This window comes from Cynocephalus volans, chromosome 4, assembly GCF_027409185.1.
Source record: "Cynocephalus volans isolate mCynVol1 chromosome 4, mCynVol1.pri, whole genome shotgun sequence".
NCBI classification, from domain to species: Eukaryota; Metazoa; Chordata; class Mammalia; order Dermoptera; family Cynocephalidae; genus Cynocephalus; species Cynocephalus volans.
The window spans coordinates 160,510,230-160,642,055 of record NC_084463.1 but is presented as its reverse complement, the minus strand read 5'-3'; the positions used below and the strand labels follow the sequence as shown (position 1 = coordinate 160,642,055).

General features: G+C 47.2%; 5 protein-coding genes and 1 long non-coding RNA gene across 12 annotated transcripts; 1 reads left to right on the top strand and 5 right to left on the bottom strand.

Moving 5' to 3' along the window:
• Positions 1–6,858: 6,858 nt before the first annotated feature.
• Positions 6,859–8,493, bottom strand: TIGD3 (tigger transposable element derived 3). Its single transcript, XM_063095976.1, has one exon. The coding sequence runs from the start codon at positions 8,491–8,493 to the stop codon at positions 7,078–7,080; it is 1,416 nt and encodes a 471-aa protein (XP_062952046.1). The 3' UTR covers positions 6,859–7,077.
• A 3,619-nt stretch (positions 8,494–12,112) lies between these two features.
• Positions 12,113–26,219, bottom strand: DPF2 (double PHD fingers 2). Its single transcript, XM_063092837.1, has 12 exons — positions 26,128–26,219; positions 21,758–21,918; positions 21,232–21,339; positions 20,740–20,903; positions 19,516–19,608; positions 19,254–19,332; positions 18,710–18,751; positions 17,585–17,722; positions 17,354–17,482; positions 17,045–17,157; positions 15,874–15,955; positions 12,113–13,373 (listed from the first exon to the last, which is right to left on the bottom strand). The coding sequence occupies exons 1-12, from the start codon at positions 26,157–26,159 to the stop codon at positions 13,297–13,299; spliced, it is 1,218 nt and encodes a 405-aa protein (XP_062948907.1). The 5' UTR covers positions 26,160–26,219; the 3' UTR covers positions 12,113–13,296.
• A 7,480-nt stretch (positions 26,220–33,699) lies between these two features.
• CDC42EP2 (CDC42 effector protein 2) lies at positions 33,700–39,506 on the bottom strand. Of its 7 annotated transcripts, none has more exons than XR_010023401.1 (4): positions 39,350–39,504; positions 38,147–38,225; positions 37,040–37,239; positions 36,573–36,663 (listed from the first exon to the last, which is right to left on the bottom strand). XR_010023401.1 is itself a non-coding variant. In XM_063094071.1 (3 exons), exon 3 carries the CDS (start codon positions 34,863–34,865, stop codon positions 34,221–34,223), a length of 645 nt encoding a protein of 214 aa, XP_062950141.1. In that variant the 5' UTR covers positions 34,866–35,212; positions 38,147–38,225; positions 39,350–39,506; the 3' UTR covers positions 33,700–34,220. The 7 variants fall into 7 exon arrangements, 3 of the variants coding, with proteins under 3 accessions (XP_062950141.1, XP_062950142.1, XP_062950139.1); XR_010023403.1 differs by having other exon boundaries at positions 37,185–37,239; positions 39,350–39,499; XR_010023400.1 differs by having other exon boundaries at positions 37,054–37,239; positions 39,350–39,498.
• LOC134375540 (uncharacterized) lies at positions 39,094–41,050 on the top strand. The gene is made up of 3 exons (XR_010023404.1): positions 39,094–39,250; positions 40,134–40,225; positions 40,887–41,050. It is a non-coding gene; the product is annotated as an uncharacterized LOC134375540 (long non-coding RNA).
• An 11,757-nt stretch (positions 41,051–52,807) lies between these two features.
• On the bottom strand, positions 52,808–80,275 carry POLA2 (DNA polymerase alpha 2, accessory subunit). Its single transcript, XM_063093717.1, has 18 exons — positions 79,890–80,275; positions 76,517–76,641; positions 75,939–76,030; positions 75,717–75,774; positions 71,460–71,566; positions 68,613–68,806; positions 67,797–67,885; positions 65,973–66,128; positions 65,277–65,339; positions 64,463–64,505; positions 60,675–60,799; positions 59,879–59,917; positions 59,064–59,137; positions 55,926–56,034; positions 55,535–55,641; positions 54,450–54,509; positions 54,059–54,185; positions 52,808–53,249 (listed from the first exon to the last, which is right to left on the bottom strand). The coding sequence occupies exons 1-18, from the start codon at positions 79,966–79,968 to the stop codon at positions 53,100–53,102; spliced, it is 1,797 nt and encodes a 598-aa protein (XP_062949787.1). The 5' UTR covers positions 79,969–80,275; the 3' UTR covers positions 52,808–53,099.
• Positions 80,276–80,593: 318 nt separating this feature from the next.
• Positions 80,594–119,609, bottom strand: LOC134376693 (solute carrier family 22 member 20-like). Its single transcript, XM_063095170.1, has 10 exons — positions 119,226–119,609; positions 117,840–117,943; positions 115,590–115,744; positions 114,875–115,043; positions 113,730–113,853; positions 112,294–112,409; positions 111,817–112,031; positions 110,410–110,518; positions 109,470–109,673; positions 80,594–80,648 (listed from the first exon to the last, which is right to left on the bottom strand). Exons 1-10 carry the CDS (start codon positions 119,607–119,609, stop codon positions 80,594–80,596), a joined length of 1,635 nt encoding a protein of 544 aa, XP_062951240.1.
• Between the last annotated feature and the right edge of the window lie 12,217 nt (positions 119,610–131,826).

Sequence of the window (131,826 nt, the reverse complement as noted above, 5' to 3'; positions counted from 1 at the left end):
AAAGGTTTCCCAGGACCCATGCCTTCTTTTCCAATCCTAGTACCACAGCCCTTGTCCTGTCCTTAATCTGGACAAGTCGTTTAACTTTTTGAAATGCAATTCTGATCAAGTCGCCCTGCTCCTCAATGGCTTCTCATTACTCTGAGGAACCAGGGCAAGCTCCTTGCCACAGCCTGCAGGGCCCTCAGACATTCCCCCTCTCTTGGTTCTTTAAACACACCAGGCTCCCTGGCACCACCGGACATCTGCACATGCTCTTCTCTCGGTTTATGTGCTTCTCCCTCATCTTGCAGCTCTCCATTCAGTGTCACTTCCTTAGGGAAACCTTCCTTGGCTCCACTGTCTAGGTCAGGTTTCTTTGGCTTCTGTCAGTTGTTCAGACTCACCTTGAGGGTTTGTCACAATACGGATTGCTGAATCCCACCCAGAGTTTCTGATTCAGCAGGTTGAGGGAGGATCCGAGAATTTGCATTTCACTAAGTTTCCAGATGCTGCTGGTGCTGCTGTGGCAGGCCACACTGTGAGCACTGCTGGCTGACCCCTTTCTCAGTCTGTAATTACAGTCTCCTTTGTGAGACTGTTTATGTCTGTTTCTCCTCTAAACTATGAGCTCCGTGAAGCAGAGACCCTGCCTGTTTCTGATCATCTTCAGAACTCAAGCTGTCATACAGAGGTGCTCAGTACAAAGTTGTTGAACAAGCACCGGCCCGTGGCTCACTTGGGAGAGTGTGGTGCTGATAACACCAAGGCCACGGGTTCGGATCCCATATAGGGACGGCTGGTCAGCTCACTTGAGAGAGCGTGGTGCTGACAACACCAAGTCAAGGGTTAAGATCTCCTTACCGGTCATCTTTAAAAAAAAAAAAAAAAAAAAAAAAGATGTAAGGGAAATTCCCAAGAATCCCCTCAAAAAAAGAATAGTGAATGTAAATCAGAGTGTTGGAACAGGACTGCCTCTGAGACAAATGCTGACTCTATGACCTTGGAGATTAAAGAACTGCAAGGAACAGAAGACTAGATCTTGAGTCCACAACTTATAAATTAAAAGCTAAGGTCCTGGAAGGGACTATACCTTCAGTGAAAGGGTCCACTAGAAAACCTCCACCCTCCAGTAAAGGGAATCTACAAAATACCCTGCCTCTTACTCTTGTGGTGGAAAAAAATTAAGAATAAGATCTGGCAGGGCCGGCTCGTGGCTCACTTGGGAGAGTGTGGTGCTGATAACACCAAGGCCACAGGTTCGGATCCCTATATAGGGATGGCCGGTTGGCTCACTTGGGAGAGTGTGGTGCTGACAACACCAAGCCAAGGGTTAAGATCCCCTTACCAGTCATCTTTATTTATTTATTTATTTTGTCTTTTTCGTGACCGGCACTCAGCCAGTGAGTGCACCGGCCATTCCTATATAGGATCCGAACCCGCGGCGGGAGCGTCGCTGCGCTCCCAGCGCCGCACTCTCCCGAGTGCGCCACAGGCTCGGCCCCTCGTCATCTTTAAAAAAAAAAAATAAATAAATAAAAGAAGATCTGGCTCTCGTGCTTACTAGGAGCCGTATGCCTGCTCCCTGGACTACCCTTCAGGTCTGGGACACCTGCCTCTGAGAAATTCATTTATCATGTTAGTAGCGCCCCCTCGTGCCTAGTGGGAATAACTACAAAATTTTCTTTTTTGTTTTTTGTGGGGCTTTTTTTGGCTGCTGGCTGGTACAATGATCTGAAACCCTTGACTTCACGTTATCAACACCATGCTCTAACCAACTGAGCTAACCAGCCAGCCCCAAACTACAAAACTTTGTAAATGTGGCCACCCTGTCAGGGTCTTCAGGTTTTCCAGAGATCAAGTGTACCTAGTAAAAAATTCCCTCACACAATAGCAATAAACAAATAACCCAATTAAAAAACAGGCAAAGCCATATTGGTCAGCCACCAAAAAAACAACAAACAAACAAGCAAAAAAAACGGGCAAAGGACCTGAATAGACATTTTTCTCAAGAAGACATACAAATGTCCAGCAGGGACTAGCTGGTTAGCTCAGTTGGGAGAGTGTGGTGCTGATAACACCAAGGTCATAGGTTCAGATCCTCATACTGGACAGCCACCAAAAAAAAAGACAAATGTCCAACAGGTATATGAAAAGGTGCTCAACATCACTAATCATCAGAAAAATGCAAATCAAAACCAAAACATCACCTCTCACCTGTTAGAATGGCTACTATCAAAAAGACAAAGATCACAAGCCTTGGTTCAGGCATTATGGAAAACAGTGTAGCCTCCTCAAAAAATTAAAAATATGGGGCTGGCCCGTGGCTCACTTGGGAGAGCGTGGTGCTGACAACACCAGGTTAAGGGTTAAGATCCCCTTACAGGTCATCTTTTATTTAAAAAAAAAAAAAAATCAGGCATTTTTGAAGGAAAAAAACTTAAAAGAATATTCATGGCTGAAGAGAACTGGAAGGCAGATGGGAAGCAATTATGCAGAATTTAGTGCAGAGATATGAGAGGACGGGGAACTGACCTTTCTGATTTTGAGCTGTCTGTGTCCAGTTCCTCATTTTCTCAAGACTATTGACGATTTTGATAACAATGATAATACTAATATACACCTAACATCTAACATAGATAGGTGAGTAGATAGATGAAGTTTATAATGGTGCCTGGCAAGTAATGAGCACTTTATAAATATTAATTTATTTAAAGGGCCTTGAGAGGAGGGATCTTGTCTGTCTTGTTCTCTGACCTGTATTAGAGGTGACTTCCTATTTCTCCCTCTAGTTTATGAGCACCTTAGGAACAGGGAATGGACTTTTTCTCATTTATTTCTGCTACTCTGGATCTTTGCCTGCCATCTGAACATAGAGGGTGTTCAGTATAGCTTGGAAATAAACTGAAATAACACACAGAATTTCCTTGTTCGCCCCTCCACCCCCTGCCTTGCGGTGCATGTGGCATCACCTGCCAAATTGAATAGGACTGCCTGACCATGAGAAAAAATGAGATCTATCCTTCATGCCTTATGCACTATCCATCAGGCCGTCCTGTCTGCTGCAGACACGGCCTGACTTGGTCTTCCTGTTTCTGCTCTCTCTCCCCACCTCCCCATCTGTACTTCACCCAGCAACTAGAATTAAGGTTTGTAAAACTTAAAATATATCATGTTCCTCCTTTGTCTAAACTGCTCCCCCCTCTCCCCAAAATAAAACGAACTTCCATTTCACTTAGAATGCAATATACGTGCCGCCTGGCTCAAAGGCCCCTGCCCACCTCTCTAACCTCCTCCTCTATTTGGCCTCTGTCACTTTAGCCACAGGGACTGCTTTCTGTTTCTTCACCCTGTCAAGCTGCTTGGCACATTTGATGTCTGTACCTACCATTCCTTTTGCAGAGAACAACCTCCCTTGGGAAGAATGGGTACGTCTTTCTTATTCGCCACTCAGCTCAAACACCATTTCCCTGACTACCCTTTCCAGTCACTCTCTGTGAAATCAATATTTTATTCTCATCTTGGCACCTGTCTCTATATAAAATTATTGTTCATTTGTTTACCTGCCTATTGATTTTTTTTTTTTGGCGGCTGGTCAGTATGGGGATCCGAACCCTTGACCTGGGTGTTATGACGCTGCACGCTAACCAACTCTAACCACTGCACCTAGCCAGCCCTATTGGTCTCTTCTTTAGCTCCCTCTCCTACAAGGTAAGGGCCTTGAGAGGAGGGATCCTCTCTGCCTTGCTCAGCACCAGCTTCAGGATCCTAGATCAGAGCCCGACCCACAAGCCAAGCATTTGGTAAATATTGCTTGTCTGAGCAAACAAAGTCACTTACAAATAGGAAACGTGTGATATATGATAACAAGGCAAGAAAGGAAGGAAAATATTCACTGTGGCTTTCAAGAAAAGCTCCAGGAAGAAGTCAGCAGTAAAATGTGTTACATTCTGGGCTGACCCGTGGCGCACTCGGTAGCATGCTGCGCTAGCAGCGCGGCGACGCTCCCGCCGCCGCGGGTTCGGATCCTATATAAGAATGACCGGTGCACTCCCTGGCTGAGCGCCGGTCACGGAAAAAAAAAAAAAAAAAAAAAAAAAAGTGTTATATTCTGCTACTCTAACAGGAATACGACACCTGAGGACAGAGAGCTAATTTGTCCAGTCTTTATTGGTTTAGTCAGACTTTTAGAGATTGTATATATATCTATATTTTCCTGGCAGCTGGCCAGTGTGGGGATCCGAACCCTTAACCTTGGTGTTATCAGCACCGTTTTTTCCCAAGTGACCTGGAGATTGTATAATTTTGGTTTCAATATTTTAAAAGAGATATGTCAGGACTGGAATGATTTCAAAAAAGAACAAATTATTTGGGATCTTAGGCTAGAAAATGGAAGGCCCGCAGGTGGCTTCATAACTCTTTAAAATCAAGACATTAGTGTGGAGCTGCCAGGTGTTGAGGTGGTCAGTTAGGACAAGGAGATAAACTGAAAGTAACAAAAAAGCCTTTATTCATTTACTGCAACCTGCAAGCAAGAGGCAAAAGCAGGCACCAGCTCCCAAGTGCTCGATGGCTCCCGGTGTTCCATTTTGCAGAACGTTCTAGATGAGGGTCAGACAACACGAAGAGAGCCAGTGAGCGAGTGCAGATGTGGGATCAGTGGCTGCAGATGTGGGATCGGTGGTGCTGGAGAGAGAGAAGGGCTGGAGTGAAAGGTACCGAGTCAGAGTGGACAATGTGTCTCAGCTAATGCCCTCAATAAGGAGGTCTTGGTAGGGGTACCTGGCAATGCCTCAGCCAAGATCCCTGGTCAGGAGGCCTTTGAATGGAGGGGCCTGGGCTAGGAATGCAGGAATGCACGTGAGCAGGGCTGGCCTGGGTCCCTGAGTCCTTGACGGCCACTCCTTCCAGAGACCACACTGCACCGGCTGTGCACCAAGCTGTGTGGGAGGGCAGCGGCCCCGGGAGGTCTGCCAGGCACAGCCCTGTCGTTGCCTATGGTCATGCCTGAAAGGTCACCTGTAGGATTTTGGCCTGGAGTCGGAATCCTCACCAGCCAGTTTGTCTGCGTCCATAGCCCAGGTTCTTTCCAGGTAACATCATCTCCTGCCCTCGTGCCCCTGCCGTCTGGCTCAGGCTGCGCCATCTCTCACAGGACCGGTCACAGTCTTTCTGCCTCACCTTTCGCACCTTTGGCCCACCCTCCACTATCTTCGTTTTCATTCTGGAACCCCAAGAATAACCTGTTGTCACCTTGACTGAAGCCTTTGGATGGTGGCCCACCACTAAGCTAAAGGCCCTTCTGACTCCCTGGGCCTCCCCTGCCCCTGTGTGACAGGAGCGACACAGGCTAGCCATTGGAACAGCACAGCCAAACGGCCCAAGCTGGTGACCAGAGACAGGAACTCAGAGGCATGTCTTCCACCTAGTAGACGGGCTCGCCACTTTCCTGCCCCTTCCTTTAAATGGACCATTCAGGCATTTGCCCGAGAACTTAAAGTGACCCACAGCCAAGCCCCGTACATACACTGCTGGTCACTTCTCTGTCTCTCTCCCTCTCTCTCTCTATCTCTGCCTGACTCCTCATTCCTGCCTCTTATGACATGGGGACGAAGGACTGCCCTCTTGATTCATTGTGCCTCCCTGCCCAGGATCTGTAATAAATCTTTTAACATATTTCCTACTGTAGTGATAAATTGAATCTGCACCTCCCATCTGAGGAACCAGGGGCTGCGCAGGCTGGGTTTTCTCCGGGACGCCAGGAACAAGGCTGGGCTGCCAGCACCAGAGTGATGGTCAGGCAGGCATGAACTGGACATGGGTCAGACAAGAGCTGCAAGGGCGGCTGCCAGTATAAACAAGTTTCCTGTGTGAGGGCCCCTGATCACAGGTCAGACAACAGGCATTAGGCGGTGTGCCAGGTGAAAGAATTATCCCGTGAAAGACTGTAAACACCCACGTCCAGTCCCCCTTCGCTTCCTGTTAGGGCAAGGGTGCTCACCGCTCTGGTGCTGGAACCCCAGTTGAGCTGGGGTGCACAGAACACCTGCCTCCATGTACTGCACGCTCCCCCTGCCAACCACGCTGTGCTCCAGGCGACCTCCACCTGCTATTCCTTGGCCTGGAGTGTCCTTCCCACTTCTCTGGCTGTCTATCCTTCTAGCTGCAGCTCACAGCTCACCTCCACCTGGAGTCTCTCTGGGCTCTACCAGGCCACAGCACTTTGCACAAGCCTTTGTCATGGCCCTTAATCACATTCCACTGTCATTGTCTGCAAGGTCCTACCCAGCAGAGGCACCATCTTTGCAACCTTGTCGCATAGGAGGCCTTGCTGAAGAGATGTTATGAAATGAACAAATGAATGAAAAAAATGAATGAATAACTATTCCACATTCTGTCTCCTTTCTGTTTCCCTGCTGTGTCCCAGGCCTGCACCCCACCCTTGCCCCCGAACACACACAATCTGAGAGCAAAATGACCAGAGCTGCAGATCCCAGGATACCCCGGGCAATACCTGGGATCCACCTGTCCTCAAGCTTCACTTCTCACGAGGGTAGCCCATGAGGAGTGCCGATCTCTGAGAGTCCTTGCTGCTGGATTCCTGGAAGAAGAGGATCCCTACTGGTCACAGACAGGCAGCTGCATTGCAGCAACTGTCAGCAGTCAATTTGTCAAATCTGAATTGAAAGTTTTCACCCTTCCCTGAAAATAACACTCTGGCCTCTTTTCTAATTAAAAACTTTATTTCCAGAGGCAGAACTGTTTTTAACAGAGTTCGAGAAATTGACCTGTCTGTAAAGCTCAAATTCCACCTTTCCAAGTCCTAGCCTCTCCAGACTAAGGCTCCAGAACTTTCAAGCGGGGTTTGGAAACTGCATAGCCTAGATTCCCACCCCTACAGCCCCGTCTTTAGAGCCCTCTTCTCAGGGCTTGGACGACTTCCACTCCAAGCTTAGAGTTGGTTCTCAACTTCTCTCCCTTCCACACCTTCCACCACAGCTGTATTTCCACAGGAAAGAGACAGCCCGATCTGCCTGCTGGAGAGGGCGTTTCCATGGGAAACAGGCGAGGGGGCTCCGGTGAGCAGCGAAGGCACCTTCATGGGCAGCACAGCCGCTCCACCTCCTCCTCGCAGTCGTAGAATTTTTCAAATAGCTCAGGGGAGGTGCCATTGCACTCAAACCACCTCCTCAATGTGCTCAGGGCCCGCAGGGCATCGGCTTTGGTGGGCAGGAGCTTGAAGCCATCCTCTGGGGCCCCCTCCTCATCTTCAGTGCCCGTCTCCTCTTTGCACACTCCAGCCCCTGGCTCCTCACCCTCCAGGTCTACAAAGTGGGAAAACTCCTCTCGGCTCAGCCCACCAGGGACTGGTGGCATCTCAGAAGCTTTGTCCGGGGATGGGGGCATTTTGCCAGGAGCCAGACCTTCCTGAATGAAGCTGCTCAAGATGAGCTGAGTAGGCACCTTTGCCCAGGCCGCCGCTGCCAGGTGCAGAGCGTCCAGCACTGTGATGCCCGCCCCGACCTCGGCCAGCGAGGTGCCATCCTTCTCGCTCTGGATGGCAGCCAGCTTACCCAGCAGACGGTGCCGATAACGGGCCTTAAAAGTCCGGACCACGGAGCTAGGCAGGGAAGGTGTGGTGCTAGAGGCAGACAGGGGCAAGAGCCTCACGTGGGAGAGACCAGGTAGGCCTGCCAGCTCCTCCACCACTCGGGCAGCCAGCAGCAAGGCCACCTGTCGGCCCTGCCGCCCCATGTCCTGGTCAAACTGTGCCAACCACTCTGACCAGGGGATGCCCAGGTCAGGGTGGTAGGAGGCAGGCAGGGCCTCACTGCTGATGCCAAAGAAGCATCTTGGGGCAGCCTGGAGCCCACTCATCAATACCCGCCGCTTCTCTGTGCCCCTGCTGTTGGCACACAGCAACACCTGTACCTGATCACACGGACCCACTCGGCCGGGCACTGCCCGATACATCAAGGGGACTTCAGCACAGCCAAAAACGTCCTCAGGGGAGAAGTCTTTAAGGGAAAGAGGGGGCGGGGCCTGGGATGTGAGTCCTGGAGGAGGCAGCTCAGGGAGGAACAGAGGCCCTAGGACATGGCGGGCCCCAAAGCCTACATTGTTTCGGCGTTTCCAGCGGACCAGCCAGCCGATGCTGGGTACAAAATCTTGGCCCATGATATCGGCCAGTTCCTTAGCTTTGTGGAGTAGCACGGGCCCCGTCACGTCCCAGGCCTTGGCCCGCGCAATGTGGTACCAGCAGAGCAGAGCCTCATCAATCCCGCTGTACTTGGACTCCCGCTTGCGCTTGCGCTCCCGGTTGGCGGTGCCACTGCACCAGTCCGCCAGCAGCTTCTCTTTATTCTTGCAGATGCGCGAGATCTGGGGCTGGGAGACCTGGAAGCGCCGGGCCACCTCTGATTGGGACATCTTGGACTCGTCCAGCAGTTCCAGCACCTGGATCTTCTCCGCCAGGGACAGGGCATGAAGCTTCTTCTTGCTGCTCAGCTCCATGGCTTCTCCGCAGCACCTGTGCGGGAGGAAGGGATGAGGGAGGTACAGTAGGCTGAGGCCAGGAGGGACGGGAGAGAAGCACAGGAAGGAAAAGAGAACGTAGGGCAGGAGAATGACCGGTATGCAGGACCAGGGGACACGGGAGCAGCTGAAAGAGGAAGGGAAGTGGCGAGGCTGAGTGAGGAAAGGGCGCGGGTGCGAGGAATGCCAGACTGAGCTGGGGACGGGGTGTCTCTCTGGTCAGAGGGGGAGGGGAGTCTGGGCAGGGGGTCGGCAGCACTAGAGAAGGACGCACAGAGTCCGGGGACAGCTGCAGAGACAACAAAGGAGTATGGATGGGGGCGGGCCTGGGGCTGGGGCTGAGAGGGGCAGGTGTAGGGGACAATCAGGGCTGCGGAGTAAGAAGCCCTGGGGAAAGATGGGGGAGATGGGGATGATGGCCTGGGCTGGGTTTAGATGAAGATGCTGGTGGCGGGGTGGTGGAGGGAACGAACAGAGTTGAGGTGACAGGTTCAAAAACGACAAAGGGGGACGATGGGGTCTGAAGGAGCGAGTCTAATTTGGTGCTGGGTCCTGAGGGCGTAAGGCTGGGTGAGGGTCCGGCCTGGAAAGGGAGTGGGAAGGCAGGGCCAAGAGGGCAGGTGCACAGGCGACAAAGGGCGAGAGGGGTGAGGAGGCTACGGGCAGCGAGAGAGGCAGGGTGTCCCTGGCGGTGTGGGTGGTGGCCTGGGAGGGCTAGCAGGGTGCGGGCACGAGCGCCCGGGACCCGGGCGGGCCAGAAGCAGGGCTCCGCGCCCGGGCCGGCCTCTCCCCATCTCGACCCGGAGTCCGTCGACGGGGCGGACCCAGGCGCCCGCCCACCCGGCCTCCCGCCCGGCCTCCCGCTCCGCACCCACCTCAGGCGCTTGTCCCGCGGCTCCCGCCCGTGTCCCCCGCCTGGCTCCCGAGCCCCTGTCCAGGCAGCGACAGGAGAGCAGGGGAGGGACGGACGCCACGACCCGGAGGGCGGAGCGGGCCGAGAGGCTGCGCGGGCGGCGGGCGGCGGGCGCGCGCACAGCCGGGCCCCGTGCGCGCCGCCCGCGCCGGGCTCTCTCCCGGCTGGGAAAACCGCGGTGCGGCCACTCGGCTCTCCCCCCCTCCCCGCCGCAGCCCCGCCCTGGCCCGCTCCGATTGGCCCTAAGTGGCGTCCCATCCCGCCCCCGGCTGAGTCTCATTGGACGTAGCGGAAGCGGCCGTCCGTCGGGCCGCTTGGGGGAGGGGCTTCCAGAGCGAAGGGGTGGGGGGCGGAGCCAGGAACCGGCGCGAGTCCGCCGGGTGCCGTCCGCTGCCCGGGACTCGGTCCTCCTGGCCGACCGGTTGAGCCCTCGGGGCGCCGAGGGGGCGAGGGGCTGACGGCGTCCCGAAGCCTTCCTGGCCGGGGTCCTAGGCAGCCTCAGCTCCCTCGTCTTCCAAACAGGCCTAACGGCCCTCACGGAGTTGTTTTGGGAAAATGATGAAAGGAGAAAATGCTTACAAGCTTTCAGCTGCACAAAAGCCAGTTATCATGGACAGCGCTGGCCTCACGTCTATCAGCTCGGCTAGGGAAAATACTTGCCTGATTTAGGGCGAATAAGGACTAAATTTTATTAGTTTTAGGTCACGGGTTCGGATCCCCGTACCGGCCAGCCGCCAAAACAACAACAAAAGTCTTATTAATTTCAGTACTTCGGGGATTCGAACACTTGTCCTTGATGTTAGCACCACGCGCTAACCATCTGAGCTAACCGGCCAGCCCAGAGGCAAGCTCCTAAGCGAAGGAGAGAGTGTCAATCCTTTCCTTGCTAACCTGCAGTAGTGCCCCCTACCTCTGCTCTCCAGCTCCGCTTCTCATAGGCTTCCATCTCCACCCCGTCCTGCCGGCGGACACGGTCTATCCCTTTAAGTCCCATCCTAAATCCCATCTCCTGCAAACCCTTCCCAAATCTCCTCTCACTTAGGCTTGCTACAGCGTTCTCATTTCTCACATTTCTCTCCTGGCCCTTAGCCTACTCAGCCACCAAGGATCATTGCTTTACTCCCTGCACCCCTGGCCTACTTCAGCGTAAAAGAGGGAACACGGGCTGTGCTCTGTTCCTCACGTAATCCCCAGCCCAGAGAAGGATGCTTATTTGCTGAACACAACAGCCCAGGTTTCAGCTTTCCAGTGGGTAGCAACGGCTTTCAGAATGTTCCAGAAAAAAACAAAACAAAACACACAAGGATATTTCAGGTGCCCCATAACTATTTGATTCACATCTTAAAAAAAAAAAGTTTAAAGGGCCGGCCGTAGCTCACTTGGGAGAGTGTAGTGCTGATAACACCAAGGCCACAGGTTCGGATCTCTATATAGGGAAGGCTGGCTAGCTAGCTCACTTGGGAGAGCGTGGTACTGACAACACCAAGTCAAGGGTTAAGATCCCCTCACCAGTGATCTTCAAAAAAAAAAAAAAAAAGAAAAAGTTTAAGATCCCCTATGTAAGCTGTCAAAATGTTTACTTTGGCTACAGGGAAACTCATTTTGCACACTAAACGTGCCCTGCAAGGCTGTACTGTGGGCAGTTCAGGCCCTGGAGCACCTGCTCTGGCACTGGAGCACTCCAAGCAACTGACACCTCACCAGACCAGCAAGGCAGATGCCCCTTGCTCTTCAGGTAGCCTTCATTACTTGTGCAGAAGCTCTCATGTGTTCTATGGTGATGTCATTAGTTTGCTTATATCATTAATTCTATTATATTTACATAGTAATCAAGCTTCTGGACTCATAATCTGAGATCTGAAAGGTCAACGGTTACCATCCTATCACCACATCCAACTATGTGTCCAAGTCTAGCAGAATTTTCTCCAAACCAACCAAAACACAGGAAAAAGCAAGTTGCTAAAGTTGATTTTAACCCAAATTTTGTACTGATCAAAACAGCTTCATTGTTCTAACAAGGAATTGTTATAAACTTGAATTTACACATTATTTTTTGGAGGCTGGCCAGTACTGGGGATCCAAACCCTTGACCTTGGTGTCGTAACACCATACTCTAACCAGCTGAGCTAACCAGCTAACCCCATAACAAATTAAAACAAAATAACCAATTTTAAATCCACTTTACAGGGCCGAGCCCGTGGCGCACTCGGTAGAGTGCTGCGCTGGGAGCGTGGCGACGCTCCCGCCGCGGGTTCGGATCCTATATAAGAATGACCAGTGCACTCACTGGCTGAGTGCCGGTCACGAAAAAACGACAAACAAAATAAAAAAAAAAAAAAAAAAAAATCCACTTTACATATTGGGGTTCAACAAAAAATTTAATTTTGAGGAAAAAAGCTATATTTCAAAATGTTAGGGCCGGCCCGTGGCTCACTCAGGAGAGTGTGGTGCTGATAACATTAAGGCCATGGGTTCGGATCCTATATAGGGATGGCCGGTTGGCTCACTGGCTGAGCGTCGTGCTGACCACATCAAGTCAAGGGTTAAGATCCCCTTACCGGTCATCTTTAAAAAAAAAAAAAAAAAAAAAAAAAAAAAAGTTAAGGTACTGCTGTCCTAAGGAAGAAAGTTTTAGGATGAAATGGCCTTCTTAACCAGGAGTCGGGAGATAAATCATCCAGCAGAGAGCTGTGTAAAAATGTTTATTTTTACTAATGTTTACAATACAGGAACTAAAGAAATGGGGAAAAAGACACCTCAATTCCAAAGCAACAGTGAGTTAGGGCCTGCCCATGGCCAAGGGAGAAGACCACTCCAGGGTATCCTGCAATGGACTGTCCTCCCTACTACTTAATGTCAGTGCCACTAAGCAGAAAACTGAGGAATCTGGGCATGAAGACCTTACCAGCTGCTAGCGTGTGTGCAAGGGAAGAAAGTGATGTCTATGTAGCTTCTCCATGACCTGGAAGCCAGGACAGGGCAGGAGGCAGAGGCTCCCAATTCAGTTAAGGGCAAGAGGCTGAATGCCCAGGTCCAGGAAGAACAAAAAGGGGATTTTGGAGGTAGGCTTTTTCGTCGCGTTAAAAAACAGGCACATTATCCAACATCTCCCCGTGGCCCCCAAGTTGCTGGCCTGGCCCCTTGATGCTTCCCCTCCCCCCACAAAACCAAAGGGAATAAGGAGGGGAGGCAAGAGATGGGAAATTCCGAGGGTGGGGAATGCTTCGGTCACTAGAGACCACCTGCGAGTGAGCCAGGCGAGCACAGGGAAGAACAGGGTGAAGCTGCTATTCCCCCCGCGGTGGATGGGACAGAGCAGAACCAGGAGGGTGACCAAGTGTCCTGGCTCAGGCAAAGGACACACAGAGAGCTGCTCTGAAGGAAGGAGGTGAGGCTAAGCAGCACAAAGGGCATGGAAAGCGATGCTCATTCCCAGCTACTCCTGGCAAAGAGGCCCTGGCCTGGCTCGCCTCTGGGGGAAGGGAAAACCCTGGAGACCAGAGTGGAGGCAGAGCTGAGAGAGAAGACAGCTGCTCTCCCACTCTCTCGGAGGACACCGTCTGAACCCTGTGATCACCAGGGCTTGGGCCCAAGGCAAGCAGAGTGAATGCACTTCATGGAGAGCAGAGAGAAGCTGAGCCCACAGGTATGCCTTGGGGCAGTGTGCTGCTCCTTTCTCCCTGAGGGCCTGGGGCTAGAGGTGGTCAGAGCTGCCACCTCAGCTTGCTGCTGCCAAAGGCAGGTTGGCACAACCACCCCGAGGTTGTCTGGACTTGTGAAAGAGAGGACGAGGAAGGGAAAGGTGGGTATGAAAAACAAGGTGGAGGACAGAAACAGCTTTAGATGTGTGGGGGAGCAGGGGGGCCACATCAAGAGGAGTTCTGGTTCTGGTAGATGGAAGCTTTCTCCTTCAACAGGTCCAGACACAAGTGGCAGCTCCAACTTCCTGCAGAGAAGCATAATGGGGTCAGGATGGCTCCCACACAATCTCTTTCTGCTGTCCTTCCACTCCCCACACCCCATCTCCTGTAGCAGGATCAGTTATAGGTAGGATGGGAGATGTTCTGCAGTAGCAAAGTTTCACAGTTATCTTGAGCTGGGAGGAACCTCTCAGTCTTCTCATATCATGAAAAGTTGTTCGCAGTGGAGATGGAAGAAATAATTTGGAAGACCATTTCAGAGTACAGATACCCATATACTCTTCGCTTCATTACATCAGGAGTTCTGGGAAAGTAGAAGGGCCTGGCAGACAGAAGTTTTTTTTTTTTTTTTTTTTTTTTTTAAAAAAGATGACCGGTAAGGGGATCTTAACCCTTGACTTGGTGTTGTCAGCACCACGCTCACCCAATGAGCAACCGGCCATCCCTATATGGGATCCGAACCCGCGGCCTCGGCGCTCCCAGCGCCACACTCTCCCGAGTGAGCCACGGGCTCAGCCCAGACAGAAGTTTTTAAAGTGTCCCAGCAGCTTTAGATTTTTTATAGAAGAACCACACTTGGTTCTCACAACCCCAAAGTTTAGAATAAAAATTATAGAGGCTCTAGAGAAATCACTTTTGATTACACATAAGATAAGCTTTCTGTGAAAACCACTGCAAGATGAGATGAGCTCTTACGATCACTTGGTGTCTGAGCAGAGGCTGAGGACCTGATTAGAGCAAAAGGGTCGAACTCTGATGATCTGTTATGACCACCTAGTCTAGTTTCATAGGAAAACAGGAATAATCATCCAAGAAAAATAACTGGCTCATATCTTGTTTATTAACATTTACTATAGGTGGATCTTCTTTTTTAGTTATTGTTGAGATAAAAAAGTTAGTCCTTAATGCTTTGAAATTCTAAGCATAATTATACATACGTGTATTTAGACATTCTTTGTTTTGGGGGGAGGATCTGAACCCATGACCTTGGTTGTAAGGCTGTGCTCTAACCAACTGAGCTAACTGGCCAGCCTCTAACATGTTTGGACATTATTCTGGGAGAGAGCAGCCATAGCTTTTATCAGCTCTTCAGAGATATAACTCAAAAATGAAAGAGGAAGGTCCTTTCTAACCTAAAGGCCAAGAAGCATGGGCTGGCAAGCTTTTCTGTAAAGAGCCAGCCTGAGTGTTAACTATTTTAGGCTTTGTGAGCCCCATACAGTCTCACTCACATCTTCTTCTTTTTAAAACTCCCTTTAAAAATGTAAAAGCCGGGGCCGGCCTGTGGCTCACTTGGGAGAGTGTGGTGCTGATAACACCAAGGCCATGGGTTTGGATCCCTATACAGGGATGGCTGGTTAGCTCACTTGGGAGAACATGGTGCCGACACCACCAAATCAAGGGTTAAGATCCCCTTACCAGTCATCTTAAAAAAAAAAAAATGTAAAAACCATTTTTAGCTTGCAAGCTATATAAACTGGCTGTGGCTGGATTTGGACTACGGGTTATGGTTTGCTGACCCTGACCTAGAGCCTAGGCCATCTGATGACTTCTAGGGATCGCCCCTCAGCGGACTGTTAAGGCAGCGGTCAGGCCTGCAGCAGTCCATTAACTCAGTGTCTGACAGAACTTCAATAGGAAAGCTCTCTGCAGTTAGTGTAGATTTTGTCTGTAAATTGATATTTGATAGTTAAAAAAACCACAAAACACAGTAAGTAGATTTATAAGGTAGATTTATAAACCAAGCATAACCACAGCTGAATGCTCTCCTGTAGCTGCTAAAGGACTCACAGACTTTGTCAGTGGCCTCATTCTCTGAAGGGTGACAGACAGCAGTATGACCTATATTACAAGTCAGCTTACATCCCACAGTGAACACTTTCTCTTGCCTGTGAGATGCTGGCCCACATCCTTTGTGCACAGTAACAGCTACTGGGTATTTGTATCCTCCTGAGTGAGCTCCCTAATTTTTATATATGAGGGGTTTAGGTACACAAATCTAGCTGAAAGAGGACCTGTGGAGAGGCAGCCACGTTTTGGTGCCATCACTGGCTTCAGTGAAGAGCTTCCATAAACTTGAAGTTCCATTAAACTAATGGAGAGACGGAGTGACCCATTCAGGCTCCAGGGTCAATTCCCTTCCAAATTGGGAAGGAAAAGGGAGAGGAAATGAACACTCCAATCTATTAAGTTCAGAGAGCTGACACAGAAGCTTCACATCAGGCCAGCAGAACTGAGCTTCCTGGATTGGTTGAAGGAAAACAAATCGCTCCTCTGGGTGACTGCCCTGTGCTCAGCATCTGTTTTCTCTTGGGCTGTTTATTTTCTGTTTGTAAACATATCTGATGATAATGTGCAAACAATAAACCCTTTAAGCTGAAGTACTAGGAAAGCATTCTGAAATGAGCCAAGCAAGGCAAGGTGCCTCACTCCCTAACTTGGAAGAATAAGTGAAAACATAAAGAACATAGATCTCTATACTTATGCGCCAGTAATTATTCTGAGTAAGAGATCTAGGCACCTTACCTTCAGGAGGCTCAGACATGGACGGGGTGAGACAGTACATGTGGTATCCGCGATCGCAGTCATCACAGAAGAGCAGCTGGTCCTAAGAAGGCAAGAGGGAAGAGGAAGGCGGTGGTCAGTGACTAATGTGCCCTAGGCCACCAGAGGGGTGGGGGTTGGGTAGGAAGAGGGTTTCTGTGGGTGCTGCCACTTCCAAGAGGGGCAGGGTAGGTGGCAGGTAAAAACAGCTGTAGGAATCTCTGGTTATGGAACCACTGCAGACCATATCCACCCTGACCAAGTCATTGTCACCCCTCACCTGGATCCTACCAGAGACCCTAACTGATCATGTCCTCCACTCTTGTCTCCTACAATCTGTTCTCCACAGAGCAGCCAAAGTTATCTTTTTTTAAAAAGATGACCGTAAGGGGATCTTAACCCTTGATTTGGTGTTGTCAGTACCACGCTCTCCCAAGTGAGCCACAGGCTGGCCCTGGCCAAGGTCATCTTTTTAAAATATAAGACAGACAACATCACTCCTCTAATTAAAACCCTCCAAGTGTCCTGTTGTACTTAGCAAAGAACCCAAGGCCCCACAGATCTGGTGGTGCCTACCTCTCCCATCTCATCTCCCACCTGCTCTTGCACACACAAGAAGACTCCAGGCAGCCATAGCAGCCTTCTCAATACACCTGGCTTGTCTACCTCAAGGCCTGTGCACTGCCTGCTCCTTCCCTGGGATGCTTTACTACCAAACCTTCTTGGACTGGCTCCTTGATGTCATCCAAATTTCAACACCAACATCATCTCCCTCAGAAAAACCACCACTGACTATCAAATCTGAATCAGTTATCCAGTTACTCTCTGCCACATCACTGGTTTCATTTTCATCACGGCACATCATAAAAAACCTCATTTTCCTTGCTTACTGCTGTTCCCACAAGAATGTAAATTCTATGAAAACAGAAAGCACATTTGTCTCCTTTAGCATCCTCAGTACCTAGAACAGCATCTGACATAGAGCCGGTACTCAATACACACCTGCCAACACATCAAAGTTCTGACTGGGATGCTGGAGAGGGGTGAGGGGAGCGATCTTGCTCCCTTTTAAAAGACAGCTCACTTTAGAGGGAACTATGGAAAGAACAGTAAAAGCCCAGAAGAAGCTGTGCTGGGGGGCAGGGACACGCACGTCATTCTCAGAGGTGCCGCAGATGTTGCAACACTTGCACTCAATGCACTGCCAGCGGTAGGTCTTCACCGCCGCCATCATCACGGGCGTGAACTGGAGGCAAGATGGATGCCCTGTGGGGGGAAGCGAGTGAAACAGGCAGTTGGAAACAGGGGAAGAAGAGAGGAGCCCACTGCCAGTGGCTGCATCTTTTCTTGGCCAGGAGAAGCAAGGCGAGCTGGCTGACTGTGACAGCACTGGAAGCTAGCAAGCCAAGAGCCCCTCGGAGTCTTGCGCACTGGGGCAGCCCTCTCTTTGGGGTGGAGGTACCTGAGCGGCCACAGTCAGAACAAGACACCAGCTCCTCAGGTTGTCCTGTCTTCTTGTTGATCTTTGAGTCCCCCAGGCAGAAGTCGCAGTAGTTGTTGGGCAGGGCCAATCCATCAGGACCCTTCTTGGCTACAGGGAAAAAGAGAAGAGCTCTGATGATCCCATGGGGTCCCTGCAACTAGGGGTTTTCAGAACCAGGCTGACTCCTGCTTGCCCAGCACCTCAGCTTACATTTCTGCTCCTCAGACCTCTGGGAAACAGGGGTGGGCGGCTGGGAGTCCTCCTTGTCCTCGCCCTCTTCCTCAGCCAGGTGGGAGTGGGCGTAGTGGTAACTTAGGCCTGGTCGGTTCTTGTAACGTTTTCCACAAACTGAGTGGGAGAAGATTGCAGAGAAAGGTGTTAGAGTGTACGAGTGCCACAGCCCCACGCTGCAAGCTGTGTGGGCCTCCACCTGGGGCAGCGGGCAACCACCCCCACCCCATCAGCTCTGCTCTGGGACAGATCTTTAGTGATGACCCCCTCCCCTCTGCCAGGAGCATCAGGGCCTGGGGTCTCCAGCTTCTGGGATCTTCTCCTTCCTAAATCCCAACCCCATGGCCACCACCACTCCTCCAGGCTGGCTTTGAAGAAAAGAAGGGACTTGGCCCTTGTCACATCACCACTTTCCCTGGGGACAGTAATAGTCTAGGGAGCTCCAGGTGAGGAAGGGGAAGGGAATTTCTATAGGCTTGCAGTATGGCAGGAAGGGGTAAAGAAAGAGACTTCACTCTTTTCTACCCCTCAGTAAATGTGGAACGCTCATGTTACCTTGTATATAACCATGGAATATGGATAAAGGAGTGGGATAACCTATAAACTGAACCAGTCGTGCAGTGGCCCCCAAAGACATTCAAACACACTCCCATATCAGTGCCCTGCCCAGCCCCCACCAACCAGCGAGGAAAGCAGATCCCCACGAGGCACAATGAGGTCTTGAGCAGTGATATCAAGAAGGGCAAGGGGGCCACAGGGAAGGAATAGGGAGAGGGGACGGGAGAACGTGGTGGCGGGACGGTGGGGAGCACCAGCTGGTCACCAAGTGCCTGTTCTGGGGAAGGGTCATCATAATGCTTCTGAAGCCACCCCATGCACCAGGCCAAGCAGCCCTGAGAGCAAGTTTGTGGGAGACAAGCAGTGGTAAAGGCAGCTTCCAGGACTCCGGGGAGAAAAGCACAACAGAAGTGCCATCACTCTTATCCCCAAGCCATTCCAGAGCCTTTAAAACCAGCATCACAGGAGATGAGAAAGGCAGGAGGAACCAGGGAGGAGGGAAAAAGGGATAGGAAAACCAAAAGTCTGAAAAGTTGAGAGAGCTACCTCTCTGGGGCGCTTTCGAGGTATGCTTTTGTTTGAAACTATCTGAAAGACAGAAAGAAAAGTCATGAGAAGAAGGCCTTGATACACTTGAGACAGGAGCAGCAGCAGCAGGAAAGTGGAGCAAACGAGAGAGAAGCCCCGGCGGCGATGGTGCTCTCAGGGTGGAGGGACAGAAGTGGGGTGAGCCAGAGAGAGGGAAAGAGAACAGACACTGAAAAACTCCGTGTTAGACCCCGGGGGCCCTGGCTTGATAAGGGCCAATGCTGTCTATTGAGAGGCCAATGCTGCCTGCAGTGGCTCCCCCGCACCAGCACCCCCACCCCAGAGGACAGCAAAAATCTCTCCCAGAGCATGCAAGTCCCACCCATTGTGTAGCAGAGGCCTGGGCCTCCCAGGGGTCTCAGAGGGAACCAGTCAGCAGGCAGGACAAGAGCCCAGGCTTCTTTTACCACTCTGGGAAAGAACATAACCCTCCCTCCTCTCCTATTCTGAGCAGGAGCTGGGTCCGAGGCAAGGACTACCCACCCACTTGGGAGGCACTCACTGTCACAGGCATAGGGCTTGTCCCGATCCTCCAGGATGGAAGCATCCAGCTTCTTACGGGCACTGCCCACACCCTTACCCTACCAAGAAAAGCAAAAAAAAAAAAAAAAAAATGCCCTTACTAAGGTGTCTAAACCCAAGGAGTTAAACTCTCCCGCAAGTGAGATCTCACTTGAGAGGGAAAAAAGCAACCACAAGAATTAAAACTTGAGACTCCCCAGGCCACCCTGCTCCATGATACAGGCAGCACACTGGCCCCTCACCTTGGATTTCCCCTTGCCCCGACGCTTGGGAGTGTCTTCTTCATAGTCCTCATCATCGAGGTCATCCAAGAAGTCATCCGGTTCTAGGATACGCTGAGTAGACAGGAAGATTAGAATGAGCAGAAATAATGTGTATCCAAAAGCTCCTCCCTGATGGGACTGACCACAGCCACTCAGAACCTTCTCTGTGAGCTGCCCTTCAAGCACCCTACCATCTGGTTCCTGCCCACTTCAATGCTTTGGGCTTTCCTTTCTCTGTGCCTCTCCTCATGTTGTTCCCTCAGCTTGGAATGCCTTTCCCACCATCTCCAAGCGGCCAAATCGAATGCCATGTTTCCATAAAGCTTTCTCTCTCTCTCTTTTTTTTTTGTCTTTTTCGTGACCGGCACTCAGCCAGTGAGTGCACCGGCCATTCCTACATAGGATCCGAACCTGTGGTGGGAGTGTTGCCGCGCTCCCAGCGCCGCACTCTCCCGAGTGCGCCACGGGCTTGGCCCCATAAAGCTTTCTCTGATACCCCAAGGAGCCACACCCGTTCCTGCCTCTGGAACCCTGGGAGCATGTTATTGGGGTTCCTTCCCAACACTGATTGCTTAGGCTTTTGTTTGTTTGTTCATTTCCTAGTTTAAATGAGAGCTTTGTTGCTTATTGTGTGATTTGTGGGATATTTTTAAACAGCTCTGCTTCAGCCTCCCTATTTGTAAAATGGGAACCATAGTACCTACCTAATAAGGTTTTATAGATTAAAAGAGAAAACAAATGAAAAAGTACTTAGCACAGTGCCTGGCATATTTTTAGCTCTTTTTTTTTTTTGGCAGCTGGCTGGAACAGGGATCTGTACCATTGACCTTGGTTTTATAACACTGTGCTCTAACCAATTAAGCTAACTGGCCAGCTCTTCTTATTTTTATATATAGTTTTATCTTCCCTGTTGGCAAGGACCAGATCTGCTTCACCTATAAAACCCCAGGCACCAAAAAACTTTGTGACAAAAATTTGTGTAACAAGAGGATGAATGAACAAGAGTCGGTACTTAGAAAGGAAAGGAACAGAAAAGACTGGTGGCACAGTGAAGCATTAATCAGGGAATGACGCAGGAACAGAACTGCAGAGGCCTCCCTCCTAGCCCACAGTTTCTGCTTCACTTCTCCTAACTGAATGGCCCCCAATGAGAGGCAGCTGGTTTTCAGAAAAGATTCCTTAGCCACAGGGATAATGCTGTACCTTCCGTGCTCGACTGTTGGTCACGGGAAACTCGCCCAGGCTGTCATCATCAACTCGGGGATCTGGGGCTCCTCGCTTTTCCAGAGGGTCAGTGCGCAACAGAGCCTCTAAACTGCTACCATCCTGAGAGATCAGCCCCTCTTTCTTCAGGGTCTGGTCGGTATCTGTAAGCAAGATCAAGGTGAAGCAAGGCTCAGAGGGTTGAAAGCAGACTGCTCTGAATCTACACAGTCCTGGGGCTAACCAAAGTCCAGTCAAGGTTGTATGTTCTTTAGCTGATCAGGAACAAAGACACCCTAAGTTTACTCAGCACTGTAATTTATCTGTTTACCTATCTCTTCTACTAGACTTAAGTTCTTTAAAGAAAGAAATCACATCTTACTTATTTTAGTATCTTCAGGATCTAGCACTGGGCCTGGTACACTACAGGTGGTTAGCAGGCCTCTTACCAGGCAGTAGGCCATACCTCTGCTCAGGGAGAGTGTGCTTTACCTGGTTTAATAGATGGGAAGGAAAGCCGTGGATCCTCAGGGGGGTGGGCTCTCCGCTTTTTCCGCCAGCGCCGGGCAGGGTAGGAGTACAGTTGTCCAGAGGCCAACCCTGTGGAAGGAAGAAAGAAGTCAAGCCCTAACCCAGTCCTAAAAAATAATACCAAACACTTTCTAGATAAGTAGTCTCCTCCGTGAGTTCTAAAGCAAGGGAGGAATATTGACAGGGAGAGCCTGGGGAGTTAGGTGGGATAGTTTGTGGAAAAGAAAAATAGATGTAAGCTTAGGGGCGTTGGCTAACACATCGCTCTCCAGAAGCCCACTAATGACCTCAGCAGGGTGGAGAACAAAGATGCTGATATAAACCTATCTGCTTCATCCTCCCCGGGTTTCTAATCATGGGAAGACCATATTCATCCAAAGGTGAAAAGCAGTAGAGAAAACCCTCTCAATTGCCTCATCACCTAAGATGAGGAATCTTCTTCCTCCTTGTATGCCTGAGTACACTTCTCCCACATCTGGACCCTCACCTGGACCTCGGTGTCGCTTTTCCATCCAGATGTAACAGTTGCTCTGAGCTACTCCAGTCTGAGAGTCCAAGAAAGGCAGGCGCACGCTGCGCTCAGCACAGAGGCGGGCGTTGTAATTGTGGCACTGCTCCATGGCATCTTTGTAGTACTGCTCCCCAAGGCTGTAGGGAAGATAAAAATCAGGTGAGTGTGTTGGGGTGGGGGACGTAGGGTGCTGAGCTATCCCTTTCCCCTGCCATCTGCTTCTCTAGAAGGCTCAGGAGACTGGAGACAATCTCTTCGGTACTGTTTGCCTCTGTTTCTGCCGCATGGGACACCAAGCCCCTTCACTAAGCCATCATGAAGAAAGGCATTTTACAAATAAATCACCATAAGGAACACACAATTTCATCGTGTGTCTAACCACACGTTAAGTCTAACCACCACAAGGAGGAAAAGAAATTAATGTTCATTCAGTGCTTCTCATGAGTCCAGCCCTGTGCTAGTTAAGATGTTGTTTCTCTTAACCCTCGTGACTCTGAGAAGCAGAGGGCTCTAGCCCCTTTTTAAAGATGGGGTAAAGAGTTCAACAAGGTCTAGAAAAATGTTAAGGGTTCATATCCCCTTACCAGCCAGCCATAAAAACAAAAACAAGGTCCAGGGGACGTACTAAAATGTATTTTGCAAACTACAGTAAATACATACAATGAAATTCTATTTAGCCGTTAAAAAAAAAAGAAGGAAGCTCTCACGTACTGATATTAAACAATTTCCAAGATAACAAGGGGAAAAAAGGAAGGTACAGTGCTGAAAAGTGTCACAGGATGCTACTATTTGTGTAAGGAAGAGGTGGAAAAGAAACTGCAGGCCTCTAGGGAGAAAAACTAGGCGACTAGGGGCCTTTTTTCCATATGACTTTTTAAATCTTTTGAATTTTGAACTAGGTATTTAACTAACTAGTTAATTTGGAACCCTTGATCTTGGTGTTATCAGCACCATGCTTTCCCAGCCTAACTAGCTAATTGTATATACTAATTTTACATTCAATGGAAAACATCTGCAAAAACCTGAAGTTGCTTGTAGCTTTTATTAAGCACCATTACTGATAGGAAACCTGTTTGCTCTAAGGCCGATCCAAGGCCCTTCCCCATTCTCACACAATCAAATTATATAGGAAAGAATCTTCTTGGACTCAACAGACTCAATTTGAAATCTCAAGGATAAACCTTTAAGTGCTTTAAAAAGCTGGAAAACTACACAGTGTCCGAAGTTATCTGGTTTTAAGAAGCATGTATATAGAATCAATCTTGTTATCCTTCAGAGTTTAACATGCACTTTGGTAATGGAAGTTAAAGTAACTATAACAATTCATATTTATATTCATTCAATCAATTTTAAAGTAAATTAAAAGTGGAGGTGATTTCTTTCCCCTAGTATACCCAACACCCATGGAGATGTCTGGGACACAGTCAGACTTGACTTGGGAGTAAAAAGACCTGCCTTGGCTGTAAGTCACCACGAATATGGACATTTTGTTAACCAGTGTGGACCCTGGTTCCTCTTCTATGCACTGGGGAGGTTGGACTTAGATGAGTTGACACAAGGATTCTATGAAAGAGATCTCGGGTATGAGCAGCCGGACAGAGTAAGTCTCTGTGGCTGATGTCCATAACTCAACGTGCACCAACAGACCCTGCTCTGGAATCTGATGGGGGCTTTCACTGAGCAGCCACAATAGACCATTTCACAGCTTAGCATGTTCCCAGTAAGTGAAAAAGACAGACAGCACACACAGAGATGGCAAAACACAAGCACAGCCTGGCTTGATTCAATGAGCTGTAATGACTGTAATTTGAGGTAGGCACAAATCTTGTGCTGGAGAGTAGAGCACAGAAGGGAGCAGGCTCACATTTGCTCGCCTTTAGGAGGCAGCCACATCCTCACCACACAGAGGAAAATTGGATAAACAAGGCTGAGTGCAGCGGCTCCTTTGTTTCTGCTGATGGGAATTGATACTGACACTGGAAGTCAAACGGAAGAAAGGGCTGAGAGCTGCAAAGTCAGAGACAGCAAGGAGGCTGGTTTTGGGGAAATGGATGAGATGTGTTCTGTCAGAGGTCTTACGAGCTAAGTGGGATTTCAGAAGGTAGGGCAGGTAGTCTTGTGGGTAAGAGGGCTGGGAATTAAACACTTAACGGGGGGTAGGATCTAATGAAGAGAGAGCAAGAGAGAGCACTATTGAGAACTTAACGTTCCTGTAGCAAGCAGTTTCAAGCTAACATTACTCTCTTGATTTTCTTACCTAACCCAGAAAGTTTCAAAACCAATCAGCAGGCACAGCTATTTTATACTATTAATTTACCCTAGTAAGACCACTTAAAGACTGTTTCAGTTCTGACATCACATTTGGGAGGAACAGAGAATTTACAAATAGGAAAATTCTTCTGCTGGGACAAGACACAAGTCAGAAAAGATGAGCCAGTAGCCCTGACTTCATATGACCTCGAGGTATAACCTCAGCTGGCAGAAGACTAGGCACACTAAAATCAAGAGAAGTGTCAGAAAAGCATCTCTTTCCAAGGTGAAAATGGTACAAGAAGAAAGGAAGCCTCTTCTTAAAGAGAAGAAAGTTCTGTGAGGAAATATATTAACTGTGGTCACAGCTGCCTGCAGCTAGAACTGAGGAGGAGAAAGTTGATTTCTCATTATTGGTACCCGGGAACCAGTGGCTGGTGACCCTCATAATCTGCACAGTTCTTTAAAAAGAAATGAGAAGTCGTGCTCTATTTAAATGGGCAACCCTCACTTACAACACTACATGAAAAGGATGAAGAAAGTCTTCTAACATAAAGAGCCTCATTACACGAACTCTCAAAACCTAGGCAAGACTGACATTCCCCCAAGTACAGTAAGATTTCCAAGGTAGAATGCTTTGATTCTTTTTTGAGAATCATGAAACCTGTATAAAACCTCCCCTTAAAATGGGATGGAGGGAGTCAACAAAGAAAAAGGAAAGGAAACAAAGAAAAGAACATCTGAGTCAGGAAGGATAACTAGATAAATGGCAGATCAACAGCGTCATTTCTAAATTGAGAAAAATGTCGGCCTGAAGGGAGAGCTGGGGAAATTGGAGTGGGCAGATCAGAGAGAAAGATAATAGTGCTGGGAGGAGGGGTGGCTGAAAGAGGCAGCAGGATAGAGCAGAGAGCAAGTTTAAAAAAAAAAAAAAAAAAAAAAACCACAAGAGGAAGAGAAGGCACTTAGCTTAATGGAAGTGGGAAAGCATTCTCAAAGAAAAGGCTTCAGGCAGGAGGGAGAGGCAACTTACCCTTTAACAAGGCTCCTGGGAAGAGTGGGGCTCAGCCCACAACAAAGAGAGAAGATGTGAGTCCCTAGTTCCCCAACATTTACCTTGTCATCCAGTCACAATCCAAAAACCACGACTGGACAGCTAGATACCTCTCAATTTCCCTACCCTTGCACCGACTCCCATTAAAAGGAGTCGCCCATGAAGCATTAACCCATTTCTTAACCCACTGAGATTCTTCTTCGGGGAGGAAGCTGGAATAAACCAAGTCCCAAAGCATCTTTAAGTCACAGGAAGCAGCTAAGAGGCCAGTCTCCATGTTCCAAACAACCATTAACTTTAAGTGCGCTCAAACTCTGGCCAGCGCAATGGCACGGTATAGTACGAAGAATGCCCACCTACGTGCCCCTTTAGGCTATAAAGTCGTCGTGGACTGCTTCGGACCAGCTCCCGGTTTTTGATGGCTGGGAGTGGCAGGCGCAAAGGCCCACTCTCCTCAAGTTCTTTCCCTTCTGCATCTGCTCCTCGACAAATTCTTCCCACAAACATTTTTAGTCTTGGGTACCAGATACCCAAGAGCCCCCCAAACGTCACGGGCTGTTTAAAACAAAACAGCCCCGTAGTCCCTAACGCCGCAGGGGCCACCGAGCCTGTTGCTCCAGGGCCGGCGGCGGGCAGCAGATGGCGGGGGGTCGCAGCCGCGCTGCGCGGGGACGCGCCGAGGGGCCGCCCGGGCCTCGGCCCGGCTCCTCCGCACTGAGGGGTCTCGGGAGAGGGGCTGGACGGCGATCCTCTCGCACGCAGCCAGGGCGCCACACTCTGGAACCCTAAGCCCTGAGCAGCGCTCAGCCCCGCAGGGAGGCTCCGGGCAGGGGCTCCCGCGTGCCCCCCTCGGGGCCTCTCCAAGTTTTCAAAGAGGCGCAACGTCTTCTCCGGAGTCTCCTGCTGCCCTCCCCACCAGGAGTCGCAACACGGCCTTCCTGGGCATAAGCCTCTCTCCGCCTCGTCCCTATCCGCACCGCCCCCTACTCCCAGGTCCTTTACAAGACCTCCCGGCCTAAGAGAGAAAGAAACGACTACTCACAGCTTCACTACATTCTCCACCACAGCCGCCATCTTCCCCGCTCCTCTCCCTCAGGCCGGGAGGCCCCGAAGCCCGCAGCGCGCAGGCGCCGGGACCGCACGGGGGCACCAGTTTGCTCGTCCCTCTGCGCAGGCGCCGCCCGGGCGCGCGCGCACGGGGACGAGCCCTGAAGAACGGGCGTCACGCCTGTCCGGGCTGAGAATGAAAAGCGTTAGGGAGCCCGGCGGAACTCGATGCGCAGGCGCACTCCGCTGCTGCTGCTGGAGCCTCGTCTCTTCCATTTAGAGGAGCCGGAGGAGGGCGGGAGGCTCTGGTCTGGTCCAGAAACAAGAAGGCGAAAGACTGATGAAAGCTGGGAGTCCGGGAGAAGGGCTAGGTGGAGCGCATGCGTCCTGCTACTTAGCCGACCTTTAACCCACGTGGTTAACCCTTTGCCTTCACTCACGGGTGGGGGCTGGTGGGTAGCTGAAGGTAAAAGTGGTGCACAGTCCCTTGTGCCCCCAAACATGTGCCCGTTTTAGGGAGAGGAAAGTTAATGCCCAGAACTGGGCAGTTCTTTGGCCTGACTATTGCGAACAGACAAGTTACCTTATCTTCCTGCTACTAAACCCAGTCCTCGAACTAAAGTGGCACCCACCTCTTCTCCATTGCTTCCTGCTCCTGTCTAAGCTCATTCCCTCCTACAACTATCCCTCTCTCTCCGGTGCCATTCGTTTGCTATTTATCTTTATTATAATTATTTTTTAACTTTCAGGGGCTGCTGGCCGGTAAGGGGATCTGATGGATGACTTTGGTGTTACCAGCACCATGCTCTCCCAGGTGGGCTAACCGGCCAGCCCTTTTCTGTACTATTGAATCACGCAAATCTGTGTGGAAACATGGCTTGGTATACCCTTTTAAAAAAAATAACAGCTGGCTGGTTAGCTCGGTTGGTTAGAGCGCAGCCTTATAACCCCAAGTTAACGGATTCGAATCCCCACCCTGGCCAGCCACACACACACACACACACACACACACAGCCTCGAGCAAAATACTCAAGCCTGCTTCGATTATCATCCCATTTTTCACCCTTTCAAAGCATATATTGTTTACACTCCTTATCTCTGTTACTTTGTGTAGTGGATTGAATATTGTCCCCCAAAACTCCCTGAAACTTGAATTGTTCCCCAAGTTTTATGTATTAAAAACTTAGCCCCCACTGTGACTGTTAGGAGGGTGGGAAATCCCATGATGGTAATTAAAGGTGGAGACTTAAATAGGTGACAGGATTGTAGGACCCTGAGATAATGAATAGATTAAAAATGGTGGTCAGGGTGTGGTTCTGAGGGCTTTAAAAGAAGAGGAGAGTCTCTCTGCTCTCTCTGCTTCCACCATCTTGCAATGTGAGACCCCTGGGTAACTGTCGCCACCACCAGATGGACTTTGGATTTCCTAGCCTCAGAAACTGTAAGCAATAAATTTTGGTTTTTAATAAATCACCCAGTTCCAAGTATTTTGTTATAGCAACACAAAACAGACCTTGCACCAGCATCAAAACTTGCAGAATCAGAATGGTTGTCAGCATCTTGGAAGAAAAGCCCAGAGACAAACACAATGGACCATTTTGCACCCTACGAAGTAAAAAGAGGGTGCCACTGTTGGCTGGGGTGATTAATTCCAGTTGTCAAGGGGAAATAAGATTGCTATTACCTAGTAGGGGCAGGAAGAAATATAATGAAACCCAGGGAATCCCTTGAGATGTCTCTTCTTAGTATTACCTTTCGGTAGTTAAGGGGGAGACAGGATCCTCATTAGGTATCTGATTCCAACCCTCCCACTGAACACAAACTAAAAAAAAAAAGGAAGTGAAAAAAATCATAAAAGCATTAAGTTAATAATACAGTGAAGGAGTTCGGATCCCGTATAGGGATGGCCGGTGCACTCACTGGGTGAGCGTGGTGCTGACAACACCAAGTCAAGGGTTAAGATCCCCTTACTAGTCATCTTTAAAAAAAAAAGTAAGGGCCGAGCCCATGGCGCACTCGGGAGAGTGCGGCGCTGGGAGCATGGCGACGCTCCCACCGTGGGTTCAGATCCTATACGGGAACGGCCGGTGCACTCACTGGCTGAGTGCAGGTCATGAAAAAGACAAAAAAAAAAAAAAAAAGTAATAAAAATAATACAGTGAAGAATTTGGGGACCAAAATTTAGGAGGCTAAAACCCAGGGGGGTAAGCCCAGTGTTTTTTTTTTTTTTTTTGACCGGTAAGGGGATCACAACCCTCGGCACGTTGTGGTCAGCACCACGCTCAGCCAGTGAGTGCACCAGCCATCCCTATATAGGATCCGAACCCGTGGCCTCGGTGCTACCAGTGCAGCACTCTCCAACTGAGCCACAGGGCCAGCCCAAGCCCAGTGTTTAAAGCAATTTTTGTCCTGGGGGCATTTACTGATCTGGAAGATATAACACCATGAAATTAAACTGTTGTTTGGCAGTCTTTGAGAGTCAAAGATCAAAACCCAGAGCTTTCTCAAGGTAAGTCAGATACCTCACCACTGACACACATGCACTTTAAGATGGAACCCCAACTTCTATGGACTTGTAACCCAGAACCCAATTATCTGGATGGTTCAGGAAAGCTTTTAAGATTTGAGTTTGGATTAAGGTGGACCCAGTCTTATAAAGTCCCCAGTCACCTGGCAAAAGCAAGCATACTTAGTACCAAGTAATATCCTTTTTGAAGGAATGTATTGTCATTCTAGGCTTCAAATTATTTCTAAAAAAATTTTTTTCAGATACAATATTCAGCTCATAGTCTATGATAATCAGGCACACAAAGAAACAAGAAGCCTTGAGCAAGAACCAGTACAAACAAAAGGAAACACAAACTGACCCACAAAGATTTAAGATATTGGAATTATCTGATACCAACCACAGAATAACACTGCCTACTGTGTTTAAATAAATTAAAGACAAGCATAAAAATATCTGTAGGGAAAAAGTACCTATTAAAAAGTATCACAATAGGGGCCAGCCTGTGGCTCACTCTGGAGAGTGTGGTGCTGATAACACCAAGGCCACAGGTTCGGATCCCATATAGGGATGGCCGGTTAGCTCACTGGGTGAGCGTGGTGCTGACAACACCAAGTCAAGGGTTAAGATCCCCTTACCGGTCATCTTTAAAAAAAAAAAAAAAAAAAGTGTCACAACAAACATTTTAAAATTAATTTATTATTTATTTATTTATTTATTTACTTTTGTCTCTTTCGTGACCGGCACTCAGCCAGTGAGTGCACCGGCCATTCCTATATAGGATCTGAACCCGTGGCGGGAGCGTCGCCACGCTCCCAGCGCCGCACTCTCCCGAGTGCGCCATGGGCTTGGCCCTATTATTTATTTTTTTAAAGATGACCGGTAAGGGGATCCAAACCCACGGCCTTGGTGTTATCAGCACCACATTCTCCCAAGTGAGCCATGGGCCCGGCCCTCACAACAAACATTTAAAAGAACCACATAGAACTTCCAAAACTGAAAAATACAGTAACCAAAATTAAGAACACAATGAATGAATGGGTCAAAAGCAGATTAGATACAGTTGAAGAGAGAATAAATGAACTGGAAGATAGATAGAGAGGAAAAGACAAAAGAACAGAAAATACAGAAATAGAGTAGTGACATAGAGGATATAGTGAGAGGTCTAACGTATACTAATGGGAGTCCCAGAGGGTAAGGAGAGAGAAAGGGGCAGGGGCACTATTTAAACAGAAAATGACTGCTATTTTTCCAAAAACGATTAAAGACACCAATCCACAGATTGATGAAGCCCAGTAAAGCCCAAGAAAGCTAAATAAAGACTTAATGGAAATAAGGCTGGCTAGTTACCTCACTTGGGAGAGGGTGGTGCTGATAACACCAAGGTCAAGTGTTCAGATCCCAGCACTGGCCAGCCACCAAAAACAAACAAACAAAAACTTAATGGAAATAAATGTTGAAGTATTTGGCATTAAATGTCATGATGCCTGAAACCTATTTTCAAAAGGTCAGGGAAAAAAATTTTTTATATGCAAAGACATAAAGCAAAGAGAAAAAATGGTAATAATGGGCAAGTCTAGATGAAGGTATGTGGATGGCAACTGTGCTATTCTTCCAATATTTCTGGGGGCTGACCAGTTAGCTCACTTGGGAGAATGTGGTGCTAGTAACACTGAGGTTACAGGTTTGGATCCCTGTACTGGCCAGCCACCAAAACAACACAACAAACAAACAAAAGTTCTGTAAGTTTGAAATGTTTCAAAATTATAAGTTTGGGGGAAAAATGAACTCTACACAGGGAGAACCACCAAGGGCTCAGATTCTTTAACAATGGTCTGGGACACATCACCTGCTAAAGAATCCTGAACAGCCAAGATGCAGGCTGAAGGCAAAGGAAACATGAACTGAGTAGTGAAGGAGTTATTCATACCAGCTACAGCTTTGTTGTAAAAAAGATCTGCGGCTTCTACAAGTGTGTTTTGTTTGTTTGTTTGTTTGTTTTGCTGAGTCAAGTACATTTTTTATATATTTTAATTCTTTATTCTTCTATCTTAACCTCCACTCTTGCAAATAGGGTGTATTGGTGAAATTAACTTTACAATGTAGTTCATAGGTTGCAAAATATTGAGATGGGCTGGTAAGGGAATTGCTAGAGGAATGGACTTCATCCAGGAATCCTGGACTTGGGAATGGATGTGATAATTAACACAACTTTGAGTGGTCTCCCTTTGGAAAGAGTGAGTATATTTTTGACAGAAAGAGAGATAGATGCATTATATTAGGTATGCTAGATATATTGTTGTTGCTGTTTTTTTGAAGAGTAAATACTAGAATAAGGACATGCATGAATGTTGAGCATCTAAAAATGTGGACTGTAGAAACATTTGTTAGTTTTTTGGCTGTCCAACAGCTTTTCTCTGCTTTGGGGAATTCCTTTTTTGGGGTGGTATTTGTGGGACATGGTGTCTAGACAAGCCAAAGAGGGAAGGTCTTTCTTCTCTCTACCCCTAGCTACCCTGGCGTAAGGAGGTATCCTGAGTTCAGTTAATCTGATACTTCAGGTTGCCTCCCTAGTTCCCTTTCTCCACCTTGAAAATCCCAGGGCCCTTTGGCTGATGCCTTTTGCAGGGTGGGTTGAGAGCACTTCTGGGGACCCCGGACAAGGATGTTCTTCTATGACTCTGGCCTCAGCTCAGGTCCAGGCAGAGGTGCTGCCTTCCAGCTGGGTGAAGCTCTAAGGAAAGTGTCCTTTTTACTCGTCTTCTCCCCAGGCAGAAGGGGACAAGCCACCCAAGCACTGAGGGGGGCCTGCAGGTGAGAAGGTGCTGGCCCTTCAGCTCTCCGCACCCTGTGCCTTCACAAACCTTACCAGGGCCTGAAGCTGAACCCCTGAGGGGCAGGGATTGCAGTGAAGTACAGGCTTTGGGGTCCCACAGGCCTGGGTTCAAATCGCACTCCAGATAGTATGTCAAGTCTCCAGTCTCTGTATGATGGCAAAAAATTCAGATGAAAAACAAAGTTTGGTGGGAATGTGAAATGGTGCAGGTGCTGTGGAAAACAATATGGCAGATCCTTAAAAAATCAAAATATTTTGTTTCTTTATCTACTAAAAAAAAAAAAAAATTAAAAATTGAATTACCATGTGCAGCAATTCCACTTCCAGGTATATCCCCCAAAGAACTGAAAGCGAGGTCTTGAGCAGATATTTATACACCCATGTTCATAGCAGCATTATTCACAATAGCCAAAAGGTGGAAGGAACCCAAGTAAGCATCCATCAACAGATGAATGGATATACAAAATGTGGTATATATATTACAATGGAATATTATTCAGCCTTTAAAAGGAAGTTCTGACTCATGCTACAACATGGATGAACCTTGAGGACATTATGCTAAGTGAAATAAGTCAGTCACAAAAAGACAAATACCATGTGATTCCACTTACATGAGATACTTAGAGACAGAATGGTGGGTGCCAGGGGTTGGGGGAAGGGAGAACGGGAAGTTAGTGTTTAATGGGTACGGAGTTTCAGTTTGGGAAGGTGAAAAAAAAGTTCTGGAGGTGGATGGCAGTGATGGTTGCAGAATAACATAAATGTACTTAATGCCACTGAAATGTATGCTTAAAACGGTAAATCTCATGAAACGTATATAGTACAATAAAAAAAAAATTAACACCAAAAGAAAAAAAAAACTGCACAAGCAAAATGTCTTGTCTATGATCCTGGAGGCAAGAAAGTCTAGAGGTGGGGTGGGAGTCTGGGATTCAAGCATCAAATGGATGGAAAAGAACTGGCCAAGAGTGGAAGCATGGGACCACTGAGGCCTGAACTTACCTCCAGCCGTCCACATGGTCTGCACCAGGCACCAAGCCCCACCTTAGCACATTCCCCTCCTCTCTGTCCGCACTGTCCCCCTCAGTCCAGTCCTCCTCCTCATACCTGCAATGGCTGCCTCTATCCTCCACGTGACCTGGGTGGTGACCTTCCTAATCTAGATCTGACCACGTGTCTCTCCTGCTTAATGTCCTTCGGCAGCTCCCCGTTGCCTCAGCATCAGCCCTGCCTGCAAACTGGTCTCAGCTGATGCCAACCTGGTGGCCTCACAGTCCTGCCTTTCCTGAGCCCCAGGTTCTTTCTTACATACCATAACTGTTTTTAATACCTCCATGTGATGATTAATAAATGTTATCCCTAATTTTCTCAACAACCCTGCAAAGTGGTATCATTGACTCCATTTTAGAGATGGGGAAACTGAGTCTCACACAGGCAAGGTCAGACTCAGAGATTCTTGCTCTTTTGCCACGTGGTGGCTCCTCCTCATCCTTTGCTTGGTGCCTCAGTGCCTTCGCTTGTGCACGAGCATAAGCCTGTAGCTCAGATTTGGCTCAAAATCACATCTGACCACCCTAAGGTGCCCGAACACCACCCACACCCCTGCCCCCAGGCATCTGATCACATGGTTTTCTTCATAGTTTCCCATTGCTGGAAATCCTCTTACTTGTTTACAAATTTAATGTCCTTCTCCTCACTACAATATAAGCTCCAAAAGAGCAGGGATTGCATCTGCCTTGTATCTGCAGTATCTGGAGCCAAGTACACTGTAGATGCTCAACAAACAGCAGCTGGTGGGACTGATTAGCATTGTTGTGTCCCTTCCAGCCCTGTCCCCTCCTTGCCTCCCGTGTGCTCCCTTGGTCCTCTGAAGCTGGAGAAGCTGTTGGTCCCTTGCACAGGCCTTGTGGGTACTCCTTCACTCTTGGGTGCCCCCGACAGACCCCAGATGCCTGGGCAGGGACTGGACCCAGGCCTGGCACAGTGCCTCGCCTGTGAATTGAACACTGAATCAGTGTCAGAATATCTACAGTCGACACTTGCTCTGTTACTGCTTCATTTTCACTATGGGCTCGGAATCAGGTACAATCTACAATCTTCCTGAGGGTAGGGCCTGTCCTCCACGAAGCCCTCTGGAACTGGGGTCTCCCCCCGGTGAGCCCACAACTCATGGAGACTGGCCTACCTTTGGGAGGAAATTGGGACCAGGGTACAGGGAGCTCAGCCACCAGCAGCAGCATGTTTTATTGAAACCAGAATCCCCCAGTTGTGTGAGGAGGCTATGGGGCAGGGAGCGAGGTCACTGACACCACACTCCCAGTACAGAACACAAAGCCAAGGTCTGGAACAGCCTTTCCAGCACCCAAGCCCTATGGCTGGCTGCCCTGCCCCTTCCCCGACCCCCTAATCAGGGCATCTGGGGCGGGAGGGAGGTGAGAAGGGGAGTCCGTTTCAGTAGAGCCTTCATCTATGGGTCCTGAGGGAAGGAGGAACAGTTGGTGGTGGGGTCTAGGTGGCCCAAGATGCTCAGGGCATGTGTCCTCGGTGGGTTGTTAGGGGAAGCAATAAGGCACACTCTGCCCATAGGGAGAGGACGGGAGGGAAACAAAGGCTCAGAATGAGAATCACTGGCCTAAGACCACACAGGTGGGACCCTGGGATCCTGACTCCTAGGGCAGGGCCGTGCCCACACCCTGCCTTCTGGCATCACCCCAGCCTGGGCGCCCAGCCCCGCCAGCCACAGATCCTATGTGGGGAGCCGCACACGGTCCACGTCTTGATCCATGATCTGAAGAACGTCATCCAGGATGGAAGGCCCCAGGTCCACGTGCAGGGACAGAAGGGAGCTGGCATGGGACAAGAAGGGCTCCTCAGCCCCTGATTCTGGCATCATTCCATTGTGGGGTGAGCCAGCCTCTGGAATCCTCCAGATGTCCACACTGCCTGCCTCCTGCGGGGAAGGCTGTGGGGAAGGTTGAGGAGTTTCCAGGTGCAGGCGAGGGGGCTTGGGTGGGGCCTGGGCTGTGGGCAGGGTGAGGGCCTGGGGCCCACCGATGACTGGGAGGGAGATGGCGTTCTTGAGCAGAGGGGACGTCCCATCGGGGAGCTCCCGCCCGCACACCGTGGCGGTGCGGGCGAACTGGAAGGGGAGGTCGAAGGTGCCGTCTTCCTCAGGCTCCTCCACGGCCGTCCCCGGCAGGAGGTGGAACTTTCCTTGCAGGAAGGAGATGTCACCAAACATGTCGCTGCCGCCACCGCTTCCAATATGAATGGTGTGGCGGAAGTCCCCCAGTGGTGGGCTGATCATATCCGAGGACAGCAGGTCCCGCAGCTTCTCCTTCTTGCCCTTGCGGCTGCTGCGCTTCAGATAGATGGGCACCTTGGTGGACATTGTGACCTCACCACCCAGGCCTGGCTGCCAAGGCCACGGCCTCACGCTGCCTGCTCTCAACACCCTCAGCCAGAAACACTCCCTGCAGAGCGTGGTTTTCAGATCCCAAAACCTTGCCAAAGGCCAAAGACTAGAGCGTGTGGCGTGTTGACCGAAGTTGGTCCACGGAATTGGAAAAAGAAAAATTAAAGATCAATAAGTCAGGGGATTACGATAACAAAAATCACTTTCTCCTCAAAGGGTTGAAAACTCTTTTGTGAAAATCAGAGGCAGAAAGGTGGAGATCTTGTAGGCAGCAATGCGCTTTGGTCTTGGCTCTGAAAGTTTCTCCCCAGTCCAGGGCTGAGCTGAAACACAAAGGGGACACATGAGTCAGGGGCAGGAGGACAAAAGTCAGAAGCATCTGTCTTGTTGCTGGGCCCGTCTTGTTTCTTGTTTCTGGGCATCAGCCCTGGGAGCTCAACTGGGGCCACTCTCCTGTGGGGGCCCTGCTGGAGGAAGCATGGCTTTGTTCACTGACCCACCGCATCTTAGAGCCTAGACTACCTGTGCCAAGCCCCTCCCCGGAGACTGAGGCCCAGGAACCTGACGACAGGTGTGAAGTCACATACAAAGTCCTGCTCTGGGGCAGGCCAGGTTAGCTCAGTTTGTTAGAGCGTGGTGTTGATAACACCAAGGTCCAGGGTTCAGATCCCTCTACTGGCCAGTCGCCTAAACATAAAAACTAAAACAAAGTCTTGCTCTAGTCCCTGGCCCTGGGTCCCTGGCTCAGCTCAACACCATTGCCCGGACCCTCACTCCCTTGCACACCAACTGTGCCCCACAACAGTAAGTGCTGATTGTGTGTGTGGCAGGGCATGTCACAGGTGGTCTCAACTCCCTATTCAGCCATCACTGCTGAATAGCTGACATCACCCAATTATGTCCCACCTGGAGGTAAGGTCACCTTCTCGGAGTTTCTCTTTTCTCCTCCTCCAGGTTACGGAGTTCCTTATTGGCAGGGGCTGAGACTAATATACTGGCAGGGGCTGAGACTAATATAGTTTCTGGCCTTCCTTCCTGCCCCAGCACCTAGTACAAATATTTTTATGGGGACTCTGCTCTGTACCTGGCATTCTTCTGAGCTCTTTGCAAACACATCTCAATTAATTATCACAACCACCCTTCTATCATCCCCATTTAAAAATCAGAGTTCTCAGACATTTTGGAGGGATTCCTGCAAGGCACTACAGAGGGAGAGAAGCAAAATGTAAAAATGTAGTGTAGATGATGCCATTTATTGAAAGCATTAGCCACCTGCCCTCCTCCCACTCCCTGTGTATGCACGTATGTGCACCTACGTATGTACAGACGTATATGGGTCTGTATAGGATTCTGTCCTGTATAAGGACAGAGAAGACTCTGAAAGGCCAACACTAGCTTGTTATATGGGCTACTTTGATAGGGGTCGGGAGCTGAGATGGGCTGTTGGGTCAGTGATATGGGAGGAGAGGTGTTCTCAATGTAAATCTGAGAGGATGGTCGTCCAAATGCTGCTAGTGGTTATCTCAAAGTGGCAGAATTTCAGAGTTACTTTTCCTTTCTTGTTCAGATTTTTATTAACTCAAAGTCTTAATAATAAGCATGTATTATTTATATGTACATATTATTTATGTAGTCAGGAAAAAATAAAGCCATTTTTAATGTGGAAAAAATACACGCACTATGGAGAGGTTCATACTGGTTTAATAGAAAAAGGAAACAGCAAGTATTTCCTCTGTCTGGGGAGGGGGCGTCGTCCAGGCAGTACGAGTAGGGCCTGATTGGCCAGATGCACACGAGTCCAGATGTAGAATCAGCATAAAAGGCAAAGGAAAAAACTTGTCCAAGGTCACCCAGAGAGTAAGGGCAGGGCCAGGGCTCAAGCCAGATGAGCTCACCCTCTCCCATTGACCCTCCCCAGGCTGAACAAAGGCTGAGCAAAAGCACTTCTGCCAGTTCCTCAGCCCCAAGGGGAGGTTGAGAATGAGGGGCTGGTGGGGGGAGGGGGCAGGAAGAAGCAGGATGCAGGAGAGGCAGAGTCCCAACTCCCCTCCCCACACCCCCTCCAGCCCAGGCCCTCACTCAGGAAACCCCACCCCACGACCGGACACCCCGGGTCAGTCATGCTGAGCCACAGAGGCTGGACATCTTACTCCTCCCAGAGCACCTGCAGCTTAACTGGAAACAAAGGAATGACTCTCCAGTGGTGGAATTCCAGCTAAGCTTGGAAGGAGCTGGGGGAGGGTGGAGGGTGGCACGGTGGTCACCCAAGGTCCTGGAATCCCATCACTCATTCACCCTGTGTCCACCATGGCAGGCCTGGAGGGCATGCTGACCGACATCCAATCTGCTCCTGGTTAGGCGAGAAAGTCCAGGGGTAGCTTTTTCTTCCTTTTCAGCCATGGAGAGTGAGGCTGACTGGTGGGATTTTCCCAGAGCCTGGGCCAGGTCCTCCCCCACGCCATCACACAGGAGTGCCAAGACAGCCTGAGTGTTTCCACAACAAATTGGCGTCCCTGACAGCTGTCTCGCTCAGAGCCAATGTACCGCCCAATTCCAGATGTGGGGAGAACGCAGAGTAGGGGGGAAGGGTGGGACCAGCATCACCCGCCCAGGGGACAGCTGAGATTACAACCATCAAGCCCTGAGTATTCAGATTTGGCAACCACAAGACCCCAGGCTCCAGCCTGCCAGTCACAGTTTCTCAGTTTAATGCTCCCAGCCATGGCACAAAGGGTGTCATTACTGCCTCTTACAGAGGCTGAAGCTGAACCTCAGCGAGGTTGAGTAACTTTGCCCAGGTCATCCAACTGCTAAGTGGGAGGGTGGACATGGTACCCAGCCTGTTCCATGTGGCTCCAATGCAGTGGGCCACACCAACCTCTATAAATCTGGCTGGAGAGCAGGAGAAAAACAGGCTCCCAGCTAGGCGGGAGCCAAAGGGACCCCAGACCTTCATCTAAGTCCTACCCTTTGGCTGCCACCCTCCAACCGGCAAGTGTTCAGAGATATGAGAACAAACTCCCCATGAGGGCAAGGCTGGGGCGGGGGGGCAGAGAGGGGGTCTCTCTGCAGCAGTGAGAGGTGCAGATAGGAGTCATCCAGCTCTCCGGGCTTGCCCTAGACAGGAGCCCTGGGCCTCCCTCAGAGAAAACGATTTCCTGGAGGCAGAGCCCCTCCTGTCATGGGGAATATTAGACTACCCTGCACTAGGAATGTTCGAGGAGCAGCCCCCCCGATCTTGAAAGCAGGAGACTGACCTTGAAACAAGCTCCACCTGGGACTCACTCTGTGATCTCGGGCAAGACACCTCTCCTCTCTGGATCTCACCTTCCCCATCTATAAAATAGGCTGACAATAAAGCCACCACCAAAGGGCTGCTGGAGACCCCACTGCTGTACGGCAAGCCAGAGCGCCACTGTACAATTGGCGGGGTCAGCGGGTCACTCACTGTCAGCCCTGTCATTCAATCATTCATTCAGCAAGTATCTGCAAGGCCTTCCTCAAGCACTTCGGTTCTCCGGGGGCAGCTTCACACAAGGCCAAAATGAACGGCTCCTGGCCTCCGGCGTCCGCCGGCTCCCGCCCGCTCAGACGTCGCGGGCCGGGAGTCCTCCTCCCCAGCCGCGGGGTCTCCCGGGGTCCCAGTGCGGAGCGGCGCCGGGCCCCGCAGCCGCTAGGTGGCGCGCGCGCTCCCGCTATTATCGCCCCGTGCCGGGAGGAGTCGGAGAGCGCGCTGAGGTCCCCAGCGCGCCTCGGGCTCCAGGCAGGCGCCCCGCAATGAGCTGCGCGTTCGAGTACCAGAGGCGCACGGCCTACGGCATCTTTTTCTCTTGGAGGCGAGGGGCCCTAGTCTCACAATTAGACAGTCAGGGGGAAAAGGGGGTGATCGGGAAACCTGCCCCAGTCTCTAAGCCCTGGGAGGCGCCTCCCCCGTGCTTTCCGGCCTGGGCGATGTCCGAGTGTCCGCTCGGCGCAGGGCCAGAGACCGGGCGTGCGGGCCCCCGCCTCTCCCGCGGGTCGGGCTCCTCAGCGCGGCCTCGGGTTCCGGAGCCGACCCCTCCCCGCCCCCTGCCCGGGCATGGCCCAGCCCAGCCCGGATTCGTTTCAGGGCACTCACGGCCACGGCTAAAGATAGGAGGACACCTCACCCTCTGCTAAAAATACGGCCCCCGGCCCGGGCGGGGACGCTGGGCGGCGGGAGGGCGCTCCCGGGTCCCAAGGGTGGGGCGGGGGCTCAGGCACAGAATCGAGGGCGGAAAGGGGAGGTGGGGATTGCGATGCCGGGAGCCCCCGCGGGCCATGGGTGCACGGGCGGGAAACCCCACGGAGCCCAAGGCGCCTGCGAGGGGACCTGCGCGGAGGTGACACTGGGGTTGGGGCACGAGCTGGGACGGGGACGGGCCTCTCGGGAGGGCCCCGCAGAGCGGCGCACGGGCTGTGGAACCCCGGCCCAAACTCACCGCGAGGCGCGTAGGCGGCCGGTCGGCGGGCGGCACCGGCTCCGGAGTTGGACCGCGCGGCGGTGGGACCCGACCCCGGCTGTGAACTTACGGTGCGGACCTTGGGACCCGAAGCCCCGCCCCGGCCCGCGGAGCCAATGCCGGGGCCGCCCCAGGATGGCCCCGCCCACAGCCCCGCCCCACGCCGGGAGCCGCCCAGGGCTCCCCTCCGGACGGCGCCGCGCGGGGGTGCAGCGGCCCGGCGCGCCCCGGGGTCCGCTCCTGCTCCGGCCGCTGCGGGCCAGGTGGACTCCGCGGACTCCGGCCGTGCTCGTCGGAGCTCGGGGGAGCGGCAGCCGCAAGACCGAATTCTTCAGAAATCGCGGAACGACCTGGGACGTGTTCGCTCCCGGCAGGGCTGGGTCCGGGGGAGGCACGCGCAGCAGCATATTCAGTGACTTCTAAGAGAATAAATGAGGCGTTGGAAACGCCTACGTTAAAATATCACAAACTTACCAGCGCTTTGAAAAGTTTACCGTCCCCTAGAAAAGAGGGTGTGGAGAGGGCGTGGCCTGGCACGTCTGTGTTTGCTGTTGGGCTGGGTAGCTTCCGGAAGGGGGCGGGGCTCGTCCTCACACCCGTTCGTTCATTCATTCATTCATTCGTTCATTCAGTATCAGAAACACTTAACTGAAGGGCAGGCAAGCACTGCACCGGGTGCTGAAGAGGAACTGGAGGAAAACTGTCCTCGCTCCACTCAGTGATTTGTTGAGCATCTACTAAGGGCCAAATGTTCTTGTCGCAGGGCATTTAGCCTCCTTTGGTTTGAGACCTACAGCCTGATGAAGGGAAACGGAGGAGATCCAAGTTCCCAAGTACACCATGATGCCCTTCCAGGTGGGTCCATAATGAGAAGAGTGAGACAAAGGAAGGGATGGATAGTGATGGGGTAGAGGGACCTCGCTTTCTAGAGGGTGACAGCCGTGACGGCACAGTGTGCTGAAGATGGTTGGCTTCTACTATAAATGTGGGAAGGGCCCTTAGGGAGGCAGGGCCAGGAAGGCATCCTGAAGGAGGGAAGGATGCTGAGTGTGGGGGGAGATGCCCAAGCCAGGGGGGTAGGGAGGGTGGGAAGAAGGAGATCATGATAAGCAGAATAATAGCCCCCGAAAGATGTCCCCATCCTGATCGCCAGCCGCTGTGAATGTGTTTTGTTACATGGAAAAATGGGAATTAAAGTTGCCAATGGAATTACAGTTGCTAATTAGCTGACTTTAAAATAGAAAGACTATTCTGAGTTATCTGGGAGGACTCAGTGTAATAACAAGGAGCCTTAAAAGTAGAAAAGGGAGACAGAAGAGGAGAGAAAGAGACGTGCTGGTGGGAGAAGGGCCAGAGAGACTCTGCTGCTGCCTTTGAAGATGGAGGAAGGGGCCACAGAGCAAGGAATTTGTGTAGCCTCTAGAAGATGGAAAAGACAAGGAAAGAGATTCTCCCCTAGATCTTCCAGAAGGAACACAGTCTTGCCAACACCTTGATCTTTTTTTTTTTTTTAAAGGTGACTGGTAAGGGGATCTTAACCCTTGAGTTGGTGTTGTCAGCACCACACTCACCCAGTGAGCGAACCGGCCATCCCTATATGGGATCCGAACCCGTGGCCTTGGTGTTATCAGCACCACACACTCCCGAGTGAGCCACGGGCCGGCCCCAGTACCTTGATCTTAACCCAGTGAGACCATGTTGGACTTCTAACCTACAAAACTGTAAGATAATGAATTTGTGTTGTTTGAATCCACCAAGTTTATGATCATTTGTTCCAGCAGCAATAGAAAACAAATGCAGGGAAGTTTCAGGTTCTAATCTTGAGCCTGCCCCAACTCCCCAGGGAGAATCAGTCAGGTGGATTCTGCCAGGACTGGCCTAGTGGCTTGGAGGGTAACGGGGGCCTGGACACTTGAGGAGGGGGGGATGATGGCCCTGGGCCAAGTTGTGGTGTCGGTGGGTAAAGGGTGTGCCTTTCCCCCTTCTTGCCATCCAGGCTTTGCCAGGCACCCACCTGCCCAGGCCCACCTGTGCCTTTTACCAATTGCCGCTTGTCCCTGAATTTCTCAAACCCGGCGAGGTGGCCAGAGATCAAACCATTATCTTCGTTTGACAGAGATGGAAACTGAAGCTTGGGGAACTGACACTGATTTGCTCTGCCTGAAAGTGGCAGGTCATGTGGGCCGTGGCCCCTCCTCCACACAGGCTTCTAACCCAGCAGCTGTCATCCCTGCCCTCCCCTCCCCACAACAATACAGCCCTGGGAGAGGAGGGACAGCTCAGAGCCCTGAGCTCTGGCCTCTGAGCCATTGGCTAAGTTGTGAGCTGGCCCTGTGCTGACTTGCTCTGTGGCCACAGGCAAGGGACTTGCCCTTTCTGAGACACCTTGCCTGTAAAATGGGATAATAGTGTCAGGTTACGTGAGTCTCAAACAAGATAAGAGACTTGTTTTGTTGGTAGGAACGCTGACGCAGTTTTGTGGAAACATTATAACAGGAGCTTTGGGGGATGGCGGGCTGGCCTTGCCGCCTGACCTGGAATGATTCTAATGATCAAGCCACCTGAGCCTGCAGGAATGAGGCTGAGATGAAGCCCCCCAGCCCCTGCCCATCTGAGCCCTCCATGGCGGGGGAGGGCAGGTGGTCAGGGAAGGGTCAGGAGCCACATTCAGAGCTGGTGACAAAACAGAAAGTTACAAGGCTTGAAGACTGGAGGTGTAATCTCAAGCACTCACCAAGGCCACACACAGCCGGGGAACAAACTCCAGTGCTCTTTGTAGAGGTTCTGGGGTGGGTGGGCAATCGGGGTCACTGGCAGAGGGGGAGAGAGCAGTAGAGTCCCCCAGCCTGGTCCAAGTCCCTGCTGTCCTCCGTCAGCCTGGCTACCAGGCCAGGGCTCCAAACCAGGACTGGAACTATCATCTATGTTCTGGGGACTGTTTTAAGCCCACTTCGATGCCACAAAATTCTGCCCAGTGCCAGCTCCCTCTACTGCTCAGTCCACTCCTGCCATCGTCCAGAGCCTGCATCTCAGAAGAGCTATGTGCCGGGCCCTGGGTTCTGCATCGTGCAAGCTCTTGGGAGGGCACTTCCTTCTCTCCATTCACAGATGAGGTTGTCACTTGGCTGAGGCCCACGGAATCCCTGGGGAGGTTTGCTGAATGGACGGGATCTTTTTGTCCACACCCAGCGTCGCCGTGGGAGTCCTGCAATTAATAAGCATTTATAAAACAAGATTTTGTTTACTAAAATGGACTGTTTTACGCAACTTCTCAGGCTGTGTGTAAGGGCCTGGGTGTGGGTGGGGAGTCTGGGATAGCCTGAGATGCAGGGATGGCCAGCGTGGCCTGCATTTCTGACCCAAGAGACACTCAGGCCAAGTGCCGCTCCATCCCCCACTATGTCCAGGGTCTGATGCCTCAGCCAGGGCCTGGACTGTTCCTGCCGGAAGGGCTCCTGGACACCCTGGTGGCTGACGGGGCAGGGCCCAGAAGGGCATTCGGGAGGGGCAGGGCAGGCTGCGATGGAGAAACACTCAGAATGGGATATTTGGCTTCTTGCCCCCGCCACCCGACAGCCACCTCCCCCCACTGTGATGGCCACACAGGGACTGACTCAGCCCTTCCTTCCCCTCCTGGCCTCTTCTTCCTGGAAATCGCCCTCATCAGCGGCCGCAGCCTCCAGGGACCCTGGTGGATGAAGTTGGAAGTCCCCTCCCCCAAGGCTGGCTAGAATGGAGGTACCAGCAGGGAAGTCCCTCCCTGCCCCACTCCTCCCTCCTCGCACCCCCCCCAAGCTGGAGCCACATCTCCACAGTCTCGCTACCTGGGAACCTAGGACCCGGGGAGGCAGGTGGGATGATGGGGACCTGGGGTCTGGGAGCGGAAAGTCACAAGGAAGGGTGGCGATCCTCCTGGGGGAGGGTGTCTCGTGGAGGCACCGAGAAGAGATGGGGGTCTCTGGAGGTGTGCCAGCTCCCCCTGCTGAGCTGCAGGGGGCCGGGAAGAAGCCCCGCCTGCCCCAGGGAACCTCCTGTGTCCCAGCCTGAGCTCAGCCTTCAGGGCCCCGTGGCCTGAGCCAACCCCAGGCCTGGGTTGGATTTTTCCTTGATTGTTTCTTGTTTCCTTCCTCCCCTGGATTCCTGCTAACTCCAGCCCCGCCCTGCTTGCTCTTCACCCGCCTTCAGAGGACACTGACCTGTCAGAGACTGGGATGAGAAGTCACCCTCAAAGTTACCCAGCGGCTGTCTCTGCCTTGGGCCCCTCCTTGGGAGCTGGTGGCAGGGCCTTGTCGGGGGGGACTTTCCTTTGGGTCTGGATTTTGGTCTCAGGCCCCGGGTGATGGGGGTTTCCAGAGTGGTGACAGCTCTGTCCTAACAGAGACCTGCCAAGGCACTTCCTCCCAGAGACCTCTGGGAGCGTCCCAGCCCCGCAGCCATCATTCGGCCTAGGGAATAAGTTTTGGAGTCAGCAGAGGCTATCTTCAACATTTCCCACGCCTTCAAGCCACCTTGTCATTACTCATTCTGAAAACCCGTGGTGGCATGTACCCTGTGCCTAGGGCTGTGCTGCACTAGAGGGCACAAATGGCCAAGGCTGGGCCTAGGAGTCAGGGAACAGGTGACTCCGGGTGAAACAAGTAACCAGTTCTCAAACAGCACTACATGTGCTGTAATGGAGGTCCGGAGGGCAGCGCTGCTGTGACTTGCCTCTGTCCCAGGCCAGCACCGAGGAGGCTCAGTCTGTGCCTGGGAATTGAATGAAGATCCTAAGAGAGCAGCTGTGAGAGGGTCTGTTCTGCTGAGGGTGGGAAAGCACATGGGAGCACTGGAAAGGCTTGCAGGAAGGTGCTGTGTGAGCAGGGAGTTGACGGACGAGCAGGAGTTTGCCAGGCAGAGAAAGGGAAGGACATTCCAGGGGAAGCAGGCAGAACCTGGCACAGGTGAAGCCAAGATGATTGTGAGTGAGCGTGTGGTGTGATCAGGACGCAAGAGAGGTCCAGTGGCCAGGGCACAGGAGGACAGGACAGCCCAAGAGGGTAGTGGAGAGGCGCTGTTTTCCCTGCCCACCATCCATCCCTCTTATGCTGGTGACTTCCCTCAATTTTCCAGTCTCCATTGTGACTGACCCCACCCCCAGGCTCTATATGTGGGTTTGTGACCTGTGCTTGGCCAATCTGAGTCACAGGAATGGTTCAGGGATGGGGATATGACCCCAATGAGCACCAGCCTAAGGACTTGCTGGAACTGTTTAGGTGACAAGTGCCAAGATGCCAGCCAAGGGCTGCCAGTGGCCAGCTCTGCCAACCTGAGAGAAGAACTTGCCTGAGAATAAAGCCAACACAGAGAAAAGTGGAGCCAGAGGAAGAATCTCAATGACATTGACTGTGCTCCTGGATCCAGCTGTGCCTGAAGCAGTTTCCATTACATGAGCCAACAAATTCCATTTTTTCCTTATTCCAGTTGGCATTGGGTTTCTGTCACTTGCCACTGAGCATTAAAGGCACATTATAGAAACATTAAAGGCAGGTGATAGCTCATGATATTTGCTGAATGCCGTGGGAAGGGTGTCAAGGGTCTGTGTGTAGAGGTGTGACATGATCCAGCTTTGCATCTTTTCATTGAAATACTTTTTTGACGAGGTAAGGCTTTCATGTGGTTCAAAATTCAGAAGTTACAGAGACAAAAAATTTCCTTCTCCACAACCTCCAGGCATCCAGTTCTCCCATAGACAGCCAGTGTTATCAGTTTCTTGTAAACAGTTCTAGAGATATTCTTTGCTTGTATAAGCAAAGCCCTCTGATCTTTTTTTACACAAATGGCAATATTTAGACAAGAGGAGCCCCGAAGTATTGCAGGCGCTGGAGGGAGCTCGGGGCGGGCCGTGGGCTGACTGCAGGGCTTGTGGGAAGCATTTTTACTGAGCCTCTGCTTTTCTCTCTGGTCTGTGCTTTGCTTTTTTCGGTTAACATTATACTTAGGAGACTGTTCTGCCTCGGTTCATAGAGTGTGCCCTTGTCTTCACAGTTTCACAGCTGCATGGTATTCCAGCACGAGGCAAGCTGGGATTTGCAGAAACAGTTCTCAGCTGCTGGAGTAGGTTGCTCCAACCCTTTCCCATGACGAGCAGCGCTGTGGCGAGTCATCTTGTACCAAATGGGCTTTTTTTGTTGTTGTTTTTGGGAGCTGGCTGGTACCAGGCTTGGAACCTGTGATCTTGGTGTTTTAAGGCTGTGCTCTAAGCAGCTGAGCTAACCGGCCAGCCCCCATCCTGTACCAGTGCTGCTTCATACATGTGTGAGTGCCACTGCAGAATAAATTCCTGGAAGGGACGTGGGGGCAGAGGACATGTGCAGTGGTCATTTTGTCAGTTCTGGCAGCTTGTCCTTCTCGGAGGGTGCGCCTGGTCCTGAGCCTCAGCACCACCTGGTTCTCCACCTATTTGGTTTTTGTTAATCTGAAAGGTTAAAACTAAACAAGACAAAAGGAACCTTGGTGTAGTTTTAGTTTGCGTTTCTCTTATGATAAATGAAGTTGGTCATCTTTTTGAAAGCACAAGAGCCATTTGCATTTGCTTTATGGTGAATTGACTGCAGAATTGTGCTCAGGAAAGTGGGACAATAGGGACACCATGGAGGACTTTGGGGGTGAAGACTGTGCACCCATCCTTCTCCACCCCACATGTTGATAGAAACACCAGTCTGACTGCCACATGCCCCTCACGTGCTTCCATGGCCACAAACCCTCAGCGGCACCGCTGCTGGCCCCTCCAGCCTCAAGCTGCTGCCCCAGACACAGGCCTTTATGCGCTGGGCCACGTGCAGCCTCCAGGGGCGGGTCCCTTGCATGCTCCTCCCGGGGCCCCGGGTGTTTGCTCCCTTCACCTGGCTACCCCTGTACATCCTGTGGCTCTCAGCTGCGGCATCTTCTCCTCAGGGATGCTTTTTGGACCTCCAGCCGAGGTCAGGTCCCTTTGTGATAGCCTGAGAAACTCTGGACCATTGTCCTCTCAGCACTGTCATCATATGGTTCATGTCTGTCCCCTACTGGACTGTCACCGCTGTCCCCCCAGAGTGCGTGCCGCATGATAGGTAGTCAGTGAATATAGATGGATGGATGGATGGCAGGACACTGGGGATAGCACGAAGGGGGTGTATAGGAGACAAGGGTTTGGAAGTGAAAGCCTGGAGTGGGCGACCTCTATAAAGTACAGTCGGCAGTGCTGGGACCCCCCTGCCCCCAGCCTGCCATCTCAGCGTGCGCCTCCGTCTTAGGTGCTGTAGTGTTTACCGCTTACAGGCCTCTGCGCGGAGGGGCGGCTGGGCGTGGGGAGCAGGGACGCTGCCTGCTTGGTGCATCTCTGCCTCCCAGCTGCCGAGAGGAGACCCCTGCCCTGAGCCGGCGCAGCAGGCGACCCAGTGTCACACGCAGTGGGTGCTCCGGCCTCCCTGCTTTCCCAGTCGCCTGCATGTGCAGAGGAGGCCTTCCTTCTGCCCTGTTTCCTGCGGGCCCACGACGCGCCAGGCACTCTGCGGGGACTGAAGAGACAGCCCTGAGTCCCGCCTCGTGGGGAGGTGGGTGCTATGATGGTTGCAGGGTAAGGGGGCTCCGGGGGCCGAGCGGCGGGAGCCTTGGGTATGTATGTGTATGTATGTGTGCATGTCCCCTTTCTTTTAAAACAATCCATGCACATGGTCAAAAATTTCAACAGGGTATGAAGGGGGACATGACAAGCCACTCTCCAAGCCCTCCCACTACTGACCCCAGCCCTCTGACCCTTCCCCAGAGGCAACTACTGTGACCAGAAATGTTCTAGAGGCAGATGATTGGCCGTGTCCTCGAGTCCTCAAGGGGAAAGTGGACCTCGTGAAGAGCTTGCTGGGAACTAGGAGTGACCGAGCGTCTCTCCCCGCTTGCCCTGTGAAGTCACCCTTGTTATCCACTCTGTGGTAGGACAGAAGGTCCTGCCAGGGCTGGGGGGCTGCCTCTGCCCACCCTGCTTCTCCCCTTTCCCACTCCACTGGGTGGGGCCGGCTGACTCAGCCCTGAGGTTCCCGCTTCTCCTGAGCACCAAATGCTTTTGGTCCTGGGAAGATCTGGGAGGAATGGCAGTAGACAGAGGAGATGGGGCTGGCTGGGCCCTGCTGGCCGCTGGGCAGATGCCTGGGCTCTCAGGGAGCAGTGTGCAGGGACCAGAGTCAGCAGGGTCACGGGCAGCAGCTGTCTCTGAGACCTCTGAGGGGCCCCTTGGCCCGGGCAGCTGCGGGGCCATCAGCTGTCAGGCGGGCTCTGGACAGGGAGGAGCCTAGAGCCCAAGGGGCAGCTGGGTCTGGGTGGGGGAATTTGGAGCTGGTGTGGGCCCAGCTGGGTGCAAGGGCAGGCCAGCCCCTAGGTCCCTGGAATTTCCAGGGCAGACCCAGAGGGAGCAGTGATACGCCTGGCTGCTCAGGTACAGAAAACCCAGAATGACAGAGGGTGGGGTGACAGAAGGGCTTGAATGCCAGACTGCAGCTGACTGAGTCCAACTATGGACAGCCAAGGGAGTCCTCTGGTCTCACCAGCCAGCAACCCCAGCATCTTCCTGCTGCCACCCCCTCTTCATCCCTCCACCCCAAGCCAGCCCCACCCTTTGCCCTGTTGATGGTTGACCCTTAAGCACAAGTGTTGTCTAAGGTTTTCTCTGTGGCCCGTGTCTTGCCTGTCCCTCACTCTCAGCCAGCCTCCTAGCACCTCCCAGTTCTGTGGCTTCTGAGCCCAGTGACTCCCAGATCCACCCCTCCAAAGCCCACGTCTCACCAGAGTGCTGCCTCTGGGATTCCAACAGCCCGCATGGGTGCTGCGCCTCCCAACCTGCCCCAAAAGACCCAGACACCTCCCCTGAGCCCTCTGCCCTCACCGGGGCTGGCACCTGGGACTCCTCTTAAGTTGGTCCTTGTTCGGTGACCAGGTTCGTCAGCAGGGCAGGGTGGAAAGACAGAGGGTTAAGAGGGTAAATCCCAGCCCTGTGGCTTATTTAGACGTGTGACCTTGAACCTTTTGAACCCACTGGCAGGGTTTATGGGAGGGTTAGATACGATCTCGTATGTCAAAGTACATACAGTAGGTCTTCAGAAGTCTTCATTCCCTTTTCTTCCTACCTGAGCTGTGTTTTATCTGTCTGTCCCCTGACAGTTGTCCTGATCCTGCTATCCTAGTTCAGCCTCTGATCATTTTGGTTGCAAGTGACAGAAGAAAATTCAACTCAAATTGTTGTGAGGCGCCCTCCCACAAGAATGCACTTACACGCCACTCGTGCAGAAAAGGGCAGTCGATTCACTCCAGCTGGCCAGCGTCCTTCTCCCAAGGTGCAACCAAGGAAGAGCGGCCCCAATCTTTGGTCTTGTGGGGTTTTTAAAGGCAAAAACTACATCCCGTTGGCACACGGCTTTGTCCAGGTACACAAAGTAAGCTGGGGAGCTCGGTCACGGAGGCCGAGAATGAGCCGTTGGAGCAATCAAGCATACAAGTTTTCATTGTGTGTGGTTCCTGTTCCCATGTAATTGTTCACTGTGTATGCCTCCTGTTTCCATGCAACGGCTTTTGTTTCTATGAGAAGATCAACGGTTTCTCATGCAGAAGCGGGGTAGTCTGCAGGTCAGACGGGGGCAAAATGGAGTTACTTAGGTTAAGCAAGCAATTCTACAGAAGCAGATAGCGTATGCTATGAGGGTATAGGGGGCTCTATTTCAAAATCAGCTTAACAAAAAAAGTGTTGGGGCATTTGTGGTCTATGTTTGGAGGTGGAAGAGGCTGGCTTCACTGGAGTTCAGACACTGGAGCCTGGTGCTGACTTCTCTCTCTGCAGCTCCTGGTTCTGCGTCCTCTGGTTCATTCCACACTCAGGACAGGTCTCTCCTCATGGTGGTAAAATGGCTGCAGGAGCTCCACCTTCACAACTGTGTCTTTTCTACCAGCTCTGACAGAAGCCCTAGAATCATTGTGCTTGAACTGTCTTAGGTCATATCCATCCCTGACCAGTCACTGAAGCCAGGAGATGCAAAGTGCCATTTGCCTTAGGCAGGGGAGCAGCGTGGAGGAGAGGTGGTTCCCCCACAGGGAAACCGAGGTGCTGTTTCCATAGGAACGGAGAGAGTGCTGTGTGGCTCTCGCCTCTAATTGCTCCTAAGGTGTCGGTGGTCTTTAGTCTCCCCCACCTTCACTTTGCACTTTTCAGTACTGCCAGTTCTCTTCCTAAGATGCAGTTTGGACATTGTCCCTCCCCTACACAGAAGCCTTCAAAGATTGATTCCCTGGGCCAGAATGAAGTCCACACTCCTTTGCAAGGTGCTCTAGAGTCCACGATCTGGCATCCCCGTTCCAGGCCCTTCGCTTCTTCCCTTCCCTCTTTCTCTTTTTTCCCTCTCCCTGTCCTTCCTTCCTCCCTCCCTTCCCTCCATCCATAAATCTAAAGTCCCCCCTTCCCCAATTCCTAGGTATATACCCAAGAGAATTGAAAATGGGTTCATACAAAATCTTGTACATGAACGTCCACTATTCATAAGAGCCCACGAGTGGAAACAACCCTAGTGTCCATCAGTGGTGAATGTGGAATCATAAGTGGCACAGCCGCACAACGGGGCATCACTCAGCTACCAAAGGAAACAGAGCACTGACACATGCTGCCACACGGATGAGCCTTGAAGACATTATGCTGAGTGAAAGAAACCCCACAGCAAAGACCATGTATTGTACAATTCCATGATATGAAATGCCCCAAATAGGCAAATCTATGGAGAAGAAAGTAGACGAGTGGTTGCCAGACGAGGGATGGGGTGGAGAAGAGTTGGTAAGTGACTGCTAATGGGTACAAGGTTTCGTCCTGGGGTGATGAAAATATTCTGGAATTAGTGGTGATGCTTGCAAAATATTGTGAATATACTAAAACCTACTGAATTGTACACTTTAAGATGGTGAAATTTATGTTATTATATCTCAATAATAATTTCTTGGATGTTAAAAGAAAACCTGGGCCCCCATCCACTTTTCCGGTCATTCAGGGCCTTTTGTGCCGAGTTAGAGGACTCGTGGCCTGGGGGGAGAGGCCACGTATGCATAAGCAGGACTGCTCTCAGGTGGCTCCCCAAAAGGCCCAGGGGCAGGGAGAGGAAATGTGACTTTTCATGTGAAAAGTCAGCCCAAGTGGCTACTCTCAGCACCAGGGGAAGCAGCAGGGCCGGGCTGAGCTGGATTGGGTGACCCTAGGTCAAGGGAGAGGAAATGCCAAGCCCAGGGTGGCTGCAGAAGGCAGAGCAGGATGGAGGGTCAGCGTCATGGCCCTGCCCCCACCCTCCCACCCCTGGGTGCCTCTCATGGCCCTTATTCCCAAGCTTCATTCTTGGCATCCACTCGGGCTCCCACGCATGCACGGGAGTATGAGGGGCTTTTGTTTCCTCGGCAACTCTCCCCTGACCTTCCCAGAGTTGGGGCTCGAATCCCAAGGGCAGCCATGCAAGGGGCTACGGGAGGGCAGTGTAGGCTCCGTCAGGGAGTCGGGGGAGGCGGCTGCCTGTGAGGGCAGGGCTGGGCATCGAGGGGTGAATGCACACCCTGGGTAGAGCGCTGGCTTTGTTCCTTCGGAGCCATCTACTTCACACTTGGGCTCGTGGCTCAGGACACGGGGCATGAGCAGAGCAGGGGCAGATGCCACCCTAGTTGGGGGCTGTGAAGCAGGTGGAGCCTGGCAGGCTGCTTCAGCACCCTCTACCCCCCATCACCAACACCTCCCTCCAGAGCCTGCATTGAAGATCGTGCGCCCCAACCAGGCAGGAGCAAGAGCTCAGTGGTGACAGACGCTTCAGGAGACTGGTGACACAGCTGAAGTGGGGTCTAGGGAATTGGCCAGCAGTTGCTTGGCACTGACTTCCTGACAAGAGCAAAAAGAACTGTCTGGTGGCAGAGGCACATCTGCCAGACCTGAGTGCTCTCTGGGGTTCGCATCCTGCTTCCTTTCTGTTTGGACGTTAAATGCCTGCTCCCCATCCAGCAGTCACACGACTGGGCCTGTATCCAGGCAACGGCCCTCTGCTCCCATTCATGCTGAGCAGCAGGGAGCTCCAGTTTGCTTGCTTTCCATCGCCTTTGGGTCCTGCCCTGCACATCCTCCCCCTCTGCCAAGCCCTGCTCATCCCACCCGGGCCTCTGGATCTTCCCGAGTCTGCAAGAAGGGGAAAGGGGGCTCTGTACCTTGCCATGTGGGGGCCAAGATGTTACTGTTCCCCACAAGCCTTCTTCAGAAGCAATGGGACAATGACTGCCAAGTGCTGTGGCCCCCCAAGGAGCCACATGTGGGCTCCCACGATAAGAGCTGCTGGGTCCCCGCCTATTGGTTAATCTTCTCTGGCATGGGTTTCCCAAGGCAGGGAAGAGTGGGTTTGAAGCTGATATTTGGCTTGGTGGAAATACAAATGATATTCTTGAACTGGGATAACTGTATCGGGTTGTGGGAGAGGGGTCTGGCCTCCCAAAATGCCACATCCGGAGGCTGATGAGGGAGCTGATAAGTCACGTTGCCCTGTACACCACGGCGGGATGCTTCATGTGCAGAGCTGGGGTGGGGAGGAGGGAAAATCAGCTCCCCAAGCTGGGGCTTGTTTCTAATTCTTGTCTTCAGAGGGAGCACCTATAAAACTAATGAAACTAACCAGCAGCCCCTTGTGTTTAAAGGGAGACATTTTACCCAACCCCGGTCAGATCTGAGGCTTAATTCCATGTCACTGCCAGAGGAGGCAGGGAGGTGAAGGCGACTGCTGCGAGGCTGCCTGTTTACTGAGTCAAGACATCGGCATTGGCAGCCTGCTGGCCCCTCACACACTCCCCTTGTCCTGACAGCTGGGGTTTTCCAGCCTTGGCTCAGCATGTGAGGCAGTACAGCTTGCCAGCTTAGGGCAGAAACCTACTCTGTGTTAACCAGCAACAGCCTTTCCCCAGATGCCAGGACACATGGGCAAGGGATGTGTTGGGAACCCTGATGGCCTAACCCTGCCCAAGTGTTCTGGGCTGCAGGCAGGCCCTGGGCTGCTGCTCGATTTGCCAGAGCAGTCGCCACTAGGGACTCCAGCTTTGGAATGGCTCAGTGAAGCCACCCCCTCCAGATGGAGAGGTCAGGCTGAGACCATGACATGCATGTGAGGGGCCGCGCAGAGGGCCAGGCACGCGGCCAGCTGCTCACTCTGCAGCCTGCTCCCGGCCCAGGCCCAGTGCACGTCCTCAGCAGAGCCAAGGGGCCTCAGCAGCAGCCCTAGGAGAGTGAGGGTGGGGCTGAGAGTTCTGCAGGGCTGGACAGAAACCCTGTGAGACCAACGCTCTGTCTTCCTTGGACATAGGTCAAGTAGGCAACATGCTTTGTCCATTACCAGGAAAAAGAAAGTGGAAGAAAGATTAAACTCAGAAATTACACTCAGAATTGACTTTTATGTTTCCACAAGTCGTTTCTGTGTTTGAGTCATGTAGAAAATCACAAAGCCTTCTCGCCTCTTCTGAGCATGCTGTATCCACAGCTGGTTCACTTCTGGACACCACGTGTCCACTCGGAAGCAAGAGCTTCCTTCCGGAGACAAGCTCAACTCAGGGTTAGTGCACAGGCCTTCACTGCTGGGCCTGTTCCCATAGTCCTCTCCTCTTTACCACCTGACATAGTGGTAAATAACAGAGGGCTACGCCTGGGTTGTTGCACAACAGGGAACAGGCAGAAGCCTCAGATCCTGACCACCTGGGCAGCAAAACAGGGGCTGCGTTTCTCCTCCCCATGCTTGTTTGGCCTCCTGAGGCAGAGTCGGCTAAAGGTGCCTCCCACCTGGCCTTTGGTGAGGCGCCCGGGATTCACACAGACACAGCCGAGGACGTCCTGGGAAGGAAAAGAGAAGACAGGGAGTTTGGAGAGGCCCTGAGCTAACTGGAGACTGACATGAAAAAGTAGGAATCATCGGATGGTTAGACCCAAAGAGTTTTATAAAAAGGAAACGAAGGCAACCAGACACATTTTCAATCAAATATGTTAACTTATTATCAGAAAACTTTGAATTCCTTTTGAGTCTCTGAAGTGGAATAAAGAATGAGGTGACCTGGCAGGGTGACAATCAGTTCGCAAACTCAGAGACAAATTTGATCTAGCTCTTTATTGTTTTCCCATGTGAAAAGGAAATTTCCTCTCAAGGTTGAACTGGCTCTGGTTCAGCAAGAGGGGACTGGTCTGGGTGGATTCCCCGTGATGGACCCAATCCTGAGGTGGCAGGGCCTTGGGGTGGCACAGATCATAATGACCTGGGAGCTTCTTAGTATTCTCGACTGGGCCTGATTGGAGGTCATAGAGTGCAGGGGGAGGGGAGGGGACAGGCGAGTTCATATGTGAAATGTCCAGGTCACCCCGACGTGGCCCTGTGAGGGCATTGTTTGAGGGCCTTCCTCCTCATCACCTGGGCTCCTGTTCTCAGGGGGAGGGGAGAGGAGCAGGGGGCACTGTTTACTCAAGCATTTTACTGACAGATTTGTTTTCTAATCCCACCTCTCCCCAAAAGAAACGCAGCCCCAGGGCTGGGTTGCCGAGGTCACCATCCCCATCAGTGGACCCCTGGAAGGGTGAGTGTCAGGTGGTTTAGAAGGGAAAGTCAAAGACTAGTTCTGTTGTTTCCGGAGAAAAGCAGAGTTTAAACGCACCTTCACAAAGTATCTCAGCTCTGATGGGATTATGAAGACATCTGGGGTGACAGGCAGCTGTGCAAAGGCATAGTAGTTCTCATAGTCAACGGCCATGTCTTCCTGGGGAGGGTAGAGTGGGTAATAGCTACAGAGATGGAGAGAAACAGTCAGCAGAGGCTGATTTGGGGTCCCCCTCCCAGACAGATCCCCTCTGACACTGGCTTCCGTGCTGCTTGCATTCACAGACCAACTTTTTCTGTTCTGTTTGCGGGGACAGAACATGGGCTTTTTATCACAGGTGAAGTTCCCTGGTAGTGGCCTGGTGAAGGCTCTCACAATCAAGTCTCTCATAGCTCTGTGACCCCAAGTCTTCTTTTCATGGGCAGGTGATTCTGGCAAGAGAGCTCACCTCCTCTGGGTCAGGATATGCCTGAATATTCTGCTGAATCTGTCTGAAGTTCCAGAAGAACTGTGGAAGGAAGGCAAGCAAGAAATGGAACACAGAACCTTGTTTTCAGCCCATTTCTCTTAAGGGAGGATCCTACGATTTAGTAATCTAGAGAGAAGCTAAATGGCCAAGACAAGACACAAGAGGACAGTCTGCAGAAGTTTAAAGACCCACCCACAAGTATCTCGGTCTGTTCCCACTTGAGAAGGGAAGCAGGACATAGGGTTGAGAAGGGAAAGAGCAGGGATCCTTTGTAATCAAGATCAAGGACGGCCCTGAGCCAGCACCGCATAGTGCAAGAGGACACAGTCTGCACCATGAGGCTAGCACGGGGCTGGGCTGACCCCGCGTCTCAGTCCTCAGCCAACAAGCACATGCCCATCTCGCTTAACACAGGAACTGCTTCTCACGTTCCTTCCCGGCAAGCACGATGGAAGAAATGACCTGCTGAACCTAAACTCAACAGATCTGGCTGGGTCTGATTCCCTGGAGAGCCACACACTGCTGTGTAACGGAGAAAACCCTTCAGAGTAAACTCACAGTTCACCCTCCACAAATAGGAATACCCACACTATGGAGGTAAATTTAGGAGGTGGAGAAAAGGGGAGTAGAAGGCCGGCCCGTGGCTCACTCGGTAGAGTGCGGTGCTGATAACACCAAGGCCACGGGTTCGGATCCTATATAGGGATGGCCGGTTTGCTCACTGGCTGAGCGTGGTGCTGACAACACCAAGCCAAGGGTTAAGATCCCCTTACCGGTCATCTTTAAAAAAAAAAAGAAAAAAAAAAAAAAGAAAAGGGGAGTAGAGAAGAAAATGTAGGTGAATGTCTATGCCTGCAAATGAAGTTCAAAGACAGAACAGACATGGTTCTCTGGGGTCTCAAACATTGTTTAGATAAAAGCGGCCAAAGGGTTTGATGAAAGTGCTGATCTCAGAACTTGCCGGTCAAGACTGTCACGTAGCCCCTTTATGTTCTTGGCCAAGTAAAAGACCAGGATCCAGAGAGCCAGCCATCTTGCTTGCTGGCCTGGATTATGCTTCTTACCTACTGATCTCCTCGGCTCCCATGTGGAAGAGCAGATCTGTGGATGTCAAGCCAAAGATCACTCCATTTATGGAGAGGCTGCAGGGCTCAGAGACGAATAGTACTCGCTAAAATGAGGAGTTGAAACAAACATTTGCACATCAAAGCTAGAAACTTCTTCCCCATGAAAGTGGGGAGTCTCTAAGGGATGGAGAGACCACTGAAATGGGGGACCCAAACCAATGTGCAGCAAACGCACAATCACCTTTGCCTGTTCAAAAATGGAGTTTAAGATTCGAGTGGTATGCTTGCCCTTAAAAGGCCTCTCCACCCTCCACTTCAGGGCCAGAGCTGGGCCACCCATGTCATGTTGGTTCTGGTTGCCTGCTGGTCAAGGAGGGGGTGCTGGTACCTTTTTGTCCTCTCGAGAGAGATCAGAGTAGCTGAAAGGCGGCTGTGGGTACACAGGCTCGTGGTGCACATCTCTCAAGGACGGGACAAAGACAAGGTGGGAGGCAGAGCTACTTTGTCAAAAAACAAACAGAAGAGGGATAAATGAGTGCAGTTGAGTTAGAATAGCTGGGCAACAGATTTAAGGCATCAAAGACTGTTACAACAAGACCCTCCTCCCAGGGAAGAATTTTGGAACTGAAGTCTGCTATGAAGAGAGATGCCATTTGTTCTAACTTACACACATCCATCCTCATAAAGCTCCAATCACCCAGGACAGTTTCTCATTGCTCTGTGTGGCATTCCAACGGAGAGAGGATAGGAACTATTGTTTGGTAGTAAGAGGGGAGAAGAAACTGAGATCTAGAAAACCTAGAAAAACAAGGATTTGACCAAAGAATCACAGCCTCAGAACCAGAGCTAAAACCAAAGTCCTGACTCTATCTGAACAGATATAGTCTGTAGGCATTAAATAATCTCCGACACACGACTTGGTAAAGTGAGTGAAGCTGGGGACTCTTAGGGAGAAACCAGGCATGCTGACCAAATCCCAAGCCTGCCTTAGTATTCACAAGATCAAACTGAAACCTTGACTCACCAAACACTGGGCCATAGTTACTGGACAACGAAGACACAGACATTTTCAGAGGGATGGGGAAGAACATGACGTGCTCTTCTCTGAGCCAATGCACCCCTCCCCTCTCATATAGGGAAGTGCGATGCCCTCAGTTTTTGCTTCTGAGCAGACTGTCTTGCAAAAATGAAGGAAATATTTAACAGCTACTAAGAGCATAGATGACATCAGATGTTTTCTTTGATGGAGGCAGAAGGAGAATCTCTAGGGTTACAACATGTAAGTGAAGAAAGAAGCTATAACTCTAGGGGCCAACTGTTTATTTTCCCCAGCCACACAAAAGAGGAAAGGAAAAAAGTGCTATTTCCTTGGTTCCCTTAGCAGTCCTTGGCAGAGGGGCCGATTGTAAACCAGACAGGCGTAAACTTTGGGGGCATGTTTAAAACCCACCAATAGCTCTCATGTCCAGCTCCTTCCTTGCTTAAAATGTTGTGGCCTTTTCAAGCACAGTTATGGGTACTTTCACATGTGATAAAGCTGTTGGTGACTATTGTCACGCTTATCACTTGTTTGTCACGTCTGCTCAAAGTGTAAACCAAGACTTCTGCAACAGAAAATGAGAATCTTAAGACCAAAGGTACTTTGTGTACAAGTTATAATGGCTTTGACAGTGAGAAGTTCACTATGATCACCCAAGCTCACCACTTGGGTGCTAGATCTGGTAAAACACGCCCGGGGTAACTTGAATGGGACCATCTGTACTGCAGAACCCAAGGACTCAAAGTCTGTGATGCAAAGGACTGAGGTGCAGCTGGCTGCTGCCAAAGGATGGAACTGCTCTGTTTCAGTGCAGGCTTTGGAAGAATAGTTAATAGTTAAGGAGGACACGGACTTCCTGCTCATGGTTATAAACTGGCTATGGGAGAGGGATCAGAAAGAAAGTCCCAACTATGCTCAGCATTGCACAGTTTCACACATCACGGTGGGCGGGTCCTCAGAGCTGCTCCCTGAAATAGAATGAGAACTCTGCAGGCTCTGCTCCGCTCCCATGAGGGAGGAGGTGCTTCCTGGCCAGTTCTGGCTTTTACTGATAAATTAGCTTAATGCTCTACATTTCTGACCCCTTGGGAGTAAAAAGAAATTCTCCACCTGAGGACTGTTTATATACTGTCTCTGGAAGGGTGGGGCAGCTCTGCAGTCCGTGGCACACACTGGCCGCAGATGAATGTGCCTGGTGGTGCTGGGCACTCACCCCTAGTGTTACAATGCCTGGTCTGTTCTTTGTCACCACTGTCAATACCACATGGGGTGGGGAACCAAAACCAGAACCCAACCCCAAATTGAAAGCACCCAGACAGTGCTGGGGCACTGCTACACAGTCCTTGCCTATCCCCAAAGGCTGACAGAAGAGGGACAGAGCCCTTCCTGTTTTCTGGGATGCGGTTATCTCCTGAGGACCTCAAAGCACTCTCCGGGTCTGATGAACCTGATAAGGGACACAACAAATCTGGGGAACAAGAGGGAAGGTATCTGTGTCACCTTCACTTGAGAGAAGGAGGGAGGAAGGGGCAGAACCTGCCACGGGCTGTCCCTGGCACAACTCAAGTCTCCAACTCCAGGGTAAAGTTAGGAGGTGCTCTTTATCCAGGTCTGTGGTGCCTATCATACTGGCCCATGCTGCTGGTACAAGATAGTATTACCACTAATCAACTCTGGAATCAGTTCTCACAGCCAAAAGGTGGAAGATTATACATCTGGTTTTAAAACACCTTTGTTACAGACTTGTTTTTAAAAGCTTAGCCTCAGGAATGTTTTTTTTTTATGAGCACAGTTACAGGCAAGCAAAGCCCGTGAGAAGATCTACCACCTATACCAATTTCTTGCAAACCTTGGCATAGAGGAAAAGGGACAGGAATTGAGGATGTCAACTTCCTGAATAACTTTCTACTTTTGGCTGTAGACACTTCCTGGAATAGTGACTGTCCTCTTGAATTAGAACTGCACACTCTTTCATCACTGCTGTGGCTGTTCACAGCTCCTTCCGTCTGATCTATGGCAAGGACGCAAGATCCCCCATCTCCCTGAGAGTCTGTACCACCCTGTGCTCCAGCCATGTAACATGGGGAAGCACCGACCCAGGGAGAACTGGGGCTCACCCCAAACCAATCGCTAACACAATGAGATGTTTTGGGCCTCACTCACAGGATTTCACTGTGTAAGTCATCAGACACTTCTTGGTCATCCTGGGAAGATTCCCATGGAATATTAGTTTATACAAAATGGAGTGAGAAAAAGAAGAGAGAGAGAGCAAGGAAAGAGTGAGAGTCTATGTAGTTTTTTCTTTTCAAGTATGTTTATCTTTGTGTTTTACAAAGATGTCTCTTAACTCAGCATCTGTGCACTTAAAGTTCAAGGGTTCTATCTGATCTCAGTAGTTAAAAAAGATGAACAGTTTCAGTTTCTTAATGGCAAGACCTGGAAAAACCTAGGAAGCTTAAGACTCCGTTCAGTATTTTGAATTCTGACCTTCTTGTCCCTTCAATAACTGTTCGTAGACATTGCTTGAAAACGTCTTCAAATGGACTCGTCAGTAGACAGTTCTGCAAGAAAGCGAAGAAGACAGAGGATGGGTACTGGTGTTCATTCACTTGTCTAACATTTGCTAGCTGAGCCTAAGACAATGGCTGTGGGGTTCGCAGCTGAAGGCAATGCAGAGGTGAAAAAGACGTGGTCTCGCCTGCAGGAGCTGGGTCAGGCGAGGGCAGGAGAGGAGATGAGGGAAAAATAACCCTCTTAAAGAGCTGGCTGGTCAGCTCAGTGGATTAGAGCAAGGTGTTATAACACCAAAGTCAAGACACCAGCCAGCTACCAAAAAGGAAAATAAGAAGAAAAAGAATCCTCTTGAATGTAAGCTGAGAGAGAAACTAAAAGGAAGAGTGCTTTGAAATCTTTTTCATGGAAGGTCAAACATCCTGAGACAAAGGGAAGGAGGCCCTGGCCCCAGGAAGGGACATTTGTGCAGCTCCATGACCCACAGAAACCTGCATTTGTGCTAGTGCTCTTGTGCCATTGTGCCAAGTGTCACAAAGGAACGTTAAGACTGATATATTTCCCTCCCCTGGCTTTCAGACAGCCTTGTATTCTGGTGAAATTAGCCCCCAAATTCAAGATCTTTAAAAATTAAAACTGCCCTGCTACAGTTTTTCTGATTAGCCACAGGATTAATTTAGCTTTGTTACTGATGTGGGATAAACTCTAAGAGATGAACGTAAAAGCGAGGGCTTGACAGAATGCAAGTAGCCAGTACCCCGCCTCCCCACCCCCCAGCCCAAGTCACTTACCTCCACCTGTTCATGTTTAACATCCAGGAAAGGACCAAACTGCACATCAGCCCGAATGGAAGAAACAAAGGCACCAAAAGAACAAATCAGTATCACATGTGTCTGTAAACGCTTTCAGGTAACCTCTTCTAACAGTTCTCTGTCTAGGGTCTATCTGTCCCTCCAAGGCTGCCTGGAGAGCCTGGGGACAGTTAGCAGATGGGGCAGGGGTGCCTAGCCAATTTCACAGGCTGAAGCATGTGAATCCCAGACAGAGGGAGGTTCCCAGGGCCCCACAACCAGTACTGTCACCACCATAACACTGGGCTTTTTTCTGACTTTCTAAACCTAGCAAGGGAAATCAACCACCAAGCTACGAGTAGTACTTTGAGTTTTAAAGAGATTAGTTCAGAAGTTGGAGTAACGAGACAGAGGCAAGAATACTGTAAAATCAATAAAGGGTGGCAAAAAAAATGTTGGGCTTTTAATATACTGAAGGCCTGTAGATCATGTACAGCTCTCCAAAGATGTAGATTAAGAACTAAAAAACATTTTGGGCCGGCCCCGTGGCTCACTCGGGAGAGTGCGGCATTGGTAGCGCTGATGCTGCACGTTCAGATCCTATATAGGGATGGCCAGTGCGCTCACTGGCTGAGCATGGTGCAGATCACACCGTGCCAAGGAAACATTTTTAAAAAGGAGAGACTGACATGCTTCCTAAAAATTTAGAAATGCATTAAGACCCTTTTCTAGGGCCGATTCCCCAGTTTTTCCACTGGTGCTTCCCTGCATGAAGCTGTCTGAGAAGGATTCCTACAAGGATGCAGACATCCGGCCGGTCGTGGTTGATGACGGTAATCAGGTCAAGCAGGGGCTCGTACGTGATGCTGTCAGATGTGGTGTATGGCCCACAGGCAACCAGGACTATGATTTGCTCAAAATCTAAGGCAGAAAGGATTGTAAGGTCTTGATTAGAAGAGGACTGATATTGGGATGGTAGGAGAAGAAAGGGCAGTTAGGGGAAAAGGCCACGGGATTCAATTTATTGAGTCTCTTTATGTGTGCAACTCCGGGGATCTGAGATGAGGAAGACCTCATCCCTGTCCCCCAAGAGTACTCCACCAGGTGGTGGAGACAGACAGGTAGGAAAATAACTAGAGCACATAGTAGGCACTCTGCTAGCAGTGCACAAGTAATGTGAGGAAGGTGGCAGTCAGGAAAGAATTTGTGAAGCTGAGATTTGCTAACACTTGAGAATTTTCTGGGAGCCAGGGCAAGGCAGGGTATAGAAAAGCACTGAGACTTGACTGTGCTTAGTGTTAGGGAATATCTGGTGGCAGTGCGGCTGGCAAAAGAGGGGACTGACGAGTCCAGAAAGACAGGTGAAGGTGAAAGGCCTGCAATGGGAGACTACTGGGTGATGGGCCGCAGGGCATCTGTTGTTTTGGGCCACATACCACCCATTGCCCTTTTTCTAACAGCAGCTGCTTTCCTTTTGAAGAATAAGCCCTCTCCTCAGGTGGCAGTCAGATGGGACTGTATATTATTAGGTGCTCTGTCTTCTTCTAGTCAATGGGAGCATGTGACCTAGTTTAGGTGGTTCACACCCTCCTCCTGGGATCTGGAATCTCGAGATGAACTATTCAAGGTGTAGAGCTAGGGCTGCGTCTGGAGCTCACAGCCGCCTCGAGCCCGTTCACAAACTCTTCACACGCAGGTCTATGAGCTAGATAACGGGCAAAAAGGTCCCTGGAGCCTTGGTTGAAGTAGGAATAGTCTTTATTCAGCACACACACGTCTAAGAGCTAAGCAGGACAAAGAGAAACTATAAACTTAATGCTACCGGCAAAGTCCAAAGGAAAACTGAGCAGCTGTCAGCAGAGTAAACATGCTATTTTTAGACGTGAGCTCTGCCCACCAGCTTCTGCTTCACAAACTGAAGAACACACAATAGTAGCAAACTAAGGGCCGGCCCGTGGCTCACTCAGGAGAGTGTGGTGCTGAGAACACCAAGGCCCCGGGTTCGGATCCCATATACGGATGGCCGGTTTGCTCACTGGCTGAGCGTGGTGCTCACAACACCAAGTCAAGGGTTAAGATCCCCTTACCGGTCATCTTTAAAAAAAACCAATAGTAGCAAACTAAAAAGATACACGGGTGCACATGACCACTAACTCCACCCACATGCAACTTGTTTACAAAGAAATGTGCTGTACGACACCCAACCGGACCTGAGGTGAGGGAGCGTGACCAAATTATTCTATTTTCCCCACACAAGGACAGAACAGATTGGAGCTGACCTATTCCAGCCAGGTGCCTGGATACTACAGCTGGGAATTCCTGCTATCTGGACGCTAGAGTTGCTAGGCCCTAATCCTGGTTCCAAGCCTAAGTTTCTAGCTACCTGTCTAGTCTATGAACTACCTGGATTTCCCCAAATTCTCTTTTCCTTAAGTTAGTCTGAGCCAGTTTCTGTAGCTTATAACAAAAAAATCCAAAGATCCCTGACTTCTTAACATACAGTTGTTTAGTTTCCTATTGCTGCTGTATCAAACTATCACAAACTTAGTGGCTTAAAACAAAACAAATATATTATCTTACATTTCTGGAGGTCAGAAGTCCTAAAATTGAGGAGTCAGCAGAACTGCGTTCCCTCCGGAGGCACTAGGGGAGAATCCATTTCCTCGCCGTTTCTAGCTTCTAGAGGCCACCTGCATTCCTTGGTTCATGGCCCCATCCTCCATCTTCAAAGCTAGCAGCATTTCTAACCTCTGACTGATCCTCCTGCCATCTCTCTTATGGGGACCCTGTGATTACATTAGGTCCACCTGGATAATCTCCTCATCATAACATCCTTAACCACACCTGCAAAATCCCTTTTACCATATATGGTAACAGATTTGGATTCTGGGGATTAGGGAGCCATTTTTCAGTCTACTACAGCAGTAATGCCATGAATTGAGATAGAGAATTCAAAGGGAAGAGTAAGTTTTGTGTAGTGGTGGGGCAGGGGTCAAAGCTAAGTTTGGTTCTGAAGTGCCTATAGGAGATATAAGCTCTAAAGTAAACAGTAAGTGCCTGGAGGACAAGGTCCACGCCTTATTCTATATCTCCACGTGTGCCTAGCTTAATCCCTTGTACAAAAAAAGCTTAGCCACCCATTAAATTGCTTCCAAAGGTTGCCCTGGCACACAACTCAGGCGCCTGGCACCTCAACCATGTTAATTTCTTTTCACTACCTGAAGTTGATCTAACACCACCACGCCACCCTTGCCCCCATTAACATTTCTGATAGAATGTGCGATGTCATAAACTTCTAAATTTCAGTCTTGATTCTAAGTCATCTCTTAAGAATGACCTTGCACACTGTTAATGTGTATGGGGTGTTGACAATATGCTAGCATTGGCTTTCTTACTTCTAATCCTTTATGGTGTTACACTTTACAAAGATGCTTTGAAATATTTTGAAGCAAAGTTTGGCAAAATTTCTTTTTGTGCTTTTCCCATCTAGATTAGTTACCACATAACAAAAGGCATTCTTAGAAATTGTTTTTTCGGGGGGGGGGGCGATGGCTGGTATGAGGATCCAAGGAACTTTAATAAACTTTTTATTTTGGAATAACTTTAGAATTGTAGAGAAGTTGCAAAGATAGTACAGCTGACCCTTGAACAACAAGCGTTTAAACTGTGCGGGTTCACTTATATGTGGATTTTTTTCAATAAATACTACATAGTACTGTAAATGTATTTTCTCCTTCTTATGATTTTTTTTCTCTTTTTTTGGTGGCTGGCCGGTACGGGACCCTTTGACGTTGGTGTTATAACACAATTCTCTAACTACCTTATGATTTTCTTAATAATATTTTCTTTTTTTCTAGATTACTTTATTGTAAGAATACAGTATATAATAAATATAACAATCAAACTATGTGTTAATCGACTGTTATTGGTCAGGCTTCCAGTCAACAGTGGGCTATTAGTTGTTAAGTTTTTGGGAAGTCAAAAGTTCTTCATAGATTTTCAATGGCACAGGGTTGGGGGTGGGAGGTCCAACCCCTGTGTTGTTCAAGAGTCAATTGTATAGAGTTCCTGTATATATTTCACCTGGTATCCCCTAATGTTAACATATTACAAAACCATGTTATATTTGTCATAATTAAGGAATGAACACTGGTATATTACTGGTTAAACTCTTGGCTTTAATCAGACATCACTAGTTTTTCTACCAGTGTCCCTTTTCTGTTCCAGGATACCATATTGCATTTAAAGAGATTCTTTTTTTAAACTGCACATCTTTTTTCTTTTCAAAGTAACCTTTAAATACCTGTTAAATATTATTTAATAACTTGTTAAACATTAGTCTTTAAACGATATGCTTCGTGTAGTCAGAGCCCAGGTGATAACATTAACAATGCTCATTAGGCTCTGACTCAGTGGCCTTGAGACAAAGGGCCTGTGAGTCTGCTAATTCGGCTGTGCTTTACTGCTCAGCCATGGTGCTCTGAAACAGCTTTTGCAGCTTTCTCAGAGCCTGAGGAACCACACTCCTGTACCCTTGTCCACCACCCTCATTGTTGGCAAAACAATTTTTGAACCAAAACTTACCTCCATCCTCTTCAGTGGGCTGATAAAATGGAAGTGGCACACCCTGAAAAACAGGAGAAAAGTTCAACTAAGGTCCTGCACCAGGCATACCCTTGGTAAGGAAAGGGGTGGGCACTGAGTGGGAGGTGCTTGCAGGTGTGTGGGGGAGGATGGCAGGGAGGGGTGAGAGAGAGAAAGAAGGAAGGACCTCTGTTTTGCTCCTTGGAGCTAACAGCGTACAGAGCTGATGGACCTACCATTTTTCTATACTGTTCAGAGTGACAAAGAGACTCAGGTAATGGGGATCATTGCTAAATCCTCATGAAACATCCAGCAACAAGTGGGAGCAAAACAGGTGCCTAAATTATCAATATGCTTCTAGGCAAGGATGGGAAAGAAGGGTATCCTCCTACTTTTCCTAGCATTCTATGAAAATCTGTGTAAGATTGTTGCCTAGAGCAGGTATAGGTAAACTACAGCCTGTGGGCCAAACCTGGCTACAGTCCATTTTTGTAAATCAAGTTTTATTGGAGCATAGCCATACTCAATCATTTACAAGTTGTCCATGACTGCTTTTGCAATACAATGGCAGAGTTGAGTCACTGTAGACCATTGAGACCACATGGCCTGCAAAGCTGAAAATATTTACTGTCTAGTCCTTTATGAAAATAGTTTGCAAACCCCTGGCCTAGAGGTAGGTTCCTACTCTGCAGATAAAGAACCTGACTGACAATTAAACAGTATCTTAAAAAAGGACCAGTTTCTGGAATAGAATGGTCTGTGCATATTGTGCCTGGAGCAAACCAGGAGGATAGGTAGGGGAACCACTGCATACCTCGTAAAGTTTAGTTGCAACAAGTTTTCTACCAGTGGTGTTGATTCCTTCCATAATTACAACCTGAAAGACAAGAAACAAAACAGGATTGCTAACCAGGGTAGATAAATGAGAAATTGAAATAAATTATTTTGATGCACTTAAAAGTATTGTCAGGGCTGGCCAGTTAAATCAATCAGTTAGAGCATGGTGTTATAACACCAAGGTCAAGGGGGTTCAGATTTCCATACTGGCCAGCTGCTAAAAAAAAAAAAAAAAAAGTATTGTCTGGGTAGTCTTATTGTGTAATTGTAAACTTATGACATTTTTCTAGAAAACAAGTTAAGGGGGGTGTATTAGTAATAATAATTATGCTCTACACGAATGATCTAATTTTCACAACAATCATATGAGCTAAGAATTATTACTCCCATTTTATGGATAAAGACACTATGGCTTAGAAGGCTAATTACCTTGTCCATAGCCACACACCTTATGGGGTGGAGCTGGAATTCTAACCTGGGCGGTCAGATCCCAGAGCCAAGGTCAGAGCATTCAGGGGAAAACCAGAAACCCTACAATGGTGTCAGCTCTTGGGCCTATGCTCCAGCCACACCTCAGAGATAGAAACTGAAGAGCAGCTGCCCACAGCACAACACACATACTACAGATGTAAATAGTACCTCTGCACGCTGGTGGGGATTGCTCCAATCTCACCTGTCCAGGAAACAGAGAATATTCATTGAGGTTAGATAAATCCACTGGAATCCGAGCGCCAGAGGAGTGTTCCCGGTCTCCCTCAAGAATCACTGACTTGTTGTTCAGCTTCCCATTGCTATCACAGCCAATCTGGCCCAGCAGAGTGACAGGCTCCTACAGAAGGAAGGTGGCAACATAAGAATAACAGCCTTTGGGACAGGAGCTCAAAATCTGCAGTCAACAGGGTGAACAATAAAACAAACCCCAAACAACAAATACAGTTGGTCCTCCACATCCGTGGGGTTCAACCAACTGCAGATTGAAAAAAAAAATGCACCTGTACTGAACATTTACAGACTTTTGTTTTCCTCTGTCATATTCCCTAAATGATACACTGTAACATAGTACTTACATTGCATTAGATATTATAAGTAATCTGGAGATGATTTAAAGTATATGGGAGGGTTCAGATCCCTATCCTGGGCAGCTGCCAAAATAAGAAGGAAAGTATATGGGAGGACGTGCATACCTACACCATTTTATGTAAGCGACTTGTGTATTCACAGATTTTGGTATCTGCAGGAATTCCTGGAACCAATCCCCGACAGATACTGAGGGATGAGTGGCACTCTTTCGGCAGGGCATCAATCTGACCCTGAGGTGATCCCAGCATCACCACTGACTCTCATGGGTAGGACTCTTAGAGGGTATCTAATCCACCCAACCACCCAACACTTGGGCCACTCTAGGTGGCTGCCTAAAAGTGAGCATCTCTAGTTAAGGGGAACCTGTCCCCCTCCAACCCCGCTACAGGCAACTGCATCTCTGTATAGCTGTAACTTAATAATAGCTAACATCTATTTAGCTTACGAAATACCAGTCACTGTTCTAAAAGCATACATATACTAACTCACTTAATCTTCACAACAATCATGAGGTAGATATTATTGTATCCATTTTACAGATAAGGAAAATGAGCAACAGAAAGGTTAGATAATTTAGTCAAGGTCAAACAGTGGGAGAAACCTGGGCTTGAGGCCCAGAAATTTGGCTCCAGAGTCATGTCCTTACTGCACTGCCTCCTAACAGGAAATTCTTCGTTAGCTGAGCTGAAATCTCTCTCTGCATGGCTTCCTCTGTCCTGTTCCCATTCTTGGGAGCAAAGAGAGGAAATCTAATCTTTCCCACATGACTGTGCACCCCTGCTTCCCCTCTGCCACTTCCTCCCAATTCCTCCAAAGCTTCCTATATGACACGGTTTTGCACATCCTCCCCAACCAGTCATTCTTCTCTGGGTGCAAACGTATGTCAAAGGTACCTTAAAGAATCTTCTAGAACATGCCTCTCCTTAGATTCAAAAACATTCTAGAGAGAAAACACCAGTACATATGACAGATTAAACCATGATGTAAAGATACTATTAGCAGCAGCTGGTCTATAACAACAGAGACCAAACTACGGGAGAGACCAGGAATCACTGTCTAGATATTGAGACTCTGCAAATCCCACCCTTCCACTGTCCTCATATCTGGAGAACTGAACGCTTCTCTTTGTGGGAAATCTTCCGGGGCTCCCTGCCTCACCACTAAGGGGTACAAGGCCTTCAGTATGCTTATGGGCAAGACTCTAACCTAGGTGGGAAGAAAATTACTTTGTCATCACAAAACCAGACAGCATTTGTAAGTCTTTCTTCAGAGGGACCCATGTTACCAAATTCAACCGAGATAGATGTTCTAATTAGAATGCAGACAGTAAGTGAAAAAGGAAGCAAGAAGGATGCCCAGTCACCACTGAGCTACACATGTAATATTAATCAGTGAGAACTATCAGAACCACTCTTACTTGTGCTGGGACCAGAAGAGGAGTAAAAGCCTCAATCTTGTAGTGTTCCTTGAGTTCACTGCCAAGTTCTTCTATCTTACAGGTCAGAACTACAATCCCAGAGGTGAAGAAGTGCTGTATTTAATACATTTCACTTGCCAAGAAGAGAATATACGGCACATTGTCAAATATTAAAGTCAGTCATTTTATACGAGCAGGAAAGGTGCCTGGGACATCTGGCCAGTTTAAACCTTCTAAAGCCCTAGCCCATTTTCCGATATCTGGTTGCTGAATCTGGCCTTCCATTTGGCCACAAGAAATCACATGGCACAATCCTAGGGAGTTGGCATGAATTCCCATCCCTCACCCCTGAGTCTTCCCTTTACTAAGTTCATTACTGAGGTTTCAGGGAAGTTAAGGCCAACCTGGAGAGGGCTTATGAGGAAGAAGCCATAAATGCCTTTAAGCCGAATTCCTTTACACAGTTTAAGTTTTCATTACTGGGAATGATTACATGCTTTTAAAATTTTTTTAGCAAAGTGATGTGACTTGGGGGCTGGCCGGTTAGCTCAGTTGGTTGGAGTGCAGCCTTGTAATACCAAGGTCACAGGTTCAGATCCCCAAACCAGCCAGCCACCAAACAAACAGACAAAAAGTGATGTTACTTGGGAGAACTACTGATAATATTACCCAATGTCCCTCCACTAATAGGGCACCCATGAGGACATCTACCAATTTACGCATTCAAAGACCAGCCTCACTGAAGCTTTGTTACTTACTCTAAACCGTTCCAGGTGGTTTTATATCCACCAGAATTTCAAAGGGAAAAGGAATCACCTTCTCGAATGTCTGAGATCTTCTGGAACATGAATTTGTATCTCCCAGCTAGTGGCTCTGGACACCCTGTGACCTTCAGGCTGATGTTCCCAGCTCCTCCTCTCCCAGACCAAGACACTTCCTGTGCTGAGCCAAAGGAGGTAACCACTTCTCCTCGGTTATTTCTCGAGTTGTATTTCTGGGAGGGAGTAGCACTAATTGGAAGCAAAACAGATTAATATTGCTGCGTTCATATCTAAAAGGAGAGAGGAATGAAATGAGGTTACCTTTGGAAATGAGAATTGGAGAAAAGTCAAGTTGGCTTCATATTTTATAAATCTATTGAGGTTAATGGGGTGGGACATACCCAGACCTTTAAGGAATTTCAGGAATGAGGGGCTGAGGAATACCAGGGCAAGGAGCACTAAACATGTTTATAGAAGTTTAGAGACAGAAACATATTTTAAAAGGTTGTTGTTCTCCTGGCATTAAAACTAAACAAAGCAAAATAAAACCCAAACTCTGAACTGATTAAAAAGCAAGTTTCAAGTATTATTTTCTTTTCTTCTTATGAATTTTTAGTATTTATCATAACATCATCTAAGCCTGGAACTGTGGTCAAGCCAAAAGTTGCTGAACATATATAAAAATTCACAATATAGTTCAAAGTAGAAACAATAAAATGAAGTTAAGCAAAATTAATCCACTTTCTCCAGTGTCTATGGAAGTAGAGATGTAATGATTTAACCATCAGCTGGTGAGCAAACATTCCTATTCTCCAAGGCTTAACTGACAAGTTCTCATGTTTCCTCTCCCTGACTAGTAAATTACACGTCTAAGAGCACAAGGATGTTGCTGACCTGCCTAGATGACAGTGAAATCTTCTAATCCTTTGGCTATGAACATAATGTACAGAGAGATCTACTTAAAATAGGCTTCGTTTAGTGTACTGAAACTCTGCAGAAACCAGTTTTACATGGGGTGCTATTGCAACTGGAGAGACTACAGAAAATGAGTTCAATTAATTACCTCTTCTCCAGTGTTGCCTCTACCTGAATAATTTAGGAGTTACTTTCATAAATTACAAAACCAGTTTCTGATGTCAGCTTTATTAGTGTGCATTAAAAAATGACTAGGCAGCTTAGTGCCAACTTCTCAGAGTTCCTCCCTGTGATGCTCTGTGGGACATCCATTATAGCAGGCCCTTTAATGCAATGAGACGCTCACACGAGGGCAGGTGTAAACAGACCTACAGGTTTCAAAGGAGTGTGCACTTAGAGAATGTAACTCCTGTAATGGTGCTGGCACATCTACATACCAGGTTTCAAAGATGCCCTTGTAAGTCTAGAAAGCTTGCTTCTGAAAACAGCTGGAGAATTCCCCAAAGCGGTAGTGGGCCACAATAAAGTGAAATTGTCCTTCAAAACCCAATGACTGATCATCTTGAATGACTGCAGAGCTTCTATCATTGCCTTCCTAAAGTGACAGAACTGAAAAATCTTTTTTTTTTTTTTAAAAGATGACTGGTAAGGGGATCTTAACCCTTGACCTGGTGTTGTCAGCACCACACTCACCCAGTGAGCCAACCGGCCATCCCTATATGGGATCTGAACCCGGGGCCTTGGTGTTATCAGCACCACACTCTCCCGAGTGAGCCACAGGCCAGCCCAGAACTGAAAAATCTTAAGCTCTTTTTAGTCTAAAACCACTGATCCAAAGTAGAGGTAGTGACTCCTGGCAGTTAGTACTTCCCTAAATGATTCTTTTTATGGCTCCTGAGCTTCATCCTGATGTAGCAGCACCTAAAAGCCTTTTTCTACTCGGCAGAGCACTTACCTATGGGAATGCTCTAATAGAAGACATGTCATTTAGGGATTTCAAAAAACCACATATGATCTTTATGGATTTATGTGCAATGGTGGCAGCAGGGATAAAATACCAATTAAGTCTGTGTAGATTCACAGTGACAAGAAAACTCTTAGAAACTAGTTGTAACCTGAGTGAGGAACAACAAACAGGTTACAAAACATTATGAACAAAGATATGTACTTTTCTTTTTAAAAATAAATACTCGGGCCGAGCCCGTGGCGCACTCGGGAGAGTGCAGCGCTGGGAGCGCAGCGACGATCCCGCTGCGGGTTCGGATCCTATATAGGAATGGCCGGTGCACTCACTGGTTGAGTGCCGGTCACGAAAAAGGCAAAATAAATAAATAAATAAATAAATAAATAAATACTCTATATTTAAAAAAAAAAAAAAAAAAAAAAGCAAGAAAAAACCAAAACACAAGCTAACAGAAGCAGGTGAAAACCTATTTACCTCTACTGGCAAGACATGTAAGACTCCTAAACTTCTGAATAGCCAAGTTGTTTTCAACAGAAGATATCAGTTCCTGATCTAGGAAACGATCTACAAAAGTTGGTGGAAAGTGAGTTTCCTTAATTACTGTAAGAAACAGTAATTTTCCACAAAGGAAGAGAAGGCAGGGAAGGCAGAAAGCAATAGGCTTTCCATCCAATTCACTACTGATCTGCCGGTCCACGCCTGGTTAATAAGTTACTTTGTAGGGGCCGGCCCGTGGCTCACTCGGGAGAGTGTGGTGCTGATAACACCAAGGCCACGGGTTCGGATCCCATATAGGGATGGCCCGTTGGCTCACTGGGTGAGCGTGGTGCTGACAACACCAAGTCAAGGGTTAAGATCCCCTTACCGGTCATCTTTTAGAAAATTTAATTAAATAAATAAATAGATTAGATAGATTAGATAGATAGATAGATAGATAGATAGATAGATTAGATAGATAGATAGATAGCCAGAGAAAGAGGAAGGAGGCCTGCTTTTTTCCCTTGAATTAATTATGATCCATACCTTGGAGAGAAACTCGATGGTGAAAGGAGCTGATGGGGGCTACGAGTAGACACACTCCTTTTTGTTAGGGGGGTTTCTGGGGTGCTGATAGCTCGCTTCTGAGAACCCTAGAAACAAAAAAGAAAACAAAATCCCAGTCATCCTAGACCCAAGTTGCTAATTAACTGTACAGTTCCTTAGGAAGGAAAGGGAGAACGGTGTCCGATTGAAAGGCACAAAATAGGATTGGGTTGGTCCTCTTCTTAAGGCCTTGTCTTCCAAGAATAATCTCATAAAGAAATCTTCAACAACTGTAACCCAACATTCATCAGGACACTGTCCCCATTTTGAAGGCAACTACGACAAAGTACAAACATTTTCCAAAAAGGATTGCCAGGTAGGCAATTTGTCCTGTCAAATCTTTCAAGTGTTCACTTTTTGTCCCCACCTCTCGTTGCTTTAGAACAGATCTGAGTTTTGCAATGCACAGCATTTTGACCTGCGTGCACACATTTTCCTGTGAAGGGATGAGACCACATTACTACTTATTTTGGCAAAGTCTACCACACATTTTCAAAATTAAAGAAGGAATGACTCCAGGCAGATAACACAATTGAGCTCATACTTGGAGAGTAGTTAGAAAACACCTCATTGATGGCCACTTTTGGGATTTCTTTTTTTTTTTTGGCTCATCAACAAGAATCCAAAGATAAGCCCAGAATGGAGGATGAAACCCACAGTGCTGAGATCTACCACTCCCTAAAGTCTAGGATAACTGACTGTAACAGAGGAAAGACAAAATCCTTGTTTGGACAGCTAGCCTGCAGAAGCTTTTCCTGCCTTAGGGCTCCTCCTGGCTGTGTGTTTAAGTTATGCCATGAAGTTGCCAACTGGTGGCGACTGGGGGATGGAAAGAGAACAGATTCAAAACGATCATTAAGTAGCGGCAATGGAAACTAGATTAAAAAAAAAAAAATGCTACCATCTTCATATAATAACCATTTTGAATATTTCTTTCTAGTATTTTATTTCCAATTTAAAAAGTATAGAAATTGTAGTAGTTATAATCTTAGATTAAATATAAATCTTAGTTTAAGTATTTTATATACTGATTTTTCCACACTAAATTAATTATGAGGGGCTGGCCCGTGGCTCACTCGGGAGAGTGCGGTGCTGATAATACCAAGGCCCTGGGTTCGGATCCCATATAGGGATGGCCGGTTAGCTCACTGGCTGAGCGTGGTGCGGACAATACCAAGTCAAGGGTTAAAATCCCCTTACTGGTCATCTTTTTTTTTAAAAAAAGAAAAGATATTATGGTTTTGATACACATTCTCAAACTATTTTCCTACAAGATTCTTCTAATATACAGTAGGCTATAGTTCCCCAGGGCCAATGTTGTGGAGTAGGAATATTTCCAGAGCAGGAGTCTGTCTACCAGGATATGGCAAGATGATGGTACTTTAGTAATTGAGATACAGTCTAGTGGTTCTTGTCTCAGCCTTAGGGGTGAAATCTAATTGGGTGAATACATCACCTCCAGTTACGGTTCTCAGGGATGTGCTCACTATAACCAAGCTCATGAGATTCATTATTAACACGAAATGCAAGTTTCGTATTTTCAATAAGGAACAGTCACCAAGGCCAGCGTTCCCACTCTGACTCTTTTATCATGTTGCCAATGATGCGTGGCCTCATGACTCAACGCTTTCCGTGTGATGGGTACCGTTCTAAGCATTTTATTTTATTTATTTATTTTTTAAAAAGATGACCGGTAAGGGGATCTAAACCCTTGGCTTGGTGTTGTCAGCACCACGCTCAGCCAGTGAGCGAACCAGCCATCCCTATATGGGATCCAAACTGGTGGCCTTGGTGTTGTCAGCACCGCACTCTCCCGAGTGAGCCACGGGCTGGCACTCTAAGCATTTTATATATTAGCCCAGACACATAGTCTGTCTCCTCTGAGCTTCAGACACATATTTCAAACTGTTTGCTGAATATTTCAATCCAACTCACTTAGCTCTGATTCTGTAGTCACAAACTTTGATTCACAATTTATCCTTCTGAAGTACTTCCAAAGCAGGAATGGGTATCCTAAACATGGTATTTCAGCCACTGAAAGGTAATCTGCCTTAACAGTAAATTAAATGAATTTCCATCTGGTTTAAGCATCAGTTTACTGAGAGATGGATTACCATAAGTCAGTCTCCAAGAATATGATCAACTCCGGATACACAGACAAATCAGATAAATTATGGATCTGTGAAGCTGTCAACCAGATCAAAATTATGGTGGCCCCACTGGTACTGCAATTCTGTGAGATCCTACATAGACAGCCAACCAACCTCCCTTATTCAGGAGGTGTGTCTTTCAACAACTATTAATGAGTGGGCACTGGGAAAACCACAGTAAATAAAGCAAAGTCTCCATTCTCAAGGAGCTTCCATTCTAATGGAGGGGAGACAGACCAAAACAAAGAAGTAAATATATAACATGTCTGGTGGTAATAAGTCCTATGGAGCAAAATGAAGTGAGAAAACAAAATAAAGGAGGGGAAAATGAGGGAGTTTACTATTTTAGGAAGGTTTGTTCCCTCTGACTAGGAGACACATGAGGTGGAAACATGTTTGGTGTGTTTGAAGAACAGCAAGGACATCAGTGTGGCAGAAGCGGAGAACAAGGGGGGCATGTGAAAAGAGAAGAGGACAGAGGGCGGAGGGGCCAGCTCATATAGAACCTCACACACGCTGCTTCAGATCTTAGTTGTAAGTAGGGAAGATGCAAAGCCAGTGGGGAGCTAGGAGCAGGAAAAACCTGGCCTGACTTTCATTTGAAAGGAGCACTCTGGCCACCGTGCAGAGAACTGGTTAGAGGTGGACAAGGCAGAGAAGAAGCCAGGGGACCAATTAGGAGGCTATTCCAATCCTTCAGGAGATGATGATGCTGTGAACCTGCTGATGGCAGCAGGAGTGGTGAGAGGTAGGCAGATCCTGGAAGGAGGGCTGACGGGACTGGTGGATAAGTTGGATGTAGTGTGTGAGAGAAAAAGGGGATTCAAGAAGGCCTCCAAGGTTCTCAGCCTGAGCAAATGGAGGAATGGAGGTGTCCTTCATTTGGATGTGGACTTTGAGAGGTCCATCTTTAGGGGGAAAACCAAGAATTGAGTTGAAGTCTCTTCAATTTTAACAAACTCTAAAGAAAATTTCATTATTTCCTCTAATATCATATGTACCTGGTTTTGTATTAGCAACTTCATAGAGCACATTTTTGGTTTTCTTGCTCTCCATAGGCATACATAAACTACTTACTTTCTTTCTTATGACATAATTTCCTTAGAAAAATTAAGACTTACTCCATGCTTATGGATTTCCACAAATTTATTTAGTATAAAGAGTAATTACTATTATTGAATACATTGCTTAGGGCCTAGTACTTTACGCATTTAATGTTCAAGGGCTTCAAGATGCGGGATATTATCCCCTGGCTGTAAGCTTCTTGAGGGCAGAGCCCATCCATGCCTGTTTCATTTACCACTGTTTACCCAGTGTCTCATACAGTAACTGGCACATAGTACCTGCTGGATAACGGAATGAACGAATCCTGATTAAAAAAAAATTTTGGGGGGCCGGCCCGTGGCTCACCCGGGAGAGTGCGGTGCTGATAACACCAAGGCCCCGGGTTCGGATCCCATATACGGATGGCCGGTTCGCTCACTGGCTGAGCGTGGTGCTCACAACACCAAGTCAAGGGTTAAGATCCCCTTACCGGTCACTTTTTAAAAAAAAATTTTTTTAATGACCAGTCAAGTGCAGTAATGAGAAGGGGGAAAGAGTAGAACAAGGAAACAAGGAAACTGTGGCTCAGAGAGATAAAACAACTCACCCAAGGCCACCTAGGTCTTCTGACTTGGACTTTAAACGCAATGCTTTTCCACTACCATACCTGACCTCTCACACTGGAGCCCAACACCACAGGATTGGATTATTCAGTTATAGTACAAAACTATGCAACTATTTAAAAAGGACAAATTATGGAGAAACTGTATTATAGAAATGTTTATGATGTGCTAACTGAAAAAAGCAGGATAACTCTATGTTCACAAGGACTGCCATTATGTAAAAACATCTATGCATCTGATTGGAATGGAAGAAGCTTAAATGGAAATACAGTGGAAATTGTATGAGAGTGGTTAATTTTCTCCCTCAAATGTTCAAACGTTGTGATGCTGTTTTTAAAATGCTGCTTGTAGGATGCAATTTCAAAACACTGTATATTTACCTTGGAGGGTGTGGTATAAGAGCTCAAGAGGGTCTCCTCTTCTTCCTCCACTTCAATTCTAAAAACGTTGGTTAAAGAAAACAATAATAAACTTCCACCTAAGGCAAAGACTGATTAAAAAAGAAATCTGACTATTACGTAATTTGTATTTGTTTTTACATTACACATGCAACTATAGACAAATTATGGCTTCCGGCAAAGACCTTCAGCAGAAAAGGATACAACTCTTGTATAGAAACAATGTCTCTAGCTCCTGCATGTCCACTGTCCTCACAAGCATTGGGCCGGGCTTTGGATACTCTTTTGCGCAGAAACTGAAGAATAAAAGATAGCAAATGTATCATTTCATAGTCAAGTAATAAGTGAGGCGTTTTCCATAGCCTTGAGGTAATAACAGGCATTCAAAATATAATCAAAGATATAAAATTCCTCAAAGTAAGAATTAAGAAGATGCATACAGACTAAAAATAAAGACTTATCCTGTGACTGTCTACAACACATAATAATTTGAATAACACCATTATCTGGTGAAGACCTACCATCTGCTGGGTAGTTTTAGGTGCTCTACATCCATTCCCATTTAATATTTACAACGGTTACAAAAAGTACAGGTTATTAGAACCAATGACAGAAGAGGAAACTGATGCTCGGGGACATTAAGTGGATTGCCCAAGCTCACTTTGGGATAAGAATCCAGTTCTGATTCCAAAGCCCACACTCTTCTCAACATATCACAACGCTTCCCCAATAGAGTAGAAATGGAGAATTACGTTATTAATTTGTTAACATTTTGTTCTTACCTCATGCTCAAAAGAGTTCAGGACCTCTAAGGTAAGGTAACCTTTGCGTGTGCTAGTGCAGAATGCTATAAGCTCGCCTGCCATTTCCACCTCATTCTGCCTGTATAGTACACAAAGCTCTACCACTGGAGGAAGAAAAATTGGACAAGTAAGAATGTAGTTCATTTCTTACAGTTTTCACCTTGAAAAGTAAAAATAATCCTCTATTTATTCAATCAATATTTATTCAGTATCTACTAGTGCCAGGCACTGTTCTAGGCACTGAGAATACAGCAGTGAACAAAACAGAGAAGAGACCTCGTCCTCACAAAGCTTTCTATTGGGGGGAGAGAGAAAACAAATAAGTAGAATATATGGTATGCTAGATGGTTAAATGTACTATTTAGAAAAATAAAGCTGGGAAAGGGTTCAGGAAGTTGAGGGGAGGAGCTGGCAATTTTGAATACAATGATTGGGAATTCCTCGCTGAGAATGTGACATTTAACACTTGAAGGAAGTGAAGAAGTGAGTCATGCAGTATTTAGGGGAAGAGATTTCAGGTAGAGGGAGCAGTGAATGCAAAGGTCCTGAGGTAGAGCAGGATCAGCAAGGCCATTGTGGCTGGACTGCAGTGAGCAAGGAGGAGACAGATGAGTTCAGAGGGTAAACGGGGTATAGATTTTTGGCCACTGTAATTACCCTGATTAGTCCTCTGAGCAAGCTGGGAAATCCCTAGAGTGTTTTGAACAGAACAGTGACATGACATGACTTGACTTCCATTTAACAAGATGACTCTGGCTGCTGTGCTATGTATAGACTGAAGGAGGCAAGGGAGGAATCAGGAAGACTAATTAAGAGAATCATGGAAAATCCAAGTGAGAGATGGTGGTGCTTGGATCAAGATGGTTGCAATGGAGGTGGTGAGAAGTGGTTGGACTCTGAATAGGATACATCCTGAAGGTAAAGTCAGTGGGATTTGCTGACTGGATATGAGGTGTGAGAAAAAGAAGGGAGTCAAGGATGCTGCTGTTTTTAGCTTGAGCAAATGGAAGGGTGAAGTTATTAACTTCCCTTAATGGGGAAGACAGCAGGGGAAGACGGCAGGAGAAATGCTCTGAGGAGAGGGAGGAGATACCAGGAGCTTAATTTTAGACATATAGAGGATTAGACATCCAACTGGAGACGTCAAGTAGACAGATAGATAGAACAGCCTGCAGTTCAGGCAAGAAGTCTGGGTGAGATACAATTTAGGAAGCATCGGCAAATACACGGGATGTAAAGACCAGGTGAGATCACCAAAAGAGTAAGTGTTATCTAGAAAACAGAGATCCCAGACCTGAGGCTTGGGGCACTTCAATGTTAAGTTGATGATGAAAAACTAGGAGCAGTGGCCGAGAACCTAAGAGAAAAATGTCTTTTAAAGAAGAGGAAATGAAGAACAGGGTCAAATGCTGCTGATGATTCAAGATGAGTACTGGGATTTCATCATTGGCTTTAGCAAGGTGTTGGTCACTGGTGACCTTGATGAGAGCAGTTTCATTGAATTGGTGGGGACAAAAAAGCTTACTGAAATGGATTTAAGGGAGAAAAACTTCAAGGCAGCCCTTTCGAGGTTTGCTGTAATTAGGAAGGAAAGAACTTTGGGAAGTGGGGTCAGCAGAGTCCTTTAAAATCAGGAGTGAGAACTACATTTCTATGCTATTAGGAAAAAAATAGAAAATATGTAAGAGGGGAGAATAATTGAAGTGATGTTCTTAAGTAGGTGAGAAGGAATGGGGCTTAGGACTTAAGAGGAAGGTCTCGCTTTTGCTAGGAATACAGAGTTTATTCACTGTAATAAGAGACATGGCTAGGCAGAGGCAGGGAAGAAGTGAGGGTAGAAGCTTACAGAAGTTTTCTTTTTTTCCCTCTTTTTAAAGATGACCAGTAAGGGGATCTTAACCCTTGACTTGGTGTTATCAGCACCACAGTCTCCCAAGTGAGCCATGGGCCAGCCCTTTATAGAAGTTTTCTAATTGCTTTTCTTTTTTCAGTGAAATAGGAAGTTAAGTTCATCAGCTGAGAGTGAGGGTGGGACAGAGGATGTTAAAGAAGGAGAAGGTGGAGAATAGTATAATCATCAGCAGACTCAAGAGTGAATAGCCCGGAAAAGATGAGGTTAGTGCTTATGAATTCAAAGTCCAGAATTCCAACTAGGCCATTGCCAAGGTAGACTTATGTGAGATGGAAACAACAGGCATCCTGATCTGAAGCCTTTACAAATTTGGTTCACATAACTAATTTCTCTTGTTTTGATTTCATGCTTTTCAAATAAATTTGACTATGATTGGGTTTCTCATTTAAGTCTCCTTTTAGGAACAGAATGCACCGGGCATAACAATTTGGAGCATTCTTATCTCTGTAAAAGAAATTGCTCATCATAAATGAACATGTTTGCATTCTGGTTTTACAGTATGAAAAAAAAAAGTTCAGGGCCGGCCCGTGGCTCACTCGCGAGAGTGTGATGCTGATAACACCAAGGCCCTGGGTTCGGATCCCATATAGGGATGGCCGGTTAGCTCACTGGGTGAGCGTCGTGCTGACCACACCAAGTCAAGGGTTAAGATCCCCTTACCGGTCATCTTAAAAAAAAAAAAAAAAAAAAAGTTCAAAGTGTTAAGGGGTGGTTAAGGCAGGGACACATTCATTCTGATTCTAAAACTGAGAACGTCCCCATCTCCGGAGACTTTGTCTGCTTCAAATAACTCCTTACAAGGCCCTACAGCTTGACTAATATGATGGAGCACTGGACTCAGGGGGCAGGAGACCTGGGTTGACAGCCCAGGCAATGAACTCTCCTTGTCTCTGTTTCTACATCTGTGAAGAGAGGGTGCCCACAAGCTCGAGCCTTAAAGTTTCTTCCAAAGCTAAAATTCAATTTTAGGAACCCACCTCAAGGGATGCATGTTTGCATAGACTACCAACCGCTGTGTGACAGAAGTGATGGATCCGCATAAGTTTACGGTGTAGACTGGAAAGGAAGGAGCCAAGAAAAAAAAAGCTACATTTCAACCCCCCCCACACCTTTTGCTCTATTCTCAGGGCTTCAGCAATTTCCACACTCGGAGATGCCACAGGAGCCTAGTCTGAACCTAGCCCGTCCCGATGCCACCTTTCAGAAACTTCGCGTTGATTTAAAATGGTGTTTCATATTCTTATTTTTGATTTGGGATCCAAGCCGTACCCCGTGAACGTTTCAAAGTCCCCACATCCCAACTCTCAAAACTCAGTTTAACTCTTCATCTCACAGCCACCGAGAATTCCAATCGAGGGGAGGTGAAACTTCTCGCTTCTAGGCGACTGGGAACACGGGAGACAGCGTGGCCCACGGCCGGGGGCCGGGAGGAGCACTCACATTTCTCAAGCACGGCCTCCTCGTAGTCCAGGCCGAACATCTGCAGCTCCTCCGCCAGCTGCTGGGCGGACGCGGACATGATGGCCGGGGCCTGGGCCACCCAGCTCCGACCTGCGCCCGAGAAACCCACGCGCGTGGGCAGCGACGAGCAGGACCGAGACGGGAGGTGACCGAATGGCCTAAGAACTCAGGCCATCAGAACACCCCAGCCGTCAGTCACAGAGAAATACTTTTTCAAAAGAAAAAAACGTAGGGCTAGCCCCCAAACTCCTCGAACAGAAATTTCGAGAGGCCCTTTTGCTGAGGAGACCGTCCTGCTCCCTACAAGCTACCAGTGGGCTTCTCAGGGCAGAGCGGTACCGAGAGGTCAGGAAAAAACCGCCAAAGGGTGTGTGCAGCGCGCGCATGCGCGAGACCGGGGTCAACCCCACCCCTTCCCTCGCTCCCCACGCCTTAATCCCGGACTCTCCGCGCGCGCGCGTCCGAGGGCGCGTGCGCACTAACGTCGGCGCGCCCGCCCACGCTCCCGTGCCTGGCTTTCTGGCGGCTGCGCAATTCTCTCTGTCTCGAAAGCCTGGCGGGACAGACGGTACCCCTGGCTCCGGAGCAAGGAAACCGCGTTTCTGTGCCAGCCAAGGATACTTGTTTTCTGGGCATCGCCTGCTCGGCGAAGCGCTGTGACACATGTTCGTCACCCTTTTGTCCTATGCGTTGATGCGCAGGCGCTGTCGTGTCCACGGCTTTGTCCCAGCCAACTGGCTGTGCCCAACGCGGGAGAGGAAAGACGTGTGGTCCCTGCAGTACCTCCTCCTCTGCATCCCTCGTCATCTCTGCCCTCCTTGTGCGCTTGGTTCATTCTGAAAGGGTGGCTTCGGTAGGGAATCCGATGGCCAGTCACGTTATCGAGATTATCACCATAGTCCCAGCCGCAGTTGATGGGTCTGTTTCCAAGATCTGGGGCATTTTGGTGGAAATGAGGTGAAAAGGTGGCAGTCACAGTAGTTTTAGTTACGTTAGGTTTGGGGGCCTTTGGGATTCCAGGTAGAGGTTTCCAGTGGGCGACTGGAAGCTTGGGAGGAGAGGTAGGTCACTAAGGGAGAGAGAGTTTAGGGGTAAGAGGAGAAGAGGCTTCTCCCCCTGAAATAGCTAATTCTTTGAGCCAATTCTTTGGCTCAGCTTAGATGAGATCACTTTAGGCATCATAGTCTGTTGATGGGATGGTAGACTGGTAGAGTCTTTCTAGAAAAGTCTGGCAGGGGCTGAGCCCGTGGCGCACTCGGGAGAGTGCGGCGCTGGGAGTGAGGCGACGCTCCCGCCGCGGGTTCAGATCCTATATAGGAATGGCCAGTGCACTCACTGGCTGAGTGCTGGTCACGAAAAAGACAAAAAAAAAAAAAAAAAAAAAAAAAAAAAGAAAAGTCTGGCAGTATGTATGAGGAGTCTTAAAAGTGTCCATCCCCCACCAAGGTTGAAGGTTCAGATCCCGGTTAGCTTTATTTACCACACACACACACACACACACACACACACACACACACACACACACACACACACACGCACGCACACACCCACACACCCACCCACACACACACACAGGAAGGTGTCTGAACATCAGATCCCGGTTAGCCTTATTTACTACACACACACACCACACACCACACACACTGGAAGATGTCTGAACATCAGATCCCGGTTAGCCTTATTTACTACACACACACACCACACACCACACACACTGGAAGATGTCTGAACATCAGATCCCAGTTAGCCTTATTTACTACACACACACACACACACACACACACACCACACACACACACACACACAGGAAGATGTCTGAACATCAGATCCCGGTTAGCCTTATTTACTACACACACACACACACACACACACACACACACACACACACACACACACACACACACACACACACACACACACACACACACACACACACACACACACACACACACACACACACACACACACACACACACACACACACACACACACACACGTTGGAAGATGTCTGAACAGCCAACTTGTGGGGACTGATTAAGGAATTTATGGGGTTTTACCAGAGCAGCAACTCTCAAGACTGCACCACAGATGCCAAAGACACCTAGGGGGACGTCAAGAAATGAAATGAGGGACGGAGCAGGCAGAGCTGGAGTGCCTTGTCTTGGCCTCAGTCAGGCAGTGTGGAGCAGGATGTGGTCTGCTTATTAACCACAATCGGGAGGGATGGAGAGGGAAAACCATCTTACTCTCTCTTAAGGCCTCTCTTCCTGGTGGGTACCCAGGGTGGAGGGTGGGAGTGGTGCACCTCGGTGCAAGCAACAAGGAGTGTATTAGTGTTCTGTTGCTATGTAGTAAGTTAATCACAGAATTTAGTGGCTTAAAACAACACCCATTTAATACACAGATCTGTAGGTCAGAAGTCTGGGCACAGCATAGCTGGATTTGTGTTTAGTGTCTTCACAAAGCTGAAATCAAGGTGTTGGCCAAGGTGCATTTCTTTCTAGAGGTGTCTTTCACCAGCCAGAGAAGCTCTGCTTTTAAAGGGCTCATGCTATTAGAGAAGGCCCACCCAGATAATGTCCCTTTCTATTTTGGGGGGTGGGTGAGGGGCGGCTGGCCAGTATGGGGATCTGAACCCTTGACCTTGATGTTATGAAGCTATGCTCTAACCAACTGAGCTAACCGGCCAGCCCCCGCATAACCTCTCTTTCTTAAGGTCAACTGACTTGGGGCTGTAATTTTACATCTGCAAAATCCATTTACAGCAGTACTTAGGTTAGTGAGGAGGGGCGCTGTCCCAACATGAAAGACATTGACCCAGTGTAGCGCAGTGAAGAATAAAAAGCAAAAGAGGAGATTATTGAAATAATGGATGGATCTGTTTTGAAATGTGTAATGCCTTCAACATTGGATATAGTTTCATTTCATGATAATTACTAAAAATAATAATGTTGTATAGAGGAGAAGTTAAAAAATGATCTGCTCTGAGTATCAAATAGGCTAGGCATGACACTGTCCCTCACTACCTCTTTTTAATCGTTTTCTGAGTTATTAGTTGTCTGTTATTATCTGGGGTGGGTGATAGGAGTTGATAGTCGAAATTCTGATTATTGTCTCTCATGGAAAGCTTTCAAAAGCATGTTAAGAGGCTCTCTTAAGAATGTGGGATTATTTGTTATATATCATACTCAGACAATAGGAAAAATCTCATTCCACATCTTGTTAGAAATGCTTATTGACCACTTGGATTTCCTCTTCTACAACTTCCATATTTACATCCTTTGTCCTTTGCCTTTCTTTACCAAGTAGCAGGAGCTCTTTGTATATCAAAGACCAAGAGTTGCAGATTGTGGCCCTCACACCAAATTTGGCCAGGCACCTGTTTCTGTAGAGCCAGCAAGTTAAGAATCATTTTTACATTTTTAAATGGTTGGAAAAAATCAAAAGAAGAATAACATTTTGTAATGTGTGAAAATTTTATGAAATCCAAATTTCAATATTCATAAAGTTTTATTGGAACACAGTCACACTCATTTGTTTATGCATAATCTATGGCTGCTTTTGCACTGCACAAAGTAGTTGCGATGTAAATTTAGAACCCCCCCCACTCGTGGACCCTATAGAACTAACTTTGTTTTCTCTTTATAGCTAGCCCTTAATGATTACCTAAGATTGTACTGAAAGGAGACATCCTGTCTTGCCCGATACATCTCTCAAAGCAGGAAGCAGATGTCCAATCATGCTTGAAGATATCCTGTCTGCCCGATACATTTACCTATACAAACTCCAGCTCTCAGTAGATTGTGGAGGCAGTTGGGTCTTTACCCTCTGTCTCCTGTTCTGTCTGGCGGATGTGATTGGTGATCCTATAGGGCAAGCACACAGGGATTTGCCCGACTAAGTTGACCTCTCACACATTGGCTGACAGTGAATGGGAATCCCACGGGGCTTGTTCATTACCAGCAACAGAGACCTTACAGTCTATAATGCTCAAATACCGGGGTACTTCAAAAAGTTCATGGATTCTTGTTAGTATAGTGGTGAAAAAGAAAAAAAAGTTCATGGAAAATTTTGTATTATCTTTTAATTCTATTTTTCCACCAACTTTCTGAAGTAGCCTCATATTTACTACCTGGCCCTTAACAGAAAATGCAGACTGCTGCCATAGACAATAACCACTGTTTATCAAATATGTTGCATGTATATTTTTCCCAACCTGTCTTTTAACTTCATTTGTGGTTTTTTCCTACCACACAAAATTTTACAATTTTTACGTCATTCCTTTTCCTTTGTGGCTTTTAGGTTTCCTGCTTTGCTTAATAAGGTCTCCCCAACCTAAGCTATGCAAATGTTCTTCTAATTTTTCTTTTATTAATTTAATTATTTTACATTTTAGATTTAGATCTCTAATCTACCTTGAACTATTCTTATTTATGATGTGAGGAAGGATTTAGCTTTATTTTCTTCCGAACAGCCAGCATGTCAGTAAATAAAACATTGTTCTCCAACTGACTTGAACTGTGACCTTTTCGTGTATCAAGTCACCATAAATACTTGCATCTATTTCTGGATTTTCTATCTTATTCTACTGATTTATTTGTTGCCTTTTCTGTGTCAACATAATAATGTTTTGATTACAATAATATATCAAGTGGGTTTTGGATCAGGAACATATAGCTGATGCTGGAGGAGAGGGTCTGTGAGGCCTGGTAGCCAGCTACAACCCACCCCATCCTTTTACCAGGTTCCTGACTCCACCACAAGAAAGAATTCAAAAGCAAAGTCACCTAGAAAGTGAGAACAGGTTTAATGTAACAAATAAGAGATATAGACTTCACAGAGAAAGTGCGGCCTAGCTCCAGAGATGGAGCAGGGCCTACTCCAAGTTTAACGCAAAAGTAAGAAATACACACTTGAAGTTCAGTATAGAGTGCAGTCTGTACAAGAGAAATCATACACACCTCAGCCAGAAAATCACAGGTTGGCCCCAGGAAAGTGAGCTACTGCCAAGATTTGGCTTTTATAGTTTCACTATATAATGCATAGTTGAATACGGGGGTTGTTCCCAGTTATGTAACATAGTCTTGCACATGCTTAATTGGTCTCTTTTTGGAGCATGTTCATTGGTCAAATCCTATCACATGCACACTGAACATATTCAAGAATACTCTATGCTCTGTAGCACCTCTCGTGGAAGGTCATTCAAAGGATCAACTCCCTTCCACTGAGCATGCTCGGCTACCAGGGTTGTACAACCCTTCTCTACTGAGCACACCCAGTCATTGGATTGCATAAACTGCCCTCTGAAATCCCAGTTTCCCTGGATTGCTGCCAAAAGTAGATCTAACTAGCAACAGTTAACTTTTCTCTAAGGGAAGGCCTAGAGGAGGGGCCTGAGACCTTGGGGAATGGCTTGAAACCCAGAGGTATGTCCTGTAACACAAGCCCATAGAAACCAAGCACCTCCTATTTCATAGTCAAATCCTAGACAACAGTGGCTTAGACCATACAGAAGTTGATTTTTCTGTCAGATAAAAGAGGTCCAGAGATAGGCAGCCCAGGGCTAATATGGTGGCTTCATGTTCATCAGGGAGGGGTCCTTCCACCTTTCTGCTCCACTGTTCTTGAATTAGCCTCCACCATTAAGGTCAGCTCATTGTCCAAGAAGACTTCTGGAATTCCAGCCATCAGATTCACATTCCATTCCAGGTAGCAGAAAGGAGGAAGAGGGATGCGGGGGAGGGGAAACCCAGATAGAAAGAAGGAAAAAAAAAAAAAAAAAAAAAAGAAGAAAGGCTTTTTCAAGGCTTTTTCTTTCTTTTTTTCCAAAAGTTTTTCTATTCCTCTGAAGGAGTTGATCTAGAAGTCCTTCCCAACATCTTTTGCTTAGATTTTAGTCACATAGCCATATCTTTAAGGGAGACTGGGAAATGTAAGTGTATAAGTTGTAATATTACTGGGGAGACCCTTTGACCCCTATTAATATACAAATTTTATTAGTAAGGAAGGAGAAAACTAGTGCTGGATAAGCACTTAGCAGTCTTTGCCCCAAGTAGCTTTATAGTAACTTTTAGAAACTACAGAAGCATTTTGCTATTTTTTTGTTAATTTCTTAAAAACCATTTTATACAGTTAATACCACCCACCTCCATTCTGACAGGAAGTGCTTAAGTTTTTTATGTATTTGGGAAGAACAGATACTGTTATGATATTAAGCATTCCAAATAGAATACTGATATATCTATTTTTTCAGGCCTGTGTTTTTGTCTCTCAATACAGTTTTATAGTTTTTTTCCATATAGATCCTGCTTTTGTTCAGTTTACTGACACAATATTTTTTGTTGCTCTTGTGAATGGAATATTTTTCGTATATCGTGTTCTATTTTGTCATTGACAGTTCAAAGAAAAGCTGCTGGTTTTTGGAATATTTTTTGCAACCAGTCACTTTTACCAAATTCTCTTATTAATTTTAATAGTTTAGAAAAGTCTTGGATTTTCCAGATGATAATATTTACAAATAAAGATATCTTTTCTCCCTTCTTTTTAAATACTGATACTTATCATTTTATTTTCCTGTCTCAGTGCATTGAATTAAATCTTGAAATCATTGTTGAATCACAATGGGCCTCTTTGCCTTCTTCCTGTTTCTGATGGAGATGGCTTCAGCATGGCCCCATCTGGTTTCATGGTTGCTACTAGTTTGTGTTAAGAATGCATAACCAGGATTTAGATGTATTCTTCTAGTTCTACTTTAGTTAAAGACTTTCTTAGTCATGGCTGCTGAATTGTGTCCAGCACCACAAGGGAATGATTTTCTACTTTAACTCATGGGTATAATAAAATGTGCCACTTTTATGATGATAAACATTTACTTTATTTTAAAAGATCATGCATTGGACCAACCCCGTGGCTCACTTGGGAGAGTGCGGTCCAAGGCCAAGGCCACGGGTTTGGATCCTATATAGGGATGGCCAGTTCGCTCACTGGCTGAGCGTGGTGCAGACAACACCAAGCCAAGGGTTAAGATCCCCTTACTGGTCATCTTTAAAAAAAAAAAAAAAAAAGATCATGCATTAAAAACTTTTGTGCATTGAAAGACAGCATCAAGAAAGTGAAAGACAGTTCAGAAAATAGGAGAAAACATTTGAAAATCATATATCTGATAAGGTCTAGTATCTAGAATATATAAAGAACTCATAACAACAACAAAACAACTTAATTAAAAAATGGGCAAAGGACTACAGTAAAAATTTCTCCAAAAAAAATATACAAATAGTCAATGAGCACAGGAAAAGATGCTCAACCTCATTAGCCATTAGGGAAATGCAAATTATATCACTTCACACCCACTAGGACGGCTATAGTAACATAGACGAACAGGAACAAATGCTATTGAGGATGTGGAGAAATTGGAACCTGCAAACATGCTGGTGAGAATGTAAAATGGTGCAGCCACAGTAGAAAACAGTCTGGTGTTTCTTCAGTTAAACGTATTACTATATGGCCCAGCAATTCCACCCCTAGATATATACCAAGGAGAATGGAAAGCATATGTATACACAACTATTTCTACAAGAAAGTTCATTGCAGCACTATTCATAATAGCCAAAAAGTGGAAACTTCCCAAATATCCGTCAGCAGATGAATGTCTGGAGCCCACCACAGCAAATAGTCATGGACAATTGACTTAACAAGAGCCATTTTGTAAAATGCAGCCTTAAGCATTTAATGCTAGCCTCATGGGAGTCTTTTTGTAACCTTGGCTCACATCATAGCTCGTGGGAAAACATTGTGGGACTTGCTGCTCAGGAGGAGCAAGATAGGGGGCCGGCCCGTGGCTCACTCTGGAAAGTGCGGTGTTGAGAACACCAAGGCCCCGGGTTCGGATGGCCGGTTAGCTCACTGTCTGAGCGTGGTGCTGACAATACCAAGTCAAGGGTTAAGATCCCCTTACTGGTCATCTTTTTTTAAAAAAAAAAAAAAAGGAGGAGCAATATAATAAGAGCTAATGGAACTTGTGAACTAACCATTCTTCCTCTGGAGTCACAGCTGCCCAGGAACAAGACAGCATCCAGCTTGCGTGAGCTGGATTATATCCTCCTTCCAAGGATGAATGAATGTATACAGAGCCAGATGAAAGAGTTACAGTACCGGCCCTGAGATAAAGAAAGCCCAGAATCTACAAAATTTCAAGTAGCAGCTTTCTGATGGGACTAACCTCCTTCTTTTGTTTCCCACACCTTTCCCTTTAAAAATCCTTGCTGAGGCTCTTGAGCCTCTGAGACAGTTTGCAGCCAAACCTGTCTGCCAGGTTGCGCTTCCTGATAGTAAAGCTTCCAAACCTTACATCAACATCAGACTCTCGAGTCCTTTGTTTCTAGTGAAGGAGCGGCTGCACTTGGTTGGTTACAAATGGATAAATAAAATGTGGTATATCCATACAATGGGACATTATCCAGCCATCACTGCTACACCATGGATGAACTTTCAAAGCATTATGTTAAGTCAAACAGGGCAGAAAAGGCCACATATATCGTATAATTCTGTTTATATGAAATGTCCAGAACAGGTAAATCCCGAGACAGAAAGTAGATTTGTGGTTGCCAGGTGCTGGAGAGGGAGGAATGGGGAATCTGCCAAGGAGTGTAGGGTTTCTTTTTGCAGTGATGAAAATGTTCTGGAATTTGATAGTGGTGATAGTGGCTACATAACATCATGAATATACTTCAAAAAACTTGTGGAGAAATAGAATTGAAAGGTAATATGAACATTGCCATGAACTTTTTAAAGTACCCTTATACTGAAAGTGACTGATTTGTACACTTTGAAGGTGAATTATATCAATAAGGCTATTATTTTGAAAAAGATCATGTACCTGTCTATGTTTTGTAAGCAATATAGCACTATATAAATGTTCATTATTTTTCTTTAATTTGGGATGCTATGTAATTAATATAGTTCCTGCTAAACAATGAGTAAACCCTATTGTCTTGGTGGGGAGGGTTTGTGATCATTGTTTTTCTAGAGTGGCTTGTCATCTTGAAGGAACCATTTGGTTGATTAATAAAACACATGTAATGTCCTGTGTGGTGACATGCTGTTTCCCCAATTTGAACTAAAGCCTGTGGGTGGAAAGCTGCCAATGGTGGCCTATGCCAGTCTGCCTCTGGGGGTGGAGGGGCAGCTCCTGGTTCAAGTGGCAGCTCCCTTGGAGGCTTCCAGACCAGTCTGCGTTCTGAGGGAGCTCTCAGCTTGGGTACCACGTGCTGCACACCTGCTCTGGAATAGCCCTTTGACGTTTGCTGTGTCATGTAACGATGGTGGTGATGAGTTGTTTGTATTGTTACCTCTATTTTTGCCTCAGGCCAATATGAAGATTCAGAGGGAGATGTGATATGTCCAGGTAGAGTCCTCCACTAAATGTCAGAGGCAGATTCAGTCCAGCCCATGTCTCCACCCCAAGTCCATGTTCTAATTGCAGCCCCCCAGAAGAGGTATCTTAAGAACACGATATTTGCTTTTTTTTTTTTTTTTTTTTTTAAAAAAAAGATGACTGGTAAGGGGATCTTAACCCTTGACTTGGTGTTGTCAGCACCACGATCACCCAGTGAGCTAACCAGCCATCCCTACATGAGATCCGAACTTGTGGCCTTGGTGTTATCAGCACTGCACTCTCCTGAGTGAGCCACGGCCAGCCCTCGGACCACGATATTTGCATAGTGCTTTACAGTTTAATGTTTTTACTATATATCATCATTCAATCTTTACCACATTCCTGTGAGAAAGACATTGTTAATCCTAGTTTGCTAATGGGGATTCCATAAGCTCAGAGAGGTTAAGTAATTTGCTAGAGGTCACACAGCATGTAAGTAAGAGAGAGTGAACTATGGACCAGTTCTTTTACATTGTAAATGAGTATGCTTATAGAAAGCATTGTGGGGAGCCCTCAGGGCACAATGAAATGATATTTACAACCAGCTCCTGTGGCTGATTTCCTGGACTCTGGTTGCAGATAGTGTCCTGTTGGGAAAATAGAATAATTTAATCAGGCCCCCTCACCTTAGGTCAGGTTGGGGATGGTGCGGTGCATTCTTTGTAAATAAGTCGTGTGTGGGTGGAGTTAGCATGCAAGTGCCATGCCGCAACCTTGGCTGGCGGTCATGCTCACCAACCTATGGCTTCCAAGGACCTGTTTGCTGGTTACCTAGCTCATACACCTGCGTGTGAGGGGTCCAGTGACCCAGCCTGGCTTGTGAGGGGTCTGGGGACCCAGCCTGGCACGTGAAGGGTTTGTGACCCAGTCTGTGAATGGGCTTGAGGGGTCTGTGAGCTCCAGATCCAGCCCTGGCCTGACAATTGGCCCAGTCGGCAGGATTATGGGCAGGTAAAAGCACTTTACAGGTCCTCATGGACCTCACATTTGTTAGTGTAAAATGATAGAAGAGGTTAATGCCAGGGCCCAATTGTGCACTGCTGTTGGCTGTTGGCACACACAAGGTAGGTAGGTCACATGTATTCTGTACCCTAGCAGGAGCAGGTGCAGAGTGGAAATCAGATGGAACATAGTGCTGAGCATTTATGTTTGGAAACTGCAAAAGGTAAAGAGAGTGGCTTTGAAAGAACTGAGTCAGCCGCAGTATATATAACATATAATATATATTATTTTATATAATATATAAATAATATGTGAACATATATAATTAATAATATATAATGTATAATATATAATTACACACACACAGACACCAAGGATGCCAAGCAGAAGTTTTAAAGAGCTTTAAAGGGAAGTGTAGAGATAGAACAGAAATACTTTGAACATCACAAATTTGAGTAAAATTTGAGGGTGCTGCAGCATAATCTCGAGATAAGCAACATTACATCCTAAAACACATAACATTAAATTTACCATCTTAACCTTTTTTTCCCTTTTTGATCCACCACTAAGAATCGTATATCTTAACCATTTTTAAGTGTACAATAGCTTTAAGATTATCTTTTACTTGTTGACACTAATGTTGCCTGGAGGCACTGACCTGCACTGTAGGTATGTCGCCACCAGGTGGCGGCAGTATAGCATGGTCTCAGGGTCTGGTCAAAATTTCTCCAGGTGTTGTTATTCAAACTCTGTCTTTCCCAAATTCCCCACACAGTTGTTACCTGTAACTGAGGCTTTCTAGTAGGAAGCCAGATTTTTTTGAAAAAACAAAGCTATGAACCCTGAACCAGTTACCAGCTGTTTATTGAGTTACTACTATGTCTGAGGCACTGGGTTAGACCTTTAGTGAGAAGTGGTGGGTACTCAGAATGAATCATAATAGCAGCTGGAATCTACCAGGCACTGTACTGGCGCCTCTCCCAAGTTATCTCGAAGAGGAAAGGAGGCCAGAAAGGAGAACGAAGAAAGTACTGAAGTGACTCCATGTTTGAACTTTAAGTGACTTGTTCCTCAGGGCCTAAGAAAGTGACCTTTTACTTTATCCATGTCAGGAAACCCAGTTTTTCTTTTCTTTTCTTTTTTTCCCCACCTCTGGCTGATGCGGGATTCGCACGAACCCTTGACCTTGGTGTTATCCACTATGCTCTAACCAACTGAGCTAAATGTCCAGCCTGAACATTTTTGTCTAAACAGAAACCCACTGTTTAGACAAAAATAGGTGCAAACATTTGACTTGGTACCATAAACACAATTAACTTTGTTCTAAAGATCAAAATTGCCCTGGAAACCCGATGTAATCACTTACCTATTATGTTTTATAACAATATTTGGAGTATTGTTTACTGCTGATACTTTCTGCCTGTGCTTTTACTAAAAAACCCCTTGCCTTTAACCTCAAGTGGGCAGACTTTCCCCTCATTTGAGAGGCAGTCTTCCCCAGTTTGCAAACCTGATAAACTGCCTCCTTAAAATTTCCTTACAGACCGAAGTGTTTTGCTTCGACAATCTTTACTCCTTAAGGGAATCCTGTGTGGCATTACTGTCACCCATCCTGCTCCCCAAGTCAGCCACTGTGATCTGTTTGAAATTCAAATGTGATCATGTCATCCCCTCCACCCCACCCCCACTTAGAACCCCTTCAGTGGTTTCCTTTTACCATTAGGATGAAGTTTAAGCCTCTCAACCCTACCCAAGAGGCCCCTGAGGCTGACATTTACTTAACTTTTCTTTTCCTTTTTGGGGCCAGACTGGTCCCCCTCACTGTGCCCCTGCCTGGACTGCTCTCATTTCTGCTCTTTGAGGCACTAACTCCAACCCCTCATTCATATTTCATCTCAGCAGCATTTTCTCGGGGCTGCCATCCCTGACCTCCAGGATCTCTCCTTCATAGCCCTTATCATCGCTTCAATTTCACATTTATTGCTGTCATTCTTGGATCAATATCTTTCTAGGCTATTTCACTGTAAACTCCACAGGGGCAGACTAACATCTGTTCTTCTATCCTGGCACCTGACACATGGCAGGCTCTCAACAGGTGCTATTCACGGAAGGAAGGATGCGGAAGGTCAGAGGGCCTTGATTAGGGTACCACAGCCAGTGGGGGTCCCAACCTAGACTTCCGCAGGTTGGCACTCTGTATACTCAAATTGGCTTTGAGCCCTTCGTGACCTTGGACAGATGACCTGACCTGTGCGCTTCCATTTCCTAGTTCATCAAATGGGTATAAAACCATGTGGAAGGACTGGTGGAAGAACCCAGGGTGACTGTCAAGGTAGAATGAGTGAAAATCAAGCCGCTGGAGTGTTGAACAGAGACCCAGGCAGAAGCCCGAGCGCCTGAGTGGGAGCAGACCTGGGCTGTGCTCTCCGGCACCGCAGCCATCAGCCCCACGCAGCTACCGAGCCCTGGAAACATGGCAAGTCGAATCGAGTTGTGTTGTAAGTGTAACAGACCCAGAACAACAACAACGAAAGAATATCTCATTGATAATTTTTATACGAATTACATGTTTAAATGATAATATTTTGAATATACTGGGTTAAATAAAATATTATATGACATAATGTATTGAAGGAGTTAAGAATATGCCATGCTGGCATATTGACTACTTAAGTTAAAGGAACTTGAAAACAGCAGATACAAGCAAATCACTTTGACCTTCCTGTTGTTTCTTAAGAGCAAGAGATGAAGTTCGCATGTGAAATATGTCCTCCCTTAAACATTTCACCATCAAGGACAGGAAGTTGTAACAGAGAATTCTGTACAGACCTTGGTAAGAGAACCCTTATCTTAAGCCTTCTGCTTTGGTTTGAATGTTTCCTCCAAAACTCGTAGTGAAATTTAACTGCCATTGTAATGGTATTAAGAGGTGATTAGGTCACGAGAGCTCTGTTAAAGATTATCCTTATCATGGGAGTGGGTTCATTATCTTGAGGGTGGGTTGTTATAAAAGCGGTCTGCCCTCTCTTGCCCTTCCGCCTTCTGCCATGGGATGATGCAGCACGAAAGCCCTCCCCAGATGCCAGCACCTTGATCTTGGACTTTCCAGCCTCTTGACATAGATTTCTGTTTATTACAACCACCCAGTCTGCAGTATTCTGTTATAGCAACACAGAATGACTAAGCACCTCTCCACAAATTTAGCAGCTTCTTCACAACTTAACTAGTCTTTGTTCAATTCAGTATATAAGCCACTGACTCCACCTGCTTCTTTGGGTCTTCATTTTTTTTTTTTTTTTTAAAAGATGACCAGTAAGGGGATCTTAACCCTTGACTTGGTGTTGTCAGCACTACGCTCAGCCAGTGAGCGAACCAGCCATCCCTATATAGGATCCGAACCCGTGGCCTTGGTGTTATCAGCACTGCACTCTCCCGAGTGAGCCACGGGCCAGCCCTGGGTCTTCATTTTTTATGAGGACTCCTGTCCATGTAAAACTTGTGTTAAATAAATTTGTGTGCTTTTCTCCTGTTAATCTATCTTATGTTAGTTTAATTCTTGGACCCAGCCAGGACCCTAAGAGGAAGAAGGTAGATTTTTGCTGCTCCTACAGTATATTATAAAGTGTACAGTACAATTATAATGTATATTATAATTTATACTATTTTATTATAATGTATGGTATACATTCATTATAATGCATATCGTAAATTAATTTTATTTTAGTGTGGCCACTAGAAAACTTGAAATTATATACATGACTCACAGTATATTTCTACTATATTTAACACTATATTTTATACTACTCACAGTATATTTCTTTTAATGTGGCCACTAGAAAAGTTGCAATATACATGACTCACAGTATATTTGTACTGGACAACATTGCTCCAGGTGATGGTTTAGATGTGTGCTCTAGAATTAGCCGGGTGGTCTAAATGTAGGCTTTGACTTGTACTTTTGGGTGGACTGGAAAAAGTTCAGATATTCTGGATCTCAGTTGATGCTTCTGTAAGTGGAAATAGTAACACTCTTGTGAAAATTCTGTACTAATGCAAGTCAAACCCTTGCACGTTCCCAGCACCCGGCATATCCCTGGTAAATGTAAATTGTCCTTGTTGTGAACTGTTGAGCTCTTTTACCTGCCCGTAATCCTGCTGACTGGGCCCATTGCTGAGCTACGGCTGCGTCTGGAGCTCACAGACCCCTCAAGCCTGTTGTACAGACTGGGTCACAAACCCTTCACATGCCAGGCTGGGCCCCCAGACCCCTCACATGCAGGTCTATGAGCTCAGTAACCAGCAAACAGGTCCTTGGAAGCCGTAGGTGGGAGAGCTAGGCTGCGCTGCACATGCGCACTAATTCCACCCTCCACACAACTTGCTTACAAAGAATGCCCTGCACCACCCCCAAACTGCACCTAAGGTGAAGGGGCCTGATTAAATTATTATATTTCCCCCAACATGAACATGGCAAGAGTAGACTAAAATCTGATGGTGAGAACTGCCAAGTGCCCCTTATCCATATTCCCCTTCTTATACCAAGACACTTCTACTTTTTTAGTGGGACCCATGACTGCCCCAATTCAAGACTACATTTCCAGCCTCCCTTGCAGCCAGGTGTGGCCGTGTGGAAAGGTTCTGGCTGACAGCATGTGAGTGGAGGAGAAGTGGGCCCTCTGGGCTGTGTCCTTAAGGAGAGGAAGTGCCCCCACTTCCCCACCTCTTCCTCCCCAGTGGCTGGGAAGGGGACACGGTAGCAGCCATCTTGGACTGTGAGGACAATGGCAGTGCTCTAGGAATGACAGAGCTATGGACAGAGTGATCTTTGGTTTTTGATGCTGTGCCTTCCTGCCTGGATGGCTTATGCCTGGACTGTTCATGGGAGAAAAACTAAGGTCATTTTTAAGGCCATTTTCATTTTGGCTTTTTGTGTATTTTACTTATGCAGCTCTGGTGGCCCTTAAGGTTGTCCAAAGAGGCACCCTGGATACCAGGATTCTCATAGCTAGATAAATTCCGGGCCCTGAGGGGTATAATATACTGGATGCCTTGGCCCGAATTGCCTCAGAGGCAGGCAGGGCTGAGCTTGCGCGCTGGGGTCCTCTGGCAGGGCCAGGGAATTGGGGCACAGACATCACTGCTTCCCCAAGGTCTCTCACCTCAACTTCTCTGTTCTCTTTCCCCAGGCTGGGGTGTTTGTGTGCAACTAATTCCTGGTGGATGGCCAGGGTCTCTTAGAGCCGCCCAGAGTGAGTGGGTGTGAGGTCCATTTTGGCCCCGAATGGATCTGCAATAATTGGGCCCAAAGGATTCCCTGGTGGCTACAAGCGCTCAGGTGTCCTGGTTTATGAATTAGTCTCTCAAAAATGAGTTTAGTGTAGACCACTTTCCCAGAGCTTGGCCATCTCTGGGGAATGTGATGACACATTAAGGATGAGATAACATATTGTGTCCTGACGTGCAAGGCCGAGGACCAGAATCTGGAGGATGACAGTAAAGAGATCCCTGGATCTGCAGTGTAGACAGTCAGTTTTCAACATGAATCTCACTTTTTGTGTTTTGAAAAGGACAGAATAAAATTCCTAGGCTTAATTACAGATATTTATCACCAAGCCAGGGAAATCAGAGGAGATGGGTCCAATGCCCACTTCTTCTGAATGTGGGAGGCCATAGAGAAACCTAGAGAAAGGAGCTACTTTTATTTCAAAGAATTTGACTATGGTATTTCAGGGTAATGGTTTAAAAATGTCCACAAATTCTTTGAGATTCTTCCCATCAAAAGGTAGAGCCTAGGGCCGGCCCGTGGCTCACTCAGGAGAGTGTGGTGCTGATAACACCAAGGCCACGGGTTCCGATCCCTATATAGGGATGGCCGGTTTGCTCACTGGGAGAGCGTGGTGCTGACAACACCAAGTCAAGGGTTAAGATCCCCTTACCGGTCATCTTAAAAAAAAAAAAAAAAAGGTAGAGCCTAATTCTGCTCCCTAGCACGTGGGCCAGACTTAGTGACTTATTTTTTGTGAATAGAATATGGTGGAAGTGACCAAATGTAATGTCTGAAATTAGGACATAAAAGCCCTTGTGGCTTTAGAGTTTCTCTTGGATCACTTGCTCTGGGGGAAGCCAACTGCCATGTCCTGACGGAGCAGCCTTATGAAGAGGCAGGTTCACGTGGTGAATAATGACGCCCCCGACGGCAGCGATTGGGTGTGCCGTCCGGAAGCGGATCCTCCAGCCCTGGCCAATGACCTGACTACAGCTTCAAGAGAGACCCCGGGCCAGAAGCACCCAGCTAAGAGCTCCTGAATTCCTGACCCACTGAAACTGTGAGATGATACATGTTTGTTGTTTTAAGCTGCTCAGTTTTGGAGTAGTTTGTTATGCAGCAATAGATGCCCCATACCTTCAGGTTTCCTGAGATTTCTCTGGGTGGGAGCTTCTCTTGAACTCATGTCTTCCACGGCTGGATGACTTCTTGCCATACTTTCGGAGATAGAAACTGCGTATCTTTAGAAACGCAATAAAAAGTTTAAAATGCTTATTTGGTGATTTGATTACAGAACAAGAATGCACAAGCGGGGATACACTCTTCAAAGTTTACAAGTTATCCAAATGGTGTTAAGGCATCTCTTCGACACCCACAGCGTTGGGTGCCACCTCTGCACGGACGGCTCAGGGATTTTTATCTGTAGCCCAGACCTTTCCTCTGGTGCCAGAGGTGCAGATACAGCTGCTTTTTGGGTGTCTCTTTTGGAGAAGAAGCATCTTAAATTCAATATTCCTTAAGCTAAGTTAGGGTCTTCCCCTACAACCTGGCCTTCCTCCAGCATTTCCTGTCCCAGTGAATAGTGCTGATGTCCCTTCAGGCACACACACCAGACGTCTAGGAGTCACCTGGATGAAGCTGTCATCCCCTCCTGCCCGTTACCTATCCTGTTTATTTCCTCCTCTGTCCCCAGTGAAAGCACCTCTTCTCTTTCCATCACCACCACCCTGGTCCAGGCTATTGTCCTTAACTGGATGGCTGGAATGACCTACCAATTTGTCCCCACACAATCGCTTTTCTTCCAATCTATTTTCTATTCCACAGCCAAAGTGATATTTTCAGAAAGCGATGTAATTCTGTCACACCTGCCTCCTCTCCTCTTCCCCCTTCTTGCATAATACTCACCTTTCACTTCCCATCGCTCTTGAGATGAAGATTCTCAGCCTTAGGAAGCCCTCAAGACTCTGCCCAGTCTGGCCCAGCTACCTTCTCCCAGCATCCTTACTCTACCCCTTGATTTCTGTGCTCCAGCCCCAGTGGCCTCACTTCAGAGCCAACCTTCCTCGTGCCACAGGACCCTTGCATATGCTCTTCTGTCTGCTTGGGTCTCTCTTCTTCCCTCTCATTGCCTGGTTAGCTGCCACTCTTTATTCAGATCTCAGGCCAATGAGAAACTGTCCCTGACCCACCCTCCAGGTCAGTAACCCTCCATCATATCCTCTCATAACTCTTATCACAATGGAAATTGTATATTATTTTTGATCCCACACTAGATGATAGGGGATTTATCTGTATATTCTGTGTATTGTGTTTCAGTGCCTGGTATGTAAGAAGTGCTCAGGAAGTATTAGTTGAATGAATGAATGAATGAGTGAATGTTACCCCTTCAATCTTCAGAAAAGCCCCGTGAGGTACACATTATTATTTCTGTTTTGCAGATGGGGAAACTGAGGCTAAATGACTTATCCAAGGTCATGTAGTCAGAATCTGAACTCACCTCCAGCTGACTTTAGAGACCACACCACCTATCCTTCTGTTATACCATTGCCCAAATATCTTTCTGAGTCTTGTCTAAATTTTTTCACTTCCTTTTATATAACCTGAAATTTTCCTGAGATTCTCTTGAGTTAATAAGTCTCCTCTTTATTTTTTTATTTTTATTTTTTTAAGTCTCTTCTTTAAAAGAAACTAGTTGCCGCTGGCATATTTTAAGAATTATTGGACAATTGCATATGACATAGTTTATATCAGGAAAATTGCTTTCCTCCTATTGTAGAATGGCTTAATGTTTAGTGATTAAGCAGGACCTCCAGGTGCAGTCATGCAGCCTGTTCACTGAGCAAGGGTGCCTGGCCAGGTGGTTGGGGCTGGGATGCTGAAATCGAGCCCACGTTTTGTTGGCCACGCAGCCCATCGTACTGTGAAGCTGTTTCTCCCCGGGGCTGGAGGTGCGACTGTTTCTAACTTGCACAGAGGCACCATTCACCCACCAAGTGGTGCCCAGGGAGCTGCATCTGCTCTAAAGTGATACATTTTTCAAGTTCACACAAGGGTGGTGAATGGACTAGGTGGTCCTGGATATATGCTCCACCTACTTGCATGTTTCAGTTGATTTAAACACCCTCTACTCTAGGAATTTAGGGAAGAGGAGGGGGTCTGTTTACTTTGGAAGTGACATGGACAAGAAAGAAAAGAGGAACCCGACATCGGTTGCTTTCCCCCACCCTTTCCCAGCCCTGCTCTGGAGGCGGGTGACTCTCCCAGGTGGACGCTCTTCCTTAGGATGTGATGTTAACCATCCTCGTAGCACCAGGGCTGAACTGAGCCAGGCCCCCAGTTTGAGCTGTTTATCTTGTCCTTACAGGTGACGCTGTGAGAGTTGAGCTGGATCTCCAAGGATCGTGTGAACATGCAAGATGAACTCTGCTCCTTTTTAGCAAATGCTCACTCAAGGGCAGCACAAGGTGACCCATCTTCAAGATGTGCTCCCCTCCTCCCTGCCCGTCCATCAAAGAGGAGCACGTCCTCCTCGGCCCCTGTGCCTCGGGGCTGGTGACTGGGTGGGGATGGGGGCTCCCCCGAGGACGGATGCTGTTCCCACTTTGGTTTGTTTCATCCTGAGGTCCAGTAAGAAGAGTGCTGTTGGCTTAGGTGCTTCTAGCTTTCTTGTGGGGAGGAGGGGGACTTTAATAACTCAAAATGTTCTGGTTAGCTCTGGAAATAGTGTAAGTTTTCAAAATGAGAGGGCGTATGGGGTAGGAATGGAAGATGCAGCTATCAAGGAGGTAAATGTTTTCTTTTTCTTTTTTTTTTTTTTTTTTAGAATTAACTGACTTTTTTTTTGTTTTAATCACTGAACCAAACAAATACCCCAAATGCATGCAAAAAGTTAGCAAGTAGCTACAAAGCTATAGTAGATTTTCAGCTCTATTTGTATGGAATTAAAGCTATAGTTGTTTCCATATGCTACTTTTAGTCAACAGTCAGCAGATATTCCAGGTATGTGAGTAGTTATACTGATGTGCTATTTTACATAATTCTGTATCAGGCTGAATCTGAGGTTCTGTTCTTCGATCATTTCTTTATCTTGTTTTTTCTTTTGACTATTATATTTCGTTTATTAGTTATATCTCTTTTCCTAATCAGACACACAAAAAATCGAAAACATTTGGAGCCCTTTTCAGGTAAAAGAGACCATTTAGCTAGTTCTACTTCTCTGTGTAATGCTTAAGTATCCCTTTATGTTCTAAAGCTATTTTTTGCTTTTTAAATATCAAAAATGCATTGCGTGTAGTATGGCTTGCTGATAAATCACAGTATCTTCTTTGGCACATTGAAAAATTTTAATTACAAGTTTGCTGATTTAATTTATTTTCAAACAATTAAGTTTTTGCTTCAGACAGACATTGTAGAATCTGTCAGTTTGAGTTTTTACCTGTTTATGTGAAGTTAGGCAAAAGTTTGGGAAGAGAATAAACTGTCAGCATTACAGTAAAACAAAGTTAGAACACAAAAACCTTTTTTGTGGTTAATCAGAGTTTCTCTAAGTAGTAATGTTTCTGCAGTAATCAAGGTTTACCTCTTGATGCCTGAACTTCAAGGGCCCTGACGTGCCCCCACGTACAAAAGCTGCCACCTCTTGGGATCCTCCATCCATCGCTGTCCCTTGTCTCTGCAGCATCTCAACGCATCCCTACTTCCTTGCCTCTTTGGTCTCTTGCTCACAGATTAAGGCCTTACATAGAAAGAGTCTGCTCTCGTGCAGTCGGGACAGTTACATAATTTGAGAGACCCAGTTCAAAATGAAAATTCAGGACACTTTGTTCAAAAATGAGTAAGAATTCCAAGTTAGTGGCAGCAGGGCATTAAACCCAGCTTGGGGCCCTGTCCAACCGCACGGGTTACATGCCCATGAAATTGACTGTGTTCACGGTCACTACCAGAGGGTCTCTTTGCTTGAAGCTGGCAGTGGGCCAGAACCACTCGGGTCGAGGTCCTTCTCTGGACTTGAGCTTCTCAGCTGCTCCATTTCTGCTATATGGGTCTGTGTTATCATCTCACCACATCCTTCCAAGACCTGCTGCTGGCCCTTGAGAGGGGAAGTGTGCTGGGAACAGCCCTGGCTGGGGGGCTGGCTGTGTTCCCTCTCTGGATAGGGCCAGGTGTGGGCTAGGATTATATGACAACTGACCTTGGGTTGCCCTTAGTAAGTACTTGGTAAAGAGAGAAGTGGCCCTGGGAGCCCATGAAATCCTGCCCTGAGGAGATAACAATGAAAGCATTGTTTAAATTCTTTTTTTTTTTTTGGCAGCTGGCTGGTATGGGGATTCCAACCTGTGACCTTGGTGTTATAAGGCTGTGCTCTAATCAACTGGGCTAATCTGCCAACTCTTTTTCTTTCTTTCTTTTCTTTTTCTTTTGCTGTTTTGCGTAGTCATCCTCTCTTGCATAGAATTGCTCTTGAAACTTCCATCTAGAAGTAGTAGGAAATTACCCAGAAAAGTCATATATATCAACTAGGACTCATCAGGAGAGGGGCCCCTCTTGCAAATGAAGAAGGCTTTATGTCCAGTGCCTCTTCAACAATCAGACTCTAATACCCAATGTGATGTCATGTTTTTGAAGACAATTGGAGTGGAAGTAGGTAGAACACAGTGATGATGGAAATATTCTAGGTCTGTGCTGCCTGATAGAGTAGCCACTAGCACCACATGACTACTGAGGACTTGGAATGGGGCTAGAGAAACTAAGGAACTAAATTTTAAATTTTAGGGCTGGCTTGTGGCTCACTTGGGAGAGTGTGGTGCTGATAACACCAAGGCCATGGGTTCGGATCCCTATATAGGGATGGCCGATTCGCTCACTGGCTGAGCGTGGTGCTGACAACACCAAGCCAAGGGTTAAGATCCCCTTACTGGTCATCTTTTAAAAAAATTTTTTTTAAATTTTATTTAATTTTAATTTCAATTTCAATAGCCACATGTGGCCAGTGGCAATCCGATTGGATACCATAGACTAAATCTAGTCTAGATTCAGAACCCCATAACCCCAAGCAACCTTAAAATATTTGTAACAACCCAAATAATATCAAAAAGTGGTTAAATTAAGGAAGTATTCTGGTTCAGGCAAAGCTTGGTGCAAGGAGACCGTGGGAAGGCTGCAGTGTCCCCCCACCCCCCGCTGTCCCCTGCCTCCCTATTCCTGCCTCCAGAAGCTTGCCCTGCTGAGGAGGCAGGAGGAGCTGAGATGTAAGAACAGTTGGAGCCACAAGCTGAGGAGACTCTCTTGGTTGTAGAAACAGCCCTGAAACATGGTGACAATGGTAATGTCATCAGTGTCATCCAGTGGGAAGTCAGCAAAGACAGTGCTGCCCAAAGGTCACAAGCCGTACAACAGAGACAGGGTTGCCGATGGTATTAGAAGGACTAAGGTGGCCAGGTATGTGCAAAATCTCCTACTTTGATCCCATGTGTACATGTGCTACTAGTTTAAGGTGTGAAGTGTTCTTGAGGATGACTTTTGTATATAGAAATGACTACCAGGTTTTCCTTTTAAAAACTAACATTTGATTTATCAAAATGTACTAGTTTTCTATTTCGATTTAACAAAGTACTCCAAAACATAGCAGCTTAAAACAGCCAACATTTATCATCTCAGTTTCTCTGGGTTGGGAATTCAGGAGGAGCTTAGCTGAGCGGCTCTGGTTCAGGGTCTTTCCTGACCTTTGCGGTCCTGATGTCTGTCAGGGATGCAGTAATTTCTGGGCTTGGCTGTGGCTGCAGGACCCTCTTCCAAAGGGGTCCATTCACATGGCTGTTGGCAGGAGGTCTCAGTTGCTCACCGAGTGCTTCTCCCCACAGGATTGCTTGAGTGTCAGCATGACATGGCAGATGGTTTTCTCCAAAGGGCGTGAGCCAAGAGTGAGGGTAAGAAGGAAGTCATTATGCTTTTCGTGACCTAGCCTTGGAAGTCACACGTTGTCCCTTCTGTCACATTCTGTTCATTACAGGTGAGTTGCCAAATGCAGCCTGCACTCAATGGGAGGAGAATTAGTCTCCATCTTTTGAATGGACGAGAATCAAAGGATTTGTGGACATTTCTTAAAACCACCACATAAGAGGGAAGTACTTTTCAAATGGTGGAGTCCAAGGACTTCCCAAAATCATCTTCTCTCATAAAAGCAATATAAACACTTGCAAAAAATGTTAAAAATAATTTTTTCAGAACTCTGAGAATTTAATCAAAATTAACAAGGCTTGCAACATAGGCTTAGCAGATTAGTCATTAGGGAAATGCAAATCAAAACCACAATGAGATACTACATCACACTCACTTGACTGGCTATAATTTTAAAAAATGGAAAATGACAAGTATTGGCAAAAATATGGAGAAATTGGAACACTCATACATTGGGGTGGCAACGTAAATGATGCAGCCATTGCAAAAAACAGTCTGGCAGTTCCTCAAAAGGTTAAACGTGGGGCTGGCTGTTAGCTTAGTTGGTTAGAGTACAGCCTTGTAATGCCAATGTCATGGGTTCACATCCCCTGACAAGACAGCCACCCAAAAAAAAAAAAAAAAAAAGTTTAAACATGGAGTTACTCTATGACCCAGCAATTCCCCTCCTAGGTATGTATCCAAAAGAGATGAAAACAGGAATTCGAACAAATGCTTGTTTATGAATGTTCATGACAGTACTATTCACAATAGTCCCAAAGTGGAAACAAACCAAATGACAATTAATTGAGGAAAAGACAAACAAAATGTGTTATACCCATACAATGGAATATTATTTGGACATAAAAAAAGAATGAAGTATTGATACTTGCTACAACATACATGAACCTTGAAAGCATTATGCTAAGTGAAAAAAACAAGACACAAAAGGCCAGATATTATGTGCTTCCATTTACATGAATTTTCCAAAATAGGCAAGTCTATACAAACAGAAAACTTGACCAGTTATTACCAGTGAGGACTGGGTATGACTACTGATGGAGTTTGGATGTGCTGTCCCCTCCAAAACTCATGTGGAAATTTGATCCCCAATGTGGCAGTGATAGAAACTGATTGAGTCATGGGGGCGGATCCCTCTTGAATGGATTCATGCTCTCCCTGGGGGAGGGGGATTAATGAGTGAGTTCTCGCTCTATTAGTTCCCACGAGAGTTGGTTGTTTATAGGACCCTGGCACCTCCCCTCTCTCTCTCTTGCTTCCTCTTGCCATGTGATCTGCTTGTACCCGCCAGCTCCCTGCCACTTTCCACCATGAGTAGAAGCAGCCTGAGGCCCGTGCCAGATGCAGCTGTCCCAGAATCGAAAGCCAAATAAACCTCCTTTCCTTATAAATTACCCAGTCTCAGGTATTTCTGTTATAGCAACACAAAATGGACTAAAACAACTACTAATGGGCACTGGGTTTCTTTCTGGGGAAATGAAAATGTTCTAAAATTAGGCAGTCATGACGGGTGCACACTCTGTGAACATACTAAAAACCATAGAACTGTTATTTCAACTTTAAAAAGGTGAATTTTATGGTATGTGAATTATATCTCAATAACGCTGTTATTAAAAACAACCACATAAAGCTACCAATCTAAAAAAAAAAGTTTGTCTTTTAACTTTTTGTTTTGTTTTTAACTATTTATTTTTTAAAATTGTTGTAAAACATCTATAACACAAAATTTGTCATTTTAACTATTTTTAAGTGTACAGTTCAGTGGCATTAAGTCAATTCTTGTTGCTGGGCAACCATCATCACCATTTATCTCTAGAACATTTTTCATCTTGCAAAACTAAAATCTTATATCCATTAAACAACAATTCTCCATTCCCTTCTCCCCCCAGCCCTGGCAACCACCACACTATTTCCTGACAATGAACTTGGCTACTCCAGGTACCTCATATGAGTGGAATCACATGATGTAGCATGGGTCAAAATTTCTTTCCTTTTCAAGGTTGAATAATATGCCATTGTATGGATATAGCACATATTGTGTCTCCATTCACCTGGTGATGGACACCTGGGTTGCTGCCGTCTTTTGGCTACTGTGAATATTTCAAACCAGTGATGAAGGTTTTTTTCTCAAGCGTGGCAGAGCTGTGGAGCTTGACCCTTTTGATGCACCACCGAGCCGCCGCAGGAAGCGCCCCAGGCTTGTGTGTGAGCCAGCTGGTTTTTAACATTAACAAAACATTGCCAGTAAACAATTTTTAATCTTTGAATTCTGGTCCACATACTTTTGTCAGAGCATGTTCATTTGCTTCCATGTGGCCTTTGTATTTTTCAGTATGAAACTCATCAAACAGCTTCAAAATGTCAGTTATTTGAAGCCAGCAACTATCCTTTTACAAAACTGCAAATCAAGAATCATTCACAAAATAATTTTTGAATTCTATTCTGTCCATATATTTTCCCTTTGGGCAGCCAACTTATTTATGTATGAAGTCTGTATGAGTGCTCCGATTCCAGTTCTTTGCCCAAAGCTAAAAGCACAGGGGACTGTCGCAGTGGGAACTTTATGGAAACACTGTCTTGGTGTTGGTGACGTGCGATTCAGTCTAGGGTCAGACATGCACACAGGAGAGCCTCTGGGCCACTAAACCAGGTTATTTCTTTACTCCTTCCTGTCATTGCAGACCCATCATCAGTATCAAAACTTCAAGGTGCCCAAATACTATGTCACTTGGTTCAAAGTATTTATTTATGACTGAATATTTCACCCCCAGTTGTTTATTCTTTGCAGTATGGATAACTTCTAAGATATTCCCTTCAGAGAGGCCAACCACTGGCCTGGTCACTAGTTTATAGATTGTCTGTTTGCAAAATAAACTTGTTTTCTTTTAATGAGTGTTGTCAGCATATCTACTAATAGTAATTTTTGAAAGTATCAGCTTTGCCTCCATGGTCATAAATGCAGCCTTCACCATTTCCATACAAGCTGAAATGAATGGCAAAATGAGCAGCTGTGTATTTGTGTGAGGCACTGTGACTTTGACTATTGCTGTAGAACTCTACAGCCAGCTTTCTGAACTTGATTTTATGTAGACACTTTTAAAAGCTAAAATCTTATTTCTGGTCAAGATGGCAGAATACACAGTCCCCAGCGTCACTCTCTCCCACTAATCAACCAAGTTACATCTATGAAAAAGCAATGACAGCCAAGGTGGGGCCACTAGAGCTCAGGGGAAGAGGAGGAGAGACCTACGGAGTGCATGAAGGTGGGAGAATCCATGATGAGAGAAAGAAAGGATCACTCCTACCATTTTGAGCCCTGGCTGCATCAAGGCTGGAGCTGCTGAGCACAGGGAGCAGGAGCTGACAAAAGCCGCAGCTGCACCCTTCCTATGAAGTTGCTTGGAGGTGGTAGGGGAGAAGAGGGCCTTGTTGGTCCCCAGGCCAACAATACCACTAACAGGGTTCCTGTGGACCCACATAGGACTGAGGAGCCACAACAATTGAAAAAAGGAGCCACTCAGAGCCAGTGAGTCATTGCAAGGGACTGGTGCATGGCCCATCCCATGGGAAGTGTTTGGAGCACAGGCAGTGGGGGAGACGGGCCCACTGGGAGACACTGGGACACAGCATGGACAGCTGATCTTCCCCCTACTCAGCACAGGATCACTCAGTGGAGACTGGTCAGGAACATAGAACTGCAGGGGGTGCAGTTTGCTGAAAAGACTCAGGCCAGACCAGAGTCTCCACACAACCCAGGTGTACTGAATCTCACGAGATCCAGAAGTACCTACAAAGTCAACCATTATAACCTGAGCTGCACAAAAAGCCTTCTTCAGACAATCAGCAGCTGTTTAGCTCAACCACAGGGCTCAAGTGCTGGTCCCCACAGGAAGTTCCCACATTTTAGAAGTAAGCAAAGGACAACAAATTAGTTCCAGCACAGAGTTTAAGTGGTGGGAACAGCAAATAATTCAACACAGAACTGAAAGAAAAAACAGAGTACCCACAGACCAGAGACAAAGTTTGGTGTTAACTAGTAAAGGTCTCACTTCACCAAAGAACACCTGTAACACCTAGAAGGGCCAGAAGTCCCCTGGGACCCCAAGTCAGGGAGTGGGGAGGGCCAGGGGCCTCAGCCATGCCCCCTGATATCCATAACTAGCCCAGTGGCAACCACTGAGCCCCCCCAGGAAACACCCCAGGCTCCTGAGCTGGGGCTGTGGGGGGCCGAAGGCTTCAGCCATACCCCCCAACACCTGCAACCAGCCCAGCAATGACCAAGCCAGCACTGGAAGCCCCCTGGTTTCCCCTGCAGGAATGAGGGGGTGCCATGGGCCTCAACCACACCCCCCTTCCTCCTTCTCCCATCCTATTTGCTTCCCCTTTCCCCTCTCCCCCTCCCACCCAACTGCTCCACAACGAAAACTTAGAATGTAAAAATAGTTGGAGCTGGGACCAACCCCTCCTGCAACCAGGCAGGCCACCACTGTCACAGGGCCCATGACTCTTTCAGAAGGAGAGAAGAAATCTAGGATTATCAGAGGTGGGGTGGGGAAGGAGAGGGGGATGGGCAGAGGTTGGATAGGGGGCATAAAGAATAAGTATGATTTGTAATATATGCTAATAATATTGATTTGATCAACATATGTTAATGTTGAATCCCTGAAATATGTATAATCAATTATGATTCAATAAAACAAAACAAAACAAACCAAAACAAAACAAACAAACAAAAAGCTAAAATCTTTTCCTGCATAAGGTGAGTGTTTTGGGACAAGGTGCCAGCCTAGTTTGCCTGGCCTTGTCTCTTCATCTGATGACTTTTCTAGGCAATTAAGACATTTTGACCAAGGAAGAGAAGAATTATCAGAATACAAAAACCCAACTTTGGGTGAATCTTTTTTATATTGCTTCATTAGTAATTTAAACTTTTTAGAAAACTATATATTTCTCCTAGAAATCGAATGAACTTCCAGTTTTAATTAAAGTTATTCATTATGGTAAGAAAATAAATATCTGTAAAAGTTAAATCTGTATTTAACCTCCTCAAGGGGATTCTAGACTTCTACAACTGCAGAAAATCACAATTGCCATGTGCCCAGTGATCAGGGCAGGTGGATGCACCAGGCTGTGGGCTGCAGCAGCCCAGGGTGTAGCCTCATCCTGTGGCCACTAAGGGCTGAAGTGGAAGTCATGTGGCCCAATGAGGGCCACCACAGAGGCGGCAAAAGCCCTGGGGCTGCAGCCTGGGGGACACTTTCCGCAGGCAAAGCATTGTTCTAGGTTAACCATAGAAAAAAGCTACTGGGCTTTTAAAACACTTTTATCAGGACAATTTGCAAACATGTTCAAAAGTAGAGAGTACGATGAATGCCATGTGTCAAGCCTGTCACTTACTCTCTGCACTCTTCCAGTATTTTATTTTATTTTATTAAAAAAAATTTTTTTTTAAGGTGACTGGTAAGGGGATCTCAACCCTTGACTCGGTGTTGTCAGCACCACGCTCTCCCAAGTGAGCCACTGGCTGGCCGTGTTCCAGCATTTTAAAGCAAATTCCCGGGCCGGCCCGTGGCTCACTCGGGAGAATGCAGCGCTGATAGCGCCGAGGCCACGGGTTCGGATCCTATATACGGATGGCTGGTTTGCTCACTGGCTGAGCGTGGTGCTGACAACACCAAGTCAAGGGTTAAGATCCTCTTACTGGTCATCTTTAAATAAAAAAAAAAAAAAAAAAAAAAAAGCAAATTCCCAACAATTTCATTTCATTTCCAAATACTTCAACCTACATCTTCTTTTTTTTTAAACACAAAAAAGGACATTTGTTTATAAAACTCAGTGCCACTATCAAACTTAAAGTCAACAGATTCCATAATATTTATTTAAAACTCATCCCATGTATTCAGATGTCCCTGATTGTCCAAGTTGGTCTATAAGTCAGAACACTTGTCTGCCTTTCGGTGGTCCTGATATCACAGCACTGTTGTTACTTTTCCTATGGGAAGTCAGGTCAGGCTCACTGGAGGCCAGCAGCTGCCGTGGCATTTTTTAGCAAGATGATTCACATTTCAAAATGTGGGAAAGCTGTGAAGAGAGGCGGGGGCTGTTCAGAATACAGGTGTGGATCCAAAGGCATCACACGGTGCATTCTTCTTTTGTCGTTTCTGGGAGAAGTGTGACCGACCCACTCTTCACAGTATTTTCTCTGATGTCTCTTTCCTTGTTATGAGCCCTCTTCATCCTGGGCAGGGGAAAGCACAGAAAAACAAGCTTTGATACAAGGTCAAAGGGTGAATGCTTTGTAGATGGAGCTGCCCTTGGGCCTCTGTTACTGCCCTGAGGAAGGGGGCTCTGCTGATCACAGAGGAGGGTGAGAGATGGGGAGCAGAGCTACCCCCAGGGAGGTGCCCAGCCCAGCCCAGCTGGAGCAGACCCAACCAAGGGCCCAGCCGAGATCAGCTAAGCCACAAACAACCTGCAAAGAACCTATTTGCAAAGAAATGTTCAGTGGATAGTTTAGATGACCCATGTTCCTTCTAAAATAAAAATCACGGCTAATATTCATCTGGAATAGCAGACAGGCCTTTTGATCTGACTTGGTCACCATAGCGATTTGCAGGGAATTTGGCCATGTGATGTGAATTTGCTTGTGCACAGAGATGATGTATTCAGGAAGGGGAGAAGTTGGCAGAATGGTGCATGGTCTCCTGCAAATTTACCTCTAAATGCTTTGTCAGGCTCCCAAGAGGTCACCACAACTTTTAGTAAACTGGAAGTTATCTTATTTACGGATGCAGGGTCAGGAACAGTGGGAAATGCCCCAGTGTCCTGACACTGGCCACAGGATTCTCTATCACCTCCCCTCCTTCCAGGCAAGAAATATCCCCAGCGGACCCGTTCCCACTGCGCCCAGGCCATGCGGACTTTCTGAAGGGCTGGAGGGACAGGGTGGAAAGGGTCCCACCTCTTCTCTGTTTCCTGGATGGTGTCCAGCAAAGGCAGGTTGTTGGTCTCTGTCAGGAAATAGGCTGCTGAGGCTGCCAGGATGGGGACCAAGCTGAACGCCATGGGCTGCAGCACCGGGTTGTAGCCGCTGAGGATGTAGACCAGGGGTGAGAGGAGGGCGCCCAGGCGCGTGCAGAAGACCCCAACGCTCATTCCCATCTGCCTGCAGAGAGAGAGAACAGGGTTAGGCCCCTGCATGTACATGGCCATGATGTATGTAGTATTTGTTGAATGAATGAGTGAGCAGGGCCTGGGGTCAGCAGAGCTGGTGCACTGAGAGGCAAGAAGGTTGTGTGGTAAAGGGCCAGGCCTTGGAATGGTCATCTGGGGCCACCTCAAAGGGAAGGGAACATTTGTTCCTGATGTGGCCTTGCAGGATGCTCATTGGGAACCATAATAATAATAATGTAAAAACGAATGGCTAACACTTACTGAGTGTGTCTGTGCCAGGACTGTTCCAGGCACTTGACATCATTAACTCCTTTCCTGCCACCACCTCATGAAGTAGGTGCTGTCATTGTCCCCATTTTACAGCCAAAGGAATGGAGGGTCAGAGAGTTTAAAGATGTCACCCGGACACAGCTGCTAAGCGGTGGAGCTAGACTGGAGCCCAATCTGCCTAGCTCTGGCATGTTTGTGTTTTTCTGTATCTAAAGAAATTTGCTCATTAGTTAAACATTTATTGAGCATCTGCTGTGCTCCAGTCACTAAGCTAAAAGTTAATTTGTATGATAATAACCCAAATCATAATAGAATAGCAACACGAATCTGCTCCTGTGAGATGTGACTGCCATAAGGCCTTGTCTTAGTGGAGGCTGGTTTCCCCGGTGGCCCAGTCCTGAGCTCTGAGGGACAGCGGCTGCCCTCTTGTTCCTAGAGACTCCGGCCTATCTTCTTACCTGACTTCAGTTGGGAAGAGCTCCATGGTGTATAGGTAAAGACAAGTAAGACAGCAGGCGAGGCTCCCTTTTCCAAATAAGGTGAGCACCAGCTGAAAGGTTTTCATGTCTGAGAGAAGGAAGTGGGTGGGGAGTGGATAACCGGGAGTTAATGAAATGTCAGAGCTGAGCTCCCGTGTTGACATCTCAATGCATCGGGCACCTCCCTGCCTCAGGGCCTTTGCACACGCGCTCCTCATTTCTCAGCGTGTTCTTGTCCCCACCACGCGTCCGCGTATTCCTTCTTCAGGCCTCAGCTCAAATACTACTTTCACAAAGAAGCCTTCCCTGACCCTCTTCCCTGGGCTGCACCTGCCATACACTGCCTGGCTCCTCGGATGTCTCCTATGAGACAATGATCACAAGTGCTATTAACACAGTTATGTGGCCAGTCACTGTCTGTCCTTCTGAAGGCCCGCATACCCCCTGAGCCGTGGCCTCGTCTGCGTCTCTTCTGCTGAGTCCCTGTAACTAGCCCAGGGTAGGTAGGTGCTCAAGAAATAACTGTGAATAACTGAAAACCAGATAAGTCGACATTTTTAGAAGAGGAAGAAAGGAGGGAGGGAGGGAGAATGGGCCACTGAACTTAGTCCTGTCTTGCAGAGTCAGGGAGGCAGCTGCTTCATGGACTCAGTGTCCTCGTCAGGAAAAATGACAGCTGTCACAGCCTTTTATACGCCTCCCACCTGCAGTATTCTAGATTTCTGTGATTCCCTCACCATCCCAAATTAGTGTTCCCTTCCTACTAGATCTCAGAAGGCTGAATTTATATCTTTATAAACTTACCCATGTGATGATAACTAAAATTTACTGAATGTGTGCCATGAGCCAGGTACTGGCATAAGTACACATGATCTTTATTTTTTTATTTTTGATCTTTTATTAAAAAACAAGAACAAAAGCAACAAAAACCCCACAAACTATTTCTAACATGAATCTACAGGGATTGATATAACAAAAACATCCATGAAGCCCTCACACAGCTTGAACCAATGTTAACACTTTCTAGCTGTGTGACCTTGGACAAATTACTTAAACTCTCTTTGCTTCAGCTGTAAAAGTACCTCATGGGGTCCTTGCGAGGATTAAATGAGTTAATACATGGAAGTGCTAGCCCAGGGCCTGACAAGTAGTAAACACTAAATAAGTGCATCTCACTTACTCTTCACAACGACCTGAGGACAAGCTGAGGCTGAGTGGGTAAACTTGTCTAAGATCAGAGTCAGAAAATGACTAGGATACAGGATTTCCTGGCTCTCTCGTCTGTGCTCTGAACCATCAAACCTGGCCATGTTGTTTATCATGAGAGTTGGATGATAAACATGTTGTTTAAATGGAGTTTTCATGAGAACCACAAGGAAACCTCACCTTCAGGAAGAAATATGTTGGCAATGATCATGCAGCCAGCCACCAGCAGCAGGGAGACGACAGTGACCCGGCGGCCAAAGTAGTCGGTACTCAGGGCTGCTAGCAGGTTTGCAGGCACTTCAATGGCTGCAAACAGCATTTGTGTCCAGTAGATGCTGAACTCAAATTGCTGCAGATCCAAAGCCAGCCCATAGAAGGAAAAGCCCGCAGAGAACCTGGAAGAAAGGCGATGCCAACAATTTCCTTCCAAAGCAGAGTCTCTCTACTTAGCCTTTGTGGCCATGGATGGGATGTGATCCTATTCTATAACCAAATACTCTCGGGTTTCAGAGTTGCCCATTTCTCATCTTCTCAGATTGCTTAGCCTCAATCCGTTGCCTGAGTCTCTGTCTTGAGCTAATGGGGCACTTAGAAATGACAACTCAGGAACAGGTGTCAGGGGAGTGACTCAGGATCACACTTTGGGGTGCCACTCACCATCCCACTGAGATGCAGCAGGTGGTCCTGCGGAGTTCTGGGGTGCGGAAGAGATCCAGGAGGAACAGGGACGCTTTCACAGTGGCCATTTTCTCCTGCATGTGGCAACGCACCACCTAGCAGGAGGAGACCAGAGCTGGGGAGGCCCTAGGGAAAGGCGTTGGCCCTGAGTCCTTCTGCTTTCTGACACCACAGAGTTGATTCCTCCCACAATCGCTGATTCCCTTACACACCTCCAAGGAGAATTAAGGGACTTCAGATTTTGGGTTGGTATTCTCTTATACAGCAGTTTCTCTTGTTCTTTTAACTAATGTTTCTTGTCACCAAGAATACCCACCATTTATTGAGCATGTGCTATGTGCCAGGTTGTGTTTGTAAGTACTTGGTGTGAACTAACTTATTTAATAATCCTCACAGCATCCTGTGAGGGAGATTCAGTTATTCTCCTTATTTTGCAGATGAGGAAACTGAGACTCAGAAGGTTAATTAACTTGCCCAAGATCACAGAGTTACGAGTGGTGAGCTGGGAGTCAAACCCAGGCCGCTGGCCCCAAATCTAGGATTTTAGCTATTCAGCTATATTGCTTCCTCTTGTTCACCATTAGAAAGGTTCCTGACTCTCCTTTCTCTATTACCACTCCTGATTCCTACTCCCCAGAAGCAATTACCTTCAACTCTTCTAGGTGTTTCTTCTCGTATTTATCTCCTTATTTCCAGATAAAATGTTATGCTACTATGGCTTGATTTTCCCACTTTCTGTTGACTTATACTAAGAACGAAGAGGATTTAGCCCTCTTACCCACTACCTCTGACATATACTTTCCCCTCCCTCATTCTCCCAACATAAATATTGCTCACAGTTGAGCCATGCAATGTACTCTGATTACATTTCCTTTCTTGGTGTGACGTTTTGTTTTTCCTGGAGTTAATAATTGCCTTTTTATTTGCTTGTTTATATATTTTGTTCCTTACACACCTGTTACTCATTTATCCCAAATTCTCTGATATAACCATAAAACTCATATTAATAACATCAGGTACAACAAGCAATCTCTCAGTACGATTTTTTTTCCTTAGTGAATGGCCTCCTGGATGGGTCTGTCTTTTTATTCCAATATGGACTGGTTGGTCTCTAGACTTGCTGCACAATTCTTTCCCTTCCCCTTTGTCTTTCTCCTATTTTGGATCTTTTCTTTCTTAGATCCCCTGGTTCATACCTTTGTTTTGGTGGAACACGTCCTGTAGCAGCTTCTGAGAAAGGGTGTACCAGGACCCATTTCCACAGGTTCTCTAATTATCTGATATGACAGCTAGTACTTCTGGATGTTAAAACTTGCCTCTGTCACCCTTATTAGCCCAACTGAGGCCCCCACTGAGTGGCAACACCAGCTGGGGAGGAAGGACGCCGGTAACATTTGGATTTCCTTGGTGCTTACCTCTGGAGTGAGTTTTCTCCCCTGCTCCTTTCTGCCATTGAATCTTGCCACAGCCTTCAGATTCTTCACGGCCGCATCAAGTTTGTTATGGGTGATGAGCCAGCAAGCTGATTCTGGCAGTCGCCTGATAGTGAGAGGGGGTAGTGATCTGCAGGCATGATGAGACAGGGCAGAGCCCCCTGCCCACCCCAACCCTGATCAGCTGGGGGTACCAGGGGGGTCTGTCCACCTGTGGTGCAGAGCAGGGGATAAAGCGGCAAGTGCTGGACTAGCCGTCCACTTACAGCCATCAAGGAGCCACTTGGAAATAGGGCAACCCAGAAGAAAATCCGAAGAAACAAAACAGGGACAGGGTCCCACTGTGATGAGAGCAACTGTTAATGGGCTGGGAGTTGTCTTTCCTGTGTTTCTTTCAGTCTGAGCAATACACAGAAGTAGGCATGTGTTCGTGTTTGCAAACCTCTCAATGAACTGTACACATGCTCTGCCACCTGCATTTCTCCCTTAACACTACATTCTGAACATCTCTCCACGGTACTGAGTATGGATTGATATCAGCATTTTAATGAGAGTTCTTAGTCACTTGCCTTGTAATTCTGGACCTGGGAAGAGATGAGCCTTTTCTCATTGCCTGAGTGGAGTGGCCAGAAATATCCAAGTCCAGTCCCCATGGGGCATTCTATGGACCCAAGTGAGCCTGGGGCTTATCAGATACCCCAGGGTTGGTTGCCAATCACTCAAGACTGAATTTGGTGTGGGATTGGGGAGCCCCAGGCCCATGATGTCCAGGGATAGACATCAAACACCTGTGTGCAGCCTTTGGAGGTGGGCAAGCCCATAAAGGACCCCAAATGGCCCAGGACTTTTCACTAAAGATCGCAAGGAGAAAAAAATCAAATAAAGACACCTGGTGTGCCAAAGGTCCCTTCTCTCCTTGAAGAGGGTCAGAATCTCCGTAGACCCAAGCCAGAGCTCCCTTTCATGCTTATCCAATGTGGTACTGTCATGGCAGAGCCAGCAGGAGGTGGGCATCCTGCACTCTAGCCAAGCCAAAGTAAGCTCCAAGCTCAGCAAATGCTGTCTGGGAAGAAATGGCAGGAGGGGCCAACTAGCATTGCAAAATGTGGATCTGGGAGCTGACGCACCAGCCATATAGAAGAATGATCATGTAGGAGACAGACACTGTGCCCTGCAGCCATCGCCACTCCCGGATGAGGAAGGCCAGGCCTGAGAGGACCATCTGGCCCACTGTGATCATGTATGCGAAGTAAGTGTTGACCAGTGTCCGCCTCTGCGTCGGGGTCCACTCCATGGCTGGGAATGACAAGCCCGGCATTGCCGGAAATCAGCTCTGCAGAGCCAGGGAGAGAGATCGGCCCCTGTCAGTCAGTGACACAGAGCCCGGGCAATGCCCCAGGCCAGCCTTTCCCCTGATAGACCTCTCTAGTGGGTGGGCTTCTGGCCCCTGCTCTGGTCCTTTCTCCTCATCTCATTTCATCCTCACAAAAACCCTCTGCAGAAGCATCAGCGAGGATTCCCATTTCACAGGCATGGAGTTTAAGTCACTTGTCAAAAGCAACAGGTAAGTGGTGGAGCTGGGACTTTGAGCTGGGGAAATTAACCCACTACCTTAAAATAGTTAATATTTCTTAATGTCTTTGTGTGTCCCATTATTCTATAAATATATATGAGATGAGCAAGGGACTACCATATTCACCTCCATTTTACAGATGGGGAAACTGAGGCCCAGAAAGGTTAAGCAACCTAACCAACCAGGTTAGTTAGTTTTTGCACAGCTGGTTAGTGGAGGAGCTGGGGCTGGCGCTGGGAGCAGGGCCCACAGTGGTGCTGGGAACTCACTGAGGCAGATGTTGGTGAGGATGCTGCCAGTAAGTGCCATCCCACTGAGGAAGCGGAGCACACAGTAGGCAGGGAACGTGGGGGCGAAGGCTGCACTAGTGCCAGCGGCGGCCACCAGCAGGGCCACAACCTGCAGAATCTTCTGACGGCCATACCTGCAATGAAGACAGAGCAGCCACGCTAGGCCCATGCTCTTCCGTGGCTCTTCCTCCAGCCTGGGCCAGAGGCCACTCTCTGGTTGCAAAGCGTCACTAGTGTCTGCATCGGGCTTTCACCCAGTACTGCTCTCCTCTGTCTGGTTCCTAGTTAAAGTCTCGATGTCCCCAGGAAGGGTCATTTATGAGCATGTTTCCCACCCCCGACTACTGCAGACTGGTTTTTTTTTTTTTTTTCTTTGTCTTTTTGTGACCGGTAAGGGGATCGCAACCCTTGGCTTGGTGTCGCCCGCACTGCACTCAGCCAGTGAGCGCACCGGCCATCCCTATATAGGATCCGAACCCGCGGCGGGAGTGCCGCTGCACTCTCCCGAGTGCGCCATGGGGCCGGCCCCTGCAGACTGTTTTTTAAAGTAAGAGCTCCCCAAGTCCCTGTGGAAAGGAATTAGTCCCCTCCTTTCATGCTGGGCAGGTTGGGAGGTGAGGACAGAGTCTGGTGCCCTCCAGACGGCCTCCTTCCTGATGAGCAAGGTGTTCGACTGGCCGGTCCCTCCTGCCCAGAGCCAAGGCTGGCATCTCAGCACAGTGGGCAGGAAGCTGAGGCTCAGCCAGGCTGGGGCAGCTGGGAGAGCTGGGGGAACCCCCAGATTGTACAGAAATGATACAGAGAGTCTACGTGGGTTTCCTAAGGTCTCACAGTGGTTAGACACAGAGGGGCCAGGACCCTACTCTTCTGACGTCCACTTTGCTGCTCTCTGTACCGTGCCAGGCTGACTTATCTGATAGGTGGCCAAAAACAAGGAGGTAGGGCTGGCCCGTGGCTCACTCGGGAGAGTGCAGTGCTGATAACACCAAGGCCACGGGTTCGGATCCCTATATAGGGATGGCCGGTTAACTCACTGGGTGAGCGTGGTGCTGACATCACCAAGTCAAGGGTTAAGACCCCCTTACCAGTCATTTTTTAAAAAACAAACAAACAAAAAATGAGGAGGTAAAACTAGCAGACACGGTGCCCAGCACTTCTCCAACACATGCCCTGGCCCGTGTCTCAGCTGTGACCAGGATTATCTGGATGAGGCACCAAGCACAGAGCTTCCTCGTCATGGGCACCATGGGCATTTCCAAAGACATTGATTGAATGTCCATGCTGGAATCAGCTTTCTCTAAGTCTCTTTTCTTCATCAGCAAAAAAGGGAACGACTGCATATGGCTATCGGGAGGGTTCCGTGAGAGTCCAGCACGGGTGCTCGATAAGGCCAGTCGTTCTCAACAGTAATGACAGTCGCGCATCTCCTGATTCCTCGGGAAGAAATGGGAGGCAACACTGAGGCAGAAGTCACGCCGGTCGGCAGAAAAGTGACCACGGACCAGGCTGCTGCACCTTCCACAGGACAAAAGGCATTCTGCCACATGACTCAAAACTCATCAGCGAAAATCAAACAAACAAAAGCTGAACTTTTAGAAACAGAGAGTAGAATTGTGGTCACTAGAGGCTGGGAGGGGGAGGAGAAAGGGGGAATTGGGAGAGGCTGGTTAACAAATGCAAAATTACAGCTAGATAGGAAAAATAAGTTCTAGTGGTGAGCAGTAGTGCTAGGCGTCTATGACTATCCGTAATTTATTGTCTGTTCTCAAATGCCTGGAAGAGAGGAGCTCAAATATTCTCATTGCAAAGAAATGATAAACGTTTGCAATGATGAATTTGCTAACTACCCTGATTTGATCATGACACACTGTGTGCGTGTATTGAAATATCCTCCGTACCCCGTAAATATGTACAATCGATATGTTTCAATTAAAATATAAATAAGTTCCTTAAAAAAAAAAATTCATCATCAGATAGAAAATAATTTGAGATTAGTGATTTTGATTCATTTCAGAAGAATAAAGAGAGATGCGGTCGCTTCAGCCACAGCAGACACATGCCTGCTGGACGGGGGGTCCAGCTCTACCCCAGCCCTCTGCTCGAGGTGCTGGGCAGGAAGAAGCAAGTGGGGAGATCTTCTCAGGGGGTGGTGTCCTGACTTCCTGGGATATCGTGGGCACTAGCCCTGTCAGAAGCTTCTGGAGACCTTCTTGGGCCTCCTCCTCTCACCTGTCCGAGAGGATGCCAAAGGTAGTGGCTCCCACCAGGTGTCCGACCATGAATATGGACTGGGCAATGGATTTCAGCGACTTGTGCTCACACACCAGGTCCCACTGGAGGAGAAAAGGACGCGTCAACAGGTAGCTCCTACGCCCACCCACCCCATGCAGGTCTGTTGATGGTTGTGGCTTCAATGGAATCTTCAGAGCTACCTTGTCACCTTGTACATGCAAGTCGACAGGACCATAGCTCGCTTTTAGGCACATAATGCTGCCTTCATGAACACCGACTCATTTATTTTAAATGGCACAAACCTTCATAATAATGTTACAGTAATAAGATTACTGTAACATTATTTTTATAAAGCACATAGTCCCTGGAAACCACTAATCCAAAGGAATGACCAACACAAACCTAGACCCAGTTTGTTTGAAATGCTTCAATTTTTTGCTTTAGTTCTCATTTTATTTGGGAAATTGAGAAATCTGGTGTAACAAAAAGTGGATGAAGTGTTGATTTTCTGACTGCCTTGCAAGTAGCTAAGTGAAGGCAAATAAAATCACTTGGAGCAAGTGTAGGAGGCAGATGTGGAGGAATGGAATATTGCTGAACATCTCAGACATTTGTAAATTGATGCAACCCCTTTAGAAAATTATTCAGCAGAATCTAGGGCCACCCTGTGATCCAGCAATTCCAACCCTGGGCACGCACCCAGCAGAAATGAACGCCTACACCCACCAAAAGACATGGACAAGAATGTCCACGACCCTGATATTCACAATAGCCCCAAATTGGAAACAGTGTCGATGTCTTACAGCAATAGAATAGACGAATAGACTATGGTATATTGATGCAATGGAATACCCTATAACACTAAAGAAAAGAGATCTGTAAGTACATATGAGGGTACTTCAAAAAGTTCATGGAAAGATTTGCATTATCTTTCAATTCTATTTTGCCATGATTTTTTTTTTTTTTGGCAGCTGGCTGGTATGGGGATCCTCCATGAACCTTTTGCAGTACCCTCGTATATCAACACGGATGGATGACTCCTAAAAATCTATGTTGGGGGAAAAAAAACCAGGACACTAAAGAATATGTATGGTATGATTCCATTTATATGAAATTGAAAAGGCCAAACCAATTGAGGGTGTAGCAGGGAAAACAGTGGTTATATTTGGGGGCCAGTAGTGATGGAGAGGGCCATCACTGTTTGATGGGGTGCTAAAAATAGTCTGTAACTTAGTCTGGATATTGGGGTGTACATATATGTAAAATATACGCAGCTATAGGTTTACATTTTAAGCATTTAATGTAATAGGTTATATCTCAAATAAGATAAAAATTTTTGAAATTTATCTGAAGTTTCAGCACTCAGCTCTAGCTTTGCCTCACCTCTGTCACGATTGAGGAGGCGACAATGCTCTGGTCATACATCCACCCGTCTAGGCAGGCCTCGGTGTCCAGACTCAAAGAGGAGGAGCCATTAAGGTTTAAGATCTGCCACTGGGGCTCTGAGAATCTCAGGCATTGTTCAGGCTTCTGGTGCTTGTCCAGCGGAATGAAGACCCTCAGCAGGTTGCCATCGCTAACACCGCTTGTGACAGACCCATTGGTCCAGTTGGCTGGCCGGCAGTGATGTCCCGGGGTCATGGCTGTGAAGTTCTGCAGGAAATTGTGGCAGGCAAATAGGCAGGTAGGAAACAGCAGGAGTGCAGTCTGGAGGATTTGGAAGTTCCCCATGCCCCCGATGGCATTCAGCAGCTCTGGGAACCCCATCCTGCCGTCTCACTGTCACTGGTCACCGAGGCTTCTCCACACATGCTCTTTTGATCACTTAAATATACTCTCTTGCCTGATTCTTCTGATGGGTTCTGATGGGTTCATGGAAATGAGCTCCCAGGCATTTGTTCAGCATGATGGTACATTACATCGTATTTGCTCTCCATCAGGAAATAAGGTGACTTGGATATATGAATATTCCTTCAGGGACTAAACCTTTCTTGCGAAACTTCCAGATATGTTCCCTGAATCTTAATTTCTTAAGCCACTCACCAATATTTACTGAGGTTCTACAAATCATTCATCTCTCCCAGGTTCAGGGACATCATTAGAACTACGTGGCAACCAAAAATAACTCCAAATTATCTGATTCAACCTTGGTTAAAACGAGAGGTGAAACCATGGGCTGCTGTCAAGCTCACACATAAGACAAGGCCAGGCCTGACTGTTCTGACCTGTACAGACACAGTGAGCCACTTTTGGATTTAGGCAGTTTATTTATTTATTTATTTATTTTTTAAAATTTTATTTTGTAGATATAGAATGTGGTTGATTATTGTGGCCCATTACCGAAACCTCCCTCCCTCCTCCCTCTCCTCCCTCCCACCCAACAATGTCCTTTCTGTTTGCTTGTCGTATCAACTTCAAGGAACTGTAGTTGTTATGTCTTATCCCCCCTCCCGGTTTTTATTTGGTCTGTGTGTGAGAATTTATTTATTTATTTTTAGCTCCCACCAATAAGTGAGAACATGTGGCATTTCTCTTTCTGTGCCTGACTTGTTTCACTTAATATAATTCTCTCAAGGTCCATCCATGTTGTTGCAAATGGCAGTATTTCATTCGTTTTTATAGCTGTGTAGAGGTACCACATGGACATTTGGGCTGGTTCCAACTCTTGGCTATTGTAAAGAGTGCTGCGATGAACATTGGGGAACAGGTATACCTTCGACTTGATGATTTCCATTCCTCTGGGTATATTTCCAGCAGTGGGATAGCTGGGTCATATGGCAGATCTATCTGCAATTGTTTGAGGAACCTCCATACCATTTTCCATAGAGGCTGCACCATTTTGCAGTCCCACCAACAATGTATGAGAGTTCCCTTTTCTCCGCAACCTCACCAGCATTTATCGTTCAGGGTCTTTTGTATTTTAGCCATCCTAACTGGGGTGAGATGGTATCTCAGTGTGGTTTTGATTTGCATTTCCTGGATGCTGAGTGATGTTGAGCACTTTTTCATATGTCTGTTGGCCATTTGTATATCTTCCTTAGAGAAATGCCTACTTAGCTCTTTTGCCCATTTTTTAATTGGGTTGCTTGTTTTCTTCTTGTAAAGTTGTTTGAGTTCCTTATATATTCTGGATATTAATCCTTTGTCGGATGTATATTTTGCAAATATTTTCTCCCACTCTGTTGGTTGTCTTTTTACTGTGTTAATTGTTTCTTTTGCTGTGAAGAAGCTCTTCAGTTTGATATAATCCCATTTGTTTATTTTTCCTTTGGTTACCCGTGCTTTTGGGGTCGTATTCATGAAGTTTGTGTCCAGTCCTATTTCCTGAAGTATTTCTCCTATGTTTTCTTTAAGAAATTTTATTGTTTCAGGGTGTATATTTAATTCTTTAATCCATTTTGAGTTGACTTTAGTGTATGGCGAAAGGTATGGGTCTAGTTTCATTCTCCTGCATATTGATATCCAGTTCTCCCAGCACCATTTGCTAAAGAGGCAGTCTCTTCCCCAGTGTATAGGCTTGGTGCCTTTGTCAAAGATCAGATGGCTGTAGGTGTGCGGGTTGATTTCTGGATTCTCTATTCTATTCCATTGATCAGTGTGTCTGTTTTTATGCCAGTACCATACTGTTTTGGTTATTATAGCTTTGTAGTATAGTTTAGTCAGGTAGTGTTATGCCTCCCGCTTTATTTCTTTTGCTCGGTGTTGCTTTGGCTATGCATGGTCTTTTGTTATTCCATATGAATGTCTGGATAGTTCTTTCCATTTCTGAGAAAAATGTCATTGGAATTTTGATGGGGATTGCATTGAATTTGTATATCACTTTGGGTAGTATGGGCATTTTCACTATGTTGATTCTTCCAATCCAAGAGCATGGAATATCTTTCCATCTTCCTGTATCCTCTCTAATTTCAGCAGTGGTTTGTAGTTCTCATTATAGAGATTTTTCACATCCTTGGTTAACTCAATTCCTAAGTATTTTTTTTTTTTTGGTGGCTATTGTAAATGGGCAGGCTTTCTTGATTTCTCTTTCTGCATTTTCACTATTGGAGAATAGAAATGCTACTGATTTTTGTGTGTTGATTTTGTATCCTGCTACTGTGCTGAAATCATTTATCAACTCCAAGAGTTTTTTTGTAGAGGCTTTATGCTGTTCAATATATAGGATCATGTCATCTGCAAACAGGGACAGTTTGACTTCATCTTTTCCAATCTGGATGCCCTTTATTTCCTTCTCTTTTCTGATTGCTCTGGCTAGTACTTCCAACACTATGTTGAATAGGAGTGGTGAGAGTGGGCATCCTTGTCTAGTTCCTGTTCTTAAAGGAAAAGCTTTCAGCTTTTCCCCATTCAGGATGATATTGGCAGTGGGTTTGTCATATATGGCTTTAGTTATGTTGAGATACTTTCCCTCTATACCTAACTTATAGAGGGTCTTTGTCATGAATGAGTGCTGAACTTTATCAAATGCTTTTTCAGCATCTATAGAGATGATCATATGGTCCTTCTGTTTGATTTTATTAATATGGTGTATCACATTTATTGATTTGCGTATGTTGAACCAACCTTGCATCCCTGGGATGAATCCCACTTGATCGTGGTGAATAATTTTACGTATGTGTTGCTGTATTCTGTTTGCTAGTATTTTAGTGAGGATTTTTGCATCTATATTCATCAAGGATATCGGCCTGTAGTTTTCTTTTTTGGTTATATCTTTACCTGGATGATGTTTGCTTCATAGAATGAGTTTGGGAGATTTGCGTCTGTTTCAATCTTTTGGAATCGTTTGTAAAGAATTGGTGTCAATTCCTCTTTGAATGTTTGGTAAAATTCTCCTGTGAATCCATCTGGTCCTGGGCTTTTCTTTGTTGGGAGCCTTCTGATAACAGCTTCAATCTCCTTTATTGTTATTGGTCTGTTCAGATTTTCTACATCTTCATGGCTCAGTTTTGGGAGCTTGTGTGAGTCCAGAAATTTATCCATTTCCTCCAGATTTTCAAATTTGTTGGCGTGTAGTTGTTTATAGTAGTCTCGAATGATTCCTTGTATTTCAAATGAATCAGTTGTAATATCACCCTTTTCATTTCTAATTTTTGTTATTTGAATCTTCTCTCTTCTTTTTTTTGTTAGCCATGCTAATGGTTTGTCAATTTTATTTATCTTTTCAAAAAACCAACTTTTTGATTCATTGATCTTTTGTATTGTTTTTTGGGTTTCAATTTCATTCAGTTCTGCTCTGATCTTAATGATTTCTTTCCGTCTGCTAACTTTAGGTTTGGATTGTTCTTGTTTTTCCAGTTCTTTAAGGTGAAGTGTTAGGTTGTTCACTTGCCATCTTTCCATTCTTCTGAGGTGAGCATTTAATGCAATAAATTTCCCCCTTAATACTGCTTTTGCAGTATCCCACAGGTTTTGGTTTGATGTATCATTATTTTCATTAGTTTCAATAAATTTTTTGATTTCCTGCTTGATTTCTTCTTGGACCCATATGTCATTAAGTAGAATGCTGTTTAATTTCCATGTGTTTGTATAGTTTCCAGAATTTCACTTGTTATTGATATCTAGTTTTAATCCATTGTGGTCTGAGAAAATACATGGGATAATTCCACTTTTTTTGAATTTGTTGAGACTTGATTTGTGTCCTAATATGTGATCTCTCCTGGAGAATGATCCATGTGCTCATGAGAAGAATGAATATTCTGAGGTTGTTGGATGGAATGTTCTGTAGATATCTGCCAAGTCCAATTGGTCTAGAGTATTGTTTAGATTTTGTGTTTCTCTGCTGATCCTTTGCCTAGATGACCTGTCCAATATTGACAGTGGGGTGTTCAGGTCCCCTGCTATTATGATATTAGTGTCTATTTCCTTCTTTAGGTCTAATAGAGTTTGTTTTATAAATCTGGCTGCTCCAACATTGGGTGCATACATATTTATGATTGTTATGTCTTCTTGATGGATCAGTCCTTTTAGCATTACGTAGTGTCCCTCATTGCCTCTTTTTATGGTTTTTAGTTTAAAGTCTATTTTGTCTGATATAAGAATTGCTACTCCAGCTTGTTTTTCTTTTCTGTTTGCATGGTAAATCTTTTTCCATCCTTTCACTCTTAGTCTATGTGACTCTTTATGGGTGAGGTGGGTCTCTTGAAGGCAGCATACAGTTGGGTCCTCCTTTTTAATCCAGTCAGCCAGTCTGTGTCTTTTGATTGGGGAATTTAAGCCTTTTACATTAACAGTTGTTATTGAATAGTGTTGATTTACTCCTAGCATTTTATTGATTATTGTTTGGTTGTCTTAGGTGTCTTTTGTTCCTTGCTTTCTGATTTACTGTTTGTTTTCTGTGTTTGTTGGTTCCTTTGGTTGTAGATAGCCTTTTTGTTTGTTTGTTTTCTCTTCATGAATGCCATTTTTATTATACTAGTGGGTTTAGATTTTTCTTGGGTTTTTATGGCAGTGGTAGTTATTTTTCAGGAGCCAAACCCAGTAATCCCTTGAGGATTTCTTGTAAGGGTGGTCGTGTGGTGGTGAACTCCCGCAGTTTTTATTTGTCTGAGAAATATACTATTTGCCCTTCATTTTGTAAGGATAGCCTTGCAGGTTAGAGTATTCTTGGCTGACAATCTCTGTTTTTTAATATTTTGAATATATCATCCCATTCCTTTCTGGCTTTTAGGGTTTGTGATGAAAAGTCTGATGTTAGCCATATTGGGGCTCCCTTATTGGTGATTTGACGCTTCTCTCTTGCAGCTTTTAAGATTCTCTCTTTGTCTTTGAGTTTTGCCAATTTGACTATAACATGTCTTGGAGAAGACCTTTTTGGGTTGAATACGTTTGGAGATCGTTGAGCTTCCTGGATCTGAAGATCTGTGATTTTTCCTATACCTGGGAAGTTTTCGGCCACTATTTTGTTGAATATGTTTTTAATGCAATCTCCTTTTTCCTCCCCTTCTGGAATACCCATGACTCGGATATTTGAGCGCTTAAGGTTGTCTGATATCTCTCTCAGATTTTCTTCAATGCCTTTGATTCTTTTTTCTTTTTTTTTTTTGTCTGCTTGTGTTATTTCAAACAGCCCATCTTCAAGTTCAGAGGTTCTCTCTTCAACTTCCACAAGCCTGCTGGTTAAACTCTCCATTGTGTTTTTTATTTCGCTGAATAACTTCTTCAGTTCAGCAAGTTCTGCTACATTTTTTTTCAGGACATTGATTTCCTTGTACATTTCCTCTTTCAGATCCTGTATACTTTTCCTCGTTTCATCATGATGTCTAGCTGAGTTTTCTTGTATCTCATTCAGTTTCCTTAGAATCATCACTTGAAATTCCTTGTCAGTCATTTCAAGGGCTTCTTGTTCTACAGGATCTAGAGCTTGAGAGTTACTATCCTTTGGTGGTGTACTTTCTTGATTTTTTGTATTTCTGGTATCTTTTTTTGATGTTTATTCATTGTGGCAGGGGGTTTCACAGTCCACAGGTTTGACACTATTGACTGACTAAGATGTTGCTGTGGTTGCCAATTTGGTATGGCTACCTCAGTGACTGCTCAGTTGGCCACTAGTGCCTTGTGTGTGTGGTTTCCTTGGGTCTTGGGCCTCTCCTGGGAGCCACCTCTCTGGTCAGCTTGGACTCTGCCGGGTTGCTGGATCACGGGGCGGTACCGCAGGGTGTGTGGTCTCTGCTGAGCTTCCACCTCCCGTGCTGGACTTCTCCCTGTTCCGTGCACCCTGGCCTGGGCTGCTGGGATGTGCCGACGCAATGCAGAGCGTGTGGTCTCTGCAGAGCTTCCCCTTCCCCTGCAGGATGTCTCCCTGCTCTGTGCGTGCTAGGCCAGGCTTGGGATGGAGCCGGGTGGTGGCGGTGAAGCCTACATGCTGCTGGATCATGTGGCGGCAGCCGCCCCACAGGGTGTGTGGACTCTACAGAGCTTCTATCTCCCTTGCTCAACGTCTCTGTGCTCCATATACATTGGGCCGGGCTGCTGGATCGCGTGGCAGCAGTGTGGTCCCCATGGAGTTCCCACCTCCCCTGCCGGATGTCTCCCTTCTCCGAGCTCACTAGGCCGGGCTGGGAATGGAGCCAGGTGCCTGCGGTGAAGCCTACCTGCTGGATCACGCAGTGGCAGCCCCACAGGGTGTCTGGTTTCTGTGGAGCCTCCGCCTCCCCTGCCGGACGTCTCCCCACTCTGTGCGCTCTGGGCTGGGCTGGGAATGGAGCTGGATGGCGGCAGTGAAGCCTATCTGCCGGATCATGTGACGGTGGCCCCGCGGGGCATGTGGTCTCCGTGGAGCTTCTGCCTCCCCCGCTGGACATCTCCCTGTTCCATATGTACTTGGTGTTATGGTTTTATAGTTTAAATTGGTTGATTTGTGGGAGAGAGTGACACTAGGGACTGTCTATTCTGCCGTCTTGACCGGAAACTGGATTTAGGCAGTTTATTACTTACATAGACAGTGAAAAGGAGAACAAGCCAAAAGTGCAGTTCCTGTGGTCCTTGTCCCTCACACCATAAAGGACAAAACTGACTCCTGACAGCCTCCCATGTACATGGGGAAGTCCGTGGGAATTGGCCTCCCAGCAGCTTCTATGGGCCTCCCACCCTCTGGTGTCCTGCAAAGATCACAGAGCATCCTACCAAGTTCAGATGAGCTGCGCTTCAGGCCTTCCCCTGTGTGGCACATGTGGATATGTGCAGGGTCACCAGACACCACAGGGGACACATTCCCCTTAAACTCCACCTCCAACATTTCATATATCCTAGCTAAGGATTCTAGGAAGTATAGGCTACCCCATCAGATACTCTAGTTAATTGTACTGACAGGAACTTGGACCCAAATCATTTTATCTGTCCTAGACAACATTAGTGACAGTGACCATAACTGTGACTCCCAGTAGGCTGACCAGGCCTGCACAGCCAGGCTCCTGTCCGGGGCCAAGCCAGCAAAACATGCCACTACACAAACTGGGCCACCAGAGGTGGTGGCAGCTGCACATACCTCACCTCAACTGACCTGAAGGAAGTCTGGGGCAATGTGATTGCCCATTGCCACCTGTGTTCGAGCATTTAAAACAGTCTGTGAAAAACATGCAAAACCATCCAACAACAATGGGATGAAACAAAAAGGATCAAACCAGTGTCCATAAAGTGGATCCTGTTCCATCACCTTGAGTGGACGCTGTCCCTTCCTGGAGTCAGTAGTTATGGGGGTGTTTCTGATCAAGATTCTTCATTGGTCAGTGGTGGCAGTGGCAGTCTGAGTTAAGCCGGGCAGATGACCTGTGGGCAGGAGTTGAGAGAGAGATTAGTGGTGGCTGTCTTCACTTGATCTTGTGGGCCCAAGGGGTTCCCTCCCCGCTAGCCATGGTGGTCGCTCTCCTTCCACAGCCCCAGGATCCCTGTGACCAGTTCCGTCAGCAACCGTCTCACCCTTTTTCCCATGTCTTACCCGCACCATTTGCCCAGACTTGTCCCCAGAAAGCTCAGTGGTTCTTCCTTGTACATCTCGTACCATTCCAAAACATCTCCCACCAAGCAGGCTGGTCAGCTCAGCTGTTTAGAGTTCATGTTATAACACAGAGGTCAAGGGTTTGGATCCCTGAACCGGCCAGCTGCTGAAACAACTAAATAAATAAAAAAAATCTCTCACCACCTAACTTGTGGGCCATGCCAGGTCCACCTTAAGAGCTGTCACCTCATGCTCATGATCATTATCATCAATATCCATAGTTGCCCAAATCCAGCCAGCACAGCAGCTGCAAAAGAAGCTCTGGGTTAGGTCCCCAAGTTCCAGCCCCCCACTCTCTTCTTTGCTGCTTGCAATGTCCAGGAGCCTGGTGAAGAGGTTAATCTCTCTCTGTTCCACCATTTTCTGCCATGTGAGACCCTTGGGTCATTGTTGCCACCAGCAAGGCCTTCGCCAAATATTTTCCTTGGACTTTGGACTTCCCAGCCTCCAAAACTGTGAGCAATAAATATCGTTTTCTTTATAAATCACCCAGTTCCAGGTATTTGGTTATAAGCAACAGAAATAGACTAATACAGAAAATTGGTACCAGAGAATTGGGGTGTTGCTTATAACAAATACTTGAAAATGTGGAAATGGCTTTGGAACTGGCTGTTGAGGAGAGGCTGGAGGAATTTGGAGGAAGAGATTAGGAAAAGCCTAGATGTTGGTGAAAGTTTAGAAGACAAGAAAACCAGGGAAAGTTTGGAATGTTTTAGAGACTGGTTAAATGGTGGTGAGCAGAATGTTGACAGAAATATGTCAGTAAAGGCCACTCTGAGAAGATCTCAGATATAAATGAGAAGGAGATCTTTAGAAACTGGGGCAAAAATCAGCCTTGCTATGAGCTGGCAAGGAACTTGGCTGCATTGTGCATACACCCTAGGACTTTGTAGAAGTTGAATCTTAAGAGTTATGGTGGCAAAAGCATGACATAAAGCCAGAATTTAAAAGGGAAATAGAGTGCAGATTTGGAAAATTTGCAGCCTGGCCATGTGATAGAGAAGCAGAGAGAATTTTCAGGAAAAAATGCAATGGTGCTAAGATTAGTACAAAAGAAAAGGATTATCAAGAGAAAGGGGAAAAGGCCCTGAAGGCATCACAGAAGCCTCTGGGGCCAACTCTTCCACTTCAGGCCCAAAGGCCTAGGGAGACAAAATGGTCTTGGGGAATAGGCCTGAGGCACCCTCCATGAGCTCACTGCCCAGGGCCACCTCGGGGTGCTGTTCCCCACACCTCTGTTGCCTCAGTTGTGGCTAAATTGGCCCTGGGCATGGCTGGACCCGCAGCTTTGAAATATACATACCAGAAGCCTTGGCGGCATACACGTGGTGTTAGGTCTGCAGGCACACAGAATGCCGGAGCGGTGAAGGCTTGGGAGCCTCCATGCAGATTTCAAAAGATGTATGGAAACGTCTGGCAACCCAGGAGGAGATCTGTCACAGGGGTGGAGTCACCACAAAGAGCCTTCACTAGAGTGATGCTGAGCAGAAACATGGAGTTGGAGTTGCAGCAGAGAAACCCCATCAACGCCATGCCTAGTGGAGCCATGAGGGTGGGACGGCCACGGAGACAAGACGTGTGGAGCTACTGGGGTGGAACACCAGCCTGGGAGAGCTGAAGTGTGGCCTGAGACCAGAAAAGCCATAGGAGCAGAGCTGCCCAAGGACTTGGGGACCCAACCCCCACACCAGTGTGTAGAAGACGTTGAACATTGAGTTGACATACATAATTCACCAGCTGTAAGATTTAATGTCTGCCCTACTGGGTTTCAGACTTGTTTGGGACCTATTACATCTTTCTTTTGGCCTATTTCTCCCTTTTGGAATGAGAATATGTATCCTATGTTAGTCCCACCATTGTATCTTGGAAGTAGATAACTTGTTTTTGATTTCACAGATAGGACTTTAAACTTTGGACTTTTGAGTTGAAACAAGTTAAAACTTTGAGAATGAAATGAATGTATTTGTGTGTGAAAAGGACATGAGTTTGGGGGGTCAGAGCAGAATGCTGTAAATTCAATGGCTCCCCCTCCCCAATCTCATCGAAGTTTTAATCCCACAACTGTAACTGTTGGGTGTGGGAAATCCTATTATGGTAATTAAAAGGAGGGACCTTGAAGAGGTGATTAGACTGTAGGACCATGCCATAGTGAATGGATTAACAATGGTGGTCAGGGGTGTGGTTCTGAGGGTTTTAAAAGGAGAGTGCATGAGGAGGTTAGTCTCTCTCTACTTCCACCATCTTGTAATGTGAGACCCCTGGGTCACTGTCACCACCACCAATGTGTTCCCTGGATTTTGGACTTCCTAGCCTCCAAAACTATAAGGAAAAAATTTTGTTTTGTTATAAATCACCCAGTTCAGTATTGTTTTAGTCTGTTTTGTGTTGCTATGACAGAAATACCTGAAACTGGGTAATTTATAAAGAACAGAGGTTTATTTGGCTTATGATTCTGGGACAGCTGCATCTGGCACAGGCCTCAGGCTGCTTCTACTCATGGTGGAAAGTGGCAGGCAGCTGGCAGGTACAAGCAGATTACATGGCGAGAGAAAGCAAAAGAGAGAGGGGAGAGGCCAGGGTCCTATAAACAACCAGCTCTCACGGGAACTAACAGAGCGAGAACTCACTCATTACTCCCCCCACGTAGGGAGAGCATGAATCCATTCATGAGGGATCCGCCCCCATGACTCAATCAGTTTCCAACACCGCCACATTGGGGATCAAATTTCCACATGAGTTTTGGAGGGGACAACACATCCAAACTCCGTCAGGTATATTTTGTTATAAGCAACAGACATGGACTGATATACCTGGTTTCCCAGGATAGACATGGGAAGAAGAAAGTGGATTGAGAAGGACTGATTATGTGGTTTGGTCTCTTACAGCCAGTCTGGGCCTCCTTGTCCCTCCCCAACCTCATCCTAAACATTCTATTTAAGTCGGGGTGCTTTTGAGGGGGAACTACCACATTTAGAGCCCAAATGGGAAGTGTGTGCTGCACCGGGAGCTGAGCCCCAGCCATGCAGTTGTCTTTTTTCTATTTCTCCTTTCAAATCCATCTTTCAGGGCTGGCTGGATACTCATTAGGTTCAAGTGTGCTGTTATAACACCAAGGTCAAGGGTTCAGAGCCCCACACCGGCCAGCCACAAAACATAAGATAAAATAAAATAAAAATCCTTCTTTCAATGGCACACAGGTCTGATCAACATGATCACGGGTCAGTGAAAATATAATGAGGCGCATTCTGGGCTCTCTTCCAGCCTGCATTAAGCGGGGTTCCCTTTCCCATGCACTGTTGTGGCTTCCTTTGGCACAGCAGCAATGGCCCAGGATACCATCAACAGATCATTAAACTGACCTTCCTGTGAACCAGGCTCAGGCGAGCACCAGGACACTGAAGCCTACGGGGCGCCTTGGCAAGCCATCTGCCTACAGCCACAGGCCTGATAACACTTAGAAACAGATGCCCAGGAGATTGTTGTCCCAGGGACTCTGGAACTGAAATGCAGCGGCTCGTTGGTGCCTTCAGATTCAAAGAAGTCTGGAGGCTATTTGCCAGCTGTAGTAAAGATTCTTATCAGGAGCACCAACCAAGTGGAATCCCGTTTATATAACATCTTTGGGAACTTGTCTTCATTTCAGAGTTTGTAGCCAGTGTTTTTTGCTTAGAAGGATGAGTGTAGTCAAAGGCTTTATCGTTTTATTTCATGGCCCACAACCCGTAACTTCAAGATGATTGATGCTTGTCATAGGAAACTTCATGGCCGGAATATTTGTTACAGGAAACTAGGTTTGTTCACTTAAAGGTATGTATTACTTTTGTCCTGGGATATCCAATTCGCTTACTAACCTTATGGTAACTAACTCACTAACTAGGAGTTCACAGTCTTGTTATAATTAGCCTTATCTACTGGGTTGTGTGTATTCTCTTGCTGGTTAACAAAACTATTTCTGGACCAGTGCTCCATCCCTAAGTGGTTCTTATCCCGGGCCCCGACCCCAACTAATGACATCAGAATCCTGAGGAGTCAGGGCTGGCCAGTTAGCTCACTTGGTTGGAGCAGTCAAGGGTTCAAGGGTTCAGATCCCCGCACTGGCCAGATGACAAAAAAAAAAAAAAAAAAATCCTGGGCAGTGGACCCAGCAGTGATACTTTAAAAAAACTCACAGGTGATTCCAGATTGAGAACCACTATTCTAAATGTTCTTTAAAAAAAGAAAAAAGTTGGTTACAACAGATTTGTTTTAAAAACACATAGATTCTTGTTTTTCTTCTACCTGAGTCTCCCATTTTGTTTTTCTGCCTCCTCCCTCACATTTGGCAGTTACAGGTCATTTTTTCCCCCTCATGACTATTCGTTCACTCCAGCAATGTGACCTGAGCACCTACCATGTGCAGGCTTTGGTCAGGCAACAATGACCTAACCCTGCCTTTGAGGAGCCACTGGAGAGGCCGGCGTGTAAACAGGTCTATCACAACACACTGGGAAA

Coding starts and splice junctions, on each gene's coding strand:
- TIGD3 (XM_063095976.1), bottom strand. CDS start 8,493: ATGGAGCTGAGCAGCAAGAAGAAGCTTCATGCCCTGTCCCTGGCGGAG.
- DPF2 (XM_063092837.1), bottom strand. CDS start 26,159: ATGGCGGCTGTGGTGGAGAATGTAGTGAAGCT. Junction 19,609..20,739: donor CCAACAGTCGAGCACGGAAG/GTACAGCATTAT, acceptor CTGTCTACTCAG/CGTATCCTAGAACCGGATGA. Junction 17,723..18,709: donor CTCGAAAGCGCCCCAGAGAG/GTAGCTCTCTCA, acceptor TCTCCCACTCAG/TTTGTGGAAAACGTTACAAG.
- CDC42EP2 (XM_063094071.1), bottom strand. CDS start 34,865: ATGTCCACCAAGGTGCCCATCTATCTGAAGCGCAGCAGCCGCAAGGGC.
- POLA2 (XM_063093717.1), bottom strand. CDS start 79,968: ATGTCCGCGTCCGCCCAGCAGCTGGCGGAGGAGCTGCAGATGTTCGGC. Junction 76,642..79,889: donor GGAGGCCGTGCTTGAGAAAT/GTGAGTGCTCCT, acceptor TTCTTCCTCCAG/TGGTAGAGCTTTGTGTACTA. Junction 56,035..59,063: donor GTTATTGAAGGGACAAGAAG/GTCAGAATTCAA, acceptor TTGACAAAGTAG/CTCTGCCTCCCACCTTGTCT.
- LOC134376693 (XM_063095170.1), bottom strand. CDS start 119,609: ATGGGGTTCCCAGAGCTGCTGAATGCCATCGGGGGCATGGGGAACTTC. Junction 112,032..112,293: donor TGCTGCATCTCAGTGGGATG/GTGAGTGGCACC, acceptor CCTTTCTTCCAG/GTTCTCTGCGGGCTTTTCCT. Junction 110,519..111,816: donor CAACATATTTCTTCCTGAAG/GTGAGGTTTCCT, acceptor TCCTTCTCTCAG/ACATGAAAACCTTTCAGCTG.